Consider the following 144,179-nt stretch of genomic DNA (forward strand, 5'->3'; position numbering starts at 1 on the left):
CTTCAGCATCCCTCCACCACCCCATCCCCTAACTATTAAACCTGATACCTACTTAAATCTGAGGGGGGAGCGTTCTGGAGCCAGGCTAGACTCTGTGCTCGGACCTTATCTCTCTCTTTGTCCATCCTGATAAAAGGAATAACACAAGTTAGGGTGTCTTTCTGACGTCAGAGCCCTCTCCCCGGGCAGCCCGCCAAATACGCATATTCTATTCAGTCAAATATCTGTAAGTGTGAACTTGTGAAATATGTGTGGTGGTTTATATTTGATATTTGAATGACTAATATGCACAAATTGATTCACATTAGAAGAAGTCTGTAAGAACAAATTGTAGATTCACCATTTGTAGAATTGTAGAAACAAACACTGATGTCAATAGTAGAAACTAAAAAATACTATGGAAGTCAATAACTGTTTTTCCAACATTTTTCAAAGTATCTTCTTTTGTGTTCTACAGAAGGAAGAAACTCAAATATGTTTGGAACAAGTGAAAGATGAGTTAAAGATGACAGAATTTTCATTTTTGGATGAACTGTCTCTTTAAGACCTTAAAAAACACCTTTCTGCGAACAAATATGCAAAACAAACCGGAAATATGAACAGATGAAGCCGTTGATTTATATTTGAAGTGCTTCTAAACTTTTATGGATTTGTTTCTTCTGTTTAAAACAAAACAATATACTCTTAAGAATGTTGGTGAAACAGCCACCTTTGACATTCATAGAATTAACAAAATACTATGGAAGTTTTCCAACATTTTTCAAAGTATCTTCTTTTGTGTTCTACAGAAGAAAGAAACTCAAATATGTTTGGAACAAATGAAGTGTGAGTAAATGGACAGATTTTTCATTTTTGGCTGAACTGTCTCTTTATGACCTGAAAAAACACCTGTCTGCGATCAAATATGCAAAACAAACCTGAAATATTGATGAATAATGTGCAACAAACTTATCAGGAGAAGGCGGTTGACTTATATTTGATATTTGAAGTGCTTCTAAACTTTGATAAATGTCTTTCTTCTGTTGAAAACAAAACAGTTATGCTCTCAAGAATGTTGGTGGAAAATAACCATTGACATCCATAGAAGGAACAAAATACTATGGAAGTTTTCCAACATTTTTCAAAGTATCTTTTTTGTGTTTTACAGAAGGAAGAAACTCAAATATGTTTGGAACAAATGAAAGATGAGTTAATGATGAGAGAATTTTCATTTTTGGGTGAACTGTCTCTTTAAGACCTTCAAAAAACACCTGTCTGCAAACAAATATGCAAAATGACCCTAAAATATGAACAGATGAAGCTTTTTCTGGTTTGTCTTGGTAAATAATGTGCAACAAAATTATCAAGTATAGGGCGTTGACCTATATTTGAAGTGCTTCTAAACTTTTATGGATTTGTTTCTTCTGTTGAAAACAAAACAATATACTCTTAAGAATGTTGGGGGAAAAACAACCATTAAGGAACAAAACACTATGGAAGTTTTCCAACATTTTTCAAAGTATCTTCTTTTGTGTTCTACAGAAGGAAACTCAAATATGTTTGGAACAAGTGAAAGATGAGTTAATGATGAAAGAATTTTCATTTTGGGACCTTTAAAACGCCTGTCTGTGAACAAATATGCAAAAATGACCCCAAAATATGAACAAATGAAGCTTTTTCTGGTTTGTCTTGATGAATAATGTGCACCAAACTTATTAGGAAAAGGCCGTTGACTTATTTTTGATATTTGAAGTGCTTCTAAACTTTGATAAATGTCTTTCTTCTGTTGAAAACAAAATAAATATGCTCTTAAGAATGTTGAGGGGGAGAGAAATAACCATTGACATCTATAGTAGGAAAAATAAAAATACTTTGGAAGTCAATGGCTGTTTTTTTCAGCATTTTTCAAAGTGTCTTCTTTTGTGTTCTACAGAAGAAAGAAACTCCAACTTGTTTGGAACAAATGAAGTATGAATAAATGATGACAGAATTTTCATTTTTGGGTGAACTGTTCCTTTAAGACCTTAAAAATACGTGCCTGTGAACAAATATTTACATTGTTAATACACAACTACAGAGGAAATCTTTAATCCGCTGAATGATAAATCCAAGCCTGACCCTTGAAAGAGTCCCTGTTCTTCAAACAAGCCAACCGTGGCCCTTTCGAACCACAAAACATCTGCAGCCAACATCTGCAAAGTCTTAATTCTTCAGCCACAGAGATTAAGACCTGTGCCAGAGTTTTAGGATCTGCAGTTATGGAAATGACTGTAGCTTAAAATGAGTTACAAAACGCTGACCTTGAAGAAAAAACAGTGGCGGAGCTCATTTAGATTTGTCCTAAAGTATCTATATCGCCAACACGGGGAGAACATCCAAACTCCACACAGAAATGCCTACTGACCCAGCTGGGGCTTGATCCAGCAACCTTCTTGCTTTGAGGCCACAGTGCTAACCACTGAGCCATCGTGAAAAAAGTTACAAATTATAAATTCCCATTTTCTCTGAATTTATAATGTGTAATAATTTTTTCTTTAGTCTATAAACTGATGACATTTTACTGAACCTAAATAAACAGATTTGAAGTCATTTAAAAGTTTTAGAATTTAAGTGCCATGTTTTCAGGATTATATTCAGCTTGAAACAACACATTATTAACTAATAAAAAAAGCTAATAAATAAATAAATTATATATATATATATATATATATATATATATATATATATATATATATATATATATATATATATATATATATGTATATATATATATATTTTATATATATATTTTTTTTTTTATTATTTTAAATTTGGAAGAAATTTTATCAGACCTTTATAGAATAAAATAATAAATATAAATTCAACACAAACAAATCCCCAATAAATCCAGACTTTTTACAATATGTAAAATAAATATATATGAAAAAAATAAATTAAAATAAAAAAAAATTATTAAAAAAATTAATTAAATAAAAAAAGAGATATTTTTCAAATAAAAAAGTGTGTGTGTGTATATGTGTATATATATTTGTATATGTGTATATATATTTGTATATATGTATATATATATATATATATATATATATATATATATATATATATATATATATATATATATAGTATTATTATTATTATTTATTTTCTATTTGAAAGAAATCTTATCAGACCTTTATAGAATGAAATAATAAATATAAACATTCAATGCAAACAAATTCCTAATAAATCCAGACCGAGAATTATATTATAAATTCCCCATATATATTAAATATATATATATGTATGTATATATATATCTGATATATAACTATATAGTCAAATGCAAAAGAATTCCTAATAAATCCAGAGAAATATATTAATTGCCCATACATATTTTTCCATAGATGTACAGTGTTGTCCTTTAATAAATATATGTAATAAAATATTAGTCACAAATGATTGAAGACTCAGGATAAAATCAATAAAATCTCCTTTTATCATCCATTTGAAACCGTTACAGACCTTTTACATTCACAAACAGCAATATTACACACATAATATATGAAAAAGCAGCTTAAAGCCACTTTAAGCTCTCGACCCATAGTCTTCTGCTATGAATCCAATACTGTAATGTGCATTTTTTTTTGCTTGTTTACAAAATGAAGGCTGAATTAATATGCTGTGCGGTAATGGACAGTGGTGCGGTCAATATCACTGAACTCAAACCAATCCCCAAACATTCCTTTAAAAGTCTCGTTCTTCAGAAATCCTCTTGAGTTCAGACTCATTTAGTGTGGTTTTGTGGTTTGTGTGTCAGTGCATGTTGTGTTGCTGTGTTTAAAGATCACCATCTATGGCTGATGAGTGTTCAAACAGCTCCATCTGTCCATTTGTGGAAAGTTTCTGCTGTTCATCGCTCAGTCCTGTGTGTTTGGCAGATCCACAGCTTCAGGTCAGCACTGTTGTGGGGTAAAGCAAATAAGAGGTGTGTATGTTCAAACTTTTTTTGTCTGATTGAATAATGAATTCAAGGTAATGTTTGGAAGAGATCACACACTTTAAGCCCCTAAAGTCAAACATATATAAACATTTGAAGTCAGAATTATTCGCCCTCCTATGAATTTTTATTTTTTTAATCAAATATTTCCGAAATGATGTTTAACAGATTAGAAATTTCCTGTAATATTTTTTCTTCTGAAGAAAGTCTTATTTGTTTTATTTCGAGTAGAATAAAAGCAGTTTTAAAATTTTTTACAACCATTTTAAGGTCAGTATTATTAGCCCCCTTAAGCAATATATTTTTCAGATTCTTTACAGAACAAATCACTGTTATGCAATCACTTGCCTAATTACCCAAATTACCTAATTAACCTAAATTAGCCTTTAAATATCACTAAGCTTAATACTATCACGCGGTCCACATTTCGCGACCTCAAAGTTTTGCAGATTTATTTGTGTGTAATTTCATATGCTTTATTTATTTATTTTTTACAGCACATTGTTTTCTGCATCCTGATTGGCTGTAGACTATTGTCACATGTATGCATCACCATATGAGGCATAAGAATAGGATGTGTTTGGATAAGACTCAGTTTTTTGACAACACTTAATTATTATTGTTCATTTATTAATTTGCTGAAAATTAGGACTGAATTTAGAAATAGTTTTGAAATAAGTATTTGCGCTTAACAAACTAAATTAAATATGTAGGCTAATGGATGTCTTCAGTGGAGTGAGTACATCACCGTTTGGCCGAATGGAGGAGGCTCGTTCTTTATCCTCGCGCTGCAGATGCTCTGTTTAACTATTTCCTCGCTAATGAAGTGCTCAGTTTTTCCACTTACAAAGTCCACCATGTTAATAGCAAATGCACCATGGTGTGATGCAACTGATTCTTAAAGGGAATGGAAGACGAGACTCTGATTGGTTTGATGCAGGTTTTATGGGTATGCTCAAGACACACCCTTAACTCACGCGAATAAGCACAACCCTGTTAGACCATGTGCCGGGGCGCAGAGCATATTTTTCAATCCTTAAAAGTCTGAATTTGGACATGACCTTAATGCTTAGACTTTGCAGCTAATAGTTAAAATAGAGCCCAGAGTCTGCTTTCGATTTGTGGATCAGTGACTGCAGGATTAAGAACATTACGCTGGATGCTAACATTAACCACACAGAAGCTAAAAAGCTTCATGAACCTTTTGCTGACAGCGATGGATGTTTGTGTCTGACAACAGGTTTGGATCTTTGGTTTGATTCTAATGCTGGACTTCTTTTTCTATGAAGGTTTAAACTTTGATAGTGTTTAAACAAGAGAGAAAAGAATGAAATATTAAAGCCTGTCTCAAAAAATGTATAAAGTGTGTAGTGCAGGGTTTTACGGACTTAAAAATAATAATCGTAAAAAATAAAGCTGACTACTTTGTGGATTTTCACTATTGCGGGTTACTTTTAGAACGTAACTACCGTGAATAACGAGGGACCACTGTATCTTAAAAAATATCTAGTAATCAAAATAAATATTTTGTGCTGTCATCATGGCAAAGATAAAATAAATCAGTTATTAGAAATGAGTTATTAAAACTATTATGTTTAGAAATGTGTTGAAAAAAATGATCTCCATTCTCTCTTTAAAAAAATAATAAATTTAATTGATAAATAATGAATCTCTATATTTTTATCAATAAATATGCAGTAATCAACTGTATCTCTGATAAGTCAAAAAGCAACAAATAAGATGTGATGTTTTTCAGACAGACCGTCTCAAGCTGTGCAGCAGAGTCCCTCTCCGCGGGCCGTCCTGTACACCGGCGAGACACAGACTCGGGCTCTGGAGGGCACGTGGTTGAGGGTGGTGGACAGGCGGTTGGGTGGTAAGTACAGGGTGGATCGCTGGCTGTGTCCTCGCTCCCAAGTGACCCAGTATCCACGAAGCCCGTCGAAACTTCCCTTCCAGCGCAGCTGCACTGTCTCATCGCCCACTGAGGAGAGCTGCAGATCGGACAGAGCCGGCAACACTGAGAGACAAACAGGACAGAGGTCAAACTTCCCGCTTCTTGCTGGGAAACAGAAGGAGGTGAGAGGATGTGGTGGAAAACACTCAGTTCTGTGGTCTGACTGGAAAAAGAGCAATTCTGACTAATGTTCCCGTGACATTCAGCTGCTAATGAATTAAAGGAGACCTATTATGCCCCTTTTTACAAGATGTAAAATAAGTCTCTGATGTATTTATATGAATGGATGCATTTTCAAATTTATTTTTGTACAATTAAATGTGTATTAATCAGGCGAATAATATTACATGTCTTCAGTGGAGTGCGTACAACACTTGAGACCTTATCTATGAGAGTAAAGAGAAAGGCTAATTGGAGGAGGCTCGTTCTTTATCCTCGCGCTGCAGATGCTCTGTTTAACTGTTTTCTCGCTAGTGAAGCGATACATTTTTCCACTTAAAAAGTCCACCAAGTAAATAGCGAATGCGCCATGGTGTGATGCAACTGACTTTTAAAGGGAATGGGAGACGAGACTCTGATTGGTTTAATGCAGGTTATGCTCAAAACAAACCCATAACGCATTAAGCGAATAAGCACAACCCTGTTAGACCATGCGCCAGGGCGCGGAGTGTGTTTTTCTGTCCTTTAAAATAGCAAAAAGCGAATTCGGACACGACCTTAATGCTTAGACTTTGCAGCTAATAGTTAAAATAGAGCCCAGAGTCTGCTTTCGATTTGTGGATGAGTGACTGCAGGATAAAAGAACATTACGCTGGATGCTAACATTATCCTCACAGAAGCTAAAAAGCTTCATGAACCTTTTGCTGACAGTGATGAATGTTTGTGTCTGACAACAGCTTTGGATCTTTGGTTTGATTCTAAGGCGAATAATATTAGATGATATAGAGAAACGCATTTAAAGGGGACCTCTTACGCCCCTTTTTACAAGATGTAAAATAAGTCTCTGATGTGCCAAGAGTGTGTATGTGAAGCTTCAACTCAAAATACCTCACAAATAATGATTTATAACTTGACACTGCCCTTTTCAGGCTTTGATCCAAATTGTGTGGTTTTGGTAACTGTCGCTTTAAATTCAAATGAGATTGTAGGACCGGGGGGGATACACCTAGAAGTGTGTATGTGAAGTTTTAGCTCAAAATAAATCACAAATAATGTTTTATAATGCTTTGAAATTGACCCTTTTAGGCTTTGATCTTAATTGCGCAATTTTGGTGACTGACGCTTTAAATTCAAATGAGATTGTGCTCTTTTCAAAAGAGGGCGGAGCTACAAATGCCTGTGTGTCAGCATAGTGGCAGATTCAAAAACAAGACTAACATCCTATGCTAATGAGGGACAGATTGTGATTAATAAATATGAATAATTATAATATTAGAGACTATCTATTTTCACTATAAAAGTGATTTTTTGCATAATAGGTCCCCTTTAAATTGAGTGGTTTATTTATAAACTAATTTCGAGAGGATCACCTGCTTATGATTGCTTGTGGCTGGTCCCGTATTATTCAGTTTATGATCCACTGATCAGACGATTCCTAAGTCACTATAAATACCCTAGGTTCCATATAACAGCCATCTTCGTCCCCCCCTTCCACCCCTACTCCTCCTTTCTTAGATGGGTGGCATGGTGGCTCAGTGGTTAGCACTGTTGCCTCATAGCAAGAACGTCACTGGTTCTAGTCCTTACCAAGCCAGCCGATGTTTCTGTGTGGAGTTTACAAGTTCTTTCCGTACTCACGTGGGTTTCCACCTGGTTCCCCGGTTTTCATCCAAAAACATGCAACTTAAGTCAATTGACTAATCCAAATCAGCACCATAGACATGCTCCTAGTAAGTAGTTATCTCTTAAGAGCAATCACTATCTGTTCATTAGCTACAACAGCAGGGGAGTTCTCGAGGTCTACCTGAGCTCAAACTCCCCTCTCACCTTGCAAATGGGAGGGAGCCCCTGGCTTGCGGAAGTTATGAGCTCAGGGCTCTCTCCCGGGACAGCATGCCAAACAAGCTTTATAATCCACCATCAGCTAAGTGTGAAGTCTTGAAACTAAAAAGTGTATTAATGTGAACTCTCCTCACCCTCTTGCGTGCAGACTTTGACTGTCATGGCTCTCTCTTTGCCTGAAGGCTGTTTTGCGCTGACGGTGAGCAGATACTGTGTGTCGGGCTGCAGGTCAGTGATGACAGTGGAGTTGTGTGTGTTGCTGACTCGGAGCACTTGAAGCGGGCCACTGGGTAGAGCCGAGTACTCCAGCTGGTACTCCTGGATGAGCCGTGGCAGAAGTGGAGCCCAGCTGACTCGCACACTGTTAGAGCTCGACTCTGACACCGACACAGAGGACAACAGCTGGATCTGCGGCTCTGGAGGATTCACTGAAATGCAACACAGAGGTGCACAAGCAGGAGAATATGAGCACAGTTACATGTTTGATTTTAAAGTACAAATGAAATCAAAACCCAGCATGATGTAGCTAGCTCACATTGCTAGTTTTGTGGTGAACAATGCATCTGTGCAAAAAAACAGTCACAGCTTCTGGTTCATGCGGACTTTAAATTTGTTTGTTTATTAAGTCAAGGGAATCGTGTATCAATTCATGTAATTTAAATGTGATTTTTATACAATTTTTATTCAACTAATTAATTCTGATGAAAATAACATTATTTCATTATAATCATTATTATGTCAACAATCATTTAATAATAGTATTTTTTATGATTGTTATCAGTGATAAGAGTTACGGTTGTTATTATATCAATAAATGCTTAATTAAGTAATTAATTAATTAATAGCAAAAGTATTAGTATCAGTCAAAAATAATCAAACCGTTTAGTATAATATTTATTTGTTATTATTATTATTATTATTATTATTATTACACATGTTAATAATAGTAATAATAATAATAATAATAATAATGCATTTAATTTTCATTTTTAATTAGACTTGCTTAATTGTTAATAATTAAAGGAGTTTCAATAAATGAATATTAAATGCATTTTAATAATAATAATAATAATATTCATAATCATAATAATGCATTTAATATTTAAATTAATAGGACCCATTTCATTATTAATATCATCAACAACAAGAACATCAATGTATGTGCTCACCATCAACATCAATGCTTTTTTATTATTATTATTATTATTATAATAATAATGAATTTAGTATTCATAATTTATTAAACTAGTTTAATTGCTAATAATTGAGTCTCAGTAAATATCTAATGGCATTTTTAAATAATAACAATAACAATGCATTTAATATTCATATTTAATTACACTTGTTTAAATATTAATTAATTGAGTCTCATTAAATCAAGATTAAATGTATTTTTAAATAAGAATGATAATAGTGCATACGATATTGATACATTATATATATATAAAGCAAGATTAAGTGCATTTTTATGACAAAATGAAGCATTTAATATTCATATTCAATTAGACTTGTTTAATTGTTAATGCTAAAACGAGTCGCATTAAATCAATATTAAATGCATTTAAAATAATAAGAATAATAATGCATTTAATATTTATAATTAATAAGACCCATTTCATTATTAATTATTGGGTCTTATTATAATAAATAATTAATAATTATATTAAATAATTAATATCATCTACAACAATAACATCGGTGCATGTGCTCATTAACATCAATGCAATTTTTATTAATAATTATTAAATATGCTTTTAATTTTCATATTTAATGAGACTTGTTTAATTATTAAAAATTAAACGAGCCTCTTTAAATTAATATTAAATGTATTTTTTTAAATAATAATGATAATGATAATAGTGCATACAATATTCATATTTAATTAGGCTTGTTTAGCTGCTAATAATTAAATGAGTCTCAATAAATCAAGATAAAGTGCATTTTTATGAAAAAATAAGGAATTTAATATTTATATTTAGTGAAACCTGTTTAATTCTTAATTACATGAATCTCATTAAATAAATATTAAACACATTTTTTAAATAATAATAATAATAATAATGAACTTATTAATCATATTTAATTAGACTTGTTTAATTGTTGATAATTAAACGGGTCACATTAAATCAATATTAAATGGATTTAAAAAATAAATGAATAAATAATAATAATAATAATAATAATAATAATAATACTGCGTTTAATATTTATAATTAACAAGACCCATTTCATTATTAATATCATCAACAATAACATCAGTGCATGTGCTCATTAACATCAATGCATTTTTAATTAATAATTATAATAATAATACATTTAATATTCATATATTTAACTTGTTTAATTGTTAATAGTCTTAATAAATAAATATTAAATGCATTTTAAATAATAATGCATTTAATATTCATATTTAATTAGTCTCGTTTAATTGTTAATAATTAAATAAGTCTCATTAAATCAATATTAAATGCATCTTAAATAATAATAACAAGAGTAATAACAATGCATATAATCTTCATATTTAATTAGATCATTAACATCTATGCATTTTTTAATAACTATAATAATGCATTTCAGATTCATATTTAATTATGTTTGTTAAATTGTTAAGAATTGAGTGTTAATAAATAATTATTGAATGCATTTATAAATAATAATAATAATAATAATATGCATTTAATATTAATATTTAATTAGAATTGTTTAACTTTAAATAATTAAATGAGTCTCATTGAATCAATATTAAATGCATTTTATGAAAAATTAAGGCATTAAACATTCACATTTATTTAGACTTAATTCTTGATAATTATAACAGTTTCAATAAATAAATATTAAATGGATTTTTAATAATAATAATAATAGTGATGATGATGCATTTAATATTTATAATTTATAAGACCCATTTCATTATCAATATCATCAACAACAATAGCATCAATACATGTGCTCATCATCAGCATTAATGCATTTTTATTAATCATTTTAATAATACTGAATTTAATTTTCATACTTAATCAGAATTTTTAATTATGAATATTTAAACGAGTCTCATTAAATGAATATTAAATGCATTTTTTTAAATAATAATGATAATAATAATAATGCATATAATATTCATACTGTATTAAGTCAGGCTTGTTTAGCTGTTGTTATTTAAAAGAGTGCCAATAAATCAAGATTAAATGCATTTGTATGAAAAAATAAGGCATTTAATATTCATATTTATTTAGACTTTATTAATTTTTTTTAATATTAAAATTTTTATTATTAGACTTTACTAATTGTTAATAAATAAATAAATAATTTAAATAAAACTAATAATTAATACAAAAATAACAATTAGTCTCACAAATTAATATTAAATGCATTTTTTTAAATAATGATAATAATAATGCATGTTATATTTATATTTAGTAAGACTTTTCAATTGGTAATATTTAAACAAGTCTCATTAAATTAATATTTAATGCATTTTTAGATAATAAAAGTATTTTTAATAATAATAATAATAATAATAATAATGCATCAACAACAATAACATTACTGCATGTGTTTTGTTGTGTATGTGCTACTCACCTGTTTGTGTGGTGAAGCTGGTTTGCAGTGTATTGAGCACCTGCTGGTTGTTTTTGGGTGTGAGTGTGACAGTGTATGTGGTGTCGGGACGCAGGCCGGTCAACTGGGCAGAGCTGGAGTCTGCGGGTCTCGTGATCCTCTGAAATGACCCAGGGTCTGTGCTTGCACCGCCGGGGACTCCGGGGATCTGTCCTGTCCTCATGGGGCCGAATTTAATGTCGTAATATCCAGAGCCGGAGCCGGACAGCACAGGCCTCCATTCCAGCTGAGCTGAGGTGGAGGAGACCGACTTCACCTGCAGTCTCTCAGCGCGGATGATCTCTGCATTTCAGGAGACACAAGTTAGCAGAAATGAAGGTTACTTTTTATTATTAAATACTGAATTTGTCTCTCAGCACAGATGATCTCTGGCTTTCAGAAGACAGAAAATACAGAAATGATAAAGACATGATGTCAGACATTTACAGTATACAAAATCAAAACACCACCTGGTAAGAATGACGCTGTCTTAGATGTTTAAGTTTGTGTCTGGAATAATTAATTTTATTATTATATATTTGAATTCAAGTAAATGGTAAATAATAATAATAATAATAAATAGTAAATTATTTTGCAAAGTATTAATAAGTATATACTGATAAAATACTTTAATTTATTTTACAAAGGTTCATTTAAAAGCAAATAACAGTCATAATAATTATTAAATTATATGAATGAATACAAAAGTAACAAATTTAAAAATCTACTTAAAATCTAATTAATTCAAAAACCTTATTATAATTAATATGGTTTATTTAATTCTTTAATAATAATTTATTATAATTATACTTAAACTAAAATATAATAGGTCATTTTAAAGCAAATAATGGTCATAACTATTAAGGTAATATGAATGAATTAATAACAAATTAAATATTTAATTAATCTAATTAAGTCTAAAACCTTATTATAACTAATATGGTTTATTTAATCTCTTATAATTATACTTATGTATTACTTAAACTAAAATGTTAAGGGTTGCAAATAATCGTCTTATTAATTATTAAAAATGATGTGAATGAATAAATTAATACTTAAAAATGTCATATTTAAATAAAATCTAATCTTAAGGTCTAAAACATTATTATGATTAATATGGTTTGTTTAGTTCCTTAATATTAATTAATTATAATTATACTTACAAATGTCATATTTGATTAAAATCTAATTAAGTCTAAAACTTTATCATAATTAACATGGTTTATTTATTTCCTTATGGTTTAATTATACTTCTATATTACTTAAACTAAAATATTAAGGGTCGTTTTAAAGCAAATAATCATCATAATAATGATAAAAAATTATATGAATTAATAAATAACAAATGTAATAATTAAATTCTAATATTAGTCTAAAACTTTATTATGATTAATATGGTTTATTTAATTCATTAATAATAATTTATAATAATTATACATTAATAAAACACAAATATTAAGGATAATTTTAAAGCACATATTAGTCATAACAATTATTATTAACAATAATATAACTAAATAAATAACAATTGTAACATTTATTTAATCTAATTAAGTCTAAAACCTTATTATAACGAATATGATTTATTTATTTCCTTATAATTATACTTATGAATTACTTAAACTAAAATATTAAGGGACGTTTTAAAGCAAATAAGTCATAATAATGACTAAAAATGATATGAATTAATAAATTAATAAATAACAAATGTAATATTTATTTAAAATTTTATCTTAAAGTCTAAAACTTTATTATAATTAATATGGTTTAATTCATTAATAATAATTTATTATAATTATACTTAATCATACATTAATTAAACACAAATATTTAAGATCGTTTTAAAGAAAATATTAGTCTTAACAATTATTAAAAATTATAAATGAATAAATAACAATTGTAATATTTAATTAATCTAATTAAGTCTAAAACTGTATCATAACAAATATGGTTTATTTATTGCCGAATTATTGCCTTATTTAATACTTAAACTAAAATATTAAGGGTCGTTTTAAAGCAAATAATAGTCTAATAATGATAAAAAAAATTATATGAATTCATAAATAACAAATTAAATTAATATCTAATCTTAGTCTAAAACTTTCATTATGGTTAATATGATTTATTTAATTTTATTCTCATTTAATTTAATTCTTTATAATTATAATTATACTTAATTATGTATTACTTTAACATATTAGGCTCATAAAATGTATTTTCTCTATAAGAAAAAAAAATATATATATATACTGAATTTCTGTTGTTTTCAGAATAACCTCTGCAATTGATTATCAAGAAAGTGAAAGCAGAGATGGCAGAAATTAAATTAGACCCTAAATCCACCCTTAGAACGACCCAGCAGCAGCAGCAGCACCTGGTCTGAGTTACTGCGTGCCATCAATGCGTTTGTTTATGTAAGTGTCTGGAAGTTGCACATATGTAACTCCTTATATATGTGTGTGAAGGAACGGCCACTAATAATAACCGCGTCTAGAGCTGCGGGCACCCTGCTGGGGGTCGAAAAGGGTCCTAAATAATTTGTGTATATAAATAACCCTCATCTCTCATTACAGTGTCTGCCTGTTTCCTCCTGGCTCTTCTTTTCTTTGGATCCGTCTCAGGCTATTTGTGTCTATTAGAGATTGGAGATATGAGATTCACACCCACATCAGATCACAATCCGCATTTAGAAAACACACTCACTAGACTGAGTGCGTTTCTATTTGATTTACATGCACTTCAGATTAAATGCAAGGGTTTTTCAATGCAACTTTTGAGACTGCACTTTATTAATGTGTGTGCGTGCGTTAAAGAAAGTTTTCTTTAAAAGGGACCTACTATGTGACTAACTATCACTTTTATAGGGGGTTTAAGCAGAGTTGTGTGGCATCAGTATGTAAATATAGCCAGGCTATAAAGGTAAAAATATATTAATTCTATTTTTTATAATAACACTTGATAAAAGTCTGCAGAAACACTTTGATTGACATTCTCCCATTGTACTTATCATCTGAGGGGCAAAGCTCCGCCCATTAGTGACGATCTCTCCCTCATTAGCATGGGACATTAATCTTGTTTTTAAACCTGCCACTATGCTGACGCACAGGCATTTGTAGCTCCGCCCTCTTTTGAAAAGAGCACAATCTCATTTGAATTTAAAGCAACAGTCACCAAAATTGCGCAATTAGGATCAAAGCCTAAAAGGGTAAATTTCAAAGCGTTATAAAACATTATTTGAGATTTATTTTGAGCTGAAACTTCACATACACACTCTAGATGTAACCGCGCCAGTCCTACGCCAACCAACCCGCTCCAAGCTGGTATCGAACTGGCAACCTTCCGCATAGGAGTCGGTTGCTCTAACAAGGAGGCTAAAGACCACGGCCTCTAACGTCTGTCGTTAGGAGTGAGGTTCATCTGCACAGCACCTACTAGCTGGCCTCCATTACACTCACCACCCTAAACCTCACTCCAATCCGGGTCACGGCACCAATGTAAACCCCGCTGGTCCTTTTTCTATATATTCTCGAATATTATGAGCCTGATTTATTCACATTTAATTTTACAAAAGAAATGCCTTAATTCCTGACTGTTTGCAGTATTTTCTGAATTATACCATGATGATCAAAACTATTTCTCTATTATGTCCTAAATTTTGAACCTGACTTTATACAGGTTTCAGATTTCTGTGCTAGAAATGTGTGATCATTAAATTAGTGCAGATTTAATTAATGCATGTACATTTAAATGTAACTTTTTGAACGTTTGCAATACAAAAAAAAAAAAAAAAAAATGTTAGCACTTCTTACTGTAATCAATAAAGTGAAGACGTTTGCTGATAACTAAATGAAAAAATTGGCTTAAAAACTTACATTTTGATCTCATTTTTTAAAATAATTTTGAATAAAATATATGGCATCAGTTTCACTATTTTTACTCTTGTCAGTTCCTTGCATAAATCTATCATATGACTTCTAACAAATATGAAATATCTACAATAGTCACATGGATCACTCATGGTATTTTGATGGTGTCTGTGGCGTATATATATATATATATATATATATATATATATATATATATATATATATATAAATTCTGAAATATGATTAATTTTCTAAATATATGATGTAATAGAAGGCATAAATACAATAAGATTAAAAAAGTGCTCTAAAAAGTATTCATTAGAATCTTATTATTAGCCGTTTATTTTTTGTATGTAAGTGTATGTTCATTTATATAATAATAATAATCGTATGTAATTTTTTTAGTAATTGTCTGCCCTTATTCTTTCATTCATTCATTCATTCATTCATTCATTCATTTTATTTTCAGCTTAGTCCCTTTGTTAATCAGGGGTCACCACAGCGGAATGAACCGCCAACTTATCTAGCACGTTTTGCACAGTGGATGCCTTTATAGCCGCAACCCAATACTGGGAAACACCATATACCTTTGCACACACTCACATACACTATGGCCAATTTAGCATATCCAATTCACCTATAGTGCCTGTCTTTGGATTGTGGGGGAAACTACAGTATATGGAGCATATGAATATGAACACGGGGAGAACATGCAAACTCCACACAGAAATGCCAACTGACCCAGCCGGGGCTGGAACCAGCGACTTTCTTGCTGTGAGGTGATTGTGCTACCCACTGCGTCACCGTGCTTCCCTCTTTCATAAGTACTGTTTATTATTTTTATGGAACAGAATTGTACCTTAAGACAAAGAAACTAATTTGTACCATTGCAGTTTGTACCTTTAAGGACACGATTTGTACCATGGGAAATCAAAATGTACTTTTGGTTGTTAAAACCTGCAGATATAAAATTGTACCTTCATCAAAGGTACAAATCTGATCCATTAAGGTACCACGACAGTGGCAAGACACTTTGTACCTTAACAGAGTCAAATACGTTCCTTCAAGAACTATTTAAAGACATTTTGCTTCCGAAATGCGTCAATAAATTTTCAGTAAATATAAAACATCAAATATATTTTTTAAACCATGTTTTTTTTTTACGTTTCCTTTTGTGTAAATGCACCTTTTCCATTTACAATAAAGAATAAAAATACTTTAACATAAACCAAAAGATCTATTTTTTGCTTAACATTTCACAACACTTTTCACAAAAACGCAACAGAAACACATTCTCCCATCTCAATATAAAACATTTTTTCTCCTATTTTCACACAATACCTAAGTAATCACTTAAAGTTCATTTAATATACTTAATTTTAAAATAGAGATATAATCATGCAAAAGTATTGGAACGAAATATGCACAATGTTTGATTCATTTTACAATAGTAAAATGTCTGCATAAGCACTTTGCATATGCAGGACGTTTGCCAGCTCATGTGTGCAGTGGAAAGCAAACGACAAAAGGTGCGGATATCAATAATGAAACTGTATTTATCAGAAATTGCTTACCAAATGTTTATTAAAATGCCTTAAATGTTTAGTTTACAATACCTATAGTTTTGTTTTACTAGGTGTTTTGTATTATAGAACTTAATAATGAATGTTTATGAGTTTCTTTAAGCATATGCTTTTAAATGATGATTCATGTTTCATGTTCAATACAAAAGAAAGAAATGGCTTTTGTTTAGTTTTTGTTAAAATAATAATGGATTAATATCCCTTTACAGCCATATCCTGTACAGTTTTGTTGTCTGAGGGTGCTTTCACACCTACAATTTTGTTTCAGAATGTGTCTCGATTGCCCAGTTAGCGCGGTTTGTTTGGCATATGTGAACAGGGCAATCGCGCTCTGTTCCGCGCCAAAGTAATCGCTCCGAGATCGCTTGAATGAGGTGGTCTCGGCTCGATTGAAACGAACCCTGGAGCGGTTCGATTGCAGTGAGAAAGCGATCCGATCCGAGCGCGGTTATATCACAGTGTTTTATGGATATGTAATAGGCTTACAGCTATATGAAGAGAGAATTATGAGTAGGGCGGGAAGTTTCGCGAGTCTCCGGATGCCCGCAAACGAGTGATGATCTCCCGGTAATCTCGCGTCTCCCTCCCGGTCCTCAAATAGGCATCGTCGTGCACCCTTCTCACCCCTCCCTACCCCGTCTCTCCTCGGAAACGTTGCACGCGCACCCTGTCAATCACCACCAAACCACCACCTCTCCTGACAGCTTAGCGCAGGGGTCTCAAACTCAATTTACCTGGGGGCCGCAGGAGGCAAAGTCTGGGTGAGGCTGGGCCGCATAAGGGATTTCACAAAAAAAAGTCCTCAAATGTCATTATTAACAGTTTTAATTATTTCTTCTGAACATGAAGTGTCCTGAACATTAATAGAACATTGAGTGAAGATTATGAACAGTTCTTCTGAACATGGCATCTTTTGCCTACTTCTTGCTGCCAGAGACTTGACAGCGCTTCTTCTCACAAATCTGAACCACATTTGGCTTTAGAGCGGAAGCAGTTGAGACCCTCAGTATGGCTTGAAGATGATCATCATTAAGTCTAGACCTGTACTTTGACTTATTGAAGTCCTAGGGAAAAAAGTGGGGGAACTCACTCAAAACTTCCATTCCCTCACCTAAAAAAAAGGCGTATATATGTATAAATAAAACACCCCCACCCCACTCCAGTCACATCAGTCTGTACCAGTCTGTATCTACCTATAATATCAATATATATAAGATGCAGGGCAGGCACGTGCACACATAGGGCTCAACCTGTGCAGAGCACATGCCCTTTTTAGTCTTGCATAGAAAGTGCCCTTCCAAAATAATCAAAAGTGCCCCCGCGACGCGACACACCCTCGGTCCCGCCCTTCAGTACGCGCGCGACAACACCGCTCTTGAGTACGCGCGCGACAACACCGCTCTTGAGTACGCGCGCGACAACACAGCTGATCAGAACCCGTTTGACAACGCACATTGAGTGACAAGCGCGCTGTGTACGGATAGAATCAGCGGAGCGGGGAGCGCTCTCTCTCCCCGCTCCGCTGATTCTGTCAGAGTACAGTGGTCGGCGCGGGCCACAAAATATTGCACTGAGGGCCGCAAATGGCCCACGGGCCGCGAGTTTGAGACCCCTGGCTTAGCGGGACGCTGCAAAATAAACCCTGACACTCTAACCAATGTGAAGAGAGTTTATTCGCACGTGACTTGTTTTAGCTCTTTTGGTCCGATTAGAAACTTTGCAGTGTGAAAGCGAACCGCTCCAAGAACAAAGAGCAACAATGTAACAATTGTAATCTCTGTTTCGGAACAACTGAATCGATTCACAGGTGTGAAAGCACCCTGAGTGGCGGTTGTTTTGAACTATGGTGGTCCACTACAGTGGGCATGCTGTAAAATTAAAAATAAAAACAAAATCTAAAAACTCTAAATTGTAGATTTTTTTTTTTTTCAACCCAAAGGATCTCATCACAGAGCAAATCAAATAAAAATGATTTGGGTCTCAGGAGGATATGCAATCAAGAACTTCTAAACATAATTTGAAATCTTTATCAGTCAATAAATCATAATTTGTCATAAGAATCTCATTATTAATTAATTTGAGTTAACCACCCACCAATGATTGAGTTCCTCAGGTCTTCGCCGATGATGCTGATGTCGTCGATGTCCACGAAGAACAGATGCTCCTCAGTAGGCGGACTCACGACCTCCCTCAGCACCTGATAGTTCCCATGTCCAGTGGAGACGACCAGCACGGCGACTCCCTCGTCCCTCAACCTGGCCATGGGCTCCTGCACGTTTCCTGGATCTACTCCATCCGTCAGCCACACCAGAACGCGGGGCAGATCTGGCCTGGCTCCTCCCGGGACACCCGCCCTCAAAACCTGCGCCCTGGCCATCAGAAGAGCCTCCACTGTGTTGGTGTCGCCCTTCAGCTGTTTAGTCCTCTCCAGTGCTGCCTGCAGCCCTTGCTGGGAGCTGTAGGCATCAAAGCCGAACTCCAGATGAGGCTCGGTCCCGACCTGCAGCAGGCCCACCCTCACATGATCTGGGCCCAGGGAGAACGGCAGGAGGAGTTCGGAGAGGAAATCCACCATGCGGGAGAACTCGTAGGAGGCCACGCTGCCAGAGGAGTCCAGGAGGAAGAGGACATCGCCTTCACAGCAATTCAACACTGCAGGTGGAACAACAACACTACATTTAGAGTCACCATTATACACGTTATACTTTCACACAGTAAAGCCGAGGTTAAACTATACTGTTAAAACACTTTTTGTCAACCTACATCAGTCATTCATTCATTCATTTTCTTTTCGGCTTAGTCCCTTTATTAATCTGGGGTCGCCACAGCGGAATGAACCGCTCCAGCCGCAACCCATGTCTAGGCAACATTCATACACACTCATTCACATTCATACACTATGGACAATTTAGCCTGTACCGCATTTCTTTGGACTGTAGGGGAAACCGGAGCACCCGGAGGAAACCCACGTGAATGCAGGGAGAACATGCAAACTCCACACAGAAACGCCAACTGACCCTGCCAAATGTTGAACCAGCGACCTTCTTGCTGTGAGGCGACAGCACTACCTACCTATAATAAATATATTAGGGATGCACAGATATCGGTAACTGATATCTCTTAAAATTTAAAGGCTGATAATTGATATACTAGAGCCGATAATTATAAATATTTAAAAATTTTATATTTTTATACAGTGAACTAAAACTTAAAAACTTCATAAAAGTTTGATCTAATCTTATGAACTAAATAGCCTCCTCTAAGCAAAAAAAAGCAATTTCTTGCAAGGGTATTAATTGCAAGGTGATTATATACACCTATATTCGCGATTTCACATAAATCAGCATGCCAAGAATAAATTATTTCATTTGCTTCACATAGCAGTTACTGCAGTTTGTCCTGCGCGCTTGCGGTTCTTTTTTAGTTACTTCTTTGGTTTGGTGCGTTAATCTGATCGTTACTATTATTCAAAAGAAGGTAATGATTTGCACTCAATTGCTTCATACTGTTTTAATTTTCAAACAGACGTTTCGAGACACACTGAGGAAGGCTTTGTGCCGAAACGTCTGTTTGTCTGTTATCAGCCGTAAAATGTAAGAAAAAGTAAAAATATAAACAGTATGAAGCACTTGAGTGCGAATCATTACCTTCTTTTGAATTTTCTTCACATTGAAAATTACCATGCAATTTGACTGTTGCGTAAAAATAAGTTAATAGGTTGAATAACAAAATGGGATTTAATTAACAGACAAGTAAAATAAATATATTTTTTAAATAAAATGAAAACGAAAGAACTGAGAACTGAAACCGGCTCAAATGTTCATGAATAAAACATGTTACTGTAATGTACATAAGTAGAAATATGTAATGTCGAAAAATTTATATGTACAGTTAAGATCAAAATTATTAGCCCCCCCCCCCCCCCCCCCCCGCCCCCCCTTATTCTAGCTGAAATAAAACAAATGAGACTTTCTTCAGAAGAAAAAATATTATCAGACATACTGTGAAAATTTCCTTGCTCTGTTAAACATCATTCATTAATTAATTTTCTTGTCGGCTTAGTCCCTTTATTAATCCGGGGTCGCCACAGCGGAATGAACCGCCAACTTATCCAGCAAGTTTTTACGCAGCGGATGCCCTTCCAGCCGCAACCCATCTCTGGGAAACATCCACACACATTCACACACTATGGACAATTTAGCCTAACCAAATTCACCTGTATCGCATGTCTTTGGACTGTGGGGGAAACCGGAGCACCCGGAGAAAACCCACACGAAGGCAGGGAGAACATGCAAACTCCACACAGAAACACCAACTGAGCCGAGGTTCGAACCAGTGACCTTCTTGCTGTAGGGTGACAGCGTTACCTACTGTGCCACTGCCTCACACTGTTAAACATCATTTGGGAAATATTTAAAATAGAAAAAATAAATAAATAGATCAAAGGGGGGCTAATGATTGACTTCAACTGTATATGTATTACTACATGTAAAGGACTATTTCTTTTTTAATATTTAAACTAACTTATTGAATTTACAGAAATGGTACTACATCACGATATTGCTATCACGATATGAGATGGCTTATATAGTGATTTTCGATTTTTTCATATCGCCTAGCCCTAAGTAGCACAGTGCAAAGTTTAGGAGCACAGACAATTTATTTACATGGGCTGTGCCATTACAGTGTTAGCCTTACTCCGGCAACAGCAAACAAAACATCTAAATAGGGTTTTAAAGCCTGGTCAGTTTAAACTCTTGATCTATTGTAAATACTGTAGTACATTGCTCTACACTGTGACCACTTTGTTAATGCGGGGTCGCCACAGCGGAATGAACCGCCAACTTATCCAACACGTTTTTACGCAGCGCATGCCCTTCCAGCTACAACCCATCTCTGGGAAACTGTGACCACTTAATGTGACTAAAAAAATACTGTTCAATGCTCAGCCATAGAGGAGCAGCTCATTTGCATTTAAAGAGACACACACAAAGCAGTGTGTTTTTGCTTCCCCAAAAAGAGACATTTGCAGTTTTATAAAAAAATTGCTTATTTTTTACTTTCTTTCATACATATCAAACAATAACACGCAAAATATTACCCTTTTTAAATTCGTATTATTAATATCATTGTAATACTTAATAAAAAAATAACTTGCTCTAATGATAGACTAGCAAAGTCCCATTGGACAAAATCAAGTCCTGGCTTTTATTTGTTCTCTTTCCATAAGCTTTTTTCACTTTATCTCTGGTTTAGCATCTCAAGAGCGAGTTAGATGAGTGTTTATTTAGCACACAGAAGCACTAAAACATCCCAGACTTTCCAGAGCTCGAGGAGAAAGAGGCCATGTGAGTATATATGCACACTACTTGAGATCCCTTTGGTCGTATAATATCTGCCCATGGGACTTCTTTATTTTGGTTGCCCATTTTATTGTCCAGCTGTAAATCGTAATTCTTTTGGTTAAGCAAGTACAAAGACAGAGGTGAATGTCTTACAGGGCTGCACAATTTTTTGAAACAAAACCAAAAATTGTTTGCAATAGTTTGCAATAATAATCATTTTATTTTAAATAATTCATTTGTTTAGTAGAGGGCCCCACAGTGGCTCAGTGGTTAGCCCTGTCGTCCCACATCAAGAAGGTTGCTGGTTTGAGTCCTGGCTGGGTCAGCTGGCATTTCTATGTGGAGCATGTTCTCATATATATATATATTTATATGAAATGAAGAACATCTCAAATAATGTTTAACAGGGCAAGGAAATTTTCACAGTATGTCTGATAATATTTTATCTTCTGGAGAAAGTCTTATTTGTTTTATTTCGGCTAAAATAAAAGCAGTTTTAAATTTTTTAAAAACCCATTTAAAGGTCAAAACTATTAGCCCCTTTAAGATATATAATTATTTGCTTGTCTACAGAATAAACCATCGTTATACAATAACTTGCCTAGTTACCCTAACCTGCCTAGCTAACCTTATTAACCTAGTTAAGCCTTTAAATGTCACTTTAAGCTGTATAGAAGTGTCTTGAAAAATATCTAGTCAAATTTATTTATTGTCATTATGACGAAAGATAAAATAAATCACTTATTAGAAATAACAATAAATAAATAATAGTAATAAATAACAATTATAGAATTTATTAAAACTATTGTGTTTAGAAATGTGTTAACAAAAAAAATCTGCTCTCTGTTAAACAGAAATCAGGGAAAAAAAATAAACGGAGGGGGGGTGGTGGTAAGGGCGAATAATTCTGACTTACATATTCAACTGTGTGTGTGTGTGTGTGTGTGTGTGTGTGTGTGTGTGTGTGTGTGTGTGTGTGTGTGTGTGTGTGTGTGTGTGTGTATACACACACACACACACACACACACACACACACACACATATATATATATATATATATATATATATATATATATATATATATATATATATATATATATATATATATATATATATACAGTTGAAGTCAGAATTATTAGCCCCCCTGACTTATTAGTGCCCCTGTTTATTTTTTTCCCAAATTTCTGTTTAATGGAGGGAAGATTGTTTTAGCACATATCTAAGCATAATAGTTTTAGAAACCTATTTCTAATAACTGATTTGTTTTATCTTTGCCATGATGACAGTAAATAATATTTTACTTAATATTTTTCAAGACACTTCTATATAGCTTAAAGTGACATTTAAAGCTTAACTAGGTTAATTAGGCTAACTAGGCAGGTTAGGGTAATCAGGCAAGTTATTGTATAACGATGGTTTGTTCTGTAGACTATTGAGAAAAAAATTAGCTTAAAGGGGCTAATAATTTTGTCCCTAAAATGGTGTTTAAAAAATTAAAAACTGCTTTTATTCTTGCTGAAATAAAAAAAATCAGACTTTATCCAGAAGAAAAAATATTACATACTGTGAAAATTTCCTTGCTCTGTTAAACATAATTTTGGAAATATTTAAAAAAGAAGAAAAAAATTCAAAGGGGGGCTAATAATTATGACTTCAACTGTATATATATACACACACACATACAGTTGAAGTCAGAATTATTAGCCCCCCTGAATTATTAGCGCCCCTGTTTATTTTTTTCCCCCAATTTCTGTTTAATGGAGGGAAGATTGTTTCAACACATTTCTAAGCATAATAGTTTTCTCTAATAACTGATTCATTTTTATCTTTGCCATAATGACAGTAAATAATATTTGACTAGATATTTTTCAAGACACTTCTATACAGCTGAAAGTGACATTTAAAGGCTTAACTAGGTTAGTTAGGTGAACTAGGCAGGTTAGGGTAACTAGGCAAGTTATTGTATAACGATGGTTTGTTCTGTAGACTATCGAAAAAAAAATTGCTTTAAAGGGCTAATAATTTTGTCCCAAAAAAGGCTTGTAAAAAAATAATAACTGTTTTTATTCTAGCCGAAGTAAAGCAAATAAGATTTTCTCCAGAAGAAAAAATATTATCAGACATACTGTGAATTTCCTTGCCCTGTTAAACATAATTTGGGAAATATTTCAAAAAGAAGAAAAAAATCAAAAGGGGGCTAATAATTCTGAATTCAACTGTATATATATATATATATATATATATATATATATATATATATATATATATATATATATATATATATATATATATATATATATATATATATATATATATATATATATATATATACCTCAACTACAGTGGTACAAGCTTAATTTGCCATTGAAATGTCATTACATAATTACATATTAACAATGCTGTTAAAAAAGATTTGACAGAGTTTTGAGACTTTCAATAAGGCATTTTAATGAAAACGTGATCCGAAAAATATTTATGACACAATTATCATGCCTCATAACAATCATGTCCCAATCGCCCACTGAAGTCCCATTGAACAGATCTGGAGGCGTCGAGTGATCAAATTACTGAAGAATCTTTGAAATCTGGTTCTTTGTTGCATCTTCTTTAGTTTTACAACTGGAACCATTGAGCATTTGATAGTTTGCAGGCCAAGGTTTTTATTTGAGCTAGTTTAAAATGTTGAGAAAAAGTAAATTCAAGTGGTTATCAAACTGTAGTAATCCTCTAAATTATCCCTTCAAAAAAAGGGTTTTATTTTAGAAATAAGTTTTGCTTTTCGTTTAATGCAAGGAAGAAGTTAGTCACTGAGTCTAACTTTTATTATTATTATTATTTTATTTGTATTTTTACAAAATTTTGACAATGGAGATGTAGTGTATTGGTATGCTCCTTATCTTTATTCCTTGCTGGATGCTGTGTATCATCATGGTGCCTCAAGATTTATTGCAGACTGTAAATTTTACACACTTTACTGTGCATTGCATAATATAACTGCTTGGTCTCCTCATGCTGTTTGAAGAAAAATGCATTGGTACAAGCTAAATTTGTCATTAACATGTTATCAAATATTATTGATGCTGTTAAAAATGATTTGACAAGAGTAATGACAAGTGTAAGGAGACAATTTAATGACAAATACAGTTTGTTCCTCTGAAAACGTGATCAGAAAAATATTCATGACAAAATTATAATGCCTCATAGGCACGGGACAATAACCATTGTCAAGGTATACCCAGTTTGGAAAGGTCAGGGTTAGAAAAAGAAATCCAAAGATGCTGTTTTAAATTGTAAAGAAATCTGTGAAACAAATGAAGACAGCAGAAGTCAACGATTCATTTGAATTATTTAGCCTGACATGTTTACTATTCCAAACGTTTCTCAAAATAAAATATATTGGCTGCATCCGAACTTGTGTAACCGTACACAAGTTTGAGTCTCTAACAGAGAATGTTATTATGTTTGAGACAAATCACCAGCCTCAGCTTATACCATTAAACGTACAGGAAAAAAAGGGAGAGAGCTAACAGCGGAAGGACGCGATATAGAAATTAATAAAGATAAATAACTCTGTATAATTACCAAAACCAGCATGTGTCATGTCATGATTAAAAAAAAAAAATTCTGCTCAGTAGCACACTATATTCTCCATCCAGTTTGCACTATTAATGCATACAATTGCACTCAATCTGCTCCTGCCATTATACTGTTTGGTTGCAAATAATCCAATTGCACTAGGCACCTTTTGCATAATAAGCACAATTTTATAAACTACAATACATTGCTTACATCTGTTTACATTACTGCACAAGAAGTATTATATATTGTTTACATTCATACATATTTAAATATTTACAATTTACAGTTATACTTCTGTCACTTCTGTGTATATACACGTACAGTTGAAGTCAGAATTATTAGCCTCCCTGAATTATTAGCCCCTGTTTATTTTTTCCCCAATTTCTGTTTAACGGAGAGATTTTTCTCAACACATTTCTAATCATAATAGTTTTAATAACTCTTTTCTAATAATTGATTTTTTTATCTTTGCCATGATGACAGTAAATAATATTTTACTACACATTTTCGAGACACTTCTATACAACTTAAAGTGAAATTTAAAGGGCCATGACACCCCCCATTTTCGGTTAAAGTCTACTTCAGAATTTTTTCAAAAGATGCATGATTAATGGGCGTGGAGCTCCGCGAGCATCGGGCAGGAGTGGGCGTGGCCAGCAGGGGAGAACGTGAGCGAACAACTGTTGTTGTCAGTTAGCTCATAAAATGAGACAAACCGTGAGGAGACGCATGAGTTTATAGTTTACAAAGTTAAAATGCAAAGAAATGAACAGTGATTTAATGCCCTGCTACATTTGTTATTCAAAATTTCATATACACATAACCACAATTTATATCATTATAAAGATAATCGTGTTCATAAAAACACTATAAATGAGGACTTCTCCCTCAATCCCCGTATCCAGCAGACTCAGTGCAGTTTTACTCAGTTTTAACCATTAGTCCTGCTGGTAATCTGGAGGATTTAGGCAAACACAGCAGCACAGTGATGTGTCTGAATGTAAACGAACTCCTGATAAAAGACAGCGTCCGCCATTCTCTAATTCTCGTGCTGCTCTCCCGACAAAAATGCTTGCAGCACACACACAGCTTTGCTGTATGATCGGCCCTGACAAGATCGCGGGGGAAAACATGCAACAAACCCCGTGGATCATGGAAACAAACACATATGAGCCTTCATGAACGGTTAAATATTGTGTGCCCGTGCCGTGGGTCCTTGTCTCACAGCTCGGGCTTGACTCTGGCAGGTCTCATGAATAATTAAGCAGCCGGCTCTTCTCATAGGATAAGAAAACTCCGCTATGAATAATAATGAGAAACCGACGCGTCATCATTGCACTTGCAGTACTGCGCTACGTCGCCGATTTTGATCCCGCCCCAAAAATCATTTAAAACCCGGAAGCTGAAATTAGCTGACAAAAGCTCAAAATTATCCAGTTTTCCCCACAATTAAAGCTGACAGGTGCTAACATTGTCTTAACTGATGCTCAACACAAACACATCTGTTAATATAAAAAAAAGTTCTCCAGGGTGTCCTGAACCTTTGAAGGCTTAACTAGGTTAATTAGGTTAACTAGGCAGGTTAGGACAATTAGGTGAGTTTTTATATAATGATGGTTTGTTCTGTAGACTATCGAAAAAACAATTAGCTTAAAGGGGCTAACAATTTTTACCTTAAAATGGTGTTTAATAAATTAAAAACTGCTTTTATTCAAGCCAAAATTAAACAAATAAGACTTTCCCCAGAAGAAAAAATATTATCAGACATACTGTGAAAATTTCCTTGCTCTGTTAAACATCATTTGGGAAATATTCGAAAAAAGAAAACAAAATAAATAAAAACATTAAAATGGGGGGGGGGGGGGGGAGGGGGGGGCTAATGATTTTGACTTCAACTGTATGTGTATTCATGTGTATGTTGTGTATGATGTGTAAGTAAGAATTTCATTGTACAGGGAAAGTGTTTCTTTTCTGTGCACATGACAATAAACACATTGAACTGAATTGAAATGAATGATTATAAAGGTTCCTTGTGTCTTATGAACACCCCTTCAAGTAAAGTTTTACCAAAAAGTCATTCATTCATTCATTCTCCTTCAACTTAGTCTTTGTTTCAGAGGTCGCTGGCCGCCACGGGCCCTCTGACAAGTGTGAAATAAAGGGCCCTGAAAGTGAACGGATCGCGGATAAAACTGAAATATTTTTCATTTAATATTTAGGCTTTTAATTCTTAACCTGGTCTTGCAGTTTTCATAATTCAGTCAAATCAAATGTAAATGTCAAATAAAAAATAATCAATCAAATAAATTACACCTTTAAATAAATACATGAAGAATTCTTAATATCGGTTAATAAATAAACAAATAAAAAAAATAAACAACAAACAAACAAACAAATGAAGTATCACTCAAATAATTGTCAGTAAATTAAAAAATTTTTTACTAAAAAATAAGTATCAAATAAATCATTTTAGGCACTTAAACATTAATCAATAACTAACTAAATGACAAACAAACCACCTAACTAATAACTAAATATCACTCAAAAAACTGTCAATCAAATAAACAAATACAATAAGTGAATGCAAAAAATGAATGAATGAATGAATGAATGATTGAATGAATGAATGAATGATACAGTGGCTCACTGATTAGCACCTCACCGCAAGAATGTTGCTGGTTTCAGTTTCCCCCTACAGTCTACAGATATGTGCTATAGGTGAATTGGATGGACTAAAATTGGCCATAGTGTATGAATGTTCGAGCATATGTATTATGCAGCAGATGCTCTTCAAGCGGCAACCCAGTGCTGGAAAGCACCTAGAGGAAACCTACGGCAACATCGGTAGAACATGTAAACTCCTCACGGAAATGCCAACTGGCCCAGCTGGGACTCGAACCAGCAACATTCTTGCTGAGAGGCGACAGTTACCAAAAAGTTTGTATTTTTTTTCTCTATATTCTGAAGTTCCAACAAAGTCCATTGTATATATTTTGGGGGAAAAATAAGATAACAAGATAAAATGGGAAGAATCCCTGAGAACGAAACAGAGATAAGTGTGAAAGCGAGTGAGGAAATTAGTCATTTGCCAAGGAAGTAGGGTGGAACAGTAGATGCTAAAAATAAGGATATTTATTGGGATAAGGAAGAACTGTATTTTCTAAGAGATGGAACATTTGATTTGGCCGTTACAGGAAATTCCTGGCAGAGGAGCCTCTAACCTGGAGCTGCGTGATAAACATAAACAGATGGGGGAGGAACTGCACTGCTACTGGATGCTGGAGGACAAACGGACGGACGGCATGGAAGAAAGAAGGGGGAGGTGAGAATGGCCTGTTCCATATGAAGTAAAAGCAGGAATGTAGAGGCCTTTCCAGAAGCCCCTGAAGAGGCAGAAATAGTGTGTGCAGAAATGAGCAAAAGAGAGAGTAGGAGAAACTAACGAAAGGCTGCCAAGTGTTTTGCCACCCATGACAATACAAAATCGCCCACTGAAGTCCTGTTGAACAGATCTGGAGGCGTCGAGTGTGATCAAATTATAGAAGAATCTTTGAAATCTGGTTCTTTGTTGCATCTTCTTTAGCTTTACAACTGGAACCATTGAGCATTTGATAGTTTGCACGTCAAGGTTTTTATTTTATTTAATCGAAAAGTAAATTCAAGTGGTTTTCATATTATCTTTCATATTGGGGTTGTGCAACTAATCGAAATTTAGTTTCAATTTCGGCTTCCAACGATTATGAAAAAACATTTATCTAGATTAAATGTTTATTGCAGCCGTACCGGAGGCCAGCTAGTAAGTGCTGTGCAGGTAAACCTCACTCCTCTGACATATAAAGGTGCTCTAGCGACAATCGCTAAAGGCCATGGTCTTTAGCCTCCTTGTTAGAGCAACCGACTCCCATGCGGAAGGTTGCCAGTTCGATATCTGCTCGGAGCGGGTTAGGTGGCGTAGGACCAACAGGTTTACACAGCGATCAGTAATTACTCACATTAACCCTGTTTGTTATGAAGCAATAACTGAACATAAAGAGCATGTGAAAGTGAAAATATAAACGAAACTGCAGCTCTTAAAGTGACTGTACACTATATTTATTTTCCTTCTGCTTAATCCCGTTATTAATCAGGGGTCGCCACAGTGGAATGTACTGCCAACTTATCCAGCATATGCTTTATGCAGCGGATGCCCTTCCAGCTGCAACCCAACACTGGGAAACATTCACAGACACACACACACACACTCACTACTGCCAATTTAGTTTGGTCAATTCACTCACAGCGCATGTCTTTAGACTGTGGGGGAAACCAGAGCACCTGGAGGAAACCCATGCCAACATGAGGAGAACAAGCAAACTCCACCAAGCCGCCCAACTGTTTTTTTATCATTATTAATCAATTAATAGTTAACAAAAGACAAGCATTAAAGTAAATATAATTAATTTTTAGCCACATGGCCCGCTAATAATCATTTTAAATAATTGTGATTATGATTTTTCCCTACTTTAAATAAATAGGATTTTATTTTAGAAGTGAGGAGTTTTGCTTTTCATTTAATGCAAGGAATAATTTGTGTCTGCCACCAATTATTATTATTATTTTTTCACAATTTTTTGACTATTTGAATGTAGTGTATTGGTATGCTATCTTCCAACCCAGGCTGATTATTGATACGTACTCCAATATACATCTCTGAAGAGTGCCAAAGTTTTTTTTTTTTGCAGTTTTTGTTTTTGCGAATCCACCAGAGGCCTTTTTCAGATCACAAATTTCTCTCGCGAGTGCCATTCGCACCTACTGTTCTCACATTAACCCATCAGAGGGCGCTGACTGACTGACCACCAGACCAATCCCCCCACCCACCCCCTTTCCCTAAACCCAACGTCAAGCATTTGTTTACATTGAGAAACAATAGAAAAGTATCACGTTGGAAAGTAGAAATGCATTCTGTGTGAACGGCCCTCTAATAAAACACACAACATACTGTATTAAAGCATTTTTCCTGTTTACCCGTTTTCTATGAAACCAAATCAGAAGTGGAGAGTGTGTGACATTATTAGCGTAAACACACAGCATCTCACTAGTTAAAACTTATTTCTCTGAATTTGAATATTCTTCAAAATATTTGGGATAGCGGCACTGCGGCTCAATGGTGAGCACTGTCACCTCACAGAAGCAAGGTCACTGGTTCGAGTCTCGACTGAGTCAGTTGGCATTTCTGTGTGGAGTTTGCATGTCGCGGGGGCGGGGGCACTTCAGATCATTTTGGAAGGGCACTTTCCATCCAAGACTAAAAAGAGCATGTGCACTGCACAGGTTGAGCCCTATGTGTGCATGTGCCTGGTCGTGTATAACTGGGCCACCTAAAGTATATTGGACAGGACGATACTTTTAAACAAATGTATCTTCGCCGATTAATTATAGACTTAATACTAATGGTCACACTTTACAATAAGGTTTCATCAGTTAATGTAAATTACTAACATGAGCAACACTTGTACAGCATTTATTAATCATAGTTTTATTAAAAAATCCAAATTCATGTACTGAGTTAACATGAACTAACAATGAACGACTGTATTTTTATGTTTACTAACATGAACAAAACTGTAATAAATCTAATGTTCATTGTTTGTTCCTGTTAGTAAATGCATTAACTGACATTAACTAATGCCACCTTAATTGTAAAGCCGTACCATAACAATCATAAACTCTTAAAGCATCATAGTGCTCATACGATAGTTCTCATAGTTTGCTTAAAGATACGAGCCCAATTGGTCATTTGAACTGGTGAGTGCTATGTAGATGCCCTTTGCCAGACCGCTTGGAAGCAGGGTGCGGTGGCACTTTGCACAGACACTCCTGTAATCAAAGCCAAAACGCTCAAGGCTCTTCCAGATTTACTCCCTGTGAGTCACTGTCGGTGTCTGTACGGTTTTGTTCAGACAGGCAGCAATAATTAATTTTTAGCGGGGGGGCATACTAGATTCAATCTCTTTAATTTTGTAGTCTGAACCGCCCAAAAAAATGATGATAATAATAAATGATGCTTGATGTTTGCATATCTGTAAATCCAAAGTATAGTTTGTTTTGATCTGTAGTCAGAACAGAAAATATCACAGAACTGGATTTCAATCGCATACTACATGCAGTTTTAAATCGGATCATGATATGTTTGTTTTGACTTTGAAATCAGAAGAGAAATAAAATCACCACATATGCAGTTAGAAAAATGTTCAAGTGAGCTGTTTGTTGTGTATCAAACCTGATCTAAATCACATGCTATTTTAAATCAGATTTGAAAATATTGATTAATTAGTATTTTTGTTGCAATATGAACAGCTAAAAAACAGCAGGAAACCACACATGCAGAAATTGGACTAAATCCAAATGGAATAAACATTTGACGTGTATATTTTGTGGAGAATTAAATTCATTTCAAATTGTAGTTTAAGTAGCACATCATTCTGAAATCTGATCTAAAACTATTTGAAATCAGATTTAAAATTTTAGTGCAAAATCTTGTCAAGGGGTCAACGAGTATAAAAGTCACATGCTGACAATTTGAAATCAGATTTCAAAATATATATTTAAATTGAATTACTATGAATTGTTAGTGTTAGTATTCTTTGTTGCAATCTGAACAGCTAAAAAATAGCCAAGTAAAATAAACAACAGGAAACCACGTGCAGATATTGGACTAAACCCATATGCAATAAAAAACCCAGGCCTATTCTGAAACCGTACCAATATATACATTTCTGGAGAGCGCCAAATACGTCCCAGGAGCTATGTTTTTTTTTCGTTTTTTTTTTTTTTTTCGTGAATCCACCAGAGGCCGCTGTGTATGCTTTTTCAGATCTCAGATTTATCTTGTGAGTGTCATTCGTGCCTACTGTTCTCTCGTAAATCCCAAACACAAAGACCCCTGTAGACTGACTGACCGAACGAACGACTGAACCACCTTACTCCTACCCACAATTACAACTGATAGTGTTTTTAAAAGCACCGACTGACCAGCGCTCACCCACTTCCCTAAACCCAACCAACAGTGTTTTCAAAAGCAATCCAGAAAAAGAAAATCCCTCGCCTGATTTTTACTATGTTTTCAGATTTTACCACATTCTCACCATGTTATTTACATGTTTATTTTATTTTTTGGCTTCTGTTTTTGTCTTACATGCTTTCTGTAACCATTCATCACCGGACTCGAACCCCGTCGTTGTTGTCAACTCCTCCCTGAGTCTCAAGTCTGCCGACATACATGGCGAGCTACTGGGTAAACTGGTAACAGCGGTAACATCTGGAGCTCCTTTACAGGACTCGACACTTGTAAACACTCGCTTCATCTGGCTCGCGGCTCTCAGCACCGCCCACGCTTGTCACCTGTACCAATCCGACCAATCACAGAGCTTGCGCTGCACGTTGTTCATCATACATTAATTTTCTTGTCGGCTTAGTCCCTTTATTAATCCGGGGTCGCCACAGCGGAATGAACCGCCAACTTACCCAGCAAGTTTTTACGCAGTGAATGCCAAACCAGCCGCAACCCATCTCTGGGAAACATCCACACACACACATTCACACACACACACACACACACACACACACACACACACACACACACACACACACTACAGACAATTTTAGCCTACCCAATTCACCTGAACCGCATGTCTTTGGACTGTGGGGGAAACCGGAGCACCCGAAGGAAACCCCAGCGAAGGCAGGGAGAACATGCAAACTCCTCACAGAAACACCAACTGAGCCGAAGTTCGAACCAGCGACCTTCTTGCTGTGAGGCGAAAGCACTACCTACTGCGCCACTGCCTCGCCCGCTACACGTTGTTGCGACGTGTAATTACATTGTTTTGTGATGGCTGCACCAGAGCATACGTATGCGCTTGACACAGAAGTATAAATCAGCCTTAAGGCTCTTTATTCCTCAGAGGTCACCACAACTGAATGAACCGCCAACTTATCCAGCAAATGTTTTGCACAGCGGATACCCTTCAAGCTGCAACCCAGCACTGGGAAACACCCATACACTGTTGCATTCACACACGCACTCATATTCTACAGCCAATTTAGTTAATTCAATTCACCTATAGCGCATGTCTTTGGACAGTGGGGGAAACCGGAGCACCCAGAGAAAATCTATGCCAACATGGGGAGAACAAGCAAACTCCACACAGAAACATCAACTGACCCAGCCGGAGCTTGACCTTCTTGCTGTGAGCCGACAGTGTTAACCACTGAGCCACCGCGCCGCCCTATGGATTACCATATATCATACTTTTGATACAACATGTAATCTCAAAATACACATCTCATTCCTCACATAGCAAACTATACGACCCTCACACACTATGTAGTGAATGAGTCAGTGGTTGTTGGATACAGTGCATGCATGAATGCCTCTGTTGCTTATCCATCTTGTGCTTCAGCGGGATGTCATGACATGCATCAGATGACAGGCGAAATGTACACAATACCCCTACTTTCCACTATTTAATTGGTATTTCACAATGCAAGAGCGATCGGTATCCTTACATTTATTGAGTGACAGGAAAAATCCTTTCATTCACATGCCTGCGCTGTGCTGACAACGAGTTATTTCTATTCTATTCATACAGCAAATACTCAGATGTAAATCCTGACAATTTATGGCAGTCACTACAGTTCTAGAATTGTTATGCCAGGCCTAATTGTGTATGGATATAATTATTTTTAACATATTGAAATAGATTGCTTATACTTCTGCCATGAGAGGCAGACTCTTCTGATAAAACGAAATACTTCTAGACACATGTTTTCCTTCTAGCGCGCATGTTTATAATGCATTTCTGCTGGTACTCCTTTGTGTTTATCAGATTTCATTCAGATGCTTTGTTGTCTTAAGGGCTTTGAGATCTTCATGATCTAGAATACAATAGAAAACTATAGAAAAGAAAAGAATAGAGATGGAAATAAGATTGCAGTTATCTAAGTGTAACTTGGGAGCTGTCTGATTACTTCGTAATAATTATTTCGAGACCTTAAGCCCACATGCACGTCTGTTTTTGACTAATGAAAACACTTTAGGGTTCTATATTTTTAGTATTATCATTATTAGTTATGATTTATTAGTTATTTGGTTCCTTCAATTAATTATGAATGTTCAAACTACTTCATACTAAGCCCAGCAAACACATAACGTTCCCCTAATGTTCCCAATTGGTTATTTTTTGGGGGGAACTAAACTATAAAACGTTCTGGGAACATTGCCTATTGGTTTTTTCTTTCCTATCTAAAACAGAACACAGGCTGCTTATATTCTACATATGTTCGTGAATAACCAACAGAAAACATTCTGGGAACCAAAAGTAGTTATCTACGACTATTTATTTAATGCAGTTTAGTGCTAGCCTATGTCAAGTTATTTGTGTTTTGTCTTATAATTGAATATCTCTTTTGAATCAGCTATTTACTGATATGACTCACCTGAATCATGTACTGACCCTCATGACTCACCTGTCCGGAGACATAACTCAACCAAATCAAATAGAGTCCTGCCTTTAGCAATGTGATTCCTGAATCAGGTAGGCTTTTGAACCGTAGTAATTTATCATAATCACGTACAGTTTTCAATATGTTAATATTATGTTAATGCTTGACCATTATTACACACAAGAACAGGTCGTTTTGAGTCCTGAGAAGATTCTTGACTCAAATGACTCGGTTGAATCACACACAAGCTTCCTAATTAAAACATGATTCGTATGAATTACTGTATATAGCCTACCGAGTCCTGAATTATAGAACATGATTAGTCAAAATCTCAAATTGAGATCCGAATTAAAACATGAACAAAACGACTCACCTGAATCATGACTGACCCTGCCTCACCTGTCCTGAGACATGCCTCAACCGAATCAATTAAAGTCCTGCATTTAGCAATGTGATTCTTGAATTAGGTAGGCGTTTAAACTAATAATTTATCCAAATCACCTACAGTCTTCAATGTTAATGTTATGATGATGCTTGACCATTATTTACACACAAGAAATTTTAGTTTTGAAAAGGTTCTTGACTCAAAAGACTCGGTTAAATTACGCACAGAGTTCCTAATCTGATTGGTGTGAATTACTGTAGCCTACCGAGTCCTGAATTACAGAACATGATTCGTCAAAATCTGACATCCGAATTGAAACATGACCAAAACGCCTCACCTGAATCATGCACTGACCCTCATGACTCACCTGTCCTGAGACATCATCAAACTCAAATAAAGTCCTGCATTTAGCAATGTGATTCTTGAATCAGGTAGGCATTTGAATCGTAATAATTTATCCAAATAACGTACAGTCTTCAATATGTTAATGTTATGTTGATTCTTGACCATTACTTACACACAAGAACAGGTCGATTTGAAAAGATTCTTGACTCAAATGACTCGGTTGAATCTCGCACAGAGTTCCCAATTAAAACTCGATTCCCATGAATTATATAGCCTGTCGAATCCTTAATTCTAGAACATGATTCTTCAAAATCTCATGCTGAGCTCCGAATTAAAACATGAACAAAACGACTCACCTGAATCAGTTACCGAGTCCTGAGCGTCTCCAGAACACAGAAACACGGTGAGGAAAACACACGTGAGCGCCTTTCGGACCTCCATGACGGGACTAAATTACAGTCAAATCCTCCAGTTTAACCTCTTCTACATCGCCTAGCACAGTTTCTATCAAAATATCTTCACGCACGCTTCACTTTAAAAGTCGCATTAAAGTCACTGAATCTCTTTATATATCTGCAATAAAATCGCAGCTGCAGCACCTGCGCGCCTTCTCTACATGATTTACGCGCTGGGAACGAAATAAACTCGAAACGCTTTGCTCCCTCGTTAGGTGCTCGGTGTTGGTCAGAAACAGTCACGGATTGAAAGTGTTTCTCGGCTACTGAATACAGCAGGTTCCCTCCCGCCCCTATGCTCTGCACGCCTCCTTCATTACTTTAGACGGGTACCAGCGTCACCATCTTGAACCTGTGCCCGGTTTCTGGTCCTTCTGATCTTTAAGTTACTCTTAAATTCTTGTTAGGGAACTGGGCATTTATTATGTATCATTATGGGCAGGGCCAGACGGAATCTGCGGACGTTTATTGCTATTTCTGCGGAGAATTTAGGTAAAAATCTGCGGATTTCTGCTGATTTATTTTGGGAGTATCATAACTTAAACCTAAATATATGAAATTAAAAGTGATACCTTTTTAGCTATTATTTAATGTTTAAAATGCAAATCCAATTAGATTCACTTCATTTGGTAAATAAAGCAAGTCTCTCATATAATATCTCTACTAAAAGACAAAAAATATTACTTAACAAACTGTGTTGTACATAAATCAGATGAACATTAGTCAATAATATTACTGTAATTGATTAAAAAACTGAATAAATTTAGATTTACACATTTAATTAAATAAATAAACAATTAATCATTGGCTAAAAATCTGCGGAAAATATGCAGAAAATCTGCAGATTCCGTGTTGGCCTAATTATGGATAACTAGAACTGGCATTATGGGTCAGTATTTAGTCAGTAGGCATCTTGGGTCAGTATTTTTATTTTTTTTTCTACCATGTAGTTTTGTTTTTACATATTCCAAAGTTATATATAGTTTTTTTTCATGCCGTTTGTGACTATGACATATTTATTACGAACACATAACATTTTAATATCATAAAATCAAATCACACATAGAAAAATCCTTCATAAAATGCTTAAAGCATGTACATTTTGAAGCTAAGTTATTTAATTTAAACAAAATGATGGAAAAATGACTGGAATTTTTTTTCACTTTTCATTTTCTTTTCTTTTTTTGTACCATTGTTTACAACAACTCAGGCAATATATTACTTTAAACCACTGGTGTCAAATCCATTCCTGGAGGGCCGCAGCTCTGCACAGTTTAGCTTTATCCCTAATTAAACACACCTGATCAGATTAATTGAGTCCTTCAGACTTGTTTGAAACCTACAGGTAAGTGTGTTGAAGCAGGGTTGGAACTAAAGTCTGCAGAGCTGTGGCCCTCCAGGAACTGGATTTGTCATCTGTGCTTTAAACCAGTGGTTCTCAAACTGCGGTACGTGTACCACTAGTGGTACTCATGCTTACTTCTAGTGGTACGCGGAGGAATCACTGAGTAATGAAAGAAAAAAATGAATAAAATTGTAATCATTTGATGCATAAGATAACACTAATGTGATCAGCATTGGCTGTTCACTAAAGGCTACGATCAAAGCGATGTGCTTGAAATGTTTACTTCAGTGCATCATGTCATCAGCTGCTCAATCCACTTGGTGTAGAATTAGAGAAAGAGGTGCGTGTTGCTTGCAGAGCAGATAAGCGCTAGAGCAGTGGTCCCTCGGGCCACAGACCAGCACCGGTCTATAGATCAATTGGTACCGGGTCGCACAAAAAAGCATGAATTATTTCTGTTTTATTTATTATCTGATTCGAAACGATCATTTATTTAGAAAAAAAAATTATTTTGAAAAATTACCGTATTTTCTTGTTACATCTCGGTCACTTTAGCGCAAAAATTTAACCCAGAGGCTAGCAAAATATGTAATAACTGCAGCATGATGCGCTTGCGTATTCCAGGCGCACACAGTTGAAAACATCTCAACTTTTCAGAATGCCGCACGGCGAGTCACATGACATGAACCGACTGATCAGCTTCATATTTTGTATGGAATATAGTTTCGTTAGACTAATTATCTCATACAAACACAGAACACCCAAACACTGCAGTGCTTTTTTAATTTCTCCATAAATAAAACGTGTATCAGAGTGCAGTAATGTTTCGTCAGCTTGACATCCTCTGAGAAAAACCAATCTACATACAAGTTAATGTTTATATTTCAAAAAGTTTCACAAATATGTCATATGAACATGCTATATATATATTTCAAAATCAAAAACTGTATAAATATGAATATGACTCTTCCTCGTTTTCGAACTGTGCAGTGCTGTAGCTGCTTAATTTGGCCAACTACTTTATTTCAATACTGGTCATTATGGTGGTATTTGTAGAGACAATTTGTTTCTGAGGTGATACTTGGTGGAAAAAGTTTGAGAACCACTGCTTTAAACTATTAAAAAATGTCAATAAAGGTACATTTTTTTTTTTACTTTTCAACTTGAAATGTACCATGAAAATGTACCAGCGTCACCATCTTGAACCTGTGCCTGGTTTCTGGTCCCTCTGAAATTTATGTTGCACGTATATTCTTGTTAGGGCATTTATTATGTATCATTGTGGGTAACTAGAACTGGTGTCTTAGGTCAGTAGTAGTCAGTAGGTGCCTTAAGTCAGTTTGTTTTCTTTGTACCATTGTATTATAGCAGTTTTGTTTTGTTTTTACATATTCCAAGATTATTATGTTATGTTTTTTTCCATAACATTTGTGTCGATGTCATGTTTATTATATGACCAGGTCTCACTGGAAGAAGAGACAGTACTGTCTCAATGTGATCTCCTGGCTAAATAAAGGAAATAATAATAATTATGAATGCATAACATTCAATACAACATTTTATCATCAAGTTAGCATCAAGATGACTTAAGATTATCTATAATGTATGAATTAGATTTTAAAGAATGCTTGAAGCGGACTGCACGGTGGTGCAGTGGGTAGCACATTCGCCTCACAGCAAGAAAGCTGTTGGTTTGAGCCTCGGCTGGGTCAGTCGGCGTTTCTGTGTGGAGTTTGCATGTTCTCCCCGTGTTGGCATAGGTTTCCTCCGGGTGCTCCGGTTTCTCCCACAAGTTCAAAGACGTGTGGTACAGGTGAATTTGGAAGACTGTCCTTAGTGTATGTGTGTGACTGAGTGTGTATGGGTGTTTCAATCCACTGCGTAAAACATATGCTGTATAAGTTGGCGGTTCATTCCACTGTGGTGACCCCAGATTAATAAAGGGACTAAGCTGAAAAGAAAATTAATGATTAAATGAATGAAAATACATATTTTCAGTTTCTTTATTTCAACCAATGCAAAGGTTGATGGGTTTGTTATTTAAATAACATCGTCTGCATGCTTTCATTTAAACATGATTGTGTTTGCCTTACAGGTATGCATTTCCAGCACCACCTAATAATAGGCACACATGAGTGACTCCACGCACGTGAGAAGCTGAGATAAAGACTTATACAGACTGTGAGTATATAAGGAAGTACTAAAAGCAGATTTCGACCAGTGATTGTATTGAACCGCTTGTGACATATTTCCTATAGAGATCCCCAAAGCTGCCTCCACCATTACACACCTACTAAAGCAAACAGATATGACACTCCGTCTGTGCTGTTGAATTGACATTCAGTAACTTAACCGCAGATTCCCCTTTGAACGATCCCTGGGCAAACCATGTGGAGAGTACAGAAACTGTACTGCAGAGATTGTAAAATCAGTGACTGGATATTGTTGTTGCATTATATATAAACATGATTGCGTGAAACACTGGTGTTGTGCATTGCTAAATCCAACCAGTCTAGACACGCAGCGCACCAGCCCTCATACTGTATGACCTCATTCACAGGCTGTGCTGTAAATAACAAATTACAAATACTTAGATTGCTGTAATCGAGTAGTTGTACTCAGGAGTTGTACTTTATTAAGTAGTTTTAGTAAGTAGTCAAAAGGTGTACTTTTAGTGCTGTGTCTGGACTTTTACTCCACTATTTTCCAACCTGCAGTCACTAAATTATGTTTATTTTGTTTTGTCTGGGGTGTATTGGTTATGTAAGGCTTGAAGCTTACGCTGCTTTTCTGATCCAATAGTCGGAAACAGAAAGCAGTTTAAGGATGGCATGTTTAAATCCATTATTTATCTGACTCGATTGTAATTAATCTGACTTCATTAAAGTTGTTATTATCAATGATAAAGAGAAAGAATCTCAACACCTTAATGAAGGCCAAGTTTATTAAGTTACATGTTTAAATATACAGACAGTAGAATGAAACAAAAAATCCACAGTAAAATCCGCTTTGCGCTGTAGCGCATGGTCTAACAGGGTTGAGCTTATTCTCTTAATGAGTTATAGGTGTGTTTTGAGAATAAACCAGTCAGAGTCTCATCTCCCATTCCCTTTAAGAGTTAGTTGTGTTGCGCCATAGCGCATTTGCTATTTACATGGTGGACTTTGTAAGTGGAAAAACTGAACGCTTTACTAGCGAGGAAACAGTTAAACAGAGCATCTGCAGCGAGAGAATGAGATATAAGCCTCCTCATTATTTACTTTCACTTTCACTCTCGTGGATAAGGAAACGTGTTCAATTAGACATCAATTAGCCTACATAATTAATTTTGTTTGTTAAGCGCAAAAATTTGTTTCAAAACTATTTCTAAATTCAGTTCTAATTTCCAGCAAACGAATAAATGAACAATAATAACGAAATGTGGTCAAAAACCTGAGTTATATCCTAAAACACATGCTGTGCCCCATATGGTCTAAAACCTGACAGGTGGGCAAATCTAAGCTTGTTTTTAATAAAACAAATATAAATATGCATATAATAAATAATACTGCTAATAATTATAACATTATACATTTATGTAGGCTAGAAAATAATAATTTTTGTAATATGACTAAATTAAAGTTGTTGACTCCATTAAAGTTAATGACTCCATTAAAGTTGTTATCATCATTGATAAAGAGAAAGAATCTCAACACCTTAAGGGCCTACTCACACTATGCCATCCGTACCGTGCCCAGGCCCGTTTCCCGGATCCCTTGAGAAGTGTGAGTGCGCTGAATCGAGCTCAAGCACGGTTCACTTGGCCGGCCCTGGCCGGTTGGAAGAGGAGGGCCTGAGCGCAGTTCACTTGGGCTTTGGCGCAGTACACTTGTAGTGTGAGTGCAAAGCGCGCCTGAGCCCGAAACTGAAAGCGAGACGTGACTTTTAAGGGACTGTTTCATATGGATTTAAAACTCATTCTTATTGTTCAGTGAACGCAAACTCCTCACTGCACGACAGCTGCGCGCCTTCAGCAGACCTCCTCATTCCTGCAGCACGAGGGCTTTATGATTGTTTATGAGCGCCAAAAGAGGTGGATCTGTTCGGCGGAATATCTGACTGCGTGTCACCGCATCCCTAAGGACTGTTTGGCGAAATATTTGACTCCATGTCACTGCATATCAAACGACTGAAACGATATAACTAGAGAAATCTCCACTGTGCTGTTGAGTGAGAGAGCGCTTCTCACTGAACAGCACAGCAGCAATGACGTAAGCGTGTCGAGGCCTGATTGTGGTGTAAGTGCGGGCCATCGGGGTAGACGGGAGGGGGGACAAGCGTGCTTTGGGCCGGTTCGGGCAACTGTACCTAGTGTGAGTACGGCCTTAAAGCAGGCAAAGTTGTTTATTTACGTTTATTTATTGTTTATTTAAGTTACATGTTTAAATATACAGACAGTAGAATGAAACAAAGAAAAAATCCACGGAAAAATCCACTTTGCGCTGTAGCGCATGGTCTAACAGGGTTGAGCTTATTCTCTTAATGAGTTATAGGTGTGTTTTGAGAATGAACCAATCAGAGTCTCATCTCCCATTCCCTTTAAGAGTTAGTTGTGTTACGCCGTAGCGCATTTGCTATTTACATGGTGGACTTTGTAAGTGGAAAAACTGAACGCTTTACTAGCGAGGAAACAGTTAAACAGAGCATCTGCAGAGAAAGAATAAGATATAAGCCTCCTCGTTATTTACTTTCACTTTTACTATTGTGGATAAGGAAACGTGTTGTACGCACAGACATCTATTAGCCTACATAATTAATTTTGTTTGTTAAGCGCAAAAATTTGTTTCAAAACTATTTCTAAATTCAGTTCTAATTTCCAGCAAACCAATAAATGAACAATAATAACAAAGTGTGCTCAAGGAGTTTTATCCAAATACACATGCTGTGCCCCATATGGTTTAAAACCTGCAGGTGGGCAAATCTAAGCTTGTTTTTAATTAAACAAATATAAATATGGATATAATAAATAATAATGCTAATAATTATAACATTATACAAAAGCAAATTGTTATGAATAAACTAAAAAAGCCCCTTGAGGTGAAAAAGGAATGAAAGTATGGTTTTTATATTTATGTAGGCTAGAAAATAATAATTTTTGTAATATTTTAATCCTTTAATTCTTTTTCATCTGTAAAGATATTTGCGTATTGCTGTACATCCTGTGTGTATTAAGCAGTGTGTAAGCGAGGTGCACAACTAACGCGGTCTGCGCTGGACAATAGACCAGCTTTGATCTGATCTATTGAACTGTCTAAGTTCTTCAAAATAGTAACGCACCAGCAAAACGCCTCAACACGCCTCCATTTTTAGACTAGAACACCTATTGGTGCACATATGAGCGCAAATGCATTTGCTATTTAAACAGCGTAGCGCAAAACGTCAAAACGACTCTTGCACCAAGCTGAAACTAGCAGTCAACAATTGGGTCACGCCTTGCGCCGCATAGCTATGTGTGTATAATAGGGCCCTAGAGGTGCAACAAATAGCAAAAATAAATAAATAAACACATGCATTTTTTCATGTTGACACGGTCATAGAACAGATCCAATCTTCGTCACATATGAGCAAAAAAAATCATAATTGGTTCACATTTAACTAGCAGTGTAAACAGGGCCAAAGTCCACCATGTAAATAGCAAATGCGCCATGGCATGACACAACTGACTCTTAAAGGGAATAGGAGATAAGACTCTGACTGGTTTAATGCACGTTATGCTCAAAACACATCCATAACTCATTAAGAGAATAAGCACAACCCTGTTAGACCATGCGCCAAGGCGCAGAGCGTAATTTTCCATCCTTTAAATAGCAAAAGTGAATTCGGACACGATCTTACTGATTTTGCACTATGCGCTTTAGACTTTGCGCCTAGATTTTATTATCCACAATAAAAACAAAAACAAAAAAAACACCATTAAATAACAAGAAACATTTGATTTTACGGATTGTATTCACATCAATGCTTAATAATATCCATAGGTCTAATAATAACATGCAAGTGATCAACTTACACTACATTATTTCAAGAGTTCACACTTAGCTCATGATTTATACATAGCTTGTTTGGCTTGCTGTCCCGGGAGAGAGCCCTGAGCTCGAGAGATTCTCGAGGCCAGAGCTCCCCTCTTTCGCAGGGTGAGGGGAAATTGAGCTCAGGTGGATCTCAAACTCCCCCGCTGCTGAGGCCAAGGTGAACTTCCTGAGAGTAAAACATTAGAAAAAAGATTTAGGCTTATTTATCTATAATATGCACATTTGGATGATGGGAGGAAACCGGGAAACACGGGGAGAACATTCAAACTCCGCACAGAAATACCACATGGCCCAGCGAGGAACCAGCGCCATTGGTATTCTTGCTATTAGGCAACGGTGCTAGTCACTAAGCCACCGTGCCGCCCGTTCTGGATAAAGGTGGAAGAAGGGGAGGAGGGGGGTTTCTTCCAGAAGATAGCTGTAGAAAGGAAATGAGAATATATATATATATATATATATATATATATATATATATAGTGACTTAGGATCATCTGATTGGATGACCATGATTAGTTAATGTGGTCCAGCTGGGTCAATCATGAGTACATGCTCCTCTCGAATCAGCTGGGTCAATCATGAGCACATGCTCCTCTCGAAATTAGTTTAAAACTTCACAAAGAAAACTTTACAATGACAAACTATTGTACCTGATCAATTATAATCACAACTGGACATTGTTAGATTAGTTTAGATTAGATTCAACTTTATTGTCATTACACATGTACAAGTACAATGCAACGAAATGCAGTTTAGGTCTAACCAGCAGTGCAATTGCAGCAAGTGCCAGGATACAGGTATAAGTTATAAAGTGCAGTTATAGAAAAACTATGGTGATATTTACAGATGGATGTACTATCAACATTATTTACAGGTTGCATAAGCTATGAACAGATTTACAATATATGAATATATGTGCAGGTTGCTATTAATAATCAGTAGTGTGCAGATAAATAAACATGATTACAAGTGTATATGTTACAATATATGAATATATGTACAGGTTGCTATTAATAATCAGTAGTATGCAGATAAATAAGCATGATTACAAGTGTATATTTATAGTGGGTGTCTACATAATTACAAATGTCCATATGCTGTGGGTATGTACAGTTCAAACTGTTGTGCATGCAACAGTTTGACTATTGCAGATATTGTGCTATAGATTCTAAAATGACGGATTGTGCAGCCCTAATAGTGATACTTATAGTATCTCAGAATTATTATTTGGTTTTTTTTTATCAACCACATGTCAGCAATACCAATTCTATTCATCTTTATATCTGTAGCGCTTTTACAATGTTGATTGTGTCAAAACCGCTTAACATAGAAGTTCTAGTGAAGTCCAGTTTTTTAGAGTTGAAGTTCAGTTTAGTGTGTTTTAAATGTCACTGCTGAAAGTTCAAACACGGAAAAGCAAATCCATCGATGCGCAGCTACACAAGTCATAATCCAAGCAAGCCAGTGTCAAGACAAAAAAAAATACCCTATACTTTTACTCACACTACATTTTTTTGCAATGATACTCTTTTTCCAGTACTTTTCCCCCCACTGTTCATACATTGTCAGGCATTGTCTTTCAAACCATTCATCCGAGAAATCAGCTGCACCTGGAAAAATGTTGATATGGAATGTGTGCGAATGGCTTTTATATTCCCACGCAGAGCAAACAGCGCAGTGACACTCTGCTATGCTCATTGACCATGAGGTAATATCATTCCAGAGGGTGTCGAGAGTGGAAATAAAGCTCCAAGAGAGTGATTTGAATATCAAATAGCACTGTATAATGCTTTTTTTAATCAATGAGTACTAAAAAAAGCATAGACTTTCCACTTAAGGTGTGTTGAATTTCAAGAGGGCTTCATGAAAACTGAAATAGGTGTCTGACTTCTCTGCCAAAACGGTTAATAGCATGTCGAAGCGAGAGTGGTTTTGGGAATTGCGAGGTCATGTGATCTCTGCAGGGCTTATATTAGGTGTATTGTGAGTCAGTGGATGTGAGTGGGTATGAGGGAAGGGTACAGGCATGGCACTCAGAAATAGTGGAGATGTGAGCACGCATATGCGAGCTCCTCTGAGACGGATCTGCTTTCAGAAAACAGCCAACTGGACCAACAACAACAACAACAACATATGCTGTTGTCACTATCAAGCTTCACAAATCAACTTCACTGATTAGCTAGATAAAATACAATCAAGCAATATAAATAAGTAATAATGAATATTTTTGTGTGGTAAATATGGTGTTATTGCTTAGATGTGGTTTTCAGAAATGATCGCAGTTATGGCTGCACAATATAATGTTTCAGCATATGATATCACAATATCTGCAATAGTCACATTGCTGCATGCACAATGTCCAGTTATGATTATAATTGATCAGGTACAATAGTTTTTTATAGCAAAGTTTATGCTATAATGTTGTGAAAGTTTTATATTTGCATGTTTTTAGCACAAATTGCTTTGATGCTGGAATCTAGGGGCCCTATTATACCTCGGTGCAATAAGACGTGTTTGGCGTGATTTGTTGCTATTTTCAGACCAGCGCAACCCTTTTTTTCACATTTTGCACCACGTTGTTCACTCATTCATTTTCTTTTCGGCTTAGTCCCTTTATTAATCCAACATTTCAGCAAACTGTAAAAACCTGTCATATTTACCAAATGAAACAAGTATATTTTGATAAAATATTACTGAAAGTTCAAAATACTTATTAGAAAAATGTACACATACTTAAGAACTTGTTTAAATAGGAGGAACTCAAACAGGAGTTACTGCTAATTTGTAGTAACGTTCTACTTTTAGAATAATAAAGTGTGGACGATTGCAACGGTGCAATATTTTCACCATTTGTTGGTTGTGTAAGACATGATGTGGCAAACGAGCGCAATATATCATGACAAATGTTGAACTGACATACTTGTTTTGCATCTGGGTCTGGTTTTACTCAGGGTCTTCAAGAGTTCAAGACTTGCATGAACCAGGCTGGACCACCATTGATTTCATACGTGCACGAACTGGTCTATTTACTGTTGTAAACCATTCTTTAAAGCCCACATAAAGAGTTTCAGTATGCCATTGTACATAATACTAGTTTTTCAGTAAATCAAAAGCTGCCTTTTCAGATTTGCCTCTATAATTCAGCTGTCAAATGAAGTCTTCAGGATAAAAGCAGTGTTTTTATCGCAGGCATGAGAATAAACAAAGCTGTAATCTGATTCTGTTATATATCTGCCAGCAGAGATCTGCAGGCACGGTAGGTTAAACGCGGTGATGATAATCAGAAGGAGCCTCTGTGGCCCATTTGTTAATGAAGACCAGACAGAAGGCATAAATAAAGACCTTCAACGCAGAAACCAAAAATATAGTTGGAATGTGAAGAGTTTTCCCATCCCGTATTTGTTAAGAACTGCCTTCCTGACTCTGAGTGTGACTTTTCAATACCTGCGTCACGTTGACTTCCCTCTTTGTGTCTGAATGACCTGACTTCCACTCCACTTTCCATGCTCCAGGTTTGTCACGAGTGTTGTTTGTGCACATTTTATGGCTTCCCATATGGGCCCCACATGTCGGTATGCATCTCTGCCTGTAAAAAAAGAAAAAAAGAAAAAAAGACTGGAAATCTCTGATTGTTTAACATCGTTGTACATCATGTGATTGAATGTTTTCTATATATACAAGTAGCTTTATTAGCATTAGTGTTCATCCACATTTTATTAATCATATTTAAGATACTGCATAATTAAATGCTGGATGAAACCGACAATGTATGACGTGTTAGAAAATGTTTCCAGTTTTTTGTAGAGAACAATATGATTCCATTTTACATGGATTCACAAAGATGCTATATTATATGGAGAGCCATTTTAAAGTTAAATCTTTATTCTTCAACATTCACTAGGGCTGTTTGCTGCTGAGTGTGATGCAGCTGGGATGAGAATCAGCTCCTCCAAGGCCATGGCGCTTCACCAGAAAAGGTGGTGCGCCAACTCCAGGTTGGAGTAAAGTCCTTACCCCAAGTGGAGAAGTTCAAGTATCTTGGGGCTTTGTTCACAAGTGAGGGAAGCATGTTACGTAGGATTGACACATGGATCGGTGCAGCGGAAGCAGTAGTGTGGTCCGTTGTGGTAAAGAAGGAGCTGAGCCGAAAGGCAAAGCTCTCTATTTACCAGTCAATCTACCTTCCTGCTCTCACCTATAGTCATGAGCTTTAGGTCATGACAGAAACGACAAGATCTCAGATCCAAGCAGCCGAAATCAGTTGCCTTCGCAGGGTGGCAGGGCGTACCTTTATAGATAGAGTGAGGAGCTTTGTTACCCGAGAGGAGCTCTAAGTAGAGCCGCTGCTCCTCCACATCGAGAGAAGTGGCTCGGGCATCTGTTTCAAATGCCTCCGGGACGCCTACCTAGGGATGTGTTCCAGGCATGTCCCACCAGAAGGAGGCCTTGAGGAAGATCCTGGACATGCTGAGGGACTATGTATCTCGACTTTCTTGGGAACGCCTCGGGATCCACCCGGAGGAGCTGGAGGAAGTTTCTGGGGAGAAGGAGGTCTGGGGTGCTCTTCTGAGACTGCTGCCCTCATGACCTAGCCCTGGAAAAGCAGAGGAAAATGAATGAATGAAAATGACACCTACATAGGGAAGTGTTCCAGACATGTCCCACCAGGAGGAGGCCTTGGGGAAGATCCAGGACATGGTGAGGGACTATGTTGAGGAACATGCTTTTAAATATTAAAAGTTTTGTCATGTTATTATGTGTGCCAGGCCAGAAGTCACTTTGAAGTAGTCTGAGCCTCGGACATTATCATAAAGGCTATTCTGGAGTTTGGGAGCCATATTTGAGACGAATCGACCTCCTTTTGTGGACTTTGCCAATCTGAGTCCTACCAGAAGCCCTGAGTTTTGAGATCTAGTACTAGTATCCTTATAAAAAAGCACTTGTACACATGAAAACAGATGCTTTTGAATATTATAAGTCTTGCTGTAGTATGTTTAACAGGCCAGAAGTCACATTGCAAACAAACACTGTTTGTATTTATCACATAAACATTTCATGAGACTTTGCCTGAAGATGCCCATGTGATTGTATTAGCTGCACCAGCTAATTGATCGGTCTCAGCGTTCTCTCAGATCATGTTTTCTAAAGGGCCTGGGGCAAAGTCTCCGATTGAAATGGTTTGGTTTAAAGATCAAAAAATGGTTTGATCTTCTATTGGTCTCACGTAATCATCTGATGCGATTTCAGAGTTCACCAAGCTTGAATTTTGGAATGCAGTGACATGAGAAACTTATCGCTTGGGATAGCATTTCTGGTCTGTCACATTCGCATAAGTATAAATGTAAGTCTATGGGGCGAAAAGTGCACAGTGACCAATGCTTTACTCAGAGCAAAATTTTAGCAGTCCTAAATAGGTTTGTCATGAAAGTGGAATTCTGTACCAATCGATACTGTAATTTTAAAAACGTCCATTTCACAAGAACATTTGAGTGCAGCATTAAACAGCACTGATTTGCCATTGAGTTCACATGCTCAACAGAAATGACTGTGATTAGCCTTGAATGTCATCAGTTTACCGAACTCACTGCTGTTTACTGAGTTTAACTACAGATACAGGGACACTGGAACGTTTTAAAGCTGCGATGCATCAGTGGATCGCTCGTTCGTCAGCGTATAGACAAATAAGTTGTTCGAAGTGACTTTGGCATGCTCCAGTGTCCCTGTATCTGTAGTTACACTTAGTAAACAGCGGGGATTTGTTAAACTGATGACCTTCACTGCCAATCACAGTCACTTCTGTTGAGCTCGTAAACACAATGGCAAATCAACGCAGTTTAGGAAAGCGCTCATATGTTAGCGGGAAATGTTTTTAAATTTTCTTTATTTTTTTCAGTACCAAAATTCAGTATCATGACAAGTCTAATATGAAATGATACATTTGTGCCACTTTCTTTTCGCTGATAAGATGTACTGCCAGGTATACAATGTTCCTGCGTGACTTCAGGCGATACTTCTGGGTTTCTTCCCACCGCAGCCTCGATTTGGCTTTTAAAATGTTGGCCATGTGAAATTAGTCTATTAATGCCAGTTTTCCATTGAAGTTGTGATTTTGCTTTCCTCAAAACATGGGATGGAAACAGTTTTAATGATTTATGATTTATCCAACATCAGTTTTTTTTTTTATGTGCAACTTTGAATGGAAAATCACTATTGGCTTTAGAGGTAAATTGGAAAGCTGATTTTCCATCCCTATAGGTTTTAAGGAGGAGAAAAAAAGCAGCACAGTTTCATCATTCAGAGTTTCCCAATTTTAACAGCGCCAACACCCTCTTTACAAGTTTTCCGTGCAGCGCTCCCAAACGCTTCTCCCTGCCAGCGGTACTTGAGGAATCAATCCATCACATCCATCTCAAATTGCGACAGCATTTGTGAAACTAAGCTACTAACTGTGAACGAACATCAGTGATGTATTTACAGCATTCTGAAAAGCTAGGAAAGAATTTCTCAGTGGAAGAGGAATTTCCCAAAAAAAAGGCTATTATATCCAGACAAATACAATGAGGCCCTTGTGTCCTCTTCTGCTGTCTGCTGAAAGATCCTTTATTAGAGCGTGTTTGCACTAGAATTGATCGTTTTGAATGGAAACCACATAATGTCTGGGGTTAAACCTAGTAAACGCCCGTGATCTCTTTCATTCAGCTCAGATTTAGTCATCAGTAAGCTAAAGGGAACTAGGCGGACTCGCTCGCTGACTAAATGTCAGTGGGTGACAGCTTATTTTCCCATGAGAAGAAACAGAGTCCGAAGTCAAAGGAGTTTTTATTCAGAGGACTGTTTATGAATGCCTGAGGATGTCCTGAACACTTGTGCTACGTCCAGAGGAATTATAGGGCCATTATGGTGTTCATGTAATAGTGTTTACTGCTATTAGGGTATTCTGGATTCAGTACGGATGAAGCGTATACAGCAGCATAAAAAGTTGGAAACCACAAACTTTAATTTGCTCTCTTAAAGAAAGACGCCACTGTATTTTAGAAATAGGCTCATTTTACAACTCCTCTAGAGGTGTACAGTACATTTACGCTTTACTATTTTTGAATCCATTGAATCGATCTCTGAATTTGGCGGGAGCACTTTTAGCTTAGCTTAGCATAAATCATTGAGTCGGCTTAAACCGTTAGCATCTCGCTCAAAAAATAACTAAAGTTTTGATAATTTTTCTATTTAAATCTGGACTTCTGTACTGTATCCCCCCCAATTTCTGTTTAACAGAAAAAAAAATTGTTTTAATTGTAATTTAATTTGTAGTTTTATTTTAGTTTTTTTAGTTTTAATAACTAATTTCCAGAGTTGGGTGTATTGCGTTCCACAGTATAAGCAGTGTTGCCAACTTAGCAATTCTATTGCTAGATTTAGCAACTTTTCATACTACCCTAGCAACTTTTTTTTTTTCAAAAAGCACCTAGCAACAAATTTACCAATTTTTAACATTCATTTGGCTACTTTTAGCAATTTTTAAAAAGTGACTCAAAAGAGCAGTGGCTGCAGGCTTCACTGAGTAGAGTAAATTGCTAGCTCAGACTGTTTTTCATAACTGTTAATTTACTGATATGTGTTAACATGTATAATTGTTGGTAATTTAGGTAGCAATCAATTCCAATAGTGCTATAACTGTTGTCACTTTTGCAAATGTGTTAATTTCACAAGTTAAAAAGAGTAAGTACACAAGCTGTGATTGTTTTAAAAAAAAACTTATTTTGTATACTACATAAAGATGTAGTTTTGAGTTGCGATTACACAATGAAGCCATCACGCAAAGTAATATGTTAATAAGAACCTATTTATTGTGCATCTGCATGAAATGTTCTAATACACGGCGCCTCAGAGAGTAGAGACATAACGGGCTTAAGCTTGTCTGATACTACATGATGACATCACTGACATGCAAATTAGTGTGTGATATCATCTGGCAACATTTAGATACTTTTCGGGCAGGCTTTAGCTACTTTTCATTGGAAATAGTTGGCAACACTGACAGTAAGGCATAACTATTATAACTGCATTTTTGTGGAACGCAGTAAAGTAACGGATTCAATTTTAAATTTGACTAATTTGATTACAGTTACCAAAGTCAGTGTAATTGTGTTACTTACAGTGCACATATAGTTTATATCACATTTCTTTTAAATCACGTTTTCCGATGCAACTTCAGTTAAAAGATATGGACTTTTAAATAGCTGGAAAACGCGAGCTGAAATAGCTGTTAATGAGGGGTTGTTTCTTCAAGTGGCAATACAGACATTACTTTGATTTCATTAAGCGTGAAAACAAAAATATTGCTGTGAAATGCAGTCCAGCTTCTAAAGAACGTTCGACTGATTTAACTCAACCAGCAACTTGTTCAAGCACTAGACCCTTTTCACATTTCTGGGTTTCTCAGTAAATCGTCATAGTTGGGAAAACATGGAGCGCAGTGAATGTGAGAATACAACAAATAATAAATCAAACAAATTTAATTTGCTAAAATAATAAAAGAAAAACTCCACAATGATGACTTTCACAGACTTTCAGAAAAAGGAAAACATTTGTGTGAGACTGAAAACGGCAGCCAAAGGAGAGAATAACGTCAAATTTACTGTCCTGCCTCATACACTGCGTTAGGAATGCCTCACACAAGCAGTAATTAATTTTTTTGTCATTTGAAGCAAAGATGATATAATACATACATAAATACTTATAAATGTTTATACATTTAAAAAAATGCTTTGTGATGCTTATTCAGTGTTGTGCAAAGAATCCTTTATTTATTAATGATATAGTCCTGTACGCATCATTAGTGTGAAAAGGAACACAAGCTGTGGTTGTTATACTGCCCCCTAGTGTTTATTTAACCTAAAAACTGTAGTCAAACGTGTGTTGAATTACGGTTTCACAAAAAATATGGGCTAAAGCACGTACATCTTGTGTTAAATGAAGTATTTGTAAATGTGATATAAATATGCATAAACACAAACATTGAATTTATTTGTGAGGATTTCAGAATACATACTTAATTATATTGGTTTGTAAGTAATGCACTGATTCGATGTGTGCGATGTCAGTGTTATGACATTATATGTCATCTTTAGAGGTACAGTGTAAATTGCTGCCAATTCTTAGCGTGATTAGATTTCACTTGTTTATTTGATGACTTCTGTCTCTAAATGCCCGCCATAATTTCACTCTAACAGACATTTGAGAAGGAGCAAATCTTCATCTATCCTCACTGTGACTCTGAGAAAAAACTGACACATTAAAACAACCAAATTTGCGATGGGAACCCCTTTTTTCCACTCTGTTCTGCATTTTTCCCATTTCCTCAAGTCATTGTTAGTTCCTCACATGCTTTCATGCGTTTCAATGCAATTCTGCCTTTTTTGGCCGCAGTTTTATACAGCTGCGGTTTTCCTTTATATCTCTCCTTAGACATATCATGACCCATTCTTTCACTCTCCACCCCCGTCCTTCCCAAAAGACTGTCCAGCAGCTGCCTGCTTTTCCATAGAAACACACATATACACAGTCACACACAGAAAAAAACACTCTTTCTTCAAGTGCACGAAAATGTAGACGTTCTCTAGAAACTAAAAACAAAATAAATATATAATACAAACAACTTAAAGATGGATGTAATTTTTTTTATTCCGTTTACCTTCATAAAACTAAATACTCAAAATGATGAAATATAGCTTAGTCTCGTTATTCATCAGGGGTCGCCACAGCGGAATGAACCGCCAACTATTCTGGCATGTTTTACACAGTGGATCCCCTATCAGCTGCAACCCAGTACTGGGAAACATCCATACACACTCATTCACACTCATACACTACGGCCAATTTAGTTTATTCAATTCGCCTATAGCACATGTCTTTGGACTGTGGGGGAAACCGGAGCACTGGAGGAAAGCCACGCCAACACAGGGAGAACATGCAAACTCCACACAGAATTGCCAACTAGCCCAGCCAGGACTCGAACCAGTGACCTTCTTGCTGTGAGGCAACAGCGCTACCCACTGCAGCACCGTGTCGTAACACAAAACAATTAAGTTGTCCCAAAAAAACTTTCAAGAATTGTTGATTCAGCTCAATTTAATTTGAAGCGGCAAAAATAATTTTTGAGTGTTGTTTAAAAGAAAAAAATCCTTAATTTTAATTTATCATGCACCGAAAAAAAAATGATACTTGCTAAATTGTTGCAAACAACTGATATGGGCTGAATTAAAACATACAATTTTCTAATGTTCAATTCAATTTGTTTGAATTCAGCCCATATCAATTGTTTGCAGTGGCTAAGTGGTTAGCACTGTTGCCTCACAGAAAGAAGGTCGCTGGTTCGAGTCCTGACTGGGTCAGTTGGCGTTTCTGTGTGGAGTTTGCATGTTCTCCCCGTGTAGGTGTGGGTTTCCTCCGGGTGCGCCGGTTTCATCCACAAGTCCTAAGACATACGGTACAATTGAATTGAATAAGCTAAATTGGCCGTCGTGTACGTGTGTGTGTGTGTGTGTGTGTGTGTGTGTATGGGTGTTGTACAGTACTGGGTTGCAGCTGGAAGGTCATCTGCTGCGTAAAACGTATGCTGGAATAGTTGGCGGTTCATTCCACTGTGGCAACCCCTGATAAATAATGGACTAAGCCGAAGGAAAATAAATGAATGAATGAATGCTTCTTGTTTTACCAATTTTTAGATATTTGGATTTGAAACGAGACATAATCTCTAATTATGCATTACTTTTTGTTTGTTTGTTTGTTTGTTTGTTTGTTTGTTTTTTTGCAGTGTATATATGCAGTTTTGGATTTGGAAGTTATTTTGAGCACATGTTTGTGATCTTTCTTTTCATGTGTTTACTTTATCTGCCTAAGCGGATGTCAAGAGGGTGTATTTAGTTTATATTGACTTTGATTGGGCGCCAAATTCCCCAAGAATCCCCCTTTGCTGTGAAGACCTGTCTCGACAGATTCGGCTGCGGATGTGCTGAAAACACACACTTACTGAAGAACAATGGTTGCTAAAGCAGATTTTCATAAGTGTGTGTGTGCTCTGTTATCTCTCAGCAGATGTCAGGATCTCTTGATGACAGGTCGATGACTGTAAACCCGCTGCACTTTTAGCTTTGAACAAACAGTTTTAGCACCGTTCTTGTGTTTTTCTGTTCTGTTTAAGGGTAAATCAGTGTGTGTTTGTGTGTGCGATTGAGCGTGGAAAAGGTGATTGTTCGCCACTGACCCAGATCTAAACAGATGTGCTTGAAAATCTGAGAGAAATGATAAGCACTCAACTATAAGCTCATAAACAGTAAGCAAAGATCAACAAACAGTAATAAGTGAATCAACATGACAGACTCCAGAGATAACAGAGATACATAAAAATAAATCCAGTCTTTCTCATTAACTCTTTCTTTCTTAATTTTTTTAATGAAATGCCATCAGAGATTTCCCAGTGTTTCTCTGCTGCAATCAGATCACAGTAATTAACCCCGAAAAAGCCAATGCAAAGCAAACACTACCAACTTATTACGGTATAAATACAGCATTACAACAAACAAAAGAGAGAGATCGACTTAGAAAGTCATTTACCTGTTCTGTAATGATTTGTTCAGCTGTAGTTTGAAACGTACACTGAAAAATGCTGTTTTTCTTCCCAAAGGGGTTATTATGCGGCCTCTGCCGCCATCAGGTCGCCATCTGAATCTTCGATATTGTAAATATTTAAAATAGGCACCAAAGGTGGGTAGAGTATCCAAAATCTATATTCAAATAAAAGTACAAGCACTTGCGGAATTTTTTACTCAATTAAAAGTATCAATCTTAAAAGTTACTCGAGTAAAAGTAAAAAGTATCTGATTAAAAAAATTACTCCATTATCAAGTTACTAGTTACTTTTAATCATACATATGTATGTGTATATTTATTTATTTTAATATATATATATATATATATATATATATATATTTTTTTTTTTTTTTCTTCTGGAGAAAGTCTTGTTTTATATAAATTAGAATAAAAGCAGTTTTGGTTGTTTTAAAAACAATTTTAAGGTGCCTTATTATACCCTAACTTGCCGAATTAACCTGGTTAAGCCTTTTAAAAAAAACGCTTTAAGCTGAATACTATGAAAAATATCTAGTAAAATATAATGTGCTGTCATTATGGCAAAGATAAATGAAATCAGTTATTAAAACTATAGAAATGGGTTGATAAAATCTTTCTGTTAAAAAGAAATTGGGGAAAAATAAAATAATAATAAGCTAAAAATTCTGACTATATATATTTACGGATTAAATTATGATAATTGTGACACTTACCACCATGTGATTTTTCAGGTTGGAGCTGTAGTTCATGTATATGTTGCTATGTCAGTTCGATGTTGACATCTTGGAGTGAAAACATAGACTGAACTTAAGGATGCGGTGAGGTGGTCCAATAAACTCACTGCACAGACAGTGTGACCGTCCTCTCGGAACCGCAGATGACTATGGCGTAACCATAGTATCATATTTATTATCATTTGACAGTAATGGAGGAACGCCACCAAATGTTGCGAAGTAAGAGTAATGATTTTTCTCTAATAATTTACTTGAGTAAGAGAAAAAGTACACATATCTAAATATACTCAAAAAGTACACGTTACCCAATCATTTTACTCAAGTAAATACAACGAAGTAAATGGAATTCGTTACTACCCACCTCTGATAGGCACTATCCTTATAAACAAACTGCATAGCTGCAATCAAAACAACTACATTCTCGCCTAAAAAAACAAAACCTTAAAAGCACATTATATTGTCCAACAGCTGCAAAATTTGTCAGACTGTAGAGCAGGGGTGTTCAAACTCAGTTCTGGAGGGCTGATATCCTGGAGAGTTTAACTATAACCCTAATTGAACACACCTGAACCAGCTAATCAAGCTCTTATTAGATATACTAGAAACTTCCAGCCAGGTGTGTTGAAGCAAGTTGGAGCTAAACTCAGTAGGACACCAGCCCTCCAGGACCGAAATTGGACACCCCTGCTGAAGAGTGTCCTCTGCTTGTTGCTGTGTGTGGGCAGAGTAATACACTAGGGTGAATAGAATACACAAGGGTGAATAGGCTTTACAGGTGTTGATATTTTTCAAATATTTACCAAATGATGTTTAACAAAGCAAGGAATTTTTCACAGTATTTCCTATTATTATTTTTTTCTTCTGGAGAAAGCCTTGTTTTTAATGTTTTAAAAACAATTTTAAGGTGCCTTATTATACCCTAACTTGCCGAATTAACCTGGTTAAGCCTTTAAAAAAAATCACTTTAAGCTGAATACTCAGTTAATAATCAGTTATTCCATTATACAGCAGTTTTTTTTTAGTTATCCGATAGTTATCATTTGGACATTGGATATTGCTTTAATATCTTACGTCTATCAGCCAATCAGATTTGAGAACCCGACAAAATAATAATCATTTATTATTATTAATAATGATAATAATATTAATAATAATAATAATAATAATAATAATAATGATAACAACAACAACAACAACAACAATAAAATAATAATAATAATAATAATAATAATTATTATTATTATTATTATTATTATTATATCTAATCTGCTGTAATATAATTAACTGTAATAAGTTATTGCATCATTTAACAGTTGATAATAGATTGAATAAATTTGTATTTGTATTATTTATTTTAAAAACACCAATAAAATAAATTGAAATCACATAAAATACATTTATAATAATTATGTTTATAAATATGGGCGTCATGGTGGCGTTGTGGGTAGCACGATTGCCTCACAGCAAGAAGGTTGCTGGTGCATGGGCTTCCTCCGGTTGCTCTGGTTTCCCCAACAGTCCAAAGACATGCGCCATAGGTGAACTGAATAAACTAATTTGTCCGTAGTGTATGTGTGTAATTGAGAGTGTGTGTGCGTTTCACAGTATTTGGTTGCAGCTGGAAGGGCGTCCGCTGTGAAAAACATATGCTGGATAAGTGAGCAGTTCATTCCGCTGTGGTGACCCCTGATTAATGAAGGAACTAGGCTGAAAAGAAAATGAATGAATTTAATAATGATAATAATATTTATTTATTTATTATTGTTATGTATTTAATGTATAATCTATATTGTGCATGCTTGTAATGAATATAACTACACTATCTTTATCTTTTCAGTTTCTAGGCTGTGGATGAAAATGTTGTGGCAGAATTTTTTATTAAATAATAATGAATAAACAAAATGACATGCATTAAAAAAACGATCTGTCAACATTAATGATATTTGTTTGCTCTTTATCTCTCTCGCACACAGATTACAAGCAGACATCTCAAGTGGAAATGGAGAAAAACGTATAAATAAAGATGTCTGTAATGCACACCAGTGTATAAACGGGATGTTTGGAGCTCACATGCACACGTAAGATTCTTCGCTGACATTTATTAGTGTAAATGAAAGAGCAGGGCTTACCAGTGATCTTAACATCTAGTTTTTCCTTCTTTTTTTTCTTTGCGTCTTAACTTCTCATCTCTGTAAAAGAGGACACATACCAGACACACAGAGAGAGAGAAAACAGACATGAGAGAAAATGCAGACGTGACGCATTATAGAAGTGCATATTAGAAACACACATTCATATCCCTTTAAGCTGTTACAGGTAGGTGTAATGGAGAGAATATGAATAGACACGTCCATAAAGCTGTAATGACACATTTGTATCATTGTTTTTTGTGTTTGAGCTTAATATACAGGTTGAATAAAATACAAAGGATTATTTATTTATTACATTTAGCTTCATAATGTAACATAGTTTTGTATTATTAATTTTTGTAGTATTTTGTAGCTGTGGATAGTGGTTAGAAATGTTGTGCGGCAGAAGGTTTTATCAAAAAAAAAAAAATGGGAACACTAAAATGACATGCATTTAAAATGAAGCACAGTCTTTCAGTGTTGATGATGATGTAGTATTTTTGTAGTACTTTAGTAGTATTAATTAATTCATGGTGATGATAACAGAAATGTTTGTAGTAATGTGGAATTTATAATAATTGTATATTTATTTGTTTGTTTGGTGTAGCATCATATTACAGCTGATTATGAATTAAAATAATAGCTGATAGTGAGAAATATCTAAATTAATACTCCCAATGCAAAAGATAACATGATTAAATATAATAATAATTATCATAATTATTAATAATAATAATAATAATAATAATGGTAATATTGTAATAATTGTAAAATAATATATCATAATAGTAATATATTATCATTGTTATTATTATTGTTGATGTTGTTAATAATAATAATGATAATAATAATAATAATAATAATAATAATAATAATAATAATAATAATAATAATAATAATAATAATAATCATTATTAATAATAATAATAGTTATATATTATTGTAGTTATTATTATTATTATTATTATTATTATTATTATTATTATTATTATTATTATTATTAATAATAATCATTATCATCATCATCATCATCATCAGGATCATCATAAATATTAATAATAATAATAGTTATATATTATTGTAGGTATTATTCATAATAGTAATAATAATAATAATCATCATCTTTATTGATAATAATAATAATCATTATCATCATTATTAATAATAACAATAGTTATATATTACTGTAGTAATTATTAATAATAGTAATAAAAATAATAATAATAATCATCATCATTATTATTGATAATAATAATTATATATTATTGTAGTTATTATTAATAATTGTAATAATCATCATCATCATCATTATCATCATCATCATCATCATTAATAATAATAATCATAATATAGTACTATAGTAATAATCATAAAATAATAATATATCATAATAGTAATATATTATTATTATTATTATTAATATTAATATTACTATTATTGTTGTTGTTGTTGTTAATAACAACAACAATGATCATTATTATTAATAATAGTAGTTATATAATATTGCAGTTATTAATAATAATAGAAATAATAATAATAATCATTATTGATAATAATAGTAATAATAATAATAATAATAATAATAATAATAATATTAATAATAATAATATATTACTATTATGATATATTATTATTTTACAATTATTAATATATTACGATTATTACTATAATGATAATCGTAATCATAATCATAATAATGATTTATATGAATACAAATATATTTTCAAACTTTCAAACCTGAACACTTTCATATACAGTAATTTCTCTGGGCTTTGTTCATACAGTAGTTTTGCTTTTTTATTTTGACTTTTAGAAGATTATGTAATCTTGCATTTCACAAACTCTTCTCATCATTCTCTGGATCATCCCAAATATGGGCTTTTAGTAAAAACAGCAACAAGAAACAGAGCTTATATAACGGCAGCCGTCAAGATAATAATACAGCGGATAAGAATCTCAATTCATCTTAAAATATGCAAGAGGTGTCATAAAGAGAGTTATTACAGGCTGCGTTATTATGCAACTCGGACAAATTGCTATAATCAATCATGTTTCATTTCAAAAAGAAGTGTAACTACAAATAAAATAAACAATAAAACATGAATGCATTGTGTATATGTATATATATGTAATGTATACGTGTGTGTGTTAGGTAGAATTATATGTAATATATTTATTAGATAATGATAATAGTAATGGTAAATGTTCCCAAGACCTGACAAAGGTCCAAAATTGGTCCCATACACAAGCTCATTTGTCCTATTTTGATCCACTATGCCATAATGAATTGTGAAAATAACTATCGAATAAGGCTTTAAGACCAAGGAGAATCCTCTTTTGGCTGTTCCTTCAGCGTAACTAAGGGAAGTTGAATGTGTTGGCTAGTTTGTGTTTGTCTAATAAATAACAATAGGCTAGTTTTTAATGTAAAAAGTTGAACAGCATAATTGTTTCTAATGAAATATGATGTTATAAATTTGTATTTGAAAAATAAGTATTATTATCATGTTTTTTTTTCACTTCTAACTCTTTTGAAAATGTTTTTGATACATCAAAAAGTGTGGTTGATGGCCACCCGACAAGCAAATCCAGCAAAAACTGTGCTTAAAAAGTATGTAAACCTCATAATTTAATAGAAAACGAGGCTAACAACTGTAAAAAGATCCATATTTTAAAAGGGAAAAAAACATCCCTTTCACCAGGCTAGCTACGGGCCTGGTTTATATTACAATTATAACAAAGCATTATAGTAACAACAATAGTATTATGGTATATAGTTTACTACTTCCTCTATTAATAATTAACATTATGTTTACATCATAGAACAGTATGTTGTCTAAGAAAAAGCATAAAATAGGTTTACATTTAATAAACTTATATATAATTCTAAAAAAATATCCACCGTTTTGGATAAGAATAAAGGAGAGAAATGTTTCCTCCCTCCAAACATGACTTACACTTTTTTAATTATCACATTAATCAACAATACAAATAAATTGAATTAAATTTGTGTATCTTGAAAGTTATTTAAACTTCTAAATCTCTTTAAAAATCTTCATGTTGGCAGTTTTGTTTTATTTAGACCTGTAGCGCCTTCTGCTGGACACAAGTGGACTTTTATTTGGAAATGTATATTTCTGGAGGGCATCTTAATGTATTTACAATCATTCTGCGTACAAAATAAAGAGATAATAGCTAATTATATTCATAAACCACAAATTCGCCTTCAACTAATAACAGAAAGCTTAATTGAATCATCAAATAAACCTAATTCTAAACTTCTTCGAGCGTCGATAAGTCACTAAACTTAATATGTGATAATTCCTGTCAGCGGAAAATGGCTGTTAATTTAACCGAGTGTGTAATTAAGCAATAAAAGCAATTTAATTATATTTATCAGGTAAAACGTGAACATTTCAGAGCATCAATTATTAATTTGTTTTCTTGTAACGTTTTAAATGAATCAAAATTAGTCGGTTTTCACTTGTTTAGGTTTCTTTGAAACATTCTGATACTGCCCAGTCACGTTATTTCATTACTACTCATTAATATTCTTAATCTAGTTTGTTCTCGTCTGCATTTCAAGCCAATCGCTTTAGCCAGCTGGACAAACGTGTCGTTACGTAATTAATATTCATAAGCCAATCCTCCATATAGTTCGGCTCTGGCTTTTGCGACCCGCTCGCTTTTGCCAGTTTAATAACGGAAATCTCCCCAACTTCTGCAATCCATCCAATCACGTAGGCCAGCTGGACGAACATGACGCTATGTCCTCAATATTCATAAACCAAACTGCAGTTCAGCCAATCAGTTAAGCCAACTGGACCAACGTAGCGTTACATTATGAATATTCATAAATCAGTCCTTCGTGATTCGTGGATTGATATGACCGATAGAGGGCATTCAAGAACTGTTCTGAACTTTCATCTGTCACGACAACAAAGTAACTTTCCAACATGAAGAAAAGAAATCTTAAGTAAATTACTGAGGATAAGCTAATGGAAGCAACAAATAACAACAACGAGGACGCGAAATTAACTGCAGGTATTCAGCGACGTGACTAACGTGTGGTGTTTTACTTGTAACGTTAGACGACTTGAATGAAAAGATTGTAGTCTTGTCTAAAATGTAACAAAATAAGAGTCTTCGGTGTAACGTAACGTTATTAATTAGTTAAAGCTTTAAATGTCAATTGAATCTACTATTTAAATCTCAAACTGAGACTTTTATGTATTATTTTTATGCTGTTTTCTTAGATTTGTATACGTGTCTGATAACAGCTGCTCTGTGTTTTAATCTCAGATGCAGGATTAGATTTAGGCCTAATACATGTTTTGACTAAACAATGGAATTTTTTAAGTTAACGATACAAAATGACACATGCAGGACCTTTTTTTCAGGGACTTTTACAAATATGGAGTTATCCTAAATATATAGTATTACAGCATCAAGAAGTATATGATATAATAGTGTCATATAATGCCAAATTTTTTGATGTTTTAGTTTATTTCAATCTGGAAGCTGCAGCCTTCCAGTCACAAGCTCAAAAAGTGCATAAACAGACAATCAAATGCATTGAAACTGAGTCCAAGAGGCAGATTTGCTCTTCATGAGATGAAGAACGTGTGCAAAATATTAAGACTGCAGATCAAACGGGTCAACAGGGCTGAGTATTCATATTTGAAAAGGATGTACTCGTTGCTATGCAACCACAGCACTAATTTATACCATAATTGTGATTAATAACTTAAGAAACAAAACGTATTCATAAAAAAATAATAGTCATACTTCTTGGATCTCGATAATTAACATTCAATGAAAATGTGAAGTACTGGATTTGCATTTGATGGTGAACGTATATAAATTATCAAATTAATTTATACATTTAGTAAATAAATGTATCACCAACAATCCATCTCAATAAAACTTTTTATTTAGGAATACAATTTTGACCTAGAGACTGTTGTGCATACATTTAGTTTATTATAGTTTGTAAAACCTTTAAAACATTTTTAAATAAATGTTATGCTGAAAAAAAGTTTATGTATACAACTAGAGCTTGGTTGTTTTGACACAACCTTAAACTTTTTTTCCTCAGAATTGAAAAATTACATATTTATTATTACATGTATTAAATTATAAAAAAGAAGTTTGAACGGGCAAATAAAAACCTTTTCCATTTGAGCCCTCTATGAGGCTTAAAATGTAATTATAATGGTCTTAGAAATGTCTTAAATTTACAGAAACCCTCATTCTTGTTTTGTCATGTTATTTAAAGCAAAAGTTAGTGTGATGTGGTGGTACTGTACTGTAAGTGAAACTAAGGGACACACACAAATCATGAAATATTTACAAAAACAAGTAAGGATCATTTTCAATAAATATATCTTATAGAAATAGAGACACACATATTGAATTAATACATTTAAGCTTTTGGAATCCTAATTTTAGGACAATTGTTTGGTATATCTCATTAAATGCTGTGAACACAAATGGCACCCGTTTTATCGAATGAAAAGGCGACTGACTACTTCTTGAATCTCGATTATAAACATGCAATGTAAATGTGAAGGACTGAATTTGTATTTGATGCTGAAATTCTATAAATGATAGGATTAATTTTCACAATTTGTTATTGTCATCGTTACAGATCGAGGAGGACAGAAACATGACCGGTCATCAGCAGAGAAAGTGTTTGGTCAACAGTTGAGTGAACCGGGACGCTTTGCTTATGCTGGGTTATGTGGAGTGTCCCTGGGTCAGCTGTTTCATGGACCTGAACAAAAGTAAATAATAATTTATAACCATAAGTATGTTAACGGGGGCGACACAGCTAGAAAGTCACTGGTTCGAGTCCTGGCTGGGTCAGTTGGCATTTCTGTGTGGAGTTTGCATGTTCTCCCCATGTTGGCGTGGGTTTCCTCCGGGTGCTAAGCCGAAAAGAAAATGAATGAATAAATATTATATTTAGAGGTGGCACGGTGGCTCTGTGGTTAGCACTGTCGCCTCACAGAAAGAAGGTTGCTGGTTCAAGTGCCGGCTGGGCGTGTTCTCCTTTTGTTGGCGTGGGTTTCCTCCGGGTACTCCAGTTTCCCCTACAGTTCAAAGACATGCGCTATAGGTGAATTAAATAAACTCTGTTGGCCCTAGTGTATGAGTGTGTGTGTGAATGAGTGTGTATGGATGTTTCCCAGTACTGGGTTGCAGCTGGAAGGCATCAGTTGCGTAAAACATGTGACAGAATAGTTGGTGGTTCATTCCGTTGTGGCGACCACTGAAATAAAGACTAAGCTTTAGGAAAATGAATGACTGAAATATTATTCAGCTTAAAAAGAAATTTAAAGGCTTAACTAGGTTAAATAAGCAAGTCTTTGGACAACAGTGGTTTGCTCTGTAACCAGTTGAAATAAATAATTTCTTAAGGGGGCTTATTATAGTGACTTTTTCCAGATTTAAAAATATTTTTATACATTTTATTGCAGGCAAACTAAAAATTCTTATAATTTTATTTTCAACTGTAATTTTATGTGTGTGTGTGTGTATATATATATATATATATATATATATATATATATATATATATATATATATATATATATATATATATATATATGTTTGTGTGTGTGTGTGTGTGTGCGTGTGTGTGTATATTCATTCATCCTTTCATTCATTTTCTTTTTGGCTGAGTCCCTTTTTATTAATCAGGGAATGATCCGCCAACTTATCCAGCATATGTTTTACTCAGCAGATGTCTTTCCAGCCACAACCCATCACTGGGAAACACCCATACATTCTCATTCACACACATACACTACGGCCAATTTAGCTTACCCAATTCACCTATAGTGCATATCTTTGGACTGTGGGGGAAACCCGAGCACCCGGAGACACCCGGCAACACGGGGAGAACATGCAAACTCCACACAGAAATGCCAAGTGACCCAGCTGAGGCTCAAACCAGCGACCTTCTTGCTGTGCTACCCACTGCGCCATTGTGACGCCCTGTGTGTTTATAGTAATATTATAACTTTACTTGCACTTTTAATCCATTTCATGCATACTTGTCTTTTTAAAATGAACTTCTCTCACATTAATTGAGGTTTGGGGTTGTTTTTACAATGCAGGAGTTTTCGTGAGTCGTATCTGGAGGCTCTGGTGCAGTGGCTGAATCTGGATGAGTCTGTGATGCCGGTGATGCAGGCGTTTCTGGCAGGGCTCGGGTTCGAAGGCTCAGACACTTTCCTCTCCATCCTACACGCAGAACCGCTGCTCAGAGCCGGAGCTTTACCCATCACTCAGGTACTGACGTCAACACACCTGGAAGACCTGTATAAATAATGATGCTTATGCGAATCAATGCTTGTGATGTTTGCTTTTATAACACAGTTTTTGTTTTACAGGATCTCGTGTCATTCTCAGTCAAAGATGGTGAGTTGCTGTTACACACTCAATTTCAGTATCAATTTAAATGTAATGAAAATTTGCATCACAATGTCTTTTATTCTACAACAATTGTTTATAATTAATCTATTATTTAAAATAATAAATATACTTGAACCTGAAAAGTAGTACATAATACTAGTGATGTAACAATATTGTAAATACCGTTATACCGCAATAGTAATTTTTTTCAATATTACCGTAGGCGCATGACTCAATAAAACTATATTTCTAAGAAAAGTTTGCTTAGGCGAATGAAGCGATTGGGAGGTAGCGGGAACTACAATTCCCATCAGCCTAGGCGTGGCCATCATCCTTTGCGGTCTGTTGTCACTACAGATGCAGTAATGCGGAAATGGAGTGTGTTGCTAGTAGCGGGGAAGAAAAAAAGCTGGAAATGATCGAACCTAAAGCGGGATTTAAGTCAGATGTGTGGAAGCATTTCGGTATCTTTCTAAAAAGATACGAAAAAGGACAAAAGGTGACAGACAAAGACAAAAACAATATGCAGGCACTGCCAGACTATGGTGAAATATAAGTTGGGGAATACGACTAAAAACAGTCTTAGGGACTGCAGAACACCGCACACTTGTTAGATTGATGCAGACATTGACTTGTACCGCAAAGAGACCTCTATCTCACTCATGGCTTGTCCTCTCAAGTGGTGGAAAGACAATGCACAACTTTACCCACTGCTGTCAACCTTATCATATCCTAAATCATATCTCTCTGTCCCAGAAACCTCAGTCCCAAATGAGAGGGTCTTTTACCAGATTATAGTTATTTGATAATTTTCTTTAAAAAACCCATCTCTAAGTGAGTGAGTGATGATTGATGATAGAAGTTGAAACTATTTTTTTTATATGGTTTAATAGTTTTTTGTTATTAAAATTGAAAAATTGAAGTTCCTGTTTCGAAACTTACAGATAGATGGCTAATTTGTATGTCATCGATATGTTCAGTGCTAAGGTAAATAAACACTTTTGGCACTTTTTTCGAGTCTTTTCATTAGTTTTGTTTTTTCTGTAAATTATTCAATAAATACCGTACCGTGCCTTTGATACCGAGGTATTATCGTACTGTGAAATTCTGATACCGTTACATCCCTACATAATACATGTTTTATTTTATTTTTACATGAAGCATCATTTTAATTTGGACATCGACACAATTCGACACAACTCAATGGATTTAAAAAGAAACAAGATGTACTTTAACTGCATTTTTTAATACTTGGTTGCAGAGCATCACCAGAGATTAAACCCAGCGTCTGGTGATGTCTGTGCATTCCAGACTTTAGGCTGTAATTGACTGCAAAAGATCTGCAATCAAGAATTAGAAAGTGTAAGTTTGATTTATGATTAATATTCTGTCCAATTACTCTTGGTTCCTTAACAAGTGGGAGGCACATATGCAAACTGTAGTAATTCCTACAGTGTTTACCTGGTTTGGTTGTAAATACCCTCAAATTAAAGCTGACAGTCTGCAGTTAAAGCACATCTTGTTTCATTTCAAATCCATTGTGTTGGTCTATAGACCCAAAAATGTTAGAATTGTGTCGATGTTCAAATATTTATAAACCTGACTATATATATATATATATATATATATATATATATATATATATATATATATATATATATATATATATATACATGCATACATACATTTTCTTTACATGAAATTTAAAACAAATGTTTTAGTGTATGAATGAAACATTATAAGGTATTTGAGGGCTTTGGGATTGTCCTCCGGCAGGACAGTATGATGCCCGGGCCCGTGTGCTGATCCGCCATGTCAGCTGTTTGCTGCGAGTGACCCAACAGCAGCTGGAGGATTTTGAAGAGACTCTCGGAGAGAAATTGAGAGAGGCCGGAGAGGAGAGCGCGTAAGTGAATCGTCTTCCCATCATCATCAGCTGCTGCCTCTTTATGGGGAGGTTTTCAGCAAGAGCCGCTCACTGATTTCACTGCTGGATTATTTACAAAAGATTATTTCCATCTGCACATTCACTAACGAAAAGTCGATGCAGATTGGGACGGCCTCTGTCCACTATTTTAGAGTATTTTAGGCTTTATATTTTAATTTGTCAATTAATCTAACAATATATGTATATATATATTTTTTAAATAATCTTTTTATATTATTTTTAGGTAGTTTATACTTTTTATTTAAAATAATTATTATATAAATTGTTTAATCAAAACTGTATTTACACACACACACATACAGTTGAAACCAGAAGTTTACATACACTCTAAAAAAAAGGAACACAACTATTTTTAAAAACATGTCTGATAGTAAATCATACTAAACGCTAAAAGTTTACAATTTTAGGTCGGTCAGGATTACATAAACGATTTACATTTTCTAAATGCCAGAATAACGAGAGAATTGTAACCAAGTCAGATTTGTTGGCTGTCTTGCTCACGCAAGCTTTTTCAACTCTGCCCACAAATTTTCTATAGGATTGAGGTCAGGGCTTTGTGATGGCCACTCCAAAACTAGAACTATATATAGTTATCCTGCCTTATAACTATATATATATATATATATATATATATATATATATATATATATATATATATATATATATATATATATATGTATATGTATATATATATATATATATATATATATATATATATATATATATATATATATATATATGTATATATATGTATATGTATGTATATATTATATATGTTATATAGTTATAAGGCAGGATAACTATAGTTCTGTCTGGTTCTAAAATCTAATTGGCTGATAGCCGTGCGATATTCTGCAATAACAGCGCTCATACAGCCTCCTCACCCTTCCGTATTACTCAGCCTACGTAGAGTGACAGCAGATCAATAAATTAAAAATTTAAAGTTGTTTAGATTGCAACTATGAAATGTATTTGTAAGTGTAGTGCCTATTTTAAATATTTATAATTTCTGAGATACAGTTCATCGGCATCCATCAGCCTGTCACACTGAGCTGAGCAAATGCAGTTGATGTTCCGCCACAAGATGGTGACAGAGACCGCATATCAAGACCTTAGAGGAGAAAAACTCAGTGTACGTTTCAAACTACAGCTAATCAAATCATGATAAAACAAGTAAATGGCATTCTAAGTCAATCTTTCTCTTTTATATGTTGTAGTGCTGTATTTATACCCTAGTAATCTGGTAGTGTTTGCTTCGCTTTTACTTTTTCTTGGTTAATTATTGTCATATCCCGATTGCATGCTGGATCCATGCTGTCATGTTGTTGACAGCAAATTCTGACCCTACCATCCAAATGTCACAGTAGTTCAATTGGTGAGTCTGTGTCAACTGTAGCCTCAGTTTCCTGTTCTTAGCAGAAAGGAGTGGCACCCGGTGTGGCCTTCTGCTGCTGTAGCCCATCTGCCTCAAGGTTGGACGTGTTGTGCATTCAAAGATGCTCTTCTGCATACAACTGGAACCAGTCTGGCCATTCTCCTCTGACCTCTGGCATCAACAAGGCATTTGCACCCACAGAACTGCTACTCACTGGATATTTTCACTTTTTCGGACCATTCTCTGTAAACCCTAGAGATGGTTGTGCGTGAAAATCCCAGTAGATCAGCAGTTTCTGAAATACTCAGACCAGCCCATCTGGCACCAACAAACATGGCACATTATAGTCACCTAAATCACCTTTCTTCCCCATTCTGATGCTCGGTTTGAACTGCAGCAGATCGTCTTTGACCATGTCTACATGCCTAAATGCATTGAGTTGCTGCCATGTTATTGGCTGATTATTATATGAAATTTGCATTAATGAGCAGTTGGACAGGTGTACTTAATAAAGTGGTCGGTGAGTGTGTTATAGAGTAATTGTATCTAATGTCCTAATGCCGATCACACAGATATACTGCATGCTCATCAGTCTCATTCCACAAGCAATGAAAGCACATCAGTGTGTTTCACATGAGTGCAAGCTTTGAATGCTTTTGTTAATTTCTATCTTTTAATTTGTGCGATGTGCAATGCTGTATGTGGAGTATGCAAGGGTCAAGGTTTTTCCTTTCAGTTTGGTGCTTATTCATTTTCACATTGGAGCCTGTCATGAATCAGATTGACTTTCCCTCCACAGAGAAGAGTCTTCCAGGAGGCAGAAGAAAGAGCGTGGTCGTAAATTGCGCCGGTACCTGCTCATCGGGCTGGCCACTGTGGGTGGAGGGACAGTCATCGGTGAGTGTGAATGTCAAGGGAAGAACAATGTTGATAAAGACATGCATGAAGGAAATAAAGCTTGATTTTAAATGATTGATTGGTTGGTTGAGTGATTAAAAACAAATGTACTTAAGAAAATTAAGCATATTGGGATTTGCTTTTTTGTTTGTTTTGGGCCATTTAAAGGTTTATTTTTAAAAGGTTTACATCCAAAGGTTTATTATTTATTTATTACTTATTCATACATTTTCCTTTGGCTTAGTTCCTTTATTTATCAGGGGTCACAACAGCAAAATAAACCGTTAACTATTCTGGCATTTGTATTACACAGCGAATACCTTTCCAATTGCAACCCAGTACTGGGAAACACCTATATACACTCATTCACACTTTAGTTTATTCAATTCACCTATACCACATGTCTTTGGGGGAAACCGGAGTACCTGGAGAAAACACATGCCAACACAGGGAGAACATGCAAACTCCACACAAAAATGCCAACTGACCCAGCAGGGACTTGAACCAGTGACTTTTTTGCTGTGAAAAGATAGTGCTAACCACTAAGCCACATGTCACCCTTCTTTATATATATATATATATATATATATATATATATATATATATATATATATATATATATATATATATATATATAATTACATTTCTTTGTTGATTCATATCTTTAATTTCGTGTGTGTGTTTTTCAGGGGTTACAGGAGGACTGGCGGCTCCTCTGGTGGCTGCTGGAGCAGGAGCAGTGCTGGGTGCAGGTGGAGCCGCTGTTCTGGGATCAGCTACAGGTATCGCTATCATGGCCTCACTGTTTGGAGCCGCAGGTGCTGGATTAACAGGTGAGCTCAAGTCAGAATTATAAGCTTCCCTGAATTATTAGCCCCTGTTTATTTTTTTCCCCCAATTTCCTGTTTTTCTGATCTTTTTTCAACACATTTCTAAACATAATAACTTTCATAACTCATCTCTTATAACTGATTTATTTTATCTTTGCCATGATGACAGTAAATAATTTTTGACTAGATATTTTTCAAGACATTCTATATTGCTTTGTGACATTTAAATGCTTAACTAGGTTGATTAGGTTGACTAGACAGGTTAGGGTAATTAGGCAAGTTATTGTATAATGATGGTTTGTTCTGTAGACTATCAAAAAAATAGCTTAAAGGGCTAATAATTTTGACCTTAAAATGTTTTTTAAAAACTTAATAACTGCTTTTATTCTAACCGAAATAAAACAAATAAGACTTTCTCCAGAAAAAAATATTATCAGACACACCGTGAAAATTTCCTTGCTCTGTTAAACATCATTTAGAAAATATTTAAAAAAAAAAAAAAATCATTCTGACTTCAACTTTCTCTATTGCTTGGCAACCATGCTATGGACTGTGAAGCCTATTATGTTACTTTCATTCTTTTTTAATGATGAAAAAAAATTTGGTAATTAAATGGAAATTAAAATAATTATTTACTACTTAATTTTTTGTTATTAAATTAATTTATTATTATTATTATTATTATTATTATTATTATTATTTCATTCATTAATTCATTTTCTTGTCGGCTTTGTCCCTTTATTAATCCGGGGTCGCCACAGCGGAATGAACCGCCAACTTATCCAGCACGTTTTTAGACAGCGGATGCCTTTCCAGCCGCAAGTCATCTCTGGGAAACATCCACACACACACACACACACACACACACACACACACACACACACACATACACACTCATACACTACGGACAATTTAGCCTACCCAATTCACCTGTACCGCATGTCTTTGGACTGTGGGGGAAACCGGAGCACCCGGAAAAAACCCACGCGAACGCAGGGAGAACATGCTAACTCCACACAGAAACGCTAACTGAGCCGAGGTTTGAACCAGCGACCTTCTTGCTGTGAGACGACAGCACTACCTACTGCGCCACTTCGTCGCCCATTATTATTATTATTATTATTATTATTATCCATTTATAGAACTTTTCTGTATAATTTGTGTTATCAAAAGTTTCAAGCATTTTGATTAAAACTAAATAAATCTAGATCTAAATTTAAAAGAAAAATGATTTGATGATAACTTATATTATAAAGACAAAATAAATAAATGAAATTAGGGGAAAAAACACAAAATGATTGAACCAAACTGAAATTAAAAGTAAGTATTAAAAACTATTTCAAACTAATATCAAACACTGCAGTCATGTCTCAGCAATACTGTAGAAGTGACATCAAATGAAAAATTAAAAACCGCTAATAGAATTAACTAATAGATGTTCAAACACTGAAACTCCTGAAGGTTATTGTGAATTGTGAGAATGAAGAGCCCAAGAGCTGAAGAGCGCAGCAGTACACAGCATTTATTCCTCATACCTTTATTAATTTATTGGATAACATGACTGCAGTTCAGTCTGTCTATAGAAGCTTCTGTTCCACTAAATGCTTCATATCATCTCTTGCATGATTCCTGCAACCCTTTCAATGCCACGTTTAATCAGTAACATGTGTTAAAGAATCAAAAGAGGAGCAGATGAATAAGCAGAAAGACAATGATGAAGTCGCAGCTCGTCTTCTGCTTCAAATAGAGTTTTATATAATCTTGATTTCCAGCAGAGCACATTGTCAGCTGCTATTCAAAGTGTGCTGAGCTCAAGGTTGTTGGAGTTGCTTGATATTTTTTCTTAGGGTATAGTTCTTAAAGTGCAGCTTGTGTGTGTGTGTGTGTGTGTGTGTGTGTGTGTGTGCGTGCGTGCGTGCGTGCGTGCGTGTGTGTGTGTGTGTGTGTGTGCTGCTTTTATTTCTGTTTGCAGATTCAATTCAGTTTACTTCAATTCAAGTTTATTTGTATTGCACTTTTCACAATGATTATCGTTTCAAAGCAGCTTTACCAAAGGTGCATATTGTCACGATCACCAGCAATTAATTCTAAGGGTGTCACCGAAATCGATCAAAATTTATGCTCAACTTCGATTATCGAATCAAAAAATAGAATCGTCGATGCTGCCACGCCCCCATGTCACGTCAGCTTGGCTTGCCAAGCGGGAAAAAAACAGGCTTGTTGAAGTGCTCGTTAAACTGCAGACGCAGGAGACCCGTCGACAGAACTTAAACCCTCTCCTCTTTCAATGAAGTCGCCGGTGTGGAAGTATTTTGGATTTCCAGTTAGTTATGTTGACAACGTTCTTGTTGTCGACAAAATAAAAAACACAGTTTTGCAAGCTCTGCTATGTACGTATTACGGTTGGGATGATAGACGATGGGCGCATCGTGATCCTCCGCCCCGCACCCGTTGCAAATCCGCTCGCGAAAAATACACACTCAGGCCCTGTTTACACTAATATGTCTTTGTTTTTGAACGACAACGATCCACATCCATACTGGCGTGTAGCATTTCTGAGCAGCCCTCCTTCCTCACTACCGCTGAAAACGCACATCACGTGACCACACACACACATTCACACACAGACAAAGACGCACACACATTGTCATGCGCTCGAGACAGCGGGTCAAGGCAGTCAGCGGGTCAGTAGACTGCATCCATCTTTTACTTTCACACAAGTACTTAGTCATTTTAGCGAACACCTCAGATACTGTTGGCTGGTTTCTGTTGGTTGTGCACCTTTTTTACCGACGCCATTATAACGACACAGATCACTGCCTATTCACGAGTCCTGCAGAAAAAAGTGATTGACAGGTGGTAATTATGTGTGTAACTTATCTTTATTCATTTACTGTATGATTTGTTTATGGGTAAAACAAAGACCATGCAAGTCAGGTAGTTTAAACGGTAGGCTACAAATAATTAATTCGTTATTAATTAATTAATTATTCATAATCGAAAATCGAATCGTGACTTTAGAATCGAAAATGTAATCGAATCGAGGATTTGAAGGATCGTGACACCCTTAATTAATTCTATAGATCGCTGAAATTCACACACAGCAGCTCACGGACTACAAATCCGCCACTTTTGGACTACAATTCCATACATGCACTCCGCCCACACACACATGTTGCTCATCCTGACTGATTGCACAGACACTACCAGAGGATTGTCAAGGACCGATTACACACACTATTTAAGCTGCACACACAGACACCTCAGGACTGAGCCTTGCTATATTGTAATGTTTTCATGTCTGAGTATTTTCCTGTCTAGTCTTCTGTGTTCCGAGCCTCCCCTTTGTTCTTCCATGTATTGATCCTTAGCCACATAGCCTGACCCTTTGCCTGCTTGACTACGATTTTGGATAACCATTATTGTACTGTTTTGCAACCTGCTATGATCTCTGCCTACATGACAATCCTGCTAAATAAATGCTGCATTTGGTTCTGCTATTACGGTGTTCATCATCATCAATCCACAAACATCCCACATATTAATGCGATACAGTCACATTTGAAAAGGTCAAGGTTATTAGTTGCCATAACTTTATTAGTTGCCAATAACTTTAACTATTTAACTAACTACTAGTAACTAATAGCTTTTAACAGTTTTATAAGTTAATATATATATATATATATATATATATATATATATATATATATATATATATATATATATATATATATATATAAATATAAACATAGTTAACCTGCATTTATATAGCATATAGGTGAGTTACGTAGCATATTAAAGGGTTAGTTCACCCAAAAATTAAAATTTTGTCAATTATAACTCAGCCTTGTATGTCCAAACCTCTGAGACTCTGTTAGTTTTCGTCAGTAGTGTAAAGTAATACATTACAAAAACTCAAATTACGTGGCATGGTGGCTCAGTGGTCAGCACTGTTGCCTCTCAGCAAGAAGGTCGCTGGTTCGAGTTTGCATGTTCTCCTTATGTTGGCATGGGTTTCCTCCGGGTGCTCCAGTTTCCATCACAGTTCAAAGACATGCTGTAGCTTAATTAGATAAACTAAATTGGCCGTAGTGTATGAGTGTGTGTGTGTGTGTGTGTGTGAATACAAGTGTGTATAGGTGTTTTCCAGTGCTGGGTTGCAGCTGGAAAGGCATCTGCTGCATTAAATATATGCCATAATAGTTGGCGGTTCATTTCACAGTGGCGACCCCTGATAAATAGGGTACTAAGCCAAAGGAAAATGAATGAATGAAAAACTTAAGTTACTGAAATCGAGTAGTTTTTTTCTTTTTCAGAAATTGTACTTAAATGTGTTTTTTACTTTTACTTGAGTACATTATTAGTGCTTCAATCTATATTGTCCCTCTCTATATTTCTTCTTGAGAAACTTCATCTTTAATAGAGTTGCTTTGATTGGTTTTTCACCGTGCTAAAATTCACTTTTACATAAATTACATATGCAGTTGATGTCAAAATGATTAGCTCTCCTTTTAATTTATTTATTTATTTATTTTTTTATTTCCCAAATGATGTTTAACAGAGCAAGGAATTTTTCACAGTATTTTCTATAATATTTTTTCTTCTGTAGAAAGTCTTATTTGTTTTAAAAAAAGCAGTTAAAAAAAATTTTAACACCATTTTAATAAATATTGTTAAGCAATTTTACTTTCGATTGTCTACAGAACAAACCATCGTTATTCACCTTATTCTTCCCCGACGAGCGGGCGCAGCCATTTGAATCTTTTTGGCTCAAGACTTCCGGTCTCATTCACTTCCATTCATTTTTAGAAATTAAAAACTGCTCGTTTCGCAGTTTGGTGTTGCAAACTGATATTTCCTTATTATATTATTCTACTTTGTCTGTATAGTCATGCAAACATTTGTTTGTAGAGCAAGTAGTTTGACCGTTTTCTGCCGTTTATTATTCCTAGTCATTTCTCCCATAGGCGACTGAATCGAAGTTCTAAAACAATCGCGAAAACAGGCGCACTTCCGCATTTTAGAATAAGGTCATTACAGTGACTTGCTTAATTACTCTAACTTGCCTAAATAACCTAGTCAAGCCTTTAAATGTCACTTTAAGCTGTATAGAAGCGTCTTGAAAAATATCTAGTAAAATATTATTTACTGTCATCATGGCAAAGATAAAGTAAATCAGTTATTAGAGATGAGTTATTAAAACTATTATGTTTCGAAATGTGTTAAAAACAGAAATTGGGGGGGGGGGGCGAAATTATACAGGGGGCTAATAATTCTGACTTCAACTATTTTATTACTATTTATTGTTGTATATTTAAACATAGTCACAGCTGAATATATTTGACAAATTTTTGCAGGCTATAAAATGAACAAGCGTGTTGGTGCTATCGAGGAGTTCGAGTTTCTTCCGATGAGCTCTGGAAAGCATCTTCATCTCACTATAGCCGTGACAGGCTGGCTCTGCAGCGGCAAATACAGTAAGTGCAATTAACATTAAATCTGTAGAAAGGAAAACAGCAGAGCTTTTATTATGCCACAGTCCAAAACTTATTCACCCTAGGTGTGCATGACGTTCTATGACAATCTTAGTGTTAGATGGACAAGAATGATTGAGAATGACTAAAACTAAAAACTAACAAAATTCAGACAATAAAAGCATTCAAAACAAGCAGATACGCAAGAATTTAATTTAAGCATGATGAAAAAACTAGCCTAGAGGGCCATCCGCTGGTCAAAAACTAGCCTAGATCGCCGTCTGTTGGGGGAAAAAAAGTTAGCCTAGAGTGACATCTGCTGTTAAAATTAGCCTAGAGCGCTGGTTCCTGTAAAAACTAGCCTAGAAGGCCATCTGCTATTTGAAAACTAGCCTGCCCTAGAGGGCCGTCTTTTGGTAAAAACTAGCCTAGAGAGCCTTATGCTGGTAAAACCAGCCTAGTGCACCGTCTGCTTTTAAAACTGGCATAGAGCGGCAACTCTAGTTATAAACTAGCCTAGAGCACCATATGCTGGGTAAAAACTAGCCTAGATCACGGTCTGCTGGAAAAAAACTAGCCTAGATCACCGTCTGCTGGGTAAAAACTCGGCCTAGATCACCGTCTGCTGAAAAAAAAAAACTGTTAAACTGGCATAAAGCGCCACCTCAGATTAAAAACTAGCCTAGAGCACCATCTGCTGTCAAAACTGGCAAAGAGCGCTACCTCCGGTTAAAAACTAGCCTAGAGCGCCATCTGCTGTTAAAACTACCATAGAGCACCACCTCCGGTTAAAAACTAGCCTAGAGCGCCATCTGCTATTAAAACTACCATAGAGCGCCACCTCTGGTTAAAAACTAGCCTAGAGCGCCATCTGCTGTTAAAACTGGCATAGAGCGCCACCTTAGGTTAAAAACTAGCCTAGAGTGCCATCTGCTGTCAAAACTGGCATAGAGCGCCACCTCTGGTTAAAAACTAGCCTAGAGCACCATCTGCTGTCAAAACTAGCCAAGAGGGTCATCTGATGTTAAAACTAGCATAGAGTTCCACCTCTGGTTAAAAACTAGCCTAGAGCACCATCTGCTGTTAAAACTAGCCAAGAGTGTCATCTGCTGTTAAAACTGGCATAGAGTTCCACCTCTGGTTAAATACTAGCCTAGAGCACCATCTGCTGTTAAAACAAGCCTATATCGCCTTCTGCAGCCTTGAGCGCCTATATATAATGTTAGAGCGTACTCACACTATGCTATCCGAACCGTGCCCATGCCCGTTTCCTGGATTGTTTGAGAAGTGTGAGTGCTCTGAATCGGGCTCAGGCACGGTTCACTTCGGCATGGCTGATCTGTTTGGCGAAATATCTGACTGCACTGCATATCAACCGACTAAACCGATACAACTATAGAAATATCTACTGTGCTGAGTGAAAGCGCTTACTGAACAGCGCATCATCAATGATGTAAGCGTACCCAGGCCTGAATGTAATGTGAGTGCAGGCCGTCTGGGTAGACGAAGAATACCGTACATAGTGTGAGTATACCCTTATATAATGACAAATTTTCTTATGACAGGTTCGTTTCAGGCTCCCTGGTCCAGTCTAGGAGCCTGTGGTGAGCAGTACTGTCTGAAATGGGAATCGCGGTATTTAAAGGACCTAGGCTCTATTCTGGACTCATTATGGGATGGGCTTGTAAGCGTCGTAGCGCAAGAGGCCCTAAAATACACCGTGCTTTCAGGTAGGTTGGATTTTACTGTTATAAAACACAAATAAGAATGTCACTTTTTCTCAGGCTTCATTATCCAAATTTGCATTCTTTTTTTGAAGTGCTATAGTTGAGTTTCATGCATGAGTGTATTAAAATAAAAGACGAGACGGTGCTAAAATTTGTAGTGTTTTGCTGAGTGGTTATTGTGCTTTTGACCTGCGGCAACATTCTCTCCCACACAGTTTTAGATTGCTGTGGATAAAAGATAAAAATATTTTTATCCAGCAAGAATGCCTCAAATTGCCTTACAGAAAGGATGTTTTATACTGTTATTAAAGAGTTTTGTTTTGTTTTTTTCCTAAATGCTGTTCGTTTTAAACTTGTTATTCATATGTTACCCCATTCATGTTTTTTTTGACAAATTTGTGCTCTCATACATGCTGGTCCACTGTACTTGAATGGTTCATGAAAGAATATTTGTATTTGTTCAGAGTAAGTGCTGAGGGTGTCTGTGGGTCTGTACTTATTTTGATTTTGATTGGACAATCATAACAGTCCAAGGTATTTTATTCCTCAACAACATTATTTTTACAAATTTTTTAATCAAATTAAACAAATAACTCATAAACTAACTCATCCAAGTACTACAAATCATCTGGAATGTTAGCGAATATTCATATATTCTCGCTTGATTGGATTCTGTGCTTAGTTTTTAACAGCAGATGCCGCTGTGTGCTTTACAAACAGCCGTTCTGTGTTTGCATCCACTTCCTTACAAATATTGCATTTTTTAAAACAATTATGATTAAAGTAGGGAAAGTTTTTTTTGAGCAAGTGTCTTAGTGAGTTGTGTTTACATTAATCCCATGACAAAATACATGATTTAGGATTGAATGCACAATCATGAGCATATGAGTAAACTTGCCTAGAGCGGCATCTGCTGTTAAAACTAGCCTAGAGCAACACCTGCTGTGAAAACTAGCCTAGAGCACCATCTGCTGTGAAAACTAGCCTAGAGCACCATCTGCTGTTAAAACTAGCCTAGAGCAACACCTGTTGTGAAAACTAGCCTAGAGCAATATCTGCTGTGAAAACTAGCCTAGAGCACCATCTGTTGATAAAACTAGCCTAGAGCGCCATCTGTTGTTAAAACTAGCCTAGAGCGCCATCTGTTGTTAAAACTAGCCTAGAGCGCCATCTGCTGTTAAAACTAGCATCGAGCACCATCTGTTGTTAAAACTAGCCTAGAGCGCCATCTGCTGTTAAAACTAGCATAAAGCACCATCTGTTGTTAAAACTAGTCTAAAGCAACACCTGCTGTTAAAACTAGCCTAGAGCGACATCTTTTGTTAAAACTAGCCTAGAGCACCATCTGCTGTGAAAACTATCCTAGAGCACCATCTGCTGTTAAAACTAGCCTAGAAAGCCATCTGCTGTTAAAACTAGCCTAGAGCGCCATCTGCTGTTAAAACTAGCCCAGAGTGACATCTGCTGTTAAAACTAGCCTAAAGTGACATCTGTTGTTAAAACTAGCCTAGAGCGCCATCTGCTGTTAAAACTAGCCTAGAGTGCCTTCTTATGGTAAAAACTAACACAGAGTACTCTCTGCAGTTAAAACTAATGTAGAGCACCATCTGCTGTTAAAACTAGCCTAGAGAGCCATCTGTTGTTAAAACTTACCTAGAGCGCCATCTGCTGTTAAAACTAGCATCGAGCACCATCTGTTGTTAAAACTAGCCTAGAGCGCCATCTGCTGTTAAAACTAGCATAAAGCACCATCTATTGTTAAAACTAGTCTAAAGCAACACCTGCTGTTAAAACTAGCCTAGAGCGACATCTTTTGTTAAAACTAGCCTAGAGCACCATCTGCTGTGAAAACTATCCTAGAGTGCCGTCTGCTGTTAAAACTAGCCTAGAGCGCCATCTGCTGTTAAAACTAGCCTAGAGCGCCATCTGCTGTTAAAACTAACCTAGAGCGCCATCTGCTGTTAAAACTAGCCTAGAGCGCCATCTGCTGTTAAAACTAGCCTAGAGCGCCACCTCCTGTTAAAAATGAAGCTCAAAATTGATTCAAGAGAGAATAGCGATGCATTTTTAAAAATCTTCGAAATTATGCCAAATTGAGTTTTTTTAACAATTATTTTTTAAACATATTAACCTTAATTGGATAGGACAGTATAGTGTATTAACAGGAAAGCATGGCGAGCAGAGAGAGGGGAAGGATTGGCATAGGACCACGAGACGGGAATCGAACTCGGGTCGCCGTGAGCACCAAAGTGCATGTGTCGACGCACTAACCCAGGGGTGTTACCTGAACCAGCTAATCAAGCTCTTACTAGATAATAGAAACTTTCAGGCAGGTGTGTTGAAGCAAGTTGGAGCTAAACTCAGCAGGACAACGGTCCTCTAGGACCGACTTTGGACACCCCTGCACTAAGCACCACATCACTGGTGCAGATGCCAAATTGATTTTTTGAATGATTTTTCGCCACAGCTCTAATCACAATACATATTTGCATATATTTATTAATTCTTTGATGTGTTGCATTCCAATCTGCATTTGATCTGAAGTTACAAACAATCAAATAACACAGTAGTACTGGCGAACAGTTTATAGTTCAGATACAAACACTGATGTTTATGGAAAACATTTAAATCACTGTTTAATGCAACTTGACGCTATTAAATGTTGTAGCAACTACATTATTTAACCAATAGTTGGCGACAAACAACCATCAAAAATATGTAAATGAATAGCTGGTCTGATCCATGACTCAAAAACCACAATGTCATCCAAACCATGAGATTTGTCATCCGTTACACCACTAATATCCTGACTGCTGTTTCTCTGGTCCATCCTCAGGGATAGTGACCGCTCTGACATGGCCTGCATCTCTGTTAGCTGTGGCCAGTGTGATCGACAACCCTTGGGGAGTTTGCTTGAGCCGCTCAGCTGAGGTGGGCAAACACCTCGCACAGGTCCTCCGCAGCCGACAGCAGGTCAGAGACATATCAGTCAACTTTCAGCTCAACACGGCTTCAAATGACTAATTCAAAGATTGCTATGGGTAAAAGGCATCCTCAGAGAATAGTATCTGTGACATCTTGTCAGTAATAATACACAGTCTCTCACACTCATCCTTTAGAAATGTGCTTGATACAATGGATGTTTGCTCTGTAGATTCTGTTGTAATTTTTATACTGTGCAATTTTTAGCTTCTTGCTGACAAGACCTAGTGGGTTGAAGAATAGTGGCAAAATATAAAGATTTAAAACGACAAATAATAAAAAAGTTTTGGCATCTTTAAAGAGCCCCTATTATACAATAAAAGGGTCATATTTTGGTTTTGGGGGTCTCCAACAAAAGTCTGATAAGCATGCAAGGTTAAAAATCACTTTCATTGTCTTATAATATGCATTTATTTTTACCCAATTATCCCAAAGACTCCCATATGATTCGTTTAGCAATTTATTTGTTCCCAAACCCCTCCTTAGCGTGATACTAATCTGCGCTGATTTGTCCGATGACCCAGTCTGTTGCGACTGGTCATCTGCTTTTAACGCGAGCCAGAGAGAAATGCCCAGCACGGCTTATCAACATCGTTGAAGTAGTCAGAGTGCAGAGTATATTGTGTGTGCCCAATACAGTTTAACACCGGCATAATGCTCTATTCTTAACCATAAGTAAAAACAGTGACACACATTCAGTTATAATTCACAAAAGACAAAAGCGAAACTATTTTGAAACTTGACTGCCGGGCTTGTGTAGGATAGCTGGTGGTGGCCATGGCAATGACAAACGGCAGAGGATCACAAGCTCTCAAACGCATTTAAATCTGTAAACAAAGCGGCACGCGACGCATTTTTGACGTGATATGAGAATATAAAGAGTTAACCAGATACAGTACAAGCCGTGTGGAGTGATTACAAGTAACAAAACACAAATAAACACATATTTTGCAAACTAGAGTTCATTGCAAAATGAAGTTCTGCACAAGACTTTTGGCCAGCGGAGAAATTAAAATGGTCGTGCCCAACTGAGTCTGGTTCTCTCAAGGTTTTTTTTCTTCACTCCCATCAGGTGAAGTTTTTTTTCCCTCTCCGCTGTTGCCACTGCCTCGCATGGTTCAGGATTGGTAGAGCTACGCATCGATGAATTGGCTCTTCAGTGTTTGAACTCTCAGTAATGGTTAAATCACACTGAACTGAGCTAAACTGAACTGAACTGAACTTAAACACTAAAACCTGAACCACACTGTTCCAGTTACTGAACCACACTGTTCCAGTTACTATGACCATTTATGTGAAGCTGCTTTGACACAATCTACATTGTAAAAGCGCTATACAAATAAAGCTGAATTGAATTGAATTGAATAGAGAAAACAAGGCAACCATTTTTATTGCACTTACTAACAGTTGTGAAATGGAGGAAGAAACTGGTCCATAAACTGTGCACTGATAAAGTTCCTGTCAAGCTCTGACCAAGTCCCATACATCAATAGTCTTTTCTGAACTTTCCTTTAACAAACAGCCGATGATTCCCCCGCTGCAGGGAAGATTATTGCATTAATCACCAGAATGTTCTCTCGTTAATCTTTAGACATGATCAGTCCCACACAACAGCACTACATACCTGCCAGCACCTCCTTATTTCAGACCCATCTCCTGTTTTGTTGCGTATCCCGGGAAAATCCTGGAATTCCCCCCCCCCCCCCCCCCAGCTCCAGTATTCAGTTTGTGGCGCACATCAACCAGTGCCCCATCCACATGGTCTTCCCGCTCTTTAGTTCGTGCGCACCATCCCCCCCCGCCCCGCTCATCAGTGTGCGCGCACCCCCCCCCCTCCTCTCTACTGTTCGCGCCGCATTTCCCCCAACCCCCTCTTCAGTTCGCATCGCAACGCAACTTCGACCACTTTCACCCCCCCATTTTTAGAATTCCTGATACAAATGTTGGTAGATATTCTGGACTACTGCTTGAAGGGAAGATCACATTCACGTTTTACCAGATCCGGTCATTCATATTTGGTATTGTTTAGTGTCGATATTGATACGAACAGGCAAGAGAGCCAGAAAAACAACAAGTTTATTCATTAAAAAATGTAAATTTTTAAAGAAGCTGCACTTACAGATTTAAACCAGGATGTTTTCATTCACATAGAACTGTGATGAACTGTGAAGGTCATTTTCAAAAACCAATAATAGGGGCTCTTAAAATTTACATTATTCTTGTGTTGAATAAGTGTGATAAGATTTTTGGGTCACACTTTAATTTGATGGTCCGTTTGTTGAATTACGTTGTATTGCATCTACACGGCGACTAATTCTCATTAGATTATAAGTAAACTGTTAGGTTGGGGTTATGGTTAGTGTGAGTTGACATGTACTTGCAAAGTTTCTTATAGTCAGTTAAAAATCTGTTGAAAGAGCGGTATTAGCAGATATTAAACAGCACAGTCTACTAATTCTTAAATGGGCCGTTAAAATAAAGTGTTACAGATTTTTGTGTATTAAGATGATTGTCTTCAGAAACATTTGTTGTTGTGCTGGTTAAAAGTCTCTTCACATAATGGTTAAAGTAAATGATCCAAATTTATTTATATGTATTTTATGTTCTGGTTAAGGCATAAGACTAATCGTTGGGCCGATAAATAACTTAATTGATATGGGTAACTCAAATTGTCATTCAACAAATTTAAATTTGTATTTCTGTGCCCCTTTTTTCACGCTAATGATTACATCACTTGCGTTCATGTGCAGCATAAAGATCTACAGCTGACTGAGAGAGCGAGTGATAGCTGACAAACTTAGCATCACCATAATCTATTTTCTTAAAGACCACCGTGGCCTTGTACAACTTTGGATTTTAATTGTTTAATAGTAAATGTTGAACTATGATTAATAAATGCTTTACAAGATTATTCCTACTTGGGTAATGCTAGTAAAAGTACTCACCGGCCACTTTATTAGGTACACCGTACTAGTACCAGGTTGGTCCCTCTTTTGCCTTCAGAACTGCCTTAATCCTTCATGGCATAGATTCAACAAGCAACTGGAAATATTCCTCAGAGATTTTGCTCCGTATTGATATGAAAGCATCACGCAGTTGCTGCAGATTTGTCGGCTGCACATCTATGATGTGAATCTCCCATTCCACCACATCCCAAAGGTGCTCAATTGGATTGAGAGCTGGTGACTGTGGAGGCCATTGAGAACAGTGAACTCATTGTCATGTTTAAGAAACCAGTCTGACATGAGTCGCGCTTTATGACATGGCGCGCTATCCTGCTGGAAGTAGCCATCAGAAGATGAGTACACTGTGGTCATAAAGGGATGGACATGGTCAGCAAAAATACTAACTGGTATTAAAGAGGCCCAAAATGTGCCTAGAAAATATCTCCCACACCATTACACCACCACCACCAGCCTGAATCGTAGATACAAGGCAGGATGGATTCATGCTTTCATGTTGTTGATGCCAAATTCTGACCCTACCATCCAAATGTCGCAGCAAAAATCGAGACTCATCAGACCAGGCAATGTTTTTCCAGTGTTTTATTGTCCAATTTTGGTGAGTCTGTGCTAATTGTAGCCTCAGTTTCCTGTTCTTAGCTGACAGGAGTGGCACCTGGTATGGTCTTCTGCTGCTGTAGCTCACCTGTCTCAAGGTTGGACAAGTTGTGTGTTCAGAGATGCTCTTATGCACACCTTGGTCATAACAAGTGGTTATTTGAGTTATTGTTTATTGATCTGGCCATTCTCCTCTAACCTCTGGTATCAACAAGGCATATGTGCCCACAGAACTGCTGCTCACTGGATATTCTCATTTTCTGACCATTCTCTGTTAACCCTAGAGATGGTTGTGTGTAAAAATCCCACCAGAATCAATCAGCAGAAATACTCAGACCAGCCCAGCCGGCACCAACAATCATGCCACGTTCAGAGTCACTTAAATCACTTTTCTTCCCCATTCTGATGCTCAGTTTGAACTGCAGTAGATCATCTTGACCATGTCTACATGCCTAAATGCAGTGAGTTGATGCCATGTGATTGGCTGATTAGAAACTTGCGTTAACAAGTTGAACCTAATAAAGTGGCAGGTTAGTGTACATTAACATTAGTTTAAAGTGTTAACTTAATTTCAGATATATTTGTTTAATTATCCACTCTCTTCTCCATGCAGGGAAAGCGTCCCGTCAATCTAATCGGCTTTAGTCTGGGAGCTCGAGTCATCTACTTCTGCCTTGAGGAGCTGGCTAATGATCAAGGTACGATTTTCTTTTCATTTTAATGAGTTGTAGATAACGTGGGAACATCCTTTTGTCTTTCAGACCTTGCTTCTCAGAAAAGTGTCTGTAAGACAGAGCTGAACATGGCCAAATTTCCTGCCTGCCGGACTGGAGTCGTGATCTCTTTGTCAGCTAATGAAAGAGTGAATCTGAGAGGTGTGAGGCTGTAAATGAGAATCTGAAAGACTCTTATTATCGTCAGGTAGTGAAGGTGTGGTGGAGGACGTGGTGCTGCTGGGAGCTCCTGTGGACGGGTCTGAGAAAGCCTGGCAGAGACTATCTAGAGTAGTTGCTGGGAAGATTGTTAATGGCTATTGCAGGTAAGATTGTATTTTCCAGTAATAAGTACTTAAGTTTTTCCTTGTTGTATTATTTTATTTACTTATTTCTTAAAAAGTAACATAATGCATCAAACATTAACAAATAAGACATCTTGTGGAGTTTTTTTCTTTCTTTTTAATTCACAGTGCTACATGAACATGTTTGTTATTATCTGTTTATTTTGATTTTATTTAGAGGGGATTGGCTACTTGGATATCTGTACAGAAGTTCATCTGTTCAGCTGTGTGTTGCCGGACTTCAGCCAATCAGTTCGAAAGACCGCAAAATAGTCAATGTGGATCTGTCATCAGTGGTAAGCAAACCCAAATGTGCATTTGATATTAAAGAAGCACTAATTTACTAGAGCTGTGAACCTACACTAGTCTCACGGTTCGGTTCGGTTACGATTATCATGCCATCGATTCGGTTCAATTCGATATTTCGGTGCATCACGGTGCATTGACGATGCTTTTATATTTTTTTTACAGCAGCAGCTCTTGTATTAAAATGTATGAATATATTTATATTTATATAGGTTATTATTTGTAATACAATTGTGTCATTTAATACAAACAGTCAGATATATAAACTGCAACTTTGAAAAAAACGAGCATTAAGCAAATAATATAAACAAATATAAATATCCAGCTCAATATCTGATCCTTGTCTAGTTCTCTTACACCCCTTTGATTGGGATTGATTGGGTTGCGATTGGCTCTTGCGCGCTGCGCTCTTTAGATGAATGATAAGCGGCAGGCGGCAGCGGCGATCTCACAGCTGATGTATGATAGACATGGTGGAGAAAACTCTGCAGACACGCGCTCGTTTCTGCATCCAAAAGTATCGCTATAAAAGCCGAGAGGAGAAGAAAAGCCACGCCAGCAGGTCAAATGGGCCACTGTGTTTGTGTGAGAAAGAGAGAGAGACAGAGCGAGAGCGAGCGAGCGAGTGAGCAAGCGAGAGAGAGAGAGAGAGAGGGAGGGAGAGAGAGAGAGAGAAAGAGAAATGGAGTAGGCTACTTTCATTCTCAAACTCACACAGTGAAATTGTGCACAGTTCATGAGTATTAAGTAGTTAGAGCATTGTAAATACTCGCGATCGCCTCCCTCGCGACAGAGCGCATATGAGGTGAATGACGTCAGTAATAACCGGTTATGATTATTACTGAACCGATACCGAATTGTCCGCGTCTGCATCGCGGTGCATTGAAGAAACGATTAATTTTGACACCCCTATAATTTACTCATCCTCCAGCTATACAAGATGGGTTGCTTGTTTTCTTCAGTTGAACATTAAAGACTTTTACCTGAGACATTGATTTTTGATGCATAAAATACAATTCTATGTCTCCTGGCACTTTAAGAGTAAAAAAAACAAAACAAAGCAGTGTAGTGTGGACGGAGATCTTTTCAGAAACGCTAGGTGAAACGCCAGTGTGGACATGGATCATTTTCGTTCTAACACACAGTTTTAAAACTAAAATGTATTATGCCGAGTTAAGACTGCATGATTTTTGGCCAGATTTAGACTTGCCGACAGGTTTTGAGAAATCGCTGACAAATGCCTGAAATTACAGGCAAATCGGTGCTCGTGCACGTGAGTGACAATCACACACTTTGAGCTATCAAAGACGCGAACTGAAAGAATCGCCGATGAGTCGCCGATGCTTGTGAGATATTTGGCATGCTAAATATCTGGAGCTGTCGGCGACTCAAATCATGTCGTGTGAAATGAGTTTTGACTGAAAATGACATCGGCGATCGCCTACAGCCAATGAGAGAGCGGCATTCACTTGTGTGTGTGTGTGTACCTGCAGGCCAGCGGGAGGTTGAGGGAAAAGTTAAAAGCGCTCTTTTTCGGTTTATTTGAACCCAAGAAATAGTGGAAAAACCAACTTAGTGGAGGAGCACCCGTGTCTGTTTGACGTTTCATACAGAAAGTTAAACAAGAAAGTTGAGGAGAAATTGCTAATTCCCTTCAAACCCAGGTGAGCAAATATGCACAATATCTACCCCATTAAAGGCTTCTTTCTCGTTATGTAGTTAATAACAAAAGTTACTTTGTGTTTTTGGCTGTGAGACGTGATTTGGACGAAGTTGTCGGCGATTCTTCTTATCGTAAAGTCATGCAATGTGAAAGCCCCTGTCGCCGATCCATCTTGCAGTGTAAACAAAGCAGCAACAAACTTCTAGCCCAGATAGTCATGCAGTGTGAAAACATCTGTGACACGACTACTTTGAAAATCATGCAGTCTGAGCTCGGCATTAGTCAGACCCCCTAGTTTTTCACAATTGTTTTGTGATTTTTTTGCGATAAACGTGACTGATTATGTGGCGGTGATTTGTGGACAATTTTGGGATATAAATTTATATATATATCTTTTTTTACTATATTAGGTAGCTTACGATGTTAGGTGTGCAATCTGACACAAGGATAATGACACAAATCATAAAAATAAAGCTTCTTTATTTTGGTCTCTTTTCAAGACAAGATCTAAAACTGTAGGGATTAAGCCAAAGGAAGGTTGTATAACTCTTTTTTTCTTTTTTTTCTTCTTTATCCATGATTTTACTTTCTCTCAGATTTCAATACCTGGAGCATCTGACATCATGTAGCTCACACAGCACATGCGTTAGGTCTTCCCCTACCATAATACACTTAAAACACGGATTGCCGTAAAACGTGTCGCACTGAAGCGTTTTCTCTCGTTAACTGCAGGGAAAGAGTTAAACGAAAACATTTATCAATACTATATACACCATAATACCAGCCATACATGTAAAGCAGAAATAATACCCTTCAATTCAGGCACGTCCAGCGGCCGTCATCCTTAAACCAATCTCCATCTGTTTGTTCCACTGCTCCAGTTGTTAGATGTTTGGTCCAACTTTCTTTTGCAGTCTGAAGCACGTCAAATGCACATAATGCCTTATTCGCGCCACAGGATGTCTATATCCCATCTTTGCATTGACTTCACATGTAAATCACTCGCACTTCATCCGCGTCTGCTTACTGCACAGGCTGAAATTTCCCCCTGCCCCATTCCATAAAATGTAATGGTTGTGAGGGCGCAGGTGAGACGTTACACGTGACACTCAAATACATCACGTGTGCTGCGTATGCAATATTTATAAGTCACGTAAAACCATTAATTGCAAACTGAAATAAATATAATGTGTCTAAAAGGTTTGCAATTGGATGTTTTATGAGATTATTAAATTTTTTTGCGATTATTTTGCGTTTAAATAAAGAATTTCGCAGGATCGCAAACACTTTCAACAATTTTGCGTTTAATCCAGCGATCACGGGATCGCAAAAAACTAGAGAGTCTGATTAATGTTAATGGAGCCTAAATTTCTGATATACCTAGAGTGTGTACGTGAAGTTTTAGCTCAAAATACCACACAAATAATGTTTTATAACTCTTTGAAACTGACCCTTTTAGGCTTTTATGCAAATTGTGCCATTTTGCTGACTGTCACTTTAAATTCAAATGAGATTGTAGTCCCAGACCACTTTTGAAAAGAGGGCGGAGCTATAAATGTGTCACCATAGCAGCATATTAAAAACTCTAATGGTGGATGGCTGCTTCTCACTTAGGGCTGTCTATACTACTGAGGGAGAGATCGCTCTAGTGGGCGTGGCTTTCCCTCTCTGATGAAGCACCCTGTTTACACTGCCAGTTAAATGTGACCCAATAACTGACCCAACCCAATTCAATTTGTCAGCTGACCAATCAGAGCTGACCAATGATTTTTGACCCAAAATGATTTTTGACCAGAGTCTCTTGATTTGATTTTGATTTTTTACATACACCCTGCACAGTGAAGGGGCATGGCCAGATACACTGTTATAGCAGAGATGCTTTCTGGTGACATGAATCACAGCACATTATGTTAGCTGACCAATCAGAGCCTCTTTAGGGCGAGCTTTCGGACAAACTAGGAAATATAACAGTCGTTTTCATGTAAGCTGAGGAGCAGTATATAATTAAACTAAGATATGAAAAAATAACGTGATTTTCTACAAATGAAGCATGAGCACACATTGCTTTGTACCCCCCCAAGCTCTAAAAATACACCCTGGACCACCCCTTTAAATTTTTATTGCCTCTATATGTTTATTTTTTGCCTTTCAACGTAATAATAGCCATTGACTTTTTATAAATCACCTAAGGCCATAGTTTTATCCCTTCAAGTCCCTGAAACTCTCAGTAAATGTTCTCTGTGTGTGTGAGATGCATTTAGATTCAAATTCAATTCAAGAGGAATGATTCAATGTAATGTCATGACATTATATTATCACAGATTTGATGTTTAATTTCCGTCCTGTTGGTTAAGACTATAAGTTATCTGAAGTTACTTTTTATGGCTAAAAATGATTTTCCAGAACGCCCCCGTGCTCGGAATGGAAAGGGCATTGTTAAATTGTCAGTCACAAAAGACGACAATTACTGTAATTACCGTCGCAGGAAGTTGCTATTTGATATTCGAGTGGAGTACTTAAATCTAGCTCCGTTACCTCGACAAAATGAGGGGGAATTGCAATGCACAAATATAGAAAATATCAAGACGCTTCGCTACAAAAGGATCCATTCATAATAACAATCCCTTCAGAGATACACAGAGCAAAAATAGTCTCATCATCTACCCTGACATGTTGTAAACAAAACACTCAACACTCTGAGATATTTCTTACCTCACACACATACAAATACAGGTTACATCACAGTGCCATTAATGCAGGACAGAAATAACACACGGCTGAAGTCTGAAATATTAGCCTTCCCCATTTTCTGAAGATTTTCCTCAACAGATTTCTAAACATAATCATTTTAATAACTCATTTCTAATCATGTATTTCTTTTATCTTTGTCATGATGACAGTACGTAATATTTGAATAGTTATTTGTCAAGATATTAGTATTCAGATTAAAGTGACTTTTATGGCTCGTTTCCAGTGAGTGGTACAGAACGGTATGGTACAGATTATTATGGGTCACCTTTATCAGGCTTGTGTTTCCACTGCTGAAAGGGTACCTATTGTACCTTTTTGATGGGCGTGATGTACGACAGAAAGTTTCAGTTGACGTCATTCTCGCCCAAGGAAATGTCAAAGTAAAGCTGTATGGGTCATTCACATATTATACGAGAAGAACTTCTCGCAAAATAAATGCTTTCTACACATTTTGTATAAATGTTTACTAACTTTTCAATGAACATGATTTGATTATAAAAGCAGATCAATAATAGGGCGAAATAGCCTTCTGTAACTTCTGCAGTTATATAAAAATAAATAAATAAATGCAGCGTATATGAACACATACAGCCCTTTACAGTCTCTGATATGTTACCAATTAAAGAAAAACTACACAGCATACATTTACACCTTATTTGGGTTCAAAAACAACAAGCAGCACATAGCCCACAGTCAGAGCAAACCTCTCATCTGTATCTTTAATCTTCAACAGTACATGTAACCGCTGTTAAAAAGAAATTCTGCCGTCCAGAGTTCATAATAGTCCAAAAGGTGATGATAATAGTTAAACATGGCAGTTTGTTCATGTTTTATGTTGCTGAAAGGATCATTTGCTCTGTTTTTTCGAGCTTCTTCTTAGAATTTTCACATTTCACTCTCACGTTTATCCGGTTCTGAAAGGATCGGCTGTCAGAAGCACTTCAGTAATCACGCACGTTGTTCTTAGCTCAAGAAGTTTGTTATTTCAAATATGGATGTCTGGTGAGCTCTCTGAAACCGCTCGCACTATTAGACGGCCTCGTAAAACAACAACAGGACATGGCAGATTTTGTTCTTCTTGGCTTTGAGGCTGTTCATTAAGACGACAACAAGGTTTGTTTTATGCAATCTCACGGAAATTCGTAACCTTTTGTTTTAGTGGAATTGTATGAATTCGTACGATCTAATTTGTACAATTTAGTATGACTTGCTCATCACTCAATGATAGTTGGGGTTAGGGGTGGGGTTGGGTGCCACGCCTCCTTTTTAAAATGGTACATTTTACCAATGCGTATGAATTAGCCACTAAACTGACAAAACGTAAAATATTTGCGTTTCCTGGTTGAGATCAGGCTGGTTTGTTTGAGCTTGGATGACTATGGCTTGTTATTATATTATATTATGCATATAGTATCACGATGGCGGTTTGGCGGTTTCTTTATTTTCATTCTCCTGGCTTGTGTTTGTGCTAGTGACATTTCTCTGTAAACCAATGGCGTTCAGCTGTGCGTCTAGCTCCGCTTTTTGGTACCTTTTTGTGTACCCAAAAAGTGGTACGGTACGGTACGGTTTGCTTTTTGGCACATTTTGACAATGGAAACGGCCATAAAATTAAAATCGTACCGAACCATATGGTACTACTAAGTGGAAACAGGCCATTGAGGTCTTAACTAGGTTAATTAGAGTAATTAGGCAAGTTATTGTATAACAGTGGTTTGTTTTGTAGACAATTAAAAAAAATATTGCTTCAGGAAGCTAATACTATTGACTGTAAAATGGTTTAAAACAATTAAAAACAGCTTTTATTCTAGCCGAAATAAAACAAAGAAGACTTTCTTCAGAAGAAAATCACAGTTACTGTGAAAATGTCCTTGCTCTGTTAAACATCAATTGAGAAATATTTGAAAAAGGGATCACCATAGGGCTAATAATTTCGACTTCAGCTAAATATGCGAGTCTCGTCATCTTATGTTTTCCTGCAGTAAAATGATTTCTATGTTAATTATACAGCTTCGGAGATAAAACAGCGGAAGATATGGCAAGGTATTTAGTTTAAGAGCTCTGGTTATGTGACTGCAATGCGAGGCATGTGAAGAATTGCACCTTCATTTTGGCATGTGAAGAAATGTTAATGAGTTACTAAATTTGCATTCCCTGAAATAAATAGCAGCGGCTGTAAAGCAGCGCAGGAATAGTGTATGAGTTTTAGATTTAGAGACACTTGAATCTAAAACTCAGTCAGCAGATGTCACCAAATGTGTCAGGCAGATGTAGCTAAATCAGTCCAATAATCATCCGTCACAATTTATTATGCAAATATCGCAGTGGCTCATTGAAATGGTGATTATTAGTCAGTGGGAGGCGTAACTTGTGCATTTTGTAAATGTATTAAGGCAAGGATGGGCAAAAACACATTAAAATCTACAGTATTTTAAAATAAAATATCAAATACATCAATTTTAATTGTATTAAAATAAACTACAAAATACAGCAGCCACAAGTATCAAAATAAAATACTGTGTTGTATTTTAAAAATACTACAAATAGGACTGGATGATTTGGCCCAAAATCTCAATCTCGATTAACTGATCAACTCTGATTACAATTAATGAACAATTATTTTACTTATTTAATTTTTTTGCCTTCATAGTTCACCTAACTCTAAGTTTTGTACAAAAAAAATATGCTCACATGTAATGTGCTCACTGCAGTATGCAAATGTCAAGTATGCAACTGCAGACGTTAAACGCAGAAGTATAAAGTAGCCTTAACAGAGTAGGGTCACATGACTTTACACAAGGTCGATTATAGGTTCTGAATTTCGATTTCGATGACTTTTCGATGAATCACCCAGCCCTAACAACATTGTACTTTTACAAGGGAGCATGACATTTCTGTCGGGCGGGCGGTCTAACAATATCGCTCTTGACTCCTGAGCGAGCGAGTATGCATATGTATGTGTGTGAATGAGACAGCGTGATGCTGCGTTTAGCTTGTTTGTTGCTGTGTGTGTGTGTGTGTGTGTGTGTGTGTGTGTGTGTGTGTGTGTGTGTGTGTGTGTGTGTGTGTGTGTGTGTGTGTGTGTGTTTATACAGACAGCCTATAGGCTGTCTGGACTCTGTGTAGCTGGGTGGTTTTCGGTTTTGTGGGAACGGGCGTGGCGGGTCGGGCAGTGGAACAACAAATGAACAAATTGAAAGTGGGAGCGGTCGGATTCGGGCTAAAATCCGGCGGGAGCAAGATTGGGATTTAAAATTTAGTCCCGTACAGATCTCTAGCACACAGCTCAGGTCTGCTCTCTAAAATAAAATCTGACAAGTGTCTTTCAAGTATATTCGGATTATAAAAATGTGTAAGTAATATGAAATGTTCACATATCTTTTGTGAATTTGTTATTTGAGATGTAGAACGCAGGGAAACATCCGCATAGAGAGACACTGCAGCGCTGCTGAAGATTGTGGGCATTTACAGCGGTTTGACTGATAAATATGAATTTATCGCTAAATTGTTAGCGGTGCCAAACAGGATTTCCCATTGTTTACATCCTTGTTTACGTCCTTGCCACAACATACCATTAATGTAAGAAGCTGTGCCTGTAGTTGATCAATTTGAACAAATAAAAACACTTACAGGTTTTTCCTCACAGTCCACAGCTTCGACAATTGGAGGAGTTTTAACGGAGTCCAGCACTGAAATGGGAGAGATTCTTGAAGTTCTTCTTTGTCAAATGCTAGCACTATATCTTCTTTTTTTTAATAATTCTCTGGAACATAATTAAAACTAAACTGTGAGCACTTCTCTCTTTGTGTCATGTCTTTTGGAAGCCCAAATACAGAAACAGAAGAAGCTCTGTGGAGATAGCAGCGTTTGGTCGGAATTTTAGCTTTCTCTGCTTTAACATTACAGCACCTCTGGCCACGCCCCTTCGCTGTACAGGGTGTGTGTGAGAGGTGAATGCACGTAATCGGAAGCTCTTATGATCTCACTAGCCCAGATGTATTTTTTTGTAGTCCCCAAATGTGTTCGCTGTAGGCTTTGCTAAGATCTGTTACTCTCTAAAAGCCAATATTTCCCTTTGCGCCGAACTTTAAACGTTTTACATTCAGAGATTTTATTTATGTTCACACAGCTACATTACACATCAACTAAAGTTTCAAATATGATGTCGCAGTGGACCACCCCTTTAAACAGAAATTGAAAAAAATATATAAAAAAATTAAATTTTAAAAAATTAAAATTGGCTGTAGTTTATGAGTGTGTGTGTATGGGTGTTTCCCAGTACTGGGTTGCGGCTGGAAGGGAATCCACTGTGCAGAACATATGCTAGAATAATTGGCAATTCAGGGCTCGAAATTGCGACCATTTTGGTCGCATATGCGCCCGAAAATTAATCTATGCGACCTCATAATATATATGGGAGCATTAGTGCGACTGCAGATAATGGTTGTAGTGCGACCTGTTTTGATTTTTTGTAAAAACGTGCTGAATCGCTCTTCCCTGCCGCTATATTGGTTCATATTAGCTGTCAATCACTCAAGGTATTCTGCTGTCAGATGACAGGGAAGGAGCTTTTATGACCACGGGAAATGCAAACGGCTGAAGAGTAAAAACTTAAAGCACACAGGTTTGCAAAACCCACCTAAAGTTGAGGTGCAGATGAAAGCGATCATGACACGTCACGTGGTGAATAATGATCCGCCAGCTGAGATCAATCGAGTACGCGCTTCTTGGAGAAGGTGCCCGAATCTCCATGCGTTGCATTCACTGCGTGTTCAGCACAAATTTCCGCTAAAAGTCAAATCTAATACTGTACATATCATCGCCAAAGAAGCTCGCCTTTACTAAGTTTACACTGAAACTGCGGCTCATAACAAAGACCGGTATTGCGCCGATGGTTAGAGCAAGAAACCTGCTCTGCCTGCTCATAAATTGGGTCGGCTGACTCGCCAGCTTTTCCACTAACACAGAAACATGAAGATCAGCTCAGACTGAACATTTAAATTGACACAAACTGAAACCAAAACTTTTGAGTGATAGAAGTGAGACTTTACTTTCTTTCTTTTGTCTATTCTTTTTTGAGGTGTATATTATTATTTTTTTATTTATTTACTGATGACTGCTTTGCAGCTTTCATCATTGAATTGAATGATTTATTATAAACTTTTGTTTGTTTTGTAGCAGAAATATTATTTATTAAATTGACATGCATATAAAAACAGCAGTACAAAATCAATATTTCTTACTGCAATGCTTCATTTTTGTTTGATGCAAACTATACAATTATTTTTCATAAAGTAACAGACTTTTTATAGCAGATAACCTACATTCATGCACATTCAAGGCAGTATCATAATGAGAAATGGAATTCATTACTATTATTGTCATTTTTTATTATCATTAATATTCTATGGCCTAATTATTAGACATTCATTTTGGAATTATTGCACACAAATATCAATGTCTTCGCAGCATTAGTTAGATAGTTGTTTCTGGTTTTTGTCAGTCCTATTAATGTTGTTTTAAAATACAATAAATCCCTTAAAAAACAATTTGCAGCTGTGCTCATTCATTTTTGGTGGGTGCTCCTAAATTTTTTCTGGTGCTCCTAAAATTTTTTTGGTGCTCCTAAATATTTGAAGTTGCGAGCACCGGTGCTACCAAGTAAAAAAGTTAATTTCAAGCCCTGCAATTCATTCTGCTGGGGTGACCCCTGATAAATAAGGGACTAAGCCGAAGGAAAATAAATAAATGATTCTATATTATATTATTTTAAATTATATTATATTATATTATATTATATTACATTATATTATATTATATTATATTATAATTTTAGTATAATATTTTGTTAATCTAAAACTGCGATTAGACATTAAAATCTGCTCCCAGTATGCAAAAGATTAATCTGAACCCTTCGCATTTCTTATTTAAGTCATGCATGTTCTTGTGTGAACCACTTATGTGCATGCCTAAATATATTAACACATTGCAAGCACTGAAAAAGAATTATTAATAATCCGTTAAAAGTATTTTTATGAATACTGAGTACGTTTTCTATCTACCTCATAGGTAAAAGGACACCTGGATTATATGCGTCAGATGGACACCATCCTCGTAGCAGTGGGGGTTCCTACCAGGGAAGAAACTGGAGCAATGAGTGGTAAACTACAGCTGGTTCATGTATCTCAGGAAAAAGCAGACAGTCCAGAATCAGCCGGTCAGAGTGAAGGTAAAATAACACCATCTCTAAACATCAGAGATCTCTCAGACACTACTGATGAAAATGCTGATGAAAACCAAAAGCAGAGCGAAGTGCGGTGCGAGAGGCAGGACTCTGAGAATGGCTGGGATATTCCTGATATATCCGATTTACTCGACTCCATTAGTGAATCCGATGGCATCCTTGAACCCTCCGAAGGGAGGAATACACATTCGCCTTGTGATCCCAGAGGTGAAGATCATGTCGAATTATCTCAGGAACAGAAGCAAACAGGCAGAGAAGATGAAAGTGACTCAGAGTTTGAGCAGAAGTCTTGGGACTGGGAGGACACACACTGGACTACTGAATGTGCAAACACAACTGAAGCACGAGATCAATTAGGCAATGGTAAACCTGCCATTTCTGAGCCAAGATAAAAAAAAAAAATGTAAAACATTATGCCTTATTTCCATAATTCACTCTCAGAATGTTGATCTGGATGGTAAATAATTTCAGTGAAACTCCTGAGAGTTGAATTTGCTGCTATTAAGGTTATGGTCGGACATAGGATTGAGCCAGAATCATATAAACAGAGTTTGAGTATTGAAAATAGACAATTAACAGGAAATGGTACACTGCAAAGTAAATGCTTTTCTTACTTAGATATTTTTGTGACTTATTTCTTGTCCAAATATGTCTCAAAATTCTTAAAATGAAGTGAGTTTTTCCTTAAAACAATCAAATTAATCTGCCAGTGGGGTGAGCAAAATAATCTTACTGTATGTCAAAAGGAAAAACAGATGGTACGGTGGCTCAGTGGTTAGCACTGTTGCCTCACAGCAAGAAGGCTGCTGGTTCGAGTCCCGGCTGGGCCAGTTGGCATTTCTATGTGGAGTTTGCATGTTCTCCCCGTGTTTGCGTGGGTTTCCTTTGGGTGCTCCAGTTTCCCCCACATTCCAAAGACATGTGGTATAGTGAACTGAATAAACTAAATTGGTGGTTGTAGTGTATGAGTTTGTGTGAATGAGTGTGTATACATGTTTCCAAGTACTGGATTGCAGCTGGAAGGGCATCCACTGCGTAAAACATTTGCTGGAATAGTTGGCAGTTCATTCCGCTGTGGCGGAAAAAATAATAAATGAATTTAAAAACATCCTCAAATGTTGAATACTGCAGTGAACCACCAGCTCTGCACATTTTCCATAACTGCGCCCAAAATTGCATACTTCCATACTATGTTGTACGCTAAAAACAGTTTTATGTCTGAATTCATAAGTTTGAAAAACAGTATGCCAGAAGTACCCGGATGACCTTCTACTTCCGGCGAGATTCTAAAGTCGTTCGGATGAACGCTACGTTATCCCATGGTGCCACGTGAGAGTGTTCATGAATGACAAACTGGCGAATGTACCGTAGTATGTCCGAGTTCCATTCATACTACAGACATTCATAATGTATGGAACGTACTTTTTTAACAGGCGAGTAATACATTTAAATTCAAATGCAGTACCCACTGAGTAGTCTGCGATTTCAGGCGCAGCCCTATTTTTGTTTTAACCAAGCACACCTGATTCAGATCATCAGCTCATTAGCTGAGACTGAAAGACCTGTAATAGATGTGAAAGACATACGAGAAATCCAAAACATGTAGTGTTGGTGGTCCTCAAGGAACGTGGTTGAGAAACACTGGACTACTATATCTTCATAGTATAAATAAATAAATAAAATAAAATAAAATTATGATCATGATCATTTGTTGTGCCCTAATGGTTTAAATTTGCTATAAATTTTACATAGTCACAGGCCTTAAAAAATTGCGTTAAACTTTGCATATGTTTTGTATTCTGGTTAATTATAATCTCGACTTGACATTGCCGATCCTGCAATGTGACTATTTCAGATTTGCACATTGCGGTATCGATGCTGAAACAATATATTGTGCACAGTGCTTAATTTGTAAATTGCAAGGTCCCGGAACAGATCGGGGTGACGGATCCGGCATGTTACTAGAGGAGGAAGAGGTAACGGAACAATTGCGCAATCAAATTGGTTGGCCAATTTAAGTGAATAACACCTTGCATTAGTATCTTAGTAGTGGTGGCGCAAGCGTAACTGGCGCTCTAAGCGAACGACAGTCGTACCAACCTTGCGGTGTTCAGTCGATATTTTTAGTTTTGTGTGTGCTCATAGGTATTCTCTGTAGCTTAATAATATTTTAATTGAACGACTGAAGGCATATGGTGTGTTTTGAGGATGCTTTTTAGTACCTCTCTGAACCTCGAAGCATATGGAGGATGAGGGAGCTCTCAGATTTCTCCTAAAATATATTTATTTGTATTCTGAAGACAAAACAAAGCTCTCAAGGGTTTGGAACAAATGGTAATGAATAACACCATTAAAACATTTGGGTGAACTTACCCTTAAAGTTACAACTGGATATCATCTAATTTAGATTGAATAGCACTGCAAAACATAAACTGCTGTGTGAACACTGTTAGTATTTTTGTGTGTACCATTTGCCCCCTTTCATTAGAAGTGGCTTGTTGTTTAATTAAGATGTGAATTACAGCTCCACAGACAACCCACTTGACATTGTGTGAGGTATTAGTGCGATTTCTTTCCCTCTCGTCTGCTTTATCCATCTGTTGTTTTGGTTGTTATGGTAATGAATGGGATGCGTGTTGAATCTGTTCTAGATGTACAATCTCCGTGATCTGCCTTAAGGAGCGATGCAGCCTTCCAGTTTGGCCATTATTATCCCATTAACACTCATCCTATAGATTTTAACACATTTTTTTCATAATCTAATAATACAAGGTTCTCACTTTAAACCAAATGTCAAATTCCATGACTTTAAGCCTCACTTTCAATTAATAAAACAGTGAATTTCAATGATTCTGCAATCAATAACATTATTATTATATTTTAATTGCAGCTTATATCCTTTGGCCATCAAGGGCACTGTTCAGATTTCTTCCACTTAATCTGCATTGTTTTATATTAAGATTATATTACGATTACTATATTATATTAAGATTTTAACCGTTTATTTTCATTACTTAGAGTCATGTTGCAAATATGATGGAGTAAGGCTTTATATGATAAATACTTTCTCTCTTTGTTTCTCTCAGCATACTCATACTCAACAGACCAATGTTTCTCCAGGTCAAAAAAGTCTTCAAGAACTAAGATGTGTAACTTTGTGTTTATTTTCACAGCAAAATAACTCAAGAAATCCTGCAAATATTGATGTAATATGAAAAAATTTGCTGCCAAATCAGCATATTTAGAGGCCTTTCACACATCAAATCTATAAGCACCAGGTGCATCATAGGGCTGGGCGATATTACAAAAAAAAATGATCACAATATCATGTTTCATATCATTCGGTATCTGTAATTATTAAATATTTTCAACAATACATTTAGGAATATTAGGATTTTATTTAGCCACTTTATTTTAATTAACCATTACTAAGATAAATGGTTTTAATAGTCAAAAGCAAAAATATTTAAACAAAATATGTGATCTCTTTATAGTAAAATAAACATAAGTGTTAAATAGACTCCTAAACTTGTTAAATAAGATGATACAAAGTGTGTGCAATGATAAAGGTAGATCAACATCTATGAGATGTCAATAATAATGCGCTTGACGTAGAAGTATAAATCAGCCTTAAGCCGAAGGATAATGGATGAATGAACATTACTTAAAACTTTATATTCTATTCAAAAAGTGGGAAGCTGATTGGTTAGTTCTAGTCACATGACTCACAGTGCACTTGTGGCAATCTGAAAAGTTAGCCTCCATTGGAAATAACAAACTTGTATGCGCGAAAGACATGATATGTGAATGGCCCCCTTAGATCGCAATCTTGATCAATGTTAGTTAATGTTTTACATGACAGACAAAAATCCCTGATAATCCCTGATTTAGGACAGAAACATCTGGAATGTCTGGAATAGACCTTCTAAAAATTACATCATATTCCAGAAATTCCATGACCTGATCAGGAACCCTGATAATAACGAAAGTCACACATCTTTCCGTCCACAGTGTTTGTGGTTTCAATCCACGTATCAATCATCTAAAGTATCGACCTGGTTGGGTAACAACAGCGGCAGGTCGATCCCAGCGTGTTCTGCATCCAGAAGGTTAACTGCATCTGTTGCCGTCGCAGGTAGTTGAGGCGGATCAGACACGAGCGAAGGGGGTTCGCTGGGTAGTTGTGGCTCCCCTGAGTTGCGTAGAGAAAGAGAAAGAGGCAGCGATGGCCTACGTGGTGCTTGAGATGAAGAGCAGCAGGGTAGAAGCCTTGCCAAAGCCCTCTTGAAATCCCTCATGAACATCGGGTAAATAATTGGGTTCATGGTGCTGTTACAGTAGCCCAACCAGGTGATGGCGTCGAAGAAGGAGGGTGGTACACACTCGCACACCGCCTGAATGCACAGAAGAAAAGGTCTTAGATCACAACGTCAATATCGAGACTCAGTAGCGGAGAGGTGGAAAAGGTCAAAGATGTCTAGTTCATGGGAGACCGCGAATATAGAAAGTGAGAGTAGGAGACGGAGATGGAGTGCTATTCACACACCATATTGTGTGTGAAGGAGGGCTAGAGACAGGCTTGCCCAGAAGCTTGAAATCTGAGCAAAGTGAGGGACACAGATGGGGGACGGGATCATTGAAAGCTTGAGAGCAGGACAAGGAATCATTACTGAATTAAATGAGAAGCTTCTGTTGTTGTCAAGTTGTGGTACTGAAATTAAGTTCGGCATCTTTTTTTGTTGCATGCTTGTTGAGGCCAAGGTTTATCTTGATCTTGGTTGAGTCATTGCTAAAAAATGCGTTTTTTACTTAAGAGTTCGTGTTTCTTGTCCAATTATTTAAAAATTCTTAAATCAATTTTCAAGACGAATATAAAATACTGTTTTGTTTTCAGCAATGAGTCAAAAATTATGGATTTTTTTTCCCTCCTTAAAAATGACATCAATTATCTGCCATTGGGGTAAGTAAAATATTCTTATTTTAAACTAGGGCTGTGTGATCAATTTAAATCGTATAGAAATCGTGTTTTAGACATGTGCGATTTCTAAATCGCCTTACAGCACGATTTTCCCGCAGTATGGGATTTGAACCAATCATAATGCAGCATGCCTAAACAGAGCGCTAGAACAGGATACTGAATAGCCTGCGTAAGGATGATGAGTTCAGCACAGGAGGACTAGGTGCCAAAAAAGTCAACATCTGTGGTGTGGGATTAACTTACTTTGGATACAGGCTGATGTATTTGGATAGGAAGGCTGATGTATGGCAGAACCAAGTCATTTGTATGTCAGTCATATATTGCGTCTAAAAGTGCGTGGAAAGCTGGAGGTCGTTGCTTCCTTCAGCATCTTCAACTCGATTTTTGGTTGCTCCTTTGTCGTAGTTCAGTGACCCTCAACCGTTTTTTCTGAGAATGGCAAACTAACAAAACATTGCGGCAGCTCCAGTGCAACTTTTATGTATGAAGAGAATTAAAAAGCACTGGGTGTTTGGGTTCTTGTTATGTGATTTACCATGCAGCATTCTGAAAAGTTCAATTTAATGTTTGTTTGAAAAGAGATTTGAATCAAAGAATTAAGCCTTATTTGAGTTTGATGGCCCGCGCACTCACACACACACATTTGTTTTGCCATAGATCTGTTCTAATTGTTCTGTTCTAATTAACAGTTTTAATTGGTGATTTTTATTTTATGTCTGTTTTAGAGACATGTCTTTGATAAAGATCTAATTGTTTTTCTTTTGAAATATGTTTCAGATTTACACTGTAAACACAGATTCGGTCGGTCTGTGACAAAATCGTTATTAAAATCGACATCGCAATATTGTTCAAGAAAATCATGATGGGTTTCTTTTGCCCATATCACACAGCCCTATTTCAAACCTACAATACGATTATTTTCCTTACCCCATTGGCAGATTATTTTGCTTACCTATTGGCAGATTACTTTTGTTACCCAATGGCAGATTATTTTTTCTTACCCTATGTTGGCAGATTATTATGCTTAACCCTTCGACAGATTATTTTTCAACCCAGGCTCATTCTGAAAACGTAGTCCTGTGGACGTTTCTGGAGACTGCGAAATACGTCCCGGAGGTCATATTTTTGCGGTTTTTGTTTTTGCGAACCCACAAGAGGCCGCTGTGTGCGCTTTTTCGTATCTCAAATGTCTCTTGCGAATGCTGTTCACACCCATGCTGTTCTCACGTAAATCCACAAGAGGCCATTGTCGAACGACCGTCTGTCTGACTGATTGATTGACTGTGACTGGCCAATCGACTAACCCACCCTCCTTATTCCCTAAACCCAACCAATTTTACCGATTGACCCGCCCACCCGCTTACTTCCCTAAACCCAACCAACAATTTACAAAAGTCGTCCTGAAAAAGAAAAGCCCTCGTCTGATTTTTACCACTTTTTCGAAATTTACCACATTCTCACCCTGTTATTCACTTTATTTTTTGGATTCTGTTTTTGTCTTGATTTCTGGAACCGCTCTTCCCCGGACTCGAACCCGGTCATCGTTGTCAGCTTCACTCTGCATCTCAAGTCCGTCGGCGTACACGACGAGCTAACTGGACAAACTGGTTGCAGCGGGAAAGCCCTCCAGACGGAGGTAAGCGGTCAGCCGGTAAGCGCGAAAATAAACGGCATCATACTGCCACGTAGCGTTCGCTTCAAAAATTCAATGCAGTCATACATACTTTCGGCTACATAAGTCACAGTTTCCGGAAACATCCATGGGACTACGTTTTCAGAATGAGCCTGTGTCGTTAATTTTGCTTTACCCCATTGGCAGATTATTTTGCTTATCTGTAACTTAATTTTGACTTAATATTTCTGAAAACACCATTCTAACTTGTCAAGTAAATGCTTCTTTTAGATATTTGGACAAGAAACAAGACAAAAACTCCAAGTAAGAAAATTAAATTCCTGATAAAAGTGAATACGGCTATTTAGTGTGTTTTGTGGACTGACCTGTGCCATGTTGGTGATAAAAAAGGGAAGCCAGGCACTGAAGAATAGTCCCAGCAGCACTCCTAGGGTGAGACTGGCTTTCAGGGCTCTCTTTCTTTGCCTGTGCGCCAGCCTGCGCTCGCTGTTCACCGACAGCTGAGAGAAAGAGAGAAGAATATATTCATCCAGTTTTCTGCCTGCTGTGAGATGGGTAGTAATGTTACCTTGGCCTGGGGTAATTGTTTATGTCTCCCCTCTATCAGATGAAAGCTCTCGAATGTGACAAGGTCTTTGCTATTCTCTTAAATGGTTTTACCCTTCTATTGCATCCTTCCTCATCTTCAAGTGCCTTATTGCACTCTGACACCTTCATCTTTTCTATCATCACTTTTTTTTCCGGTCCTTAAAATTGAATTTTTCCCTTTTCCACCACATCTCTTTCACCTTTCCCTTTTGTGTTTGTTAAGGTGCAAGGAATTCTCTACACAATTCTCTACATGCAGTATTGTGCCAGTAATCGCACAGCCTTCACTTCGCTTGATGATAGTTCACCAAAAAAAAAAAAAGAGTTCCTCTCTATTTACCCTACGTTCTTTTTCTGTTAAACACTAAAGAAGATATTTTGAAGACAGCTGAAAACCTGCTAACCAAACAAATGCTATGGCAATGATTACAGGTTTTCAACATTCTTCTTTAAAATGTTTTCTCCAACAGGAGAAAGACATTCAAACCGTTTTTTAACAAGTGAAGGGTTAGTAAATGATGACAGAGTTTTCAGTTTTTGACAACTATGTCTTTAAGTTAGGGGTGCCCAAACTTGGTCCTCGAGGGCTGGTGTCCTGCAGATTATAGCTCCTACATGACTCAAAACTCCTGCACGAAAGTTTCTAGTAAGCCTAGTAAAAGCTGGATTAGCTAGCCCAGGTTTGTCTGGTTGGGGTTCGAACTAAAATTTGCTGGACACCGGCCCTCCAGGACCGAGTTTGTGGTGGGTATGGGAATGAACAACAGGCTAAAACAGTCGTGCACTGAAAGTAAAACTTTTCCAAACAAGCTTTAAAGTCGGCATGAAATCTAATTTGCCTAGTAATCTTTTATCTTTCATCAAATACCATAACCTTTCCTGCTCCTCCTCACTTCTGGTCACATGAAATGCCGTTATCAATCCTTTAGGGGTGGGGTTTTCAATCCTTTAGGGCAGGTGTGCTCAAACTGTCCTGGAGGGCCGTTGTCCTGCAGAGTTTAGTACCAACCCCAATTAGGGCACACTCACACTATGCTATCCGAACCATCCCCAGGTCCGTTTCCTGGATTGTTTAAGAAGTGTGAGTGCTCTGAATCGAGCTCAGGCGTGGTTCACTTGGTTGGCCCTGGCCTGGTTGGAAGAGGTGTGCCAGAGGTTCACTTGGGCTTTGGCGCGGTACGCTTGTAGTGTGAGTGCAAAACCCAAAACTGAAGACGAGACGTGAATTTTAAGGGACTGTTTCATATGTGTTTATTAATCATTCTTACTGTTTAATAAATGCAAACTGTCGTAGATTATTAAAGACGCAAACCCCTTACTGCACGACAGCTGCAGCTTCAGCAAATCTCCTAATTCCTGCAGAACGAGGACTTTATGATTGTTTATAAGTGTCAAAAGTGGCTGATCTGTTCAGCAGAATATTTGATTGCGTCACTGCACATCAAACGACTAAAACGATATAACTAAAGAACTCTACAGTAGCATAACCTTTCCTCCCCATCTTCACTTCTGGTCACAGGAAATGCCTTTAGGGTGGACTTATCAATTCTTTAGGGCAGGGGTGCCAAAACACGGTCCTGGAGGGTGGTTGTCCTGCAGAGTTTTATTCCAGCCCAAATTAGACACTTGAACCAGCTATTCAAGCTCTTTCTAGGTATACTAAAAACTTCCAGGCAGGTGTGTTGAAGGATGTTGGAGCTTAACTATGCAGGACACCAGCCCTCCAAGATTAAGTTTGGGCACCCCTGCTTTAAGTTGTGTGTTTGTGTATGAACAACAGGCTAAAACAGTCATGTGCTTAAAGTGGAATTATTCCAAACAATCTTTAAAGTCTGCATGAAGTCAATTTTGCCCTCGAAATCTTTAATCTTTCATCAAATACTATAACCTTCCCTCCCCCTCTTCACTTTTGGTCTCATGAAATGCCTTTAGGGTGGGGTTTTTAATTATTTAGGGCAGGGGTGCCCAAACTCGGTCCTTGAGGGCTGTTGTCCTGCAGAGTTTAGTTCCAACCACAAATGATATACACCTGAATCAGCAAACCAAGCTCTTTATAAGTATACTACAAACTTCCAGGCAGGTGTGTTGAAGGTAAACTATGCAGGACACTGGTCCTCCAAGACTGAGTTTGGGCACCCCTGCTTAAGGGCATCTATTTGACAATCTTCCTCCAATCCCAGCAAAAAAATAAAATAAAAATTGTTTAATTGACATCTAAAAGACATCTAAACATAGACAGCCTGGCTAAAACAAACCTAAATTTGGGCTGTCAGTCAAAATCTAATAGACATCTAAGAATAGCCCAAAACTAGACTAGTCATCAAATAGACAGATTAGACAGACTTTGTGTGTGTAGTCTTTCATTTCTGTGTTTTTGATGACTAGCCTAGTTTTGGCCTGTTCTGATGCCTATTGGATTTTTATGGACAGCCCACATTTAGCGTTGTTTTGGCCAAGACGACAATGTTTAGACATCTATTAGTCATCTTTTAAAAACAAGATATGCTTGCTGGGATTTGTTTGCAAAGCCCCTCTTCCAAAGATCCAGTCGATTCCCAAATAACCAAATCATGCACCGTGCTACATTTTTTGGTGACGCTTTATTTTGCTGGTCCATCTGAGTATTAGTAGACTGTCTGCTTAATATCTGTTGATACTGTTTCTTCAACGGACATTTAACTGACTATAAGAAACTTTGTAAGCTCATGTCAACTCACCCTAACCCCAACCTAACAGTCCACTTATAATCAAATGAGAATTAGTTGGCATGTAGATGCAATGTAACTTAAATTTAAAAAACGGACCGTTAAAATAAAGTGACTCTTATTTTTATTTCTGGACCATTTCTCTAAGATGTAGTCACGATGTAGGGGAAAATGAGTATCTTCGATTTCATGCCGACTTAAAAAATTCCACCTAAATTTCCACCTAGTAACTTCTTGTCAAGTTGATCTCAATCGAATTTCTCAGAAATCTTCTCACCGGAGCATGTCGCAGGCCGGGTGGCTCCTGATGACTGTAGTCATCTCCATCCTGAATGGCGTGACCGGGAGAGGGAGGACGGGACGGTTCCCCGAGAGAGTGTTGTGGGTAAGCAGGATGAGTAAGAGCCTCCACCTGTCGCGCTTGTCTTCGGGCCGCCAACAGAATCCGGCAGTAGGTGAAACAGATGGCGGTGGAAGGCAAAAAGAAAGTGAGAAAGGTTGCCACAAGTGCGAACGGCAGAGTCACCCGCAGGCGGCACTGCGTCGATGGCATCCCAGAACTAGAAAGCTGGAAGTACGATGACGGGTAGAAGGAGTTCAGATGCGTAGCATTGCCAGGATCATCCTCCGTAAGTTCCTGCATGCGACCCAAGCTATGCCAGTCCATCTTGATAGGCAGGAAGGAAGTGAGCGCTGCCAATCCCCAAGCACCGCCCACCAACAACAAAGCACGCGGTGGGGTCATGTGCTGTTTGTATCGCAACGGGGAGATAATGAGGAGGTAGCGGTCCAGACTGATCACGCACAAGTTGAGGATGGAAGCGCTACAGCACATCACGTCGAAGCAAAGCCAGACGGGGCAGAATCCGGGTGCCAGCACCCAGGTCCCACACAGCACATTAAGCATAGCGGGAGGCATCACCACCAGTGCCACCATCAAGTCTGACAGGAAGAGGGACACCAGGAAGCAGTTGGAGGTACAGCGCAGGGACCGATGCGCAAACACCAGTGCAATCAGCAAAATGTTCCCGCAAGCTGTCACCAGAATTATGAGCGAAAGCATGACCGCCAGAAGCCAAGGACCGCTGCCACCGATGCTCCAGCCGTCAGAGATAGTACTGCTGTCATTGAAGCTCCTGTGAATTTTCCACAGATCCGATGCCGCTTCTACTCGAGGGATTGGTGGTGAGCCACTCATCATCGGAGAGTTGAATAGGACCGTGCGCACTTCCTCTGAGCGAACACGCATCCAGCTCTTTTTTTTAAAGTTCATTGAGAGAGAGAGAAATAGTTTTCCACCTCTGCGAAATCTGTGGCTTAAAAGATCAAGATGTCCTGTTTGTAGTAGGAGTCCTTTCCATCTTTTTCCTGCCAATGTTGGAGATTTCACTCCCTCCGCTCGCATCAGTGCAGGGATATTCTGCTGCTCCCATCACTCCATTTGTTAGCGTGAGATGAGCAGCGCACAATTACACATCTCCTTGTCAATAATCTGGCTTCTTCAATGCCTTGCACCAGTGTGAGCAATTCTGTGCCTGTCGGAGTATTTCAAAGCTACGTGTCATGATGACACTCTTTGGGGGAGGGCGGCTGAGAGGTGGGCTTCGGTACGAGAGAGAGACTGTGTGTGTGTGTGTTTAAAACGGAGAGAGAGAGAGAGAGAGAGAGAGAGAGAGAGAGTGTGTGTTACGAGAGAGACTTCCGTGCAGATATTTTTAGATGAGTGAATTAAAAACAAAAACTTGGGTACTTGGGTTGTTGACGTGACGGTGCAATTTCATTGTCAAACATGACAGAACTGAATATAATTATTATTGGCAGTAAAGGTTAAACATTGTCTTCTGTGGACCTCTTGTTATAAAAACTGCTGTGTTATAATTTTTAGCCTTATAGTTCTCAAGCATAGTTCAACTCTTATAAATTGAATTAATAATCACCTCAGGCCTAATTTTACAAGAAGCTGTTTTAGGAAATGGCTATATACTTTTAAAAATAAAGGAACTTGATTGATTTTGTCACTGAAAAGCATGTCCTCTGGTGTGACACTATGCTAATCGGGCAGTTCCATGGGAAACTTTAATTAGTTGAAGGACCCCATTCAAGATAACAAGACTGAAGCCCCCTGTGAAGTGCATAATGTGCACATGTTCAGTTTTTGTCAGATTTTTTTACATATATACAGTGCTCGGATTAATTGAGTACACCTCTTTTTAAAAAGTTAAATCTTTCTCCATTTCTCAGTATTTTGGTGCATTTAAACAAAACAGATTTATTGAACAGATATATTTATGAAAACAATATTTTTGTCTCCAAACATATTTAGAAATTAAACGATAATACTATTAAATTCAAGCAAAAAATTGCAAAAATAATGACAACCTACAAAATTTAAAGTAAATTAAAGTCAAACATGTTTGGAACAAGTAAAAGCTGAGTAAATGATGACAATTTTAGTTTTGGGTGCTAAAAATGAACTAACCCCATGTTACAACACTCTCCCTAGTTTCACATATTTGTTGACACAATTATTTTCTTTCTTACAGAAACACTGCAGGTAAAATTATGATTTTCTGATATCTCTGCTATTTTCAGATGTAAAATTAACCCAATGAAATGATATGATAAGCATATATATATACTGTATATATGTACACACACACACACACACACACACAAATTTGTATTAGCCACTAAACTGCCAAAACATGAAATTGTTGTTTCCTTGTGAGGTCAGGCTGGTAATTTTAATAGGACAAAAAGAGTTATATGTTCTAAACACATAGTGCAAGCACCAATTGAATATTGATTAGTAAAAAAAAAAAAAAAAAATATATATATATATATATATATATATATATATATATATGTATATGTATATATATATATATATATATATATATATATATATATATATATATATATATATATATATATATATAATTTTTTTTTAACACAGTGTAAATATTTTTAGATGAGTGAATTAAAAAAATGATCTCAGTTCTAGTATTTCACATTAAGATGGATTTCTGTTTTTTTTCCATGCATTTTTATGAGTTCAACGTTATTTATTTAGAAACTGACATTACAAGAGCAAGACCAAACTAAAGTTAAAACAACACAATTTTTCTGTTTGTTTTTGGGATAACTTAATTGTTTTATGTTCTATTAAATTTGTCGAAATTAATAAGCTAACTTAATACCTTAAAAAATGGGTTCCACACAATTCATTTATGTTCTCCTAATACAAATTAAGTTAACGTAACAAATTTAAGTAGATTAAACACAAAACAATTAAGTTCCCCCCCCCAAAAAAAAAACTTTAATATTTTTCAGCTCATTTTAAATAAGTAATTTGAACAGATGGCGACACGGTGGCTCAGTGGTTAGCACTGTCACCTTACAGCAAGAAGGTTGCTGGTTCAAGTCCCACCTGGGTCAGTTGGCATTTCTGTGTGGAGTTTGCATGTTCTCCCCTTGTTGCTCTGGTTTCCCCCACAGTCCAAAGGTGAATTGAATAAACTAAATTGGCCGCAGTGTATGTGGATGTTTCCAGGGTGCGAATTACAGATTTAACAATATTGACCTAATTAAGACTTGATCCCCCCTAAAGAACATCAAAAGAAGATGTATGGGGGTCTTTTGAATCTGAGAAAAAGATCACTCTATTTGGTATATTAAATATTAATGTTAATATTTAAAATAATAGATATTCATTTAAGTCATTCAACAGTCTGAAACCAGCAGATTTAGAGCACTAAAAAGTTCACAAGATTGATTTCTCATAAAATAGGTGTTTGTTTCTACATTTAGCCTAAAAATAGTCAAATTAGATGCATAGTTTGACCTAAAGTTCACCGAAATAGCTAATTCTGTTAGAAATATATAGCCTATCCCACAAAACACTGAAAACTTAAACAGGTTTTATTAATAAATTAGATGTAATTTAAATAAATGCATTTGATTCACTGAAGCATCTATTACACAATACCAAAGCCCTTTTTTTTTACAGTGTAGATATTTTTAGATGAGTAAAATAAAGGGAAAAATTATCTTAGTTTTGGTAATTCTCATTAAAGTGGATTTGTGTTTGCTTTCTATGCATTTTTATGAGCTCAGCACGCTTTAGTCTGTAATTGCGTGGCTGTAATTGAGTAAAAGTGAGCGGACGAGTGCACTAGACGAGGTAACCGTGTTGGCGTCTTTGCTGTTCCTCCTAATCCCTGTATCGTCCACTTCAGGGCGGCTGCGGGATGCGCACTCTGCTGCTGCTGGCCATAAAGCGTGTCTGAGCATCAAGCTTTTAATGCGACTTTATGCACATTCACAGCCAATCATTATTCAGGGTTAATTGAGGCAAGCTATTAACATCAACCAAATAGCTTATGGAAATATGTGCGAGACTATGAAGCAAAAACATTTTCAATTAATTTTAAATGTATTTCTGCTGAGGTGATTTGCTGACTGAGTGGTCATTTTACATAGTTAATTTTAGATATTGAACTATTATGAAAGTGAAGGGATTTATTAAAGTTGGTTTTTAATTAAGCTTTGCTATATGCTTTAGAAAGGAGATTTATGAAAAATCTTTCTTGTTACAGAAAACAGAAAAATCGAGGGGAAAGGCCTTGGTGTTGCTTTTATTCAACACCCATAATGCACTAAGCTTGTTGTCGTTCAAGGCCGCAGTCAAATACAGCATTGATTGGTAAATACTTAGTAAAAGTTTTTTTATTTTCCCACACAATGGTGCATGCCTGTATTATTCTCCTGTTTAAGACTTGAAACGGGTTTTTATACTGAGGGACAGGCTGTGGACGATTGGACAAATCTCTGTGTTTGTAGTCACCATTTCCAAACGGATAGAGGACCAAACGAGGAGGGGGAAACTGAAAAACGATCTCGAGTACAGGTAAGGTTAAACCTTATTAATCGGTTGTAGTTAATGTATCCCATTATGTTCGTCAGTTTTATTTGCATTTGATGTTCTAAAATAATTAAACATAAAATAAATAAAAATGATTAACAATATTAACGGTATTGTTTATAGCCTTTTAACGTTATATGGAAATTAGCCATTTTAATGTTAGCAATATGCTCTGTAACCTTACAAATAAAGTATGAGGTAAGAAATTACCTTTTAAAACACAATTTCTTGCTGGAACTGATGTCCTATGTAATTAGCCTACCGAAATGTAGGCTATTGAGTTTGCTTGTACTAACGTTATCCTAAATTCAGGCAAACAGCAGAATATTATAAACTTCAAATAATAAACTATTACATTTGTGCATTATATATATATATATATATATATATATATATATATATATATATATATATATATATATATATATATATATATATTAAAAGACATTACTAATTAGGGCTTTAGTATTTCCTCCTGATTTGTAGATATTTTTTTTTTACTTAACCTAGCTTTGTTGGCTCGTGTTTACCTGTAACGTTAGCCTACTTCAATCCAGCTGAATATTAAAAACTTCCATTAGCTTAACAAACTATTTAAAGCTGTAAATTATATATTAAAAAAAGAAACCCTTTACATTACTAGGAGTTCAATATTGCGCTACAACATTATGTGGTCAGAAATGAACTTTTAAAGCTGGAACCTACCGAGGCGCTATGTTTACCCGTTGTCTTAAATTCAGACGAACATCAGATTATTTATAGACTTTAGTTAGCCTAATAAGGTATTTAAAATTGCAAATTATATATAGGGCCTATAAAAATGAAACCAATTCCTAAATAGGGCTTCAATATTGCGTTGCAAAGTAAAGTATGTTGTCAACTTTTAAGGCACAATTTACCCCTGGAACTGATATCCAGGGTAATTTTGTATGGCCCACCGAAAGTTGGCTATTCGTGTTTACCTGTAGCCTACTCAAATTCAGACAAATATCAGAATAATCACTTTAATTAGCCTAACAAACTATTTAAAATTATACAAAAAAAAAAAGAAAAAGGAAAGTCATTTCTATAGATTTAAAATTGCGGTACATAGTATGAGGTCAGAAATTAACCTGTACCTGAAACTGACTTAAATCCATCAGAATATTAAAAACTTGCTTTAGCTTAATAAATTATCTAAAGTTGTAAATGATAAAAAAAAACTAATTACTGAAGGGCTTTATAATATAAGTTTATGTTACAATGTAAAGTATGAGGTCAGAAATGAACTTTTAAAGCACAATTTTCCTCCTGGAACTCATATTAAGGGTCATTTTGTATATTTGGCCTACCACAATGTAGGCTATTCGTGTTGACCTATAGCCTACTTAAATTCAGACAAATATCAGAATATTATTAACTTTAATTAGCCTAATAAACTATTTAAAAGCATAAATTATATTTAAAAAAGAAAATAAAAAACTAATTACTAAGTAGGGCTTCAATATTGCATTATAAAGTATGTGGTCAGAAATGAACTTTTAAAGCAGTTTTCCCCTTGAACTGATATCACGGGTCATTTTGTACACCCGGCCAACAGAAATGGTTATTAATTTTTACCTGTAGCCTACTTAAATTCAGACAAACATCAGAATGTTATAAGCTTTCACTAGCCTAGTAAATAATTTAAAGTTATAAATTTTATATATATATATATATATATATATATATATATATATATATATATATATATATATATATATATATATATATATATATATAGTTGAAGTTAGAATTATTAGCCCCCCATTTGAATTTGCTTTTCTTTTTTAAATATTTCCCAAACAATGTTTAATAGAGCAAGGAAATTTTTACAGTATGTCTGATAATAGTTTTTCTTCTGGAGAAAGTCTTATTTGTTTTATTTCGTCAAAAATAAAAGCAGTTTTTATTTTTTTAACACATCATTTAAGGACAAAATTAGCCTATATATATTTTTTTTTGATAATCTAGAGAACAAACCATCATTACACAATAACTTGCCTAATTACCCTAACCTGTCTACCTAAGTAACCTAGTTAAGCCTTTAAATGTCACTTTTAGCTGTATAGAAGTTTTTCGAAAAATATCCAGTCAAATATTATTCACTGTCATTATGGTTAATGATAAAATAAATCAGTTATTAGAAATGAGTTATTAAAACTATTACGTTTAGAAATGTGTTGAAAAAAAAATCTGTTCTCCGTTAAACAGAAATTGAGGGGAAAAAAATACAGGGGGGCTAATAATTCTGACTTTAACTGTAAGAAAATGAAGACCTGTTTAACCAACACAATCTCACGGCAATTCGTAGCTTTTATCCCCCAATGACGGTTGGGGTTAGGGGTGGGGTCAGGTGCCACGCCTCCTTTTTAAAATCGTACCATTTCGTACGACTGAACTCGTATGAATTCGTACGAATTAGCCACTAAACTGGCAAAGCGTAAAATACTTACGTTTTCTCGTGAGATCAGGCTGGTTTAACATAATATTGGAACTACAACAAAATATAAGACTTAAAGCATAACATTTTGTTTTTGAAATTTAAGATTTTTAAGACCTCGCCGACACCCTGTGGAAACTTTAACCAATTAACTAGCAAATAATAGCTTTTAAAAGTTATGTACAAGTACTGTATATTATTGTTGCGACCATCTGCATTAATTAAACAAGAATCAAACGATTTTACAAGTTCAGTTTATTCCCAGAAAACAAAGGAAAGCTGTGAAGAAAGAAAAAAAAAAGCTCTTGTACAGTTACCTCTGACAAAAGCAAAAGATACATTTAGTATTTATAGTCAACATGCCTGCAACAATTCTCTAAAGCCTTACTCTTGTACAAGGTTATGCACTGGAACTTATTTTGATATTTTACTTCCATCATTGTGCAAAAATACACACTCAAAGTGATGCTTCACTCCTGAAGAGCTGTCACCATGCCAACACTGCAGGTTTAGTGCACACGTTTTGCTTTGAGCACAGTAAGGGCACTAGTTTGGCATCTTCACCAAAAACTCATCTGCTCCAGGTTTGAAAGCCAGATGTGACCTGCTATCAGTAAAGCTTAGAGTAGAAGGAATGCACATGTCTGTAGGGCTGTTATTTTAATATAAATAAAAAATCAAACACATTCAAATCATCTTTTGCAAACGTCAAAACTCCACATTTTATTAAATAAACAGTGTGTCCTGTACAAGAACATGGATATTATTGAGAGCAAAAGGTAACTAGTCTGACTGTGTCAGGCTTACAAAAAAAAATAAAGCAAGGCAGATCCATGACTGAGCGGACTTCACTGCTCCTGAAAGAGAAGACACAAAACGGCGGTCAGGATTTAACTCTTCAGCAGGTATTCAAATGCAAATTTTATGTCCTTGAAGATGAGAAACCAAAAACAGCATGCATTATTATGATCAAACTAAAGAAAACTACCTTTACAACAAATACAACATGAACAGAATACGATATGCAATGCAAAAGCAAAGGAAATATATTTTTTTTCATAAAAATATTATAGCAACTGAGTGCAATACAGATTATTATTCATTCATTTTCTTTTTTGCTTAGTCCCTTTATTAATCTGGGGTCGCCACAGCAGAATGAACCGCCAACTTATCCAGCATATGTTTTACGCAGCGGATGCCCTTCCAGTTGCAACCCGTCACTGGGAAACACTCATTCACACACATAAACTGCGGACAATTTTAGCCTACCCAATTCACCTGTACCGCATGTCTTTGGACTTGTGGGGGAAACAGAAGCACCCGGAGGAAACCCATGCAAACACAGAAAGAACATGCAAACTCTACAAATGCCAACTGACCCAGCCGAGGCTCGAATCAGCAACCTTTTTGCTGTGAGGCGACAGCACTAACTACTGCGCCACCGCGTTGCCCATACAGATTATTTATTGTCAATAACTTAAAACTGTTTAGTAGGGATCCTCCCATTGATTGGCCAGAGATCGGTATCAGACAATATAATCATTTCATGACTCAATCTGGCCGATCTCATGAACCGATCACAATTGTTTGTTTATGAGTTTACAAGCAAATAACATAAGACCTGAAATCTTTTTACATAGCAGAACTTAAAGTTCTGTGTTTTTAACAATATTGCAAGTTCATTTAAACCTGGCTGGAAATGTTAGGGAAATAAATAAAAAAATAACTTGAATATTTAATAATACAACTTATTATAATATACGTTTTTTATGGACCTATTTTCATCTAGTAAAGTAGTAATGGATTGAAAGATGTGCATTTTTGCTTATGCATCAAATATCTGCTTTAAACTTCACTGAGATGTTGAATTCTTCTTCCATCATTTGCAATGTTTCCAAATTACTTTGTTAGTGATTTTTTTTTAAATCCAACTATTTGATCTGTTTAATCTTTTATTTTCTGTCAAGTTGCTTCTGACCATGGCATGCCCACACTAAATGGTTGTAAGAGAATGTTAAGGGATTATATGCAGCATCCTTCATTTATACTCTTAGGTAAGGCAAGATCTCCACTCAAGTATCATAATTATAGGGAAAATGAGCTTATTGCATTATAAAGCTTACAACATCAGAACTGGTACTTAATATTGATATTAGCTGATCAGCATGATAAGTAATAGGTACTTGGTATCGGCTGCAAAAATACTGATACGGAGCACCCCTGCCATTTAGATTGCTTAAATGATTTAATTTAGTTTTTACATTTACAATGACCAATACATTTTGTGCAGCATGCGTTAAACTAATAATATTTAAAACGTTCATGTTCATCGCATTCACATAATGGCATGTATACATCAAGCAGTCTCTGTAATATTTATTGATGAACAATGAATCAGAGCACCTCATTTGAATTATCGCTGTAATATTCATGTCAGAATGACTTTTTTTTACACAATATTGAAGATTTTCAAACATTTAAGCTCAACAAGCTTGATAAACTGCTAAAATAACCTAAATCAAGTCATTATTTTTGCATGACATCATAGACCCATGTGAGAAACGTACATGCTGTGTAATAAGTGGGATAATAAAACAAAATGCAAAAAACAAAGTCCCCCAGGGTGAAACAAGCACTGGGAAAGGGGCGGGATTGAACAAAGATGATTAGACATTTAGAAATTGAATTCATCTTAATTCATTTTCAGTGAAAATGAATGAGGCAATAATGTTTTAGGCTTCGTTTTGTTAGAAATATGCATACAGTGAAGATGACGGTCATATAAATATGCAGCTACACGACTCCTCAACATTTTTGCTGTCTGTTAAGTCGTTAACACCGAAATGAAAATAGGCAGTTCCTTATTTCATGTTTTCATTTTATTGTTAAAACAACGTAGCCAGGGTGATGTGAATGACGTTATAAAGTACACTGTTCCCTTTGAGGAATTACTCGACGTATCCTTTGGAGCTAGTTTGCCATATTAAACTTGCGAAGTCTGAACTTACAAGGAAAGGATGAAAGACTGAACTTTGTGCACTTGATATTGAGAAAAAGCCCCAATCAGATCCAGCCTCTGTTTTTAGATGTCTTCATTTCACCCCATCCACACTGACACAGAGCATCAGCGTTTTCAAACGAAAACGGCCTCTTCAGTTTTCAGGGCTCGAAAACTCCAGGGTAGTGTGGACGAAGGCAAAACCGCAACAAAAGTTATGCAAACTGAGCCTCAGAGAGCAGTGAATGGAGAGTACCACATTTTTTGCATTCCCATTTAATCAAATAGCAAAAGAAAAACTCCAACATAGTGTTTTTACCACTTTCAGAAAAAGAGGGGCAAAAAAAGTGAGATTTATAACCGCAGCCAGAAATGGAAGTAAACAAAGTCAAATTTACACACATGTATGTGTGAACAGGTCCTTTTTGAAATTAACGGTAAATTCGTTCCTGCTATTTTCCGGAAAGAGAAGTTGTAACATTACCGGCAATTTGCCGGAATGCTGCGCTGTGTGAATGCAGAAGGAAGATTCCCGTAATAAGCGCGTGCACGTCTAGAACGTGCTGATGTGAGACGTCTGCTTTAGCCAATCACAACAGTCAGACACATTTACGTCCGCGCGGTTTGTGAGAATAAAAGCCTTTGAATATTTTTCCAGACACATTTAGCTGCTAGAAGTTAGTCAGATCACGTTTATATGTTCTTCTTAATGCCAACTGTGTAAATAATCATCGATGAGATGCTTATGATAAGCCGTTGTTGGTTTACGTTCGTGTGCCTGTGAAACAGCCTGTGAGCGCCTGCACACGCACATATTATGAACATCTCGACATACGAAAGTGATCCTGAGAAAGTTGTTCACAATATTGATCATCCACAGAGTTTGTAATGTAGTCAAATGTTTACAAATACAAGCGCAGCCGTTTAAAGCTCATTTGTGGTGAATGATGTCAGAATTTACCGGTATTTTGGAATGGATGTGTGAATGCTCTTTTCCGGAAAATTTCCGTAACGTCCTCGCCTGTGTGAACAGCGTTTTTTTGAATATACCGGTAAAGTCGTTCCGGAAATTTTCCGGATATTTACCGGTATCACTGTGTGAAAGGGGCTTTAGAAACCGCTTGTAGCAGTAGAAAATGTTAACTAGTTTTTCTGTAGTTCGCTGCAACAATGATAGTATTTTTTATAAATGTACATAGTTTCTTTTTATATCGAATAAAAAAAAACTTTCAAGGATTTGCAGTGCTTATGACCACTAAAACACATCATTACCATTTTGTGAAAAGGGTCTATTTGCTAGTTTGGCAATTTATTCCACTATTTGGCAACTGTTAAACGTGGACTTGGAATTGGCTTAAATTTCAGGTTAGTAAAAAATGAGTGTTGCATTTGGGATGAGACTAAACTAAATTAAACCATTATTCATTATTTATTTATTGCCATGTATGCTTCTTAGACAGTTTTCATGGCAAGAGCATTTCAGTAATTAACAAACATCAACAGTAAAAAATAAATAATTGATTATACAGTTTAAATAAGATTTTTCTGCTTAATACATGTTAAAAATTCTAATACTTTTTCTTGAGTCACTTTGTTAAAAATGTCCTTAAGAGAGTTCTCATCATAAAAACTCTTTCTGGAGTCATTAAAAGCAGAGCAGTCCAGTAAAATGTGTTTCACAGTCCATGGGGTTTTACAGTGTAAACATTGGCTAGGGTCTTCATCTTTGAGTAAAAAGTTATATGTTAATCTTGTATGTCCAATACGGCATCTGGTAAAAATTACTTGATATACTCGTTTGAATTAAACCATTAAACTAAATGGTTGAGTATATAAAGGCATCATTTGGTACACAACTAATATTTCATCTCATGAATTCACATTGGGGGCATGTTTTTATGAATAAGCCCAAGACCTCACACTTTTTATTTTCCAGCCTTGAACTTGAAGGTGGGATTTGTTCATGACAACACTAGTCTCATACCTTAGCAGCGCTTCTGTGCAGCTGATAATGTGATCTCAAGTCATTCTGGCAGTTGGAATAAGCCATGCCAAGCCCTATCCCTGTCCCAAGCGCAATAGGCGACGTCCGGCCTGCAAAAACAAACCATCACGTTAGGATGGATGACGGAGATTATTGAACCAAAATGAAAGCTTGCTGTTCATTTAGTCTGGTCGTAGATTATGTAGGTGAATTTAATCAACATAATAATTATAAAAATAAACAACTTTGCTTTCTGTGATTCATAAAATGAAAGTCAAAAGGCTACCTACACTTTCTGAATGTCAAAAACAAAGGGTTAGTTCATCCAAAATTTTTTAATTCTGTTATTTATTACTCACCCTCATATTGTTTCAATCCAAGTTCATCTTCAGAACACAAATTATAAGATGTTTAAATATATAGCAACATTCCTGAGAAGTTTACAGTCAAGAAACGAAACCAAAAACATTGTCAACCAAAAATATTTGACAAACAAAGCCACTTTTTGGTGCATAATAGTGTTCTTGGAGCTTTGTATAATTACAGCTGATCCACTGAAATTACATACAGCTTCTTGACAATGTTTTTGACATCTTGCCTGCTGTCTATGGAGGATGTGAGAGGTCCAGGATTTCATCTAAAATATCATCATTTGTGTTCTGAAGACGAATGAAGATCTCAGGGGATCGAAACACATGAGGGTGAACATTTATTAGCAGTATTTTTATGTTTGGGTGAACTGACCCTTTAGCTTTTCACCTTAAATTTGTTTCAGATAATTTAGTTAAAAAATCGTGACTAAATCGTGAGATCGGTATCGTGAATTGAATCGTTAAATCCCTAATTGTCACATCGCTAGATCTCAAGCGATTTCAAGTGAATTTAAACAATTTGGACACAAGAAATTATATAATTTGTCACATTAACACATATTAAGCTTAATTATTTATACAAGAAAGACTAGACTGTATTATTTTAATATTGAATTTCTGTACCTCTCAAGGATTTGCAGTGCTCATGACCATTGAAACAGATCATTACCATTTAGTAAAAAGGGTCTATTAGGCTAGTTTACTGTTAAAACCATAACCATTTCATTTGTTATATCTTTGTTCTATTGTTTTCATATATACAAACATATATTTATGAAGAAATATATTCAGATATTATAATTTTGTATATTTTTTACAGATACACTATCCCCAAACCATCACAATCAATGTAAAATTATAATCCCCCCCCCAAATAGTCATTTTGTGAAATTGTATCCATATTACAATCGATATCGCAAACTATAAAAAAGCAAAACTATATAAAAACAAACTATAGCCATGTCAGTTTTTCACAGATATCATGCAGCTCTACAGTAGCTTCACTCGGCATGCACTATGTAGTACACTTACGCTTGAAGAATACAACAGAGAACACAATTCCTAGACCCAGACCAGTACCTGCAGGAGAAAAACAGCTTATTACACTACAAAATAGCTCATGACACCTGTATGTTGGTAGTTAAAATGCTTTTATATTCGTTAAAGAACCACTTAAAAGGAAAACATAGCAAAAAACCCAACATATACTCATAGTAAAGCTGCCATACAATCTAGACTAGAGTAAATAGTAGGCGGTCCGTCCTATTGTACGTTAATACTAACGTTAATTGACATAACCTTATTTAATATAACACAAAATAATCTCTCTCAAAACAATCCTACTTCATATTTAACGTCACACACGTAGTGCCCCATACATGTTGTCTAGGTAGGGAGTTGACTAGGTTTTGAGCTAACGTTAAATCCAACGTGCGAGCGTCTTATCGTTGACCTGAGTGTCCTACACGGACGAGACCGTGTTTAAAGCGCTTTATTGAATCAGATGATGTCTTACCGACTTTAATAGCGCAGTCTGCGAGACAACGATCCCATTTCTGGCCGAGCTCTTTCTCAGACATGATGACAGCAGAGAAGTGGAGTAGTGCGGATGACTTTGGTTTGAAGGCTGTTCGCTGTCATACTTTCCTTCTCCGACAGTGGAGAATGATGAGTGCGCCACCCGCTGGACAGGCGGAGAAATAATGCAAGTTTTAAAAATACCCAGCTTAAAAGAGATACAGCTGCGGCCAAACGTTATCAATAATAATATATTAAATTATCAATTAAATGTTTTATTAACGTCCACCCCTAGCCAAACCCTCACAGTAATGTAAAAACAGTAATAATATTCATGTTATTTATTAAGTTACCCATTAAATCGTATCATATTACCATCCACCCCTACCCCGACCCTCACAGTCATTATACAGAGTATTATTCATGATATTTATTAAATGACCTATTAAGTTGTATTTTATTACCTTCTACCCTTACCCAACCCTTACTAATGTACCTTACTGTTTTACATTGTAATGTAAAAACAGTAATTATACAGAGTATTATTCATATTATTTATTAAATTACCCATGTAGTACGTCCCACCGGTTGAGAACCACTGCATTAAATTGTGTGTTATTAACCCAAACCCCTACCCTAACCCTCACAGTGATGTAAAGTCAGTAATTTTAAAGAGTATTATTGATATTATTTATTAAATTACTCAAATAAATTGAAAGTTATTAGCCCAAACCCCTACCCCAACCCTCACAGTAGTGCAAAGACAGCAATAATGCAGATTGTTATTCATATTATTTATTAAATTATCCATTAAATTCTATGTTATTAACCTAAACCTCTACTCCAACCCTCACAGTAATGTAAAGACAGTAATTATACTAAGTATTATTTATTAAATTACCCGTTAAATTGTATTGTATTAACATCTACCCCTACCCCAACCCTCACACTAATATACAAACAGTAATTATACAGAGTTTTATTGATATTATTTATTAAATTACCCTAATAAATTGTAAGTTATTGACCCAAACGCCTACCCCAACCCTTACAGTTATGTAAAAACAGTAATTATACAGAGTATTTTTCTTATAATTCATTAAATTACCCAATAAATTGTATTGTATTAACATCTACCCATACCCTAACAGTAATGTAAAACAGTAATTATACAGAATATTATTTATATTATTCATTGAATTACCATTAAACTGCCTTTTTTTAAACTTTGATCCCTATCCCAATCATCACAGTAATGTAAAAATATGAATTATTGTTGCACAGTGTCACCAAAATTATGCTCTATTGATATGTGTATCTGCAGCTGTATCCCTTCTAGACTTTACCCCCTAGTTTCTCTGGATGTATTACGTATGCGGTTTGAGTGAAATATTTATTTTGTTTTTATAAGTGTGATGACAAATTGAAAATTGGTAAAAGTACATTTTAATTAGCTGTAAATAAAAAATAGGGTTATTCCACGAAATATTGATCTGTAAAAACACTGAATTGTGTTGTCTAAACAATAATATAAAGATGTCTGGAAACATGGAATCTTTTTACATCGCGTACTTTTTATTTATTGTTCTCAAATGACATTTTTATATTACATTTAGAGGAAACGCTATCAGTAATTCGCAAAACAAAACAATAATTGTTTTACTCATAACTATCATTTATAAATTAAGACAAACTAAGAATTTCCAAGTGGTCTCTTAATTGTTTGCATAGCTGTATATGAGCATTCATTCATTCATTCATTTTCTTTTCAGCTTAGTCCCTTTATTAATCTGGGGTCGCCACTGTGGAATGAACCGCCAACTTATCCAGCATTTCTTTTTCCCAGCGGATGCCCTTCCAGCCGCAACCCATCTCTTTTAGAATTCTAAACATAGATTTCTATCAGGATACACACACCGGCCCTGCAAGTAGGCAGCTGTTCGCGGCGCCCAGCTACAACTCAGGACACTGTTCATATTTCTGCCACGCCGCAGAGCACCATCTGAATAGTTTCATATTAAATAACATTCGCGCCTGGTGTGCGATACTTCCAACTGTCATAGGCTGTTTCTCAATATGCGTTCTTCAGCGGTCTTGTGTTCTCGTGTAACATCATCATCAGCTGCCAAAGTTCAGTTCAAATACTCAAAACCGCAAGAGCAGAGGACGCGTCAACCTTCCCGGATGTGTTCTTGATATCGAGGACGCATCGATGCAGACTTGAGCACCAAACTCCCTCTAGAAGTCCCAGAAGTCATTGCGACTGGAGGTGGGAAGCGCTGCGTTTTATTTAGATTTATTATTAAAGTTTAGAGATGTAACTTATTTACCTCAGGAGTTTCCCTAAATGAAATGGTAAATATGAACATTCCCATGAACATCTTAATAAAGGAATGAACACTTTAAGGGTGCTTTCACACCTACACTTTTGTTTCGGAACGTGTCTCGTTTGCCCAGTTAGCGCGGTTTGTTTGGCATATGTGAACAGGGCAATCGCGCTCTGTTCTGCGCCAAAGTAATCGCTCCGAGATCGCTTGAATGAGGTGGTCTCGGCTCGATTGAAACGAACCCTGGATCGGTTCTATTGCAGTGAGAAAGCGATCCGATCCGAGCGCGGTTGTATCACTGTGTTTTATGGATATGTAATAGGCTTACGGCTATATGAAGAGAGAATTATGAGTAGGGCGGGAAGTTTCGCGAGTCTCCGGATGCCCGCAAACGGGTAATCTCGCGTCTCCCTCCCGGTCCTCAAATAGGCATCGTCGCGCACCATTCTCACCCCTCCCCACCGCGTCTCTCCTCAGACACATCGCGCGCACACCCTGTCAATCACCAACAAACCACCACCTCTCCTGACAGCTGAGCGGGACGCTGCAAAATAAACTCTGACACTCGGACCAATGTAAGGAGAGTTTACTCGCACGTTACTTGTTTTAGCTCTTTTGGTCCGATTAGAAACTTTGCAGTGTGAAAGCGAACCGCTCCAAGAGCAAAGAGCAACAATGTAACAATTGTAATCTCTGTTTCGGAACAACTGAATCGATTCACAGGTGTGAAAGCACCCTGAGATTGTTTATTTGCTGAAATTCATATTAAAATCTGTTTTTTTATATTGTAAAAACGTATACTTATAATGTTTTATTCATATAGTATGTATTTTGAAAAGGGGAAAAACAGTAAATCGTTGTATGAGTGCTATAATGTTTAAATTATATTCCATTACAAACACATGAGGGTCATGTGACCATCAGGATGAACGCAGCATCTCATTTCTCACAGGACGCGTTCTCTGCTCTCGCAGTCTCCCGAGTTCGTTCTTCCGATGAAACCTAGCAAGACCGGTCTCCACAAGAGCGCAAGTCTGTTCTCTGCGTTCGTGCAATTTAGAAACAGCCATAGTGTCCCTCCCACCAGTGATTAAATACGGCCATATCGCACTGCTATAAGTGTGATATTGCAGTTTGACGGCATAATCGTGTGTTTAAAAAAGAAAATCAAACACAGAGGGCCCTATCATACACCTGGCGCAATGTGGCGCAAGGCGCGGCGCAATACTTGTTTGCTAGTTTTAGCTTGGCGCAAGAGTTGTTTTGAGGCGTTGCGCTACACTTTAAATAGCAAATGCATTAGAGCTCATATGTGCGCCCATAGGCGTTCTGGTCTAAAAAGGAAATCAATCTGAGGCGGACCGATGGCGCGTTGCTATTTTGAGAAACTATAATAGATTTTTCATTAGACCAAAACAAACCCGGTCTAAACTCCGGCGTAGAGTTGCGCCTCGCTTACACACTGCTTAAAGAGAGCAATAGGCAAATATCTTTACATATGAAAAAATGTAAATATTAAGGATATATGTAGGATATAGGATATAAATATAAAGGATTAAAATATTACAAAACATATTATTTTCTAGCCTATATAAATATGAAAAACCACTGCTTTTATGTCTTCTTCATCTCGGGAGGCTTTTTCAGTTCATTCACAACAATTTGCTTTTGTATAATGTTATTATTATTAGCAGTATTATTTATTATATCCATTTTTATATTTGCTTTATTAAAAACAAGCTTAGATTTGCCCACCAGTCAGGTTTAGGCCATATGGGGCACAGCATGTGTTTTAGGATATAACTCAGGTTTTTGAACACACTTTGTTATTATTGTTCATTTATTTGTTTGCTGGAAATTAGAACTGAATTTAGAAACAGTTTTGAAACGAATATTTGCGCTTAACAAACGAAATTAATTATTTATAGGCTAATTAATATCTGTGTGTAAAAGGTTTCCCTATCCAAGAGCGAAAGTGATCCATTATCTCTCATTCTCACGCAGTAGATGCTCTGTTTAACAGTTTTCTGTTAAAAAACTGTTAACTGTTTGCTAATGAAATGCTCAGTTTTTCCACTTAGACTTACTTTACATCCTGTAAATAGCGAATGCGCTCTTGGTGCGAGGCAGCTGGCTCTTAAAGGGAATGGGAGATGAGGCTCTAATTGGTTTATTCTCAAAACACACCTATAACTCATTAAGAAAATAAACTCAACCCTTTAAGACCATGCACCACGGCGCAAAACGGATTTTCCCGTCCTTAAATTAGCAAAAATGCGTTCTGACACGCCCTGAAAGCGTTTGCGCCCTGCGTTTTGCGCTCTGTGCATGGACCGTCAAATTAGAGCCCAGAGAGTTTCAAAATGCTTTTGTAAGAGTAACTACTTTCTTCCGCCATTTATTCACATCTGCAGCTGACGTCAGAACAGCAGAAGCCATTACTAATTCACCAACGTCACTTTAGAGCTATAGTGTTTGAATGATTTTATCTCAAGTGATGACAAAACAGGTGATTTTGCTCACATTTTAAGATTATTAGGCTGAACGGCGTGAAATGGCATCAGTCTAGAGACATTTCCCAGTATTTCTCTGTTGCAATCGGGAGATCACAAAAATTAATCCTGAAAAAGCCTCAGAAATTATAAATAATTAAAATAGGCACTATCCTTATACATAAACTGCATAGTTGTAATCTAAACAAAGACATTCTCACATAAAAAGTGTTAAAGGTACGTTATGTTGTCCAACAGCTGCAATATTTGTCAAACTGTAGTGAGTTTATTGATCTGGTCACTCTACGTGGGCGGAGTAATACACACGGGTGAAGAGGCTGTAAGCGCTATTATTAGGGGAATATCGCACGGCTATCAGCCAATCAGATTCGAGAACCAGACAGAACTGTTGTATGAACACAAAGAGAAATTTACTCGCATATTCTACATCACAAAACAGTCATATAATGATTCATCAAACAGACAGCAACTTAAATACAAGACGAAATCGGTCACATTTAAACTGAAAGAATTCCTATTTTATTTTACATAATGAAGAATACAAAATAACAGCTGTGACACACATGATTGCTTTCCTGAGATGAAAATACAACAATTAACAGTAATAATAAAGACTGGCAAATTTCAGAGGATTCTCATCACTGTGAAAGTCATACAAGATTATCACATCGAGACGCTTTAAAGATGCAATACCGCAGAATACATATAACATTAACAATACCAATATATCTGAGGTTGAGGTTCGTTAATGAGCCTGTTATTAATCTGTTTTCACATATACAAAATACGCTCCCAACGCAGACGCCTGCTTATTTAAAGGGGTAGTTCACCCAAAACACTCAAGTGGCTTAATGAGTTTTTTTTTTAATGTTGAACACAAAAGAAGACATTTTGAAGAATGTTGAAAACCGGTAACCATTGACTTCTATTGTAAGAAATCAAATATAACGGAAGTCAATGGTTAGCGCTTTCCATCATTCTTTAAGATTTATCAACATCAATTTAAAGGGGGAGTTCACCCAAAAATGAACATTTACTCACACTAAAGTGGCTTAATGAGTTTCTTTTTTATGTTGAACACGAAAGAAGATATTTTGAAGAATGTTGGAAACTGGTAACCATCGACTTCCATAGTAAGAAATCAAATACAATAGGAACGTTGAAATCAAATACAATGGGAAATATTCTGAAATCAAATACAATGGGAAATATTTTGAGGAACGTTGGTCACCTGTAACTATTGACTTCTATAGTAAAACATCAAATACAATGGAGGTCAACGGTTACCGGTTTCCAACATTCTTCAAAATATATCAACATCAATTTAAAGAAAGAGTTCACCCAAAAATGAACATTTACTCACACTAAAGTGGCTTAACGAGTTTCTTTTTTTATGTTGAACACAAAAGAGGATGTTTTGAAGAATGTTGTAAACCGGTAACCATCGACTTCCATAATAAGACATTAAATACATTGGAAATCAATGGTTTACGGTTTTTAACATTCTTCAAAATATCTCAACATCAATTTAAAGGGAGAGTTCACACAAAAATTGATATTTACTGACACTCAAGTGGCTTAATGGGTTTCCTTTTTTATGTTGAACACAAAAAAAAGATATTTTGAAGAATGTTGTAAACCGGTAACCATCGACTTGTAAGAAATCAAACACAATGGAAGTCAGTGGTTACTGGTTTCCAACATTCTTAAAAATATCAACATCAATTTAAAAGGGAGAGTTCACACAAAAATTTACGTTTACTCACAAAAGAAGACATTTTGAAGAATGTTGGAATCATGTAACCATTAACTTCCATTGTAAGAAATTAAACACAATGGAAGTCAATGGTTACCGGCTTCCAACATTCTTCAAAATATCTCAACATCAATTTAAAGAAAGAGTTCACCCAAAAATTAACATTTACTCACACTAAAGTGGCTTAACGAGTTTCTTTTTTTATGTTGAACAAAAAAAAAGATATTTTGAATAATGTTGGAAACCGGTAACCATCGACTTGTAAGAAATCAAACACAATGGAAGTCAGTGGTTACTGGTTTACAACATTCATAAAATTATCAACATCAATTTAAAAGGAAGAGTTCACACAAAAAAATTACGTTTACTTACACTCACTTTTTTATGTTAAACACAAAAGAAGACATTTTGAAGAATGTTGAAAACTGGTAACCATTGACTTCTTTTGTAAGAAATCCAATACAACGGAAGTAAATGGTTAGCGCTTTCCAACATTCTTCAAGATTTATCAACATCAATTTAAAGTGGAAGTTCACCCAAAAATGAACATTTACTCACACTAAAGTGTCTTAATGAGTTTCTTAACACAAAAGTAGATATTTTGAAGAATGTTGGAAACTGGTAACCATCGACCTCCATAGTAAGAAATCAAATACAATGGGAAATATTCTGAAATCAAACACAATGGGTAATATTTTGAGGAACGTTGGTCACCTGTAACTATTGACTTTCATAGTAAAACATCAAATACAATGGAGGTCAATGGTTACCGGTTTCCAACATTCTTCAAAATAACTCTCCAGTGGCTTGATTAGTTTCTTTATGTTAAACACAAACGAAGATATTTTGAAGCATGTTGTAAATCTGTAACAATTGACTTCCATTGTAAGAAATCAAATACAGGAATTCAATGGTTAGCGGTTTCCAACATTCTTCAAAATATATCAACATCAATTTAAAGAAAGAGTTCACCCAAAAATGAACATTTACTCACACTAAAGTGGCTTAACGAGTTTCTTTTTTTATGTTGAACACAAAAAAAAGATATTTTGAACAATGTTGGAAACCGGTAACCATCGACTTGTAAGAAATCAAACACAATGGAAGTCAGTGGTTACTGGTTTCCAACATTCATAAAATTATCAACATCAATTTAAAAGGGAGAGTTCACACAAAAAAAAAATATGTTTACCTACACTCACTTTTTTATGCTGGACACAAAAGAAGATATTTTAAAGAATGTTGGAATCATGTAACCATTAACTTCCATTGTAAGAAATCAAACACAATGGAAGTCAATGGTTATCGGCTTCCAACATTTATCAAAACATCAAATCAATATAAAATTTTCAGCTGAACTATCCACAATCCCTCTAAACCTAGTGAATGTGAAGCTACAAATCAATTTAAGACCGAAAAAAGCTTATTTTAAAATTAAAAACACTTACATCTTTGGAAAATTCAAACATAAACAGAGAAAGAAATGATCTATAACACACATCTGCCTAACGATTCAAGAGTCTATTATTAAAAGCAAAGAGGTCATGGGTCTTTCCTGAACTAAAATATTAATAACTCTAATATTAAACATCAGAAAAAGTGCATGATCGGACATAAGAGAGCTAAAACCACCGCCAGGACAGTTCTGAAGGAAACTAGAAAACCCAATAGAGATATTAGTGTCAGTGGACACCAGGTCAGCTGACACACAAATGCACAAACTGCTGTCTAAAGTAACATTATCCTCCATTAGGACTCCTGTTTCTCCACAGTCTCAGATGTCGTCTCCGGTGGGTTTTTCTCCTCTCTGTGCTGCTTCACAGAGCTGATGGACAGCAGACCCCGGAGCTCCTTGTTTTCAATCTGCATCAACAAAAGGACGCATTAGATTAACATATGAAAGTGCATTTAGAGTGCAAATCACACACCAAGTGCTATATAACTATTTTATTTTGTCAAAAATTGTACTTCCAGATGGGGAGGGAGGGAGAGATGGATTGATAGATTTGAAGTCAGAATTATTAGCCCCTCTGAATTATTAACCCCCCTGCTTATTGTTTCCCCAATTTCTGTTTAACGGGGAGAAGATTTTATCAACACATATAGAAACATCATAGTTTTAATAAGTCATCTCTAATAACTGATTTATTTTATCTTTGCCATGGTGACAGTAAATAATATTTGACTTCAAGTATTTAAGACGGCTTAAAGTGACATTTTTAGGCTTAACTAGGTTAATAAGGTTAACTAGGTAGGTTAGGGTAACTAAGCAAGTTATTGTGTAGTGGTTTGTTCTGTAGACTGTCGGGAAAAAAAATAGCTTAAAGGGGCTAATAATTTTGTCCTTAAAATGGCTTTTATAAAATTAAAAACTGCTTTTATTCTAGCCGAAATAAAACAGATAAGACTTTTTCCAGAAGAAAAAATATTATCAGACATACTGTGAAAATTTCCTTGCTCTGTTAAACATCATTTGGGAAATATAAAAAAAAAAGAAAAAAAAATCAAAGGGGGGCGAATAATTCTGACTTCAACTGTAGATAGATAGATAGATAGATAGATAGATAGATAGATAGATAGATGGATGGATGGATGGATGGATGGATGGATGGATGGATGGATGGATGGATGGATGGATGGATGAATGGATGGATAGATAGACAGATAGACAGATAGATAGATAGATGGATAGATAGCTCATTTATTGAGCAACTAAGATTAAAACTGTTAAAAATATATAACAAAAAAAAAAAGATAACTAAAATTAATAAAATTAAAAATTAACAAATAAATGAAAACTTAAACTGTAATTTTAACAGTCACTGATAAACTGACTGAAATAAAACACGTGATATATGTACAGGGTTCTTACACCTTTTCCAACTTCATGTGCATTGCTATTCAAAATTCCTGTAACAACAACTTAAATCCCTAATGTAGAATATAATATTCTTGCTGCAAATTAATGAACTGTTCCTATGTCAACTGTTTGGAAACCATAATTTGTCATCTTTCATCAATATTACTTTATTCAAAATATCTTATATCTTATATTTAGTATTTTTACAGGCATTGCAGGCTTTGTTTACTGCTGCAAGTTGACATGTCAACTGTTTTAAACTATTCCTGAGCACTGCGTTTGGCGTTTTTATGTGCAAATATGCATTCTGTGTGAACCTAAATCTCCTAAATCTGGTAAACAAATTTCGAGCCCTGCAATTTCAAATTCAAGCACTTTTAAAAGTCACTATTAAAAAACACTATTAAAAATCAAGCATTTTCCAAGATTTCCAGAACCCGTACGAACCCTGTAAGTAGTTGGAGTGGTTTATTAACTCGCCCTCGCCCCATTTGCAATATTATTCTACAGCGACATAGTGCATAGGCCAAATCATTTTGACACCCTTAGCGGTGTCAGTTTAGTGTATGCTTCAAACTATTATTTAAAGAAAAAAGCATGAATAAATCTAATATGACATGATAATCTTTTTTTATTTTGATAATTGTTTTTCATAGTCGGTGGAGGCCAAAATCAAAAGTGAAACTTTCTTAATTGAACAGATCTACTTCCTTATTGCTTCTAGTCTTTAGAAAGTTTTTTTTTCATGGCTCTATTTGACGTCATTGATGTTTTAAAGAGTTTTACCATTTTTTAATCCATTTAGCTGATTTCTGGGTCTGCTGGGAGCCCTTTTAGAGTAGCTTAGCATAGATCATTGAATTGGATTAGACCGTAAGCATCTCACTTAAAATTGACTGAAGAGTTTTGATAATTTTGCAATTCAAACCTTGATTTTTTTCTGTAGTTCTATCATGGACTAAGATTAACAGAAAAAAAAAAATCATTTTTTTTTAGCCTTTTATAACCAAGGACTATACTCTCATTCTGTTGTAATAATCAAAGAGCTGCCATACTTTGGCTCCAGCAGACACAATGACATTATGCAGCACCTGAAAATAGTCCCCATCTAGGTAACTTCCAACATGATCACCTACCTAATTTTCTTCCTTCAAAACACTGCATTTCCATTGGTCAAAGTTGCTGGAGTAGTGTGGATGCTACTTGTAATCATAACAAAACTTATGCGTCATAAGACTTTTATTACAAACATACTCTAGTGTAATGCCTAGTTCAGACTGTGTGATTTCAGCCCCGATTTTGGCTCGCCGACAGGTTTTGAGAAATCGCAGACAAATGCCTGAAATCACAGGCAAATCGGTGCTGTGAGTGACAATCACACAGTATGAACTATCAAAGACGCAATCTGAAAGAATCGCCGATGAGTCGCCGATGCCTGTGAGATATTTGGCGTGCTGAATATCTGGAGCTGTCTGCGAATCAAATCATTCCGTGTGAATTGAGTTTTTACTGAAAATAACATCAGCGATCGCCTACAGCCAATGAGAGAGCGGCATTCACTTGTGTGTGCGTGTGTGTACCTGCAGCAGGCCAGCGGGAGGCTGGGGGAGAAGTTAAAAGCGCTCTTTTTCGGTTTATTTGGACCCACGAAATGGAGGAAAAACTAGTTGAGGTTTGACAGGACTCAGGAGCAACCGTGTCTGTTTGACGTTTCATACAGAAAGAAATTAGTTTATTATCAACGTTGAGGAGAAATGGCTAATTCCCTTCAAACCCAGGTGAGCAAATATGTACATTTTCTACCCCATTAAAGGCTTCTTTCTCATTATGTAGTTAATAACAAAAGATATACTACTGTGAGACGTAGTTTGAATGAAGTTGTCGGCGATTCTTCCTATAGTAAAGTCATGCAATGTGAAAACCCCTGTCACCGATCCATCTTGCAGTGTAAACAAAGCAGCGACGAAACGCTAGCCCAGCAGTGTGAAAACATCTGTGATACGACTACTTTGAAAATCATGCAATCCTGATTGGTCAACCAATTACAGACAACTGAGCCATCTGGACAATCTGAGTAGAGAAAGTTCTCAGTAAGGCGAGGATCTTTGAACCAATGAAAATGAGTCGATATTGCAATGGATACTATAAGAAAATGTTTGACCCTGGCCTGAATGGATGTAAACCCACTGTAGGAGAGCTAGAAAACTAAATTAGAAACCTTTAAAATAGCAAAACAGAGCTGTTACCTCAAGCTGTGCCAGTCGCTCTTTCACAGAGCAATAGTGCTGGTCATCCATCTGTACGGCTTGACGCATTACTTGACCCATTTCACAGATCCGTCCCAACTGGCTTTGAACCTCCTGGAAAAAAACCAGACTTATTTTAGGTTCATTTTGCTTGATTTACGTATGAACACAAAGACAATTTGAAATAAAACAGTTCATAAAACACAACCGGTGAGTTCCCAACTTCTTTCATTTCTCCATAGAGCAACTGTTTTCGAGGAATAAACCTTTAAAATCAGACTTGTTATTGGTTGTTAATTGATGGAACGTTTTTCTTGAAACGATCTCTTTGTTTTATTTCAGTTTATACCTAGATTTAGCCAATTGTGAATTTGCCAAAGCCACAGTTGTGTACTTAGGAAAAAAGGTAGGTCAGGGACATGTGTGTCCAGTTGATGCAAAACAGTTAGTGTCCCCACTAACTGATCTTTTGAGCACTGAAAGAGTTTTTGTGTGGTCTGCTTTATGTGATCAGGCTTTTCGAGCAGCAAAAGATTTGCTGTGTAACGCTCCTATTCTTTCAGCACCGGACTTGGAGCGTCCCTTTAAATTGGAAGTGGATGCTTCTGCTACTGGGGCTGGAGCAGTTCTGGTTCAGGAAAGTGCTATTTCTCAAAAAAGTTGCATGTCAACGCAGATATAGTACGATCGAAAAGGAGGCTTTAGCACTGCTTTTAGCATTGCAACATTTTGGGGTTTACTTGGGTGGAAGTTCGTTCCCAATTTGTGTGTATTCGTGTGCACCCATCATAATCCTCTTGTTTTTTTTAGGATGCACAATTCAAACCAGCGATTAATGAGATGGTCTTTGGATGTCCAGGAATTTAATTTGGATATACGGCACAAGAAAGGTTTGCAAAATGTGGTTGCAGATGCGCTGTCCAGAGTTTATGGTGCTGAAGTTGAGGTTTGAGTTAGGTGGGTAGATACAAACTGCTTGTTTGCATCTTTTTGGTGGGAAGGTGTTACGAGTAGTTGTTGTGGTGGTGTAGTGTGTGTGTGTGTGTGTGTGTGTGTGTGCGTGTGTGTGTGTGTGGTGTTTCTCTCTCTCTCTCTCTCTCTCTCTCATTTCGAAGTATTGGCAGGTGAAGCGGATTACGTCAGATCCTGGTTGGCGGTGGCTGTATTTCTTATTTAAACCTCAGAGAGCATTGATTCAGCAGCTCCCCGCTCTCTCTCTCTCTCTCTCTCTCTCTATTCCCCGCTTGTTATTCTCTGTGTAGATATTATTGCTTGAGTGATAAATATGAGTGTTTGTTGCTGATGTCTCTTATATGGCATTTTTGTGAGATAGCAATGTGAAGTTGTACATTCTAATTGGAGAAACCCGGGTTTTCTGTCTCCCTGTCTGGCTTGGAGCATGGTAGGGAGGTTTGATGGCTTCTATTTATTATTTTCGTTTTCTCCTGTGTTGTAAGTAGGGAGTTAAATTTTCTGTATTTTATTTTCTTATTTATTTCCAGGGAAGTTTTCTCTAATTTAGTTAGTTTGGTTTATTGTCATTTATTTTGGCTGAACCCCACCTGATGTTATTTTTGCTTCTTATTTTCTGTAAATAAATAATATTTTCTTGTTAATTCTCAGTGGTTGTGTTTTTGGTTTATTTTTTGGTGGGGAGAGAGCGCGAGGGCACCAGGGAGTATATTTTTAATCCCTGTTATCTTGCAATGTTTTGCTTAAACCTCTTTATGATTAAGGATTTTTAATTTAATTTGTAACAATATGCTCCAAATAAAATTCTACCAATCAGAGAGTTGCAAACAAGCAAAAGGTGTCCAAACAGTTTAGCTCCACCCATTTTAGGAAGCATTAACAATCATGCAATTAAGTTCATCTTCCGTCACTCTCAGAATATATAAACAACTAACTATATGTGCATAACTTATATGCATAGTTTCCTACAGACATTATATAAGAAGCCAACAAAACTTTTAAAAAGAGCGAAGTCTCCAAACATTTAAAAACACCAACAGACTGGCACCTTGGCATGATTCTGGTGAAGACTGAGCACAGGTTTGGTGTCCAGCTCTTTCTTCTCCATCATCATCTGCAGCATCTGCTTGCGGTATCGGCCCATGATCAGCTCCAAGGCGTACTGGTGCTCCTCCAGAGAGAGCCAGAGCTCTGTGAACAGCATAAACACACTTCAGTCAGCCATTCACCTTACAAAAGCAGAGACGCTGTGAAGAAGTCTTGCCTCTGTTCTCCTGCTGGAGCTCTTTGATTTGGGTGTTCTCCTGGCTCAGCAGGACGTGAGGCTTGTATCTGGACAGCTCTTGATACTCGGTGTTCTCCTCCATGTACTAAACACAGGAAAACACAGGAACTTCATATTGGGTCGTTGTTCTTTTATTTAATGTGTTGTAGCATATGTTTTCATCTAACGGCAAGTCGGCATCTCGGGCTATTTTCAGGATAAAAACAATTCAGAAAAACTATATCAAATATGATAAAACAAGTTATATTTCTACAAAAATAAAAAGTGGGACAGTCCAATAAGATATGTTTTACAGACAGAGCAATCTTGCAAAACATGCATATCTTCATTTGGTGGTGGTGTCATGCAAATCACTGACAACAATTCTGGGGTGTGTTTCTGAAAACCATCGTTAGCCAACTAAGCTCTCAAGTTCTGTCATTACAAACATAGTTCCTTGATTTGGCGTTTCCCAAATCCATCACTCCAACGAACATTCGTAACCTGCGTTGCAAACTTGTACACTTGAAGCTGCACCTTTAAAGCTGTAGTTAGAAGCACAGTTCCTGGCTGTGTTCTATTCCCAGTTATCCCCCTATGCCCTATTCATTTAGAACATTCCAACATTAAAAATTGGAACGATTTAAAAATAAAAAAAAACATTAAAGGTGCAGTAGGTGATCTTCCACAATGATAACAGCTTAGCATAAATCCCTGAATCACAGTCCCTCCTCTGCCGTCTGTGTTAAATGCGACTAGTGCTTGTTCGCTGGCGTGCAAGCCAAACTGACATGCTATTTAAGAGCGAATATTTAAAGATGCATGGCAAACAATATAGGACGAGACTAGGCGGAAATGCGCTATTTACTTGTGTTTTGTTGTTAAACTAATTAAAATCTACATTATCGGTGCAGGGCGAGGCAGTGGCGCAGTGGGTAGCACGTTCGCCTCACAGCAAGAAGGTCGCTGGTTCGAACCTCGGCTCAGTTGGCGGTTCTGTGTGGAGTTTGCATGTTCTCCCTGCCTTCGCGTGGGTTTCCTCCGGGTGCTCTGGTTTCCCCCACAGTCCAAAGACATGTGGTACAGGTGAATTGGGTTGGCTAAATTGTCCGTAGTGTATGAGAGTGTGTGTGGATGTTTCCCAGAGATGGGTTGCAGCTGGAAGGGTATCCGCTGTGTAAAAACTTGCTGGATAAGTTGGTGATTCATTCCGCTGTGGCGACCCCAGATTAATAAAGGGACCAAGCCGACAAGAAAATGAATGAATGAATGAATGAAAAAATTTGCTCTCCATTAAATAAAAATTGGGGAACAAAATAAACAGGGGGACTAATAATAATTTAGGGGGTCTAATAATTCTGACTTCAACTGTGTGTGTGTGTGTGTGTGTGTGTGTGTATCTATATCTATCTCTCTCTAAATATATTTTTTATTTATTTATTTTTTTCCTAATCGAGAAAATAAATCAGGATCGGGTTAATTCACAACGAATAAATCAAATTTATCAAAATTATCGACAGTTGCAAACATTTTAATCAGCTGAAATTTCAGTTTCACATCAAAACTATGCAAAGCATTTATTCTAGACTTATTCAACTCAATTCAAGTCCAAATTTAAACTCTCAAGAATTTATCAAGTTTTTATTTCCACTAATTTAACTTTTTATGATATTCGAGACTGTTTTAATGTTTGTCAACAGTACATGTTTATAATATAATCTTATCAGTCATAACGCATATAGAATGAGATGTCAGAGCAATTTATAACATTGCATTGGATTTCAAAAATTTTGTTCAGCTATTTTTATTATTATTATTATTATTATTATTTAAATCACATTTCTAAAAAATTTTGAAATATTATTTGAAAAAGAAAATATTTTCTTGTATTTTGAGAAGCACAAACTCAGTTTTGAAATTAACAAGATGTCTAATTTTGCTTCTTAGGTAAACAGATCTTGATGTTTAGATATTTCTACTAAAAGAAAGTAGCAGCGTAATTACAACAAGTTAGATCCTTGCCACAGATAATTTTTGCAGGTAGGGGTTAAAGTCCCTGGCATCTGGCTGAGATCAATACCTTTTACGTAATTAGAGCTGTAAAGCTTAACTTTTCGATTCCAGGTGAAAAATCAAATCTGTTGGAGACATCCAATCGATTAATAGGTACCAAAAAGGGTCCACGGGGAGAGGGGAGAGGATCACCAGAATGGTGAGTCCCAGAGTAAAATAAGTCCCAGAGTAAAATGAGAAAATATGATACACCAGTATTTTGGAATATGGAAAAACTTTACGCTGTTTTCATCTGTTTTTATATTATTTGTTTTTTATTTCATTCATACTCGTCTCTTTTATTCCTGTTTATGTAAAGCACTTTGAATTGCCACTGTGTATGAAATGTGCTATATAAATAAACTTGCCTCGCCTTCAAAAACACTAAGATATTAAGGAAAAATAACTTCTTCACTAAAAGCTTCATTCTGTGCAACAGCAAGCAGGTCATTTTGTGCAATCTACATGCAGCAACACATGCACACAACTAGAAATCATCCGGCACATGCACCTAAGTGTCATATACAGTTGAAGTCAAAAACTATCCATTTCCCACCGTTGCTTAAAAATGTTAGTATGTTAAACATCATTTGGAAAATATTTAGAAAAAGAAATTAAAATTCACTGGAGGGCTGTTAATTGAACTGTATATGAGCTGTGTATGCGGTCAGTAATAGATATCTTATCATGCCTTGTCAGGGAGAGTGTTTCCGACCTCCTTCATGCTGTGGATCTTCTGTCCGAGGACGCTGGACTGCTCGATGAGGCTCTCAGCCGCGGTGTCGTGCTCTTTGAGCCGCTCCAGAAGCGTCCGCGCATCGCCCAAAACCTTCTCCAGCGAACATGACATTCTCACCGGGTTCAGTAAGTCCAGAACCAGAGCTTCACCTCCACAAACACACACACACACACACTCACTCACTCACTCACTCTGTGAAAACACACTCAAACTGCAGTCCTCAACGAGTCTGTCTGGGGCATAACAGTACAGTTAGACAGATTTATAAAATGTATTACTCCCCCCACATGACAAGCAGAGGAATAAACTCACTACAGTTTGACTACAGCTGACGCTTCTGTTGACGTTTGAAAAGTTCAGAAAATCTCAACTTCTGCAGCGAGCAATGCCACTGAATGGCGCCAATGGACCCACAATTCAGTTCGCCAACACTTGACATCACCCATTCAAAGTGAATAGGAAGCGTTGACGCTGACGCCCCATGTGAATGGGCCATTATAACAGTGTTCAGACGGCAGAGAGACAACACACATCGTGTTGCCAAAAGTTGTGGGAAAAGAATAAGAATTGTTTGGAGATACGGGTCGCCAGAGTTGCTTTCATAATGTGAAGGTTTTGTTTTCATTTTCTCTCTATGTGAGCGCTGCTGGACTCACGCATGGATCCGTAGATGCGACATGCGGCAGAAATGCGTTTGTTTGGAACATTTTTTACTCATTTTCTCATTAATCGTGAGATCCGGATTTGCTGCTCGTCTCCTTTAAAAAAGACCCAGCTAGACAAACCCACTTTCCTGACTTTTTCCAAACTAAAGGTGTGAAAACATCCTGCTGATGGGGGGTTTCATGGCCCTTTAAAATGTGAGCAGAATCATCTGATTTGGCATCACTTCATGTAGTTCTGCATACAAAAAGATTTTTGAGACTCTCCGTGTTTGATTTTCTTTTTATATGCATGATTATGCCGTCGACATCACACTCATTGCAGTGTGCGATATGGCTGCATATCATCACTGGCGGGACACTAAATCACTCAACCTGTGGCCTCAAGCCAACACATGCCTCCCACCATTGCGGATGTACAGTCTTATTACAGTGAGCAAAGTGATATTGCTCATTCATATATGAATTCGTTCATATCAAAGTGTTAATTAATAATAATACCTGAAATTAGGCCTGCATGATATATGACAAAAACTGATATTGAGCAATTCCGTGCAAATGTCAACCTTGTCATGAAAAAAAAATAATTTTCACCAAAATACCCAGAAATGGTTTCCGTAAGCAAGTATTTTACAGTACTTTAGAAATAATCAAAAATGCATCTGTCAGTGTTTTCAAACTATTCTATTTGATTTACCAAAGTCACACAAGTGGCAATTTCACATCCGTCACATCCATAACAGAGAGATGTCACATCCATAATGAAGCTTTTTCCTCATAAATGTGAAAATATTAAATAAAATAAAATAAATCATGTTAGGCTATAGTGCTCCAACTCTCATCCTTTTCATTATTGTTGTTTCTTTTGGGTTGTGCAGTTTAATTCACAGAATTTCTACAAAGTATATTGTATACTGTGAACTCGTAGACTTTTTTTGTCACATCCATAATGCATGATTATTTTCCTCATTTAAAGTATAAACATGTTTACAGATTGATATTTTTCTCGTCCTTTAACTCTGTGGTGAGTTGTTCTGGAAAATATAAAGAGATGTTTTAATATAATGTTAACATAAACTTTCTCTGTGAATTTATATTTTGAGTTTTTACAGCAAATGTCACATCCATAACGCTGGAATTGCTCTATGGCGATATCTGGTTTATTGCTGTCAGGGTTCAACGCTAAGGATTTTTTCTACTGGTCCAATCGGCCAATGGTTCAGATTTTTACTTGCCCTGCCAAAATTTTCACTGGCCCCATTAAAAAATAAAAAAAGACAAGTTAATACTTATTTTTTAGCCACATATTTTAAATAATATGTCAAAAATAACTTCTGTGAATCTAGAATTTCAATATTTGAAAAATGTTAATAAATGTATGAGCACAATTCAGAGCTATGCAAACAAAAATTGCATAATGGGAAATGTGGAGGTATTTTATTGCAGTTTGAAATTATTTAACAAAAGGTGGCTGACTGGAAAATTGTGGAAAAAAATGAAATAAAATAAAAATAATAATCACCATTTTGTTTCGTTGTGTTTTCATGTAAATGTCTGCTTCCAAGACGTTATAAACAGACATTTTACATTAGACTTTTAACTTGATATTGCTGCCATGTTGCCATCTCTTCGCTGTACTGGTTGTTACCAGGATACAGAAAAAATAGCATGCTCAAAACATTAAATCAGATAGGAGGATCCGAAAAGCAATCGACATCAGAGAAGGTAGCATTTTAAGACTAAAAAGTTGAAGCTTAAAATGCACACAATTGACAAATAGTCGCAGGCAAGTTAAACTTTAGTGACAAGGCAGCACTTTCCCAATCGGGCCCGTAATAATCCTGTCTATTGTCCCAAGCATCTTTCACACTGGCCCCGGGCCATAGGGCAGTCCTTATTGTTGAGCCCTGGCTATATCAGGTTTGTAGTGCGATATGAATATAATTTCACAAGATCTCGTATAACTGTATTTAGAATTAATTCATAGTTTTAAATTGAGATTATTTTGTCGAGCAGTATCTCCATAAAGTACAAACACAATTGTACAAAAGTACAATTGAACAGATACATTACATTGATCATTGTTTTGTGAAATCTAACAGTATTGAGGTACAGAAACACCATAATAATATAAAAGATAACACTGTATAGTGTAGAGTCTTCATTGTATAAATAATTAAATACAAGTAATTTTGGTTTATATGCCTTTTATAACCTCTTTGTTTCAGTTTGCTTAAATCGTACACAGTGACAGGTCTTTAAAACACATACAAATGAAAATCTTTAACACTATTTTAGGGTTACACAAACCACATTTTGAACTGTAATGCTGATCAATTATAAACCTAACTTGACATTGCATGTCCTGCAATGAGACTATTGCAGATCGACACATTGCGATATCAATGCTGAAATGATATATTGTACAGCTCCAACTGAAAGACTACGTAAAAACTATTTAGGGTAAAGTTGGTTTTATATTCGCACATTGGGACTTTCTCCTTAATAATTAGATTAGATTCAACTTTATTGTCATTACATATGTACTAGTACAATGCAACGAAATGCAGTTTAGGTCTAACCAGCAGTGCAATAGCAGCAAGTGCAGGATACAGGTATAAGTTAAAAAGTGCAGTTATAGAAAAGCTATGGTGATTTTTACAGATAGATGTACTATCAACATTATATACAGGTTGTATTAGCTATGAACAGAGATTTACAATAAATTAATATATGTACAGGTTGCTATTAATAATCAGAAGTGTGCAGATAGATAAACAATTACAAATGTCCATGTGCAGCGGGTATGTACAGTTCAAATAAGCGAATCAGTGCAATGAATATGTGCAAATTTTAAATGTGCAAATGTTAAATAGTGCAGAGGCTGTGAGGAGATTGTGAATACAATTTCAGTAAAGCATTGTTTGTTGAATTCTAAATAGGGAAATCATGTTAGAAGGTAATGACTATCACAATAACATTGTTCAGTCAATTAAATAATGCTAATGTTGTTTTCAAGTCACACTGACGTGCGATTTCAGACCGAATATTCAAAGTAACGAGGTAAACAACACAGAGCATGTCACTGTTCAAAAATGAACAAATGTGCGAATATTAAAACCACTTGTACCTCAGTGTAAAATCTTTTTACATGCATACAAAAGCCCTGTTTGGGGTCAAAATAAAAGTATTAATTCATATCAAATTAACACGTTAAAATATCACAAATTAAAACACTGTTACATAGAATCGAAGTTGATTCCAGACAATTCTCTATGTTTTGCATGCATTTTGCAAAAGTATATACTAACAGTCATTGTATAAAAATAATAACAAAAATAAAATATGAATTTAAAATAATAAAAAGTCCTGTTTGAGATGAAATCATAAAGCAAACACGACATTCTCACCGGCTTCACGTCCAAAAACACACACATTCAGCGAAAACACACTCCAACCGCAGTCCTCAACGAGAATGGGTCTTAATAATACAGTAAGACAAATGTTAGGATATGTTACATATTCAGTAGGACAAAACTGAAATCTATTCCGATAATCGATTGAGGAAAGCTGTCAACTAACTAGAAGAACTTCCTGTACTGACAAACGTCAAACAGAAGCTTAGAAGAAGCGTGTTTTCAAAATAAAAGTCCTGCTATAGGATACACATTAAAAGCATTCTTTATATCAATTGTATAATATTTATATTATCAATTAATATAAATTAAAAATATCGACGTTGATAACATGAACAACTAACTAACTCAGTTCAAAAAATATCCTACAGTCATTATAAAAAATATAAATCATAAAATGTGAATTATAAATGGTTTTTAATCGTTTTTAAAACTATTTTAACAATAAATACAATTAAAATAGATTTTTTTAAAAACTGCTCAGGATAATTATCTAATGATTCGCTTACATGTCTCTCTCTACAGTAATATTTATGAGATAAATGAATTTCAGCAGCTAAACAAACGACAATAATATTTTCAAATGATAACCATAGAATAAATAAACAAAAGTTCTGTTTTTGTAAAAGAAATCAAGAACGATTGTCAAATTATTTTGAAATCATACTATTTAAGTCATTACATTAAAACATTTTAAAGCTTAGCATCTAACAATTTATTTATTTTCCTTTGGCTTGTGTTATAAATGGGATTGTTTATGTTTTTAGAATCAGAATCAGAAAGAGCTTTAATGCCAGGTCTGTTCACACACTCTACAAGGAATTTGTTTTGGTGACAGAGCTTCTACAGTGCAACAGAATTACAGAGACAGGACAGATAATAACAGATAATAAATATATTTAAAAAAAAAATAGAAGTAAGTAGTTGGCGGTTCATTCCGCTGTGGTGACCCCAGGTTAACAAAGGGATTAAGCCAAAAAGAAAATGAATGAATGAATGAAGAAGTAAGTAGTGAATGCAAATATACAATTTGACAAGTGTATGTACAGCTATATTACCATATACAACATTATATGTGGAGCTAATATGTGCAAATTGGTATGTGAAGTGTGTTGTTTAATAAGTATATATGTGTATAAAAAGTGTATAGCAAGTAGTGATGTTTGTTCCACAATTACTATCATCAAGTGTTCATGAGATGGATTGCCTGAGGGAAGATACTGTTTCTGTGTCAAGCTGTTCTGGTGCGCAGTGCTCTGTAGCGTCAACCAGAAGGTAAAAGTTCAATTAGGCAGTGTGTTGGGTGTGCGGGGTCCAGAGTGATTTTGGCAGTCCTTCTGTTTGCTCTGGATATGTACAGTTCTTGAAGAGTAGGGAGGGTTGTACCGATGATTCACACAGCAGTCCGAACTATTTGGCATAGTCTTCGGAGGTCGGATTGGGTAGCTGAGCTAAACCAGACAGTTATCGATGTGCAGATGACTGGTTCAATACTATAATAAGTTTAGTGTAAAAAGTTAAAAATGATACTGCATTGTTAATTAAAATGTTTTAAAGCAACGTTTTGTGTTTATTTTTAAATCTTAGGAAATAAATTAGGAAATTACCTATGGTAAATATAATTTAATACAATTTGGTATATTAAACTTTGGCCCACAGCCCTCAATCAAGTTTGGTTTTCGGCCCTTTATACAAAAAAGTTTGTCCAGCCCTGATCTAAACAACCGACACTAATATTTACAGAAGATGATCACTCAATAAATAAACAAAAGTTCTGTTTTCGTAAAAGAAAAAGGAAAAAAGTATTTTGAAATCTATTTAAATCATTACATTAAGACTTTACAATAAAATCAACGACTTCAATTCTAAAAAATCAGCATCTAACAATTTACACACTATTACCACATAGTGAACTAAATAATTAGCTAAATAATTATTGCAAATGCATGAAAAAATAAAAATGCTCAGTCTGGATTAAAAAAAGCTCTAATTTACAACCCTTATTAATAAATGCAAATCTTAGTGTTAATACCGTTTTTAGAAAATGATCTTACTGTAAAAACCATAACAATGGTAAAACCGCTATGAAATAAGCACAAATCCCTTTCAAATACACTCACCGGCCACTTTATTAGGTACACCTTACTAGTACCAGGTCATCCATGATGCGAATCTCTCATTCCACCACATCCCAAAGGTGCTCTATTAGATTGACGTCTGGTGACTGTGGAGGCCATTTGAGTACAGAGAACTCATTGTCATGTTCAAAAAACCAGTCTGAGACTCACGCTTTATGACATGGCGCATTATCCTGCTGGAAGTTGCCATCAGAAGATGAGTACACTGTGGTCATAAAGGGATGGACATGGTCAGCAACAATACTCAGGTAGGCGTTGACATGCAGCAGAAATCGAGACTCGTTAGACCAGGAAGAGTTTTTCCAATCTTCCTTTGTCCAATTTTGGTGAGCCTGTGCAAATTGTATTCTCAGTTTTCTGTTTTCAGCTAACAGGAGTGGCAC

At 36.2% G+C, this 144,179-nt stretch overlaps 5 protein-coding genes and 1 long non-coding RNA gene across 29 annotated transcripts; 1 reads left to right on the forward strand and 5 right to left on the reverse strand.

The window, feature by feature from the left end:
* Nucleotides 1-3,428: 3,428 nt before the first annotated feature.
* On the reverse strand, nucleotides 3,429-36,805 carry vwa1 (von Willebrand factor A domain containing 1). 2 transcript variants are annotated; one of them, XM_005174134.6, is made up of 6 exons: nucleotides 36,453-36,805; nucleotides 19,051-19,608; nucleotides 11,490-11,810; nucleotides 8,045-8,338; nucleotides 5,715-5,972; nucleotides 3,429-3,914 (listed from the first exon to the last, which is right to left on the reverse strand). In XM_005174134.6, exons 1-5 carry the CDS (start codon nucleotides 36,535-36,537, stop codon nucleotides 5,719-5,721), a joined length of 1,512 nt encoding a protein of 503 aa, XP_005174191.2. In that variant the 5' UTR covers nucleotides 36,538-36,805; the 3' UTR covers nucleotides 3,429-3,914; nucleotides 5,715-5,718.
* Nucleotides 29,507-33,324, reverse strand: LOC141380567 (uncharacterized). The gene is made up of 2 exons (XR_012398796.1): nucleotides 33,196-33,324; nucleotides 29,507-32,516 (listed from the first exon to the last, which is right to left on the reverse strand). It is a non-coding gene; the product is annotated as an uncharacterized lncRNA (long non-coding RNA).
* On the forward strand, nucleotides 35,775-97,305 carry tmco4 (transmembrane and coiled-coil domains 4). 5 transcript variants are annotated; one of them, XM_073939396.1, is made up of 16 exons: nucleotides 35,775-35,833; nucleotides 39,992-40,077; nucleotides 58,300-58,404; nucleotides 64,106-64,241; nucleotides 65,580-65,754; nucleotides 65,856-65,883; nucleotides 67,654-67,783; nucleotides 70,000-70,097; nucleotides 70,787-70,930; nucleotides 76,285-76,404; nucleotides 77,967-78,131; nucleotides 80,965-81,101; nucleotides 85,284-85,368; nucleotides 85,592-85,709; nucleotides 85,906-86,023; nucleotides 96,517-97,305. In XM_073939396.1, the coding sequence occupies exons 5-16, from the start codon at nucleotides 65,641-65,643 to the stop codon at nucleotides 97,081-97,083; spliced, it is 1,824 nt and encodes a 607-aa protein (XP_073795497.1). In that variant the 5' UTR covers nucleotides 35,775-35,833; nucleotides 39,992-40,077; nucleotides 58,300-58,404; nucleotides 64,106-64,241; nucleotides 65,580-65,640; the 3' UTR covers nucleotides 97,084-97,305. The 5 variants fall into 5 exon arrangements, 4 of the variants coding, with proteins under 4 accessions (XP_073795497.1, XP_003201275.3, XP_073795498.1 ...); XR_012398719.1 differs by lacking the exons at nucleotides 35,775-35,833; nucleotides 39,992-40,077; nucleotides 58,300-58,404 and adding an exon at nucleotides 62,361-62,499 and having other exon boundaries at nucleotides 85,596-85,709; XM_003201227.7 differs by lacking the exons at nucleotides 35,775-35,833; nucleotides 39,992-40,077; nucleotides 58,300-58,404 and adding an exon at nucleotides 62,361-62,499.
* Nucleotides 97,306-99,835: 2,530 nt separating this feature from the next.
* htr6 (5-hydroxytryptamine (serotonin) receptor 6) lies at nucleotides 99,836-108,116 on the reverse strand. 2 transcript variants are annotated; one of them, XM_009297078.5, is made up of 3 exons: nucleotides 106,873-108,116; nucleotides 103,668-103,802; nucleotides 99,836-101,085 (listed from the first exon to the last, which is right to left on the reverse strand). In XM_009297078.5, exons 1-3 carry the CDS (start codon nucleotides 107,998-108,000, stop codon nucleotides 100,726-100,728), a joined length of 1,623 nt encoding a protein of 540 aa, XP_009295353.2. In that variant the 5' UTR covers nucleotides 108,001-108,116; the 3' UTR covers nucleotides 99,836-100,725. The 2 variants fall into 2 exon arrangements, 1 of the variants encoding a protein (XP_009295353.2); XR_012398726.1 differs by lacking the exon at nucleotides 99,836-101,085 and adding an exon at nucleotides 105,711-105,783 and having other exon boundaries at nucleotides 103,599-105,638; nucleotides 106,025-108,116.
* Nucleotides 108,117-114,218: 6,102 nt separating this feature from the next.
* On the reverse strand, nucleotides 114,219-121,007 carry micos10 (mitochondrial contact site and cristae organizing system subunit 10). Its single transcript, NM_001142955.1, has 4 exons — nucleotides 120,850-121,007; nucleotides 120,366-120,413; nucleotides 118,963-119,072; nucleotides 114,219-114,837 (listed from the first exon to the last, which is right to left on the reverse strand). Exons 1-4 carry the CDS (start codon nucleotides 120,911-120,913, stop codon nucleotides 114,829-114,831), a joined length of 231 nt encoding a protein of 76 aa, NP_001136427.1. The 5' UTR covers nucleotides 120,914-121,007; the 3' UTR covers nucleotides 114,219-114,828.
* Nucleotides 121,008-126,187: 5,180 nt separating this feature from the next.
* On the reverse strand, nucleotides 126,188-141,843 carry sike1 (suppressor of IKBKE 1). 18 transcript variants are annotated; one of them, XR_012398735.1, is made up of 7 exons: nucleotides 141,653-141,843; nucleotides 137,557-137,809; nucleotides 134,790-134,895; nucleotides 134,574-134,716; nucleotides 132,554-132,667; nucleotides 128,640-129,310; nucleotides 126,188-128,065 (listed from the first exon to the last, which is right to left on the reverse strand). XR_012398735.1 is itself a non-coding variant. In XM_068216942.1 (6 exons), exons 2-6 carry the CDS (start codon nucleotides 137,689-137,691, stop codon nucleotides 129,197-129,199), a joined length of 612 nt encoding a protein of 203 aa, XP_068073043.1. In that variant the 5' UTR covers nucleotides 137,692-137,809; nucleotides 141,653-141,843; the 3' UTR covers nucleotides 126,188-129,196. The 18 variants fall into 18 exon arrangements, 4 of the variants coding, with proteins under 4 accessions (XP_068073043.1, XP_009295355.1, XP_009295357.1 ...); XR_012398741.1 differs by having other exon boundaries at nucleotides 126,188-126,802; nucleotides 128,481-129,310; XR_012398737.1 differs by having other exon boundaries at nucleotides 128,481-129,310.
* Between the last annotated feature and the right edge of the window lie 2,336 nt (nucleotides 141,844-144,179).

The sequence above is a fragment of the Danio rerio genome, chromosome 23, assembly GCF_049306965.1.
Source record: "Danio rerio strain Tuebingen ecotype United States chromosome 23, GRCz12tu, whole genome shotgun sequence".
In the NCBI taxonomy this organism is placed as follows: Eukaryota; Metazoa; Chordata; class Actinopteri; order Cypriniformes; family Danionidae; genus Danio; species Danio rerio.

Coding starts and splice junctions, on each gene's coding strand:
- sike1 (XM_009297080.4), bottom strand. CDS start 137,691: ATGTCATGTTCGCTGGAGAAGGTTTTGGGCGATGCGCGGACGCTTCTG. Junction 134,896..137,532: donor GAAACACTCTCCCTGACAAG/GCATGATAAGAT, acceptor TCCTGTGTTTAG/TACATGGAGGAGAACACCGA. Junction 134,717..134,789: donor GCTCCAGCAGGAGAACAGAG/GCAAGACTTCTT, acceptor TGCTGTTCACAG/AGCTCTGGCTCTCTCTGGAG.
- tmco4 (XM_003201227.7), top strand. CDS start 62,454: ATGGAAGCAACAAATAACAACAACGAGGACGCGAAATTAACTGCAG. Junction 64,242..65,579: donor TTTCATGGACCTGAACAAAA/GTAAATAATAAT, acceptor TTTACAATGCAG/GAGTTTTCGTGAGTCGTATC. Junction 70,098..70,786: donor GGGTGGAGGGACAGTCATCG/GTGAGTGTGAAT, acceptor TGTGTTTTTCAG/GGGTTACAGGAGGACTGGCG.
- micos10 (NM_001142955.1), bottom strand. CDS start 120,913: ATGTCTGAGAAAGAGCTCGGCCAGAAATGGGATCGTTGTCTCGCAGAC. Junction 120,414..120,849: donor AGACTGCGCTATTAAAGTCG/GTAAGACATCAT, acceptor TTTCTCCTGCAG/GTACTGGTCTGGGTCTAGGA. Junction 119,073..120,365: donor CTCTGTTGTATTCTTCAAGC/GTAAGTGTACTA, acceptor TTGTTTTTGCAG/GCCGGACGTCGCCTATTGCG.
- vwa1 (XM_005174134.6), bottom strand. CDS start 36,537: ATGGAGGTCCGAAAGGCGCTCACGTGTGTTTTCCTCACCGTGTTTCTG. Junction 11,811..19,050: donor CCTGAGGAACTCAATCATTG/GTGGGTGGTTAA, acceptor CCTGAAATGCAG/AGATCATCCGCGCTGAGAGA. Junction 8,339..11,489: donor CAGCTTCACCACACAAACAG/GTGAGTAGCACA, acceptor GTTGCATTTCAG/TGAATCCTCCAGAGCCGCAG.
- htr6 (XM_009297078.5), bottom strand. CDS start 108,000: ATGCGAGCGGAGGGAGTGAAATCTCCAACATTGGCAGGAAAAAGATGG. Junction 103,803..106,872: donor CCGGCCTGCGACATGCTCCG/GTGAGAAGATTT, acceptor TCTTTCTCTCAG/CTGTCGGTGAACAGCGAGCG. Junction 101,086..103,667: donor TTATCACCAACATGGCACAG/GTCAGTCCACAA, acceptor CTGTGCATTCAG/GCGGTGTGCGAGTGTGTACC.